At 41.4% G+C, this 144,179-nt stretch overlaps 1 protein-coding gene across 1 annotated transcript; it reads left to right on the top strand.

Annotated features, from left to right (window-relative positions):
• Positions 1–26,199: 26,199 nt before the first annotated feature.
• Positions 26,200–126,823, top strand: LOC124553283 (BTB/POZ and MATH domain-containing protein 1-like). The gene is made up of 2 exons (XM_047127165.1): positions 26,200–26,709; positions 126,347–126,823. Exons 1-2 carry the CDS (start codon positions 26,200–26,202, stop codon positions 126,821–126,823), a joined length of 987 nt encoding a protein of 328 aa, XP_046983121.1.
• The last annotated feature ends 17,356 nt before the right edge of the window (positions 126,824–144,179 follow it).

The raw sequence follows: 144,179 nt of genomic DNA, 5'->3' as shown, positions 1-144,179 counted from the left end.
GAGCTGTACAGCCTCTGCCTGACAGCAGAACACAGACCCCCAGCGTACGAGAGTCATGCGGAAGGATGAGCGGGAGAGGCGGAGTAGATTCGATGAAGGGTTGCGCGTTTTGCCACGGGATCATTCACTCGCCGCGGGAATCTTACAAAGATCCTCAGCAGACAGCAGTGGCAGTCGCTGCAAGTCGGGCGCTTTGTACCATGGAGAGGGCTCCTGTTGGAAGATCGAGAGAGCGCGGTTAAAGAAGAGACGGGAAAGGCATCACTTCCTCCCACATGTAAATCCTGAAACCAGCACAACCAGAAAATCAGAGAAATCTGCGCTCATGCGAATGTTTATAGGAAGCCATTCTGTCTACACAACGTTCGCGAATGGAGCAGGCGAGGGGACTGAGGGCAAAGGAGGAAATCATACTGGTAGCAGAAATACCCTCCGCCCCACACCGTAAGCGACTCACGGATTGTAGATGTGGACATGGAAAGGGAGGCGCTGATCTTATTGAGGCTAGAGACAGGAACGACTGGGCATTCTTTGATAAAAACCAAAGAGTCCGCATGGAAAGCACAAACGCATTTAATAGAAAGACCCTTATCAGGCATTTCAGACCTAGTACTGAGGGAAATACTGCGACTCATCTTACTGAATTGCTAGTATCACGTGGTTACTTGAAATATTTATTTTAGTTTCATAAAAACACCTTTTAAATTCTCATTATTTTGAATCAATACACGTTCACAGGCAAGATCTGTAATTCCTTATTATCTGTTAAAGTACCACAGTGCATATTTGCTGTCTGGAGAGAAAGAAGATACGACGTCAGTTACCAATCTAACAATGGAGAAAGTTCTGAAAAGTAAGAGAACCTCAGAAACCACCATCTTATCTGTAACTGAGATTCTTTATCAACAAAGAAAATCTTTGCAGAGTGTCATTTTTAGATTCGCGTGAGCTGACAGTAGTAATCAAGTCTAGCGGTGCCAGATAGCTTTATCAGGCCATCTACCAAGTATCTGAAATACGTCTAAGTACATTCATCACGTCACAATGACATGACTTCAAGTTCATATTAGCCACACCCTGTAGAGATTTAATTGCTTTGCTTTTCAAAGCTGCTATGGTCTTAAGTTCTTGTTTTTAGTAAACCAGGCTGAAAGACCAGAATAAGAAGCCATTTTAAAACATATTAAAATCAAATGAAAACTAACAATCGTGAAGGTCAGGAAATCGTAAAATGAGTGTAGTCGTGGATGTGTCACTGTTAGTCGTTAAAGTTGATTTGTCTCACACACAAAACGGGAAGAAACGGGAAAAATAACAAGAAGAGAAGACGTGGACATAGTGGGATTCAACCTGGGACTCCATCCACTATAAGCAATGGTACAAGATGCAGGAGGTAAGTTCCTATCACGTACAGGGTTGGCTTGAGTCGTGTGATGGGGTTGCGCACTCGCGGGAGTATAGAGCAGGTGTGTGGGAATAATGGAGTGCAGTTGTCGTCTTGTGACGGCTGTGGTTACAGCACAGTGCTAGGGTAAAATGCCTGCCCTATCACTGTCTCCCACCAACTGCGAGGTTCGTGCAGTTGTCCGATTTTCGCATACTCGGAAGCACAGTCCTGCAGAGATTCATCGCTAGTTCTGCCACGCGTGCAGACACGACATTATGAGCGACAGTATGGTCAGAAGCTGGTGCAGGCAATTCGCTGAAGGACGGACCAGTATTCACGAAGAAGACCTCAGTGGTCGATAGCCGGCCACGTCCTTGTGACACCAGATCAGCTGGAAATCTGTGCGGCAAGCAGTTTTACAGAACCGGGGTTTCAATTTTTCTGAACACTAGTTTCACAAGCTGCGACATCGTCGCGAAAGAACACAGTGACCCGTATATGTTATAAGTTTCCTTTAATTTACGTCTATGGTCACAATCGTTTTGTTTAACAGATTACCGGTTTCGGTCTTTAAGGACCATCATCAGATCTGTTTCATAAAAACAAAGTCCTAATGTACTGCAGCCATAGTGGCATCGTCATATGTTAAATGCGGAATCAGCACCAGCGTCGTCATATACGTATAAATCACATCACAAACGTGCGTATCGTGCATGTGATGTGATTTATATGTATTTGACGATGCTGGTGCTGATTCCGCATTTAATATTTGACGATGCCACTATGGCTGCAATACATTAGGACTTTGATTTTATGAAACAGATCTGATGATGGTCATTAAAGACCGAAACCGGTAATCTGTTAAACAAAAAGATTATGACCATAGACGTAAATTAAAGGAAACTTTTCTGAACACTCTCATCATTCCCCAATCGTCTCGCTTGTTGATGCACGAAATTGTTTCCCACTGGCTTGTTTTCCGTAAAGTGTGTGGAAGACTGTGTCAAGGCAACTGTAAGATAAACACAAAACCAAACATCAGGCTGGAGCGTTGATATTGCCACAGCGGTACGCAGATAAAGATGACTTGTCTCAACCATGTTGTCACTGGAGGTAGAAATGAAATGATGGTATGGCATCGTTGGCCAGGAAGCCTCTATGTGGGGATGTTCGGAAGCAGAGTGCAAGTCTTATTTCAGTCGGCGCCCCATTGGGCGACTTGCGGCCGATGATGAGGGTAAAACGATGATGAGGGCAACACAACACCCAGTCGCAGAGAGGAGAAAATCTCCAATCTGGCCGGAAATCAAACTGGGGTCAGTGCATGGGAGGCAAGCACGTTACCACCCAGCTAAGCAGAGGGACTATCAAGAAATGAAAGGTGCGTATCCCATATCACACCAGAAACCATACAAGAATCCATGCATTGGCAGCATCGTGGTTCACATGTGAAGACGAAATTGCCAGAAACTGTCTGTCAAAAACTCCTGTGCACTGTCTTCTGGGATCGGCGTGGTGTCCTTCTGTGCAAGTTTTTATCGTGAGGGGAAACGTTAAATGTTGATCGATATTGTCAGGCATTGAAATATCTGAGAAGGTTGATCCAGAACAAGAGACAAGCGATGTTGACAAGAGGTACTAATCTTGTGCCGACGCCACATGAAATGTGTCGAATGACTTCGGATGGGAGATCTTCGTCCATCCACCATACAGCTCTCATCACACCGCCAGTGACCTTTATCTCGTCCACCAGGACCAAGTTCAGGTGCAGACTGGAGTGAGTCCGTGGCTCCGGATGTTTGCAGCTGAATCCTATTACCTGGGTGTACAACTGATGGTGCATCCTTAGGAAAACGCCTCATCAGTCGTGATGACTACGTTGAGATCTAACTAGTGAATCTGAAAGTATTCTTATAAATATATATAGCTTAGTGATAATTTGGTTTTCTATACGAGCATCAGAACTTGCTTTCTGGACACCTCGTATTTCGCAAACACTGCTTATTTACCGTTTCTATTATCAGCAGACAGTAGATCATTATGGAGATGTGATGCAGGTGGTTAATTCGAACCAATATCGCAATCGCAGACTAGTCATTTGTTCTTCTAGAGAGGAATGTACATAACCATCATTTCTAAATTACAACAACAGTGTTTGAGATAGTCAAGCTATTCATTTAAATAAGGAAACTTAGTTTTGTCGTGGACCTCTTATATAATTAATGATTACGACGTTCAATGGAAAATAAAAGTGAATGGGTCGCTGTATACTGATAGTATTGCATCACAACTTGTATGCAGTGGTCAGAGAAGTGGTCCTTCACGAAATTATCGTTGTAAACTAAATTTTTCCGTGTTGTTCAAAATTGTGAAGCGTATTAACAAAACACTAACTTATCATGACACTGTCACATACAATAAACTTGTAGATTAGACGTCCTGCACTGATACGTAGATGTTGATGTGTCTGACCACACTGAAGTTCCTAACCCAACCATCATGCTAGCTTTCATCCCTTTAGAAACAGCTAATCTCCATTTTAAGAAAGAATTCAACCTAGAACTACAATTTTATTCAGAAAAATTTAGTGACTACTCACATGTTTGAAGAATTTATTCTTAACTCCCAAAACCTTTAGGCTGTATTCGAGTTACAAGTACGTCTCGGAAATGTCTGAAATACTGACTGTGTAACAGGATGTGGCACACCGAATGATGCCAAAGATAATTACTGATTTCTATCAACATGTAACAGAACCATCTTTACTTCCGCTTTAGCATAACTCAGACTAGGGAAAACAAATTGCAGGATTTCCAGTGAAACTGATGTGAAACAATTGGCAGCCAATCTTTGCAAATACGTTATTTGACTATTGAGCGTGTAAATTAAATTTAGGGTATCAGTGAAGTCGTGTTCAGTAGAGTCCATGAGTTCCAAAGAAATTGGCATTAACTTACAATCAGATATCACTACCATTGCATCTCTTCAAGGAGCCTGTGAGTAGATTGTTATTCAGAAAACTCAAGGGAAATGTTACCCTAATGAGTAGATTGTTATTCAGAAAACTCAAGGGAAATGTTACCCTAATCTTGAAATTACGAGAAGAAATCCCATATAACCAGAAAGGGAAACCGTTATTGTGCCAATGAATTCTAATGAGTATTTCTCTTATAGAAACTTTTATTTTTTTATAAAATGTTAACAAACGTTTTTATTTTTCTAAGCTGAGTGCCAACCATTTTATTATAAATATTTACTAACCTGAATGAAATTTTTGCAGGAAGTAGTCTTGGCGTGTTTACATACTTCTGTGCATTTATATTACTGAAAATATAATTTGCTTATTCCATTATCACATTTATGTGTCGATAAGAAAAGAAAATTTAAAGCTGAAATATGAAATTATCTATGAGAACAAATTATTAATCTTTCTCATAAAATGGATGTACAGAACTGTTCAACTATGTTTTGCGAATGTATCTACGAAATCCGTCACGTGAAAATTGCGGCGTCCGTAACGAAAGTTGCTTCTCAAGAACACCATTAAAATCACAAGATCAGAACTAGAAAATCTATGAAGATGTGTACTTCAGAACTTAGGTACTACTATCTTCTCATAATAGAGACGGTTTTAAAATGTGGTTGCTATAGGGTAACTAGAAGAGGAGTTATACTTTTGAATGTTTTGTGCTCTTAAGCACCGCGACATATAAACTTCGTGTTCATATCTAAGGCTACGCCGAACTTCACTCTACTCACTCCTCAGAAGGCAGCACAGTATTTGCGCCTTTCCTGCGCTACCAGTGGGCCGTGCTGCGAGACGTAGCGGCGTCTCGCCGTCCCATTTTACGGTGAGCGTTCACAGCCCACGCGGCGAAGAGGCGCGAACGCCGTTGTTCGCCTAGAGGCGTCTAGAACATTCCTGTTCTGGTGAAGCGTTACTAGCAATTAACATATCGCCGTTCCAGAAAAACAATGACATAACTGCCAAAATGAATACTTTACAGGAGAGGCAGAAAACCAAACGACATTTTTTAAAAACTTCATGAAACAACAGTACAATTATCTATGGTATTGAAAGTTGGCCTAACTGTGACACTACGTATTCTCTACAAAATACACAAATTATTTCCTTCTAACAGCATCCTATTCACCCCCTTGCAACCCTTTAAGTAAATGTGTCACTGTTCTTCCGACATTGTTATCACAATTTAACAAATACGGCTAAAGAAGGTGTGTGGGAAAGAAAGAAATATTTCTCTAAACGATAATTCTTTGTTAATTCTTACAGTTTCATTGTTTTATTATCATTTTTATTATTTGCATCTTATAGCCGACATAATACACTAAGTGAAATGAAGAACTTCCAAATGCCATAAAAGCAACAAATTACATTTATGTGGAAACAGAATCATAGAAGGCCTTGTAATATTTAGGAATGATGTTGCTGTTAACCAAATTGTCTAACTCTTGAATTTTGTTTCCTGAGAGGGTCACTTATGTAGTATAAGCAGGTTTCAGATCCAGATTACTCCCATCTACATTCCCTGTTAAACGCCTATTTCTCCCTTTGAACTGAATTTGTCCCCACTCGGACTGTTTGTAACTGTTCTTATACTGAAACACATCACTTCCATTTTCACATCGAAATAATTTAATTTCGGACACTTTGAAAATACTCCCGTCACCGTCCTTGGCCATGTAAAGAGCTATATCATCATGCAAAGCTTTCAAATGGCTCTGAGCACTATGGGACATCATCTGAGGTCATCAGTTCCCTAGACTTAGAACTACTTAAACGTAACTAACCTAAGGACAACACACACATCCATGCCTGAGGCAGGATTCGAACCGGCGACCATAGAAGCAGCGCGGTTCCGGACTGAAGCGCCTAGAACCGCCCGGCCACAACGGCCGCCTGCAAAGCTTTAAGGTCATTGAACTCTGAAAAACCCATTTCTCTAAGATGTAGCGTACTTCCATTCTCTTTTGCATTTCTGATGACTGATATGTACTGATCGGATACATAAATTGGCTCTGACTTCTTAGCACTCTTAACTGCTCTCTCAATGATGCTGTGAACTCCGTCTCCCTCGTTCTGGGTGTGACCAGAATCCAGCCATTGTACTGCACACAAGTACGTTGCAATAATGTATCTGAAATAGAAGAGTATGACATTTTAATCAATGTGGTTTTTACAACACAAACATTTTGTTACATAATTTCTGCGAATCACAGTCTGAGTTTACAGTACTTACTTGTCCTTCTGTTGCCCTCCACAGTTGTTGGAGTAAAATACGACATCAACTCCAGGAAGGTTCTTGGATAACTCTTCAAGATATTGTAAGACACAAGTTGCTACTTACACCACGCCTTTGACTCCAATGCCTGCAACAAACAACAAACATAAGTAGATCAGACTTCAAGAGTAATAACAGATAGTGAAAAAAATGTATGTATGGACACTTACTGTGAAATTGTAAGAGTTGAGCCTCGACTTGTAGAAAAGGCAGATGCTTGTTCCGTTGGTACCGGTAAGACGGCTTGTAAATCATAAACAGCTAGTTGTATCTTCTTATTTTGAGCCAACTTCTTACCCAAGTTTTTTCTATGCGACTCAATTCTTTTTCTTCCTGATGTTCTTGAAATGCTTCTTGCAGCTTTGCCATGTCTTTATCTGTAGCGTTTATGTAAGCTTCACATTGGTCGCACTAATCCTTCTTTGGAACAAAAAATCCGATGTTAAATTCGGTATTGAATATATGCGGGTAGGCGTCATAATTTGTAGCTGGCAGGTTAGTGGAAGATCGCTCTGAAGAGTAATTTCTGTGCATTTCTGCGATGGGTAAGCCACCATCTGAATGCTCTTGTTGTGTCACTTCTTTTACATAGTGACTCACAACATGGGGAATTGAGTTTATGTTATTCCTAACTGACTCCAAGATTTCTGGATCAAAATGGTTCAAATGGCTCTGAGCACTGTGGGACTTAACATCTGCGGCGTAGAACTCACATACATCCATGCTCGAGGCAGGACTCGAACGTGCGACCGTAGTGGTCGCGTGGTTCAAGACTGAAGTGCCTAGAACCGCTCGGCCACAGCGGCCGGTTTTCTGGATCAGTCTTACAGTGTTTTCCACGTTGTCCCCTTTCGTCCACAGGTGCTACCCCAGTCCCAGTCCTTTTCACTTCGATAACGGTATGGATTGGCCTTTCAGTTATTCCAAAGCGTTTATGAGAAATGTTTTGCGCACACGAATCTTCTGCTCATCTTTCACCAATTAGAAAACGAAATTCGGCTTTCTAGTTTCTTGGGCAGTAATGCGACGATATTTGAAAACGAGCCTTGCAATGCAGTTTAGGAAATCCCATTGTCTTTGTAACGATCCCAGTGCCCAGTAATTCGTGAACAGCTGACATCTAAAGTCTTCTGTTACTTTCTTTGTACATGAGAGGGTACAGTTATCAGTATACCGAGCACCCATTTTTCGAGCCTTGATTATCTTACCCGAACGTGATGTATAACTTTTCCCACTGTTTCTCAATGTTTTGGCTTTACTCTGTCCCAGTTGCTACAATTTCGAATTCTTTTTTAGGCTTTGTAATGGCAGATTTTTCCTTATGGACTGATTTTTCACTTGAATTAGACGATTCATCGCTGCCTGATGGATGATAATTGTCACTTGAGCCAGACGACAAATCTGAAGTGATATCGAACGTGCTGCTCAGCAAAGGGGTTGTTACTGGCATTCTTTTCACATCTGATTTTGTCGCGCTTGCCCTTACAACCACATACACATTTGAAGCTTCCAGCAATTGTGTTACCTTGGATTGATGTTTTGATGATGATGCCTGTGGCTCCACCTTGCTCACTGGCTTCTCTGTTAGTTCACAGTGAGGGCTTAATGGGTGTTGCTCTATACTACTCACCCGTGCTTGTAGTTCAATTATCATGGAAGAGTTTATTTCCCTTGTCCCTTTGTTATCCTCCGCTAGCCCTTGAAGAGCAAGTCGCTTAATCTTCTTTGCTGGGTCACTCATTTTACCCCTATAAAACGGAAATGAAATTGACGTAAGTGTATTTAAAAGCCGTTTTGTTCACATCAACAATGATGCGAAGAACAGTGATGACAAAAAAGATATTTAAAAGTTGAGGAAACAACAATGCTATAAACACTCACCAAACTGAAATACGCAACACACAATTACGACAATGTTCTTCCCAACCCAAGTCACAACAATCGATATTTCCACAAAGAGCCATCTACTCTCTAGCGGCACCATGTATAACTACAGTTCTGAAGATCTTTCACTGCATGCGTTACCTTTTTCTGAAATTACTGGTGCAATAATCTCGATTGGTTGAATTTTGCAGTTGCGTCATTGTTCTCCCGGAACAGCGATATATTGAAGGGTTGCAAAACTGTGACCGGTTACTTTTTTATGATAATTTTTTTTTGTCTATAGGTGTTTCATGCTGGTTTACTCGTCTTCTAACGGAGAGACAAATTATGGATTTAATTGCTTGTCATTTGCCTGCGTTTCTGTAGCATAGATTTTGTATTCGGTGTCTGTCCACACAGATTTCGGTTTTAGGAACCTCTCAAGGCGAAAACTCGTATATTCCATAGAAAAGGCTTGGCCTTTGAAATAGTCTTGCCAGTCTTCATTATGCAGTAAAGTATTTTTCTACTTTCAAAAAACATTTAGCTCACTTTGTGCCGTTTCCAGAGAGACACCACAAAAAAATTAATCTCCTTTCGTCCCCCATTAAATTTATTTACAAAAATTGGAATATTTACAAGATTGCTAATGATCCCATTAAACTGCTTTTCAAAATTTACAAATTTTTCAATGCCACTGACGTTTTAGTGGGCTTTGTATCTTCTGTACATAGGCCACACAACAAAGAAATAATTTTAAGATCCCATCAGTTCGAAGTTTCTTCAAAGCTTTTTCAATCGTTTCGTCAGTTTCCATTGCTGACCTTTCTTCTTTTCGCATCAAAGTTTAAAATTAGTTGGTCAAACTGGTGTCCGTGGTACTGTGCTTCTTCTTGAAGGTGTTTCACTAATGACGAAACATTCGGATGAACTTTTGATATTAATGTGTTTATTCTTCGTTTCCATTCTTCTGAGACGTTATTTTTGCGATGCCACCTTCCACTACCGTTCCAAATCTCTCTTGGCATGTGTCGCCACCTAGCCACTGGTCCACAAAATAGTTATAAGAGCCATGAAGCTTTTGGTTTTCAGAAGTGCTGTCCTGAATACACAGTCAACCATCATCCAGCTTTTCCAGAGGACGATGTGCTACAGCAGGATACATTTTTATTTGACACCTTATTTCCTCTCTCTCCTTACTGGATGCAAAGACACCACAACGCTGAACTTTTTTTTTGCAGAAAGCAAACTGTTAGCAGCTAGGACGATGGAAAATTTCCAAACCCATCATCAGAGATGTTGGCTAACATCTAGGCGAGTTGCGAAGTTTCAGAGGTGAATCTCCGCAACACATCGCATTCATATTTCTACCACAACCTGCGTCTCCGGTTTAGTTCCGAAACTGACAAACATGGGGTGCCACAATTGGCATTTTGAATTTTGCCGTTAGAATATTTCAAGCCGCAAATTTTAAATTGTTCGAAGCATAACTACAACATACCTGTTTCCTCGTAAAATTTTCGCATCTTATCGCTTAGGTAATACAATTTTTGTAATCATCGAAGTTGATTTGGCCCCAGTGCATGGTCTGTGGAGCACGGGGTTGGGAATTGCGCTGTGGCACTGTGCGTCAGGAGGGCCAAAGATGGCAGACTTTGTGAAAACTTAATGGCAGACGTTTCATATTTCGTATAGGAATTAATAGAAGCCAGCTGAATCATGATACCTCAAAAAGAAACATGTACATTACCATTATTTGCACAACGATTCTGATGGTGTAATTGGATTTTCAATATATTTACTAGTTTAAAGTTTAGTATCTGACAGTAAATTGTAAAAGTAACACCCAGCAACGAATTTCCAAAATCTAAACAGTTCATCCGATTTCGTCGATCTACGTGTCTTTAGAAAGCTATTAGTGTAAACCTAAACTGGTATGAATTACAGGCGTGTAACTTAAATAGTACACGAGTTATTGGAGGTGAAAGTGGCCGATTACTATGAATCACGTCAGGCCATAAGTACTCCACAGTTACATGAGAAAACGGTAGCAGCATGCTTATAAATATAGTTATTCATCTATGTCTTTGATTATATCCGATATATGCTATTCACGAAGAAATTGGTCAAATATTTACTGTGTTTTAGAAAGCACTGACACATCAGGTTACTGGCCTACCTTTTCTCCTATTCCTTTGATATATGTTTATCTAATTTGTTTATGTATCTAATAATGTGTGTTAGAGGGTGTTTATGGTCCAGCCTTAGGAATATTTATGTAATTTCAAGCTATTTAAATGTAAATCAAGTACTTCGAATGTGTTTAATTATGTTTTTGTGGGTGCGTTGGGATGAAGACATGGCGCGAGCGCTCTAGCCAATCACAGCGCTCGTGAATGGGGATACTCGATGGAAGCCAGTTCGCGTGAAGGGTACTAGAGGACGCCACGGGACACGGAGGTGCTGGACACGACGGCCCGACAAACGGACAGTCGCGGCAGAGGCTTTGAAAGTGTGGAGCGGTCTGCGCGTGGTCGCGGCAGGGAGAAATACTTCGGAGTGTCGACTTGTGCATTTGTCAGATTTCCGTGGCTTCTACAGTGAAGACGTTGTGTGCGTTTAGAAGTGAAATCTCGCGAGCTATGTTGTTGTTCGTAGCTAATTATGTGCAGTAAGAATCTATTGTTTCCCTGTTATTCAACTTATATTTTATTTAATTGCTGGACCATCGACACCAATAACTGTTTTGCAGAAATATACCGCATTTTCAAAAGTACTTCTACTATCGTACTCATCATTTAAAGTCGTTAAGATAGTACCTGCAGATTTTATTTAATTGTAATCTTTCAATCATAAAATTTGCAATTGCTGAGTGATAGGAACCTTCGACAATTCGATTCATGTGTATGTTCATATCGTATACTGTAGACTCAGCAGTATTAGGCGTGTAATGCGGCAAATACGTGTCCCAGCCCCTAGACAACGAAACCAGCCAAACCTTTAATATTGCAACGTTGAGTCTGAGGGTGCGTAGTTGAGGGCCACCGCTCATGTGCGTACTTATTTGAAAGCCCGCATCTTTGTTTGATACTAGGCAGTTGTGACACCCGAAGTGGAATTCACCTTTAGGTCAGGATCGCATTGACACCTGTCGTACACACGACGCCACATGTGCCTCAATCATAATTCTTGTAATCAAGGACAGTTCGAATCTCGCAGAGAAAGGTACACTGAAATACTTCAGAACTGTCCTACGGCTTTGACAAATGAATCAGCAGTAACGTAATTTATAAATCTTAAAGATATTGAACGTAATGGGAAACAAAAATTATATTTTTTTACGCAAAGGAGAAAGATGAACTACCTAATTTTTTGCGAGTCTGTCGTCAATTTTAGCGAGATTTATCGACAAACGGCGCCCCTGGCAATCAGCACTCCTGGTAAAAGATAAGCTGATGTACGAGTCCCTGTTATCGGAATTCCCCACAGGTGATATCAGCCCAGCACTGCGGCGTTACACGTCCTTCTGTAGCAGTGAGCGTCGAACTGAGGGAGACGGAGCAGCCGAGAGGTGAGCGGCCGCACATCGTACTCTCCGCCACACGCGATATCTGGTACAGGTACTCTCGCATTATGAACATATGTCTGATGCTGCATCTCTTTTTACGATGGTTATTCACAGAAAAGCTTCTCAGACATGTGTGTACGTGATAGAATTAGCGACTTACACAGCTCAGTACGATACAAACGAACAAACACCGTCGGAAGAGGCCTTGTAGGTGTAACGGTACCGACCGGCCGCCTTGTCATCCTCACCCTTAGGCATCACCTGATCTGGATACGGGAGGGTGGGGTTGGAACACTTGCACTGAGTGACTCTCGCACGGAGCCTGGGACTCTTGCTGGTCTAACCGGCCTCCCACAGGTACGGTAAGGCACTCTCAACAAGTCCAGCAGTTCAGCACAGCTATGTAAAGAACATATACAGCTAAGCTAGTAACAGGATGTTTCCTACGACTGCCCGTTTAGGACGAAATTTAAAATGACAAATTTATATTTTTTTAGAATTTTATTTGCACGTTAAACATAAACACAGAAAATGTCAATGACTAATACTTATATTGCTGTTCACTAAAGGATCGAATGTCTGTTACCACTTGTCTAGTATTGCTAATTCGAAGACAAGCTCGTAAGTTGAAGTCTGCCAGTGAGCCCCTGTGGTGCATTTCGTTCTCTTTACAATGTAAAGAAACAGCATGCACACGTAAGCTTACACAGCGACATAATCATAGCTACGGATTTGCAATCTTGTAAAAAAACTTCTTTGGGGTAACAGCAGTCAAGGAGACCACTTTCGCTTTATAATTACTCACGCTAACGTCACGTCTGCTGTAGCAGAGTTTCCACACTGTTAACATAACCTCAAAATCAGAGAAACTGCACAATCCTTTGCAACTTCAAATAGAGCATTGTAACTTGATGTGACTGCAGATTCACTCGCTGAGTGTGCCTCCTGGAAACAAAAATGTATTTTTGTAGTGAAAGTGTTGGGAAAATAACTGAGACGTCCTTTCTCTACTCCCATATGCACTTTCTTCAATCATACTGCTTAGAACCGGTTCTTTTTTTTTTTTTGCCTTCCAAGTGTCCTTAATGTTTTGCACTGAAACCTATTGTAATGTAGTTGTAAGCTTAATTTTTTGTCTTCTTCAGAGTTTTGAAACGTCTTTATAAAACACAAACTTTTCAGACACTGTCGCATATAATAAACTTATAGATTAGGCATCCTACACTGATACGTAGATGCTGATGTGTTTGACCTCTTTGAAGTTCCTAACTCAAACATCAGTCTAGCTTTCATGCCTTTAAAAACAGCTGCTCTCCGTTTTAAGAAAGAATTCAGCCTAAAAGTTGAATTTGATTTATACAAATTTAATGGCTACGCACACCATTGAAGAATTTACACTTGAATCCCATAACTGTTTGGCTGTATCCGAATTACAAGGACGTATGACAATTGTCTGAAATATTCACTGTGTAAGGGGCTGCGGCTCACCGAAACATGCCAAAAATAATTTCTCAGTACTATCACCATCGAACAGAACAATCTCTACTTCGGCCTTGGCATATCTCAGACTCGGAAAAATAAGTTGCAGGATTTACAGGAAAACTGAAGCGATACAATTGCCAGCCAGTGGAAGTGAGTTACTTTGCCTATTGACCGAGTAAATATAAATGTAGGGAATACATTGGACTCCTGATCAGCAGAGTCAGTAAGCTTGAAGGAAATTGGCATTAGCTTACTATCAGATATCACCAGCATTGCATCTACTCAAGAAGACTGTGAGTAGACTTTTATTCAGAAAATTCAAGGGAAAGTTTACCTTGATGTTGAAATTAAGACAAGAAGTCTCATATCACTAGAAAGGGAAGCTGTTACGGGGCAGGTGAATTTTAATGGGTATATGTCTTGTAGTAACACTTTTTTTTATAAAATTGTAAAATAGGTTTTTGTTTTTTGTAAGCTGAGGGCCAAGATTTTTATTTTTAATGTTCACCATCCTGAAGGAAATTTTTGCAGGAAGTAGTCTTGCGTGTTTGCATACTTCTGTGCATTTATATTATCGAAAATGTCATTTTCTTATTCCATCATCATATTCATGGGTCCAAATTAATAATACAAGTGTACACCAGATGTGGCTTCAATTTAAAGAAATAGTATCGGCAGCAATTGAGAGATTTATACCAAATAAATTAACAAACGACGGAGCTGATCCTCCGTGGTACACAAAACAGGTTAGAATACTCTTGGAGGAACAACGAAACAAACATACGCAAAATCCCTAAGATTCGCGATCCTTTACAGAAGCTCGAAATTTAGCGCGGACTTCAATGCGAGTTGCCTATAACAGTTTCCACAACGAAACTTAGTCTCGAAACCTGAAATCCAAAGAGATTCTGGTCGTATGTGAAGTATGTTAGCGGCAAGAAGCAATCAATGCCTTCTCTGCGCGTTATCAATGGAGATACTATCGAAGACAGTGCTGCCAAAGCAGAGTTACTAAACACACCCTTCCAAAACGCCTTCACAAAAGAAGACGAAGTAAATATTCCAGAATTAAATCGATAACAGCTGCCAGCATGAGTAACGTAGAAGTAAATATCCTCGGAGTAGTGAAGCAACTTAAATCACTTAATAAATGCAAGTCTTCCGGTCCAGACGGTATATTAATTAGGTTCCTTTCGGAGTATGCTAATGCATTAGCTCCATACTTAACAATCATATACAATCGTTCGCTCAACGAAAGATCCGTACCCAAAGACTGTAAAGTTGCACAGGTCACACCAATATTCAAGAAAGGTAGCAGAACTAATCCACTAAATTACAGGCCCATAACGTTAACGTCGATATGCAGCAGGATTTTAGAACATTATGAATTACCTCGAAGGAAACAGTCTATTGAGACACAGTCAACGTGGGTTTATAAACACAACTAGCTCTTTATTCGCATGAAGTGCTGAGTGCTTTTGATAAGGGATTTCAGATCGATTCCGTATTTCTGGATTTCCGGAAGCTTTTGACACTATACTACACAAGCGGCTATTAGCGAAATTGCGTACTTATGGAATATCGTCTCAGTTATGTGACTGGATTTGTGATTTCCTGTCAGAGACGTCACAGTTCGTAGTAATTGACAGAAAGTCATCGAGTGAAACAGATGTGATTTCTGGCGTTCACCAAGATAGTGTTATAGGCCTTTTGCTGTTCCTTATCTACACTCCTGGAAATTGAAATAAGAACACCGTGAATTCATTGTCCCAGGAAGGGGAAACTTTATTGACACATTCCTGGTGTCAGATACATCACATGATCACACTGACAGAACCACAGGCACATAGACACAGGCAACAGAGCATGCACAATGTCGGCACTAGTACAGTGTATATCCACCTTTCGCAGCAATGCAGGCTGCTATTCTCCCATGGAGACGATCATAGAGATGCTGGATGTAGTCCTGTGGAACGGCTTGCCATGCCATTTCCACCTGGCGCCTCAGTTGGACCAGCGTTCGTGCTGGACGTGCAGACCGCGTGAGACGACGCTTCATCCAGTCCCAAACATGCTCAATGGGGGACAGATCCGGAGATCTTGCTGGCCAGGGTAGTTGACTTACACCTTCTAGAGCACGTTGGGTAGCACGGGATACATGCGGACGTGCATTGTCCTGTTGGAACAGCAAGTTCCCTTGCCGGTCTAGGAATAGTAGAACGATGGGTTCGATGACGGTTTGGATGTACCGTGCACTATTCAGTGTCCCCTCGACGATCACCAGTGGTGTACGGCCAGTGTAGGAGATCGCTCCCCACACCATGATGCCGGGTGTTGGCCCTGCATGCCTCGGTCGTATGCAGTCCTGATTGTGGCGCTCACCTGCACGGCGCCAAACACGCATACGACCATCATTGGCACCAAGGCAGAAGCGACTCTCATCGCTGAAGACGACACGTCTCCATTCGTCCCTCCATTCACGCCTGTCGCGACACCACTGGAGGCGGGCTGCACGATGTTGGGGCTTGAGCGGAAGACGGCCTAACGGTGTGCGGGACCGTAACCCAGCTTCATGGAGACGGTTGCGAATGGTCCTCGCCGATACCCCAGGAGCAACAGTGTCCCTAATTTGCTGGGAAGTGGCGGCGCGGTCCCCTACGGCACTGCGTAGGATCCTACGGTCTTGGCGTGCATCCGAGCGTCGCTGCGGTCCGGTCCCAGGTCGACGGGCACGTGCACCTTCCGCCGACCACTGGCGACAACATTGATGTACTGTGGAGACCTCACGCCCCACGTGTTGAGCAATTCGGCGGTACGTCCACCCGGCCTCCCGCATGCCCACTATACGCCCTCGCTCAAAGTCCGTCAACTGCACATACGGTTCACGTCCACGCTGTCGCGGCATGCTACCAGTGTTAAAGACTGCGATGGAGCTCCGTATGCCACGGCAAACTGGCTGACACTGACGGCGGCGGTGCACAAATGCTGCGCAGCTAGCACCATTCGACGGCCAACACCGCGGATCCTGGTGTGTCCGCTGTGCCGTGCGTGTGATCATTGCTTGTACAGCCCTCTCGCAGTGTCCGGAGCAAGTATGGGGGGTCTGACACACCAGTGTCAATGTGTTCTTTTTTCCATTTCCAGGAGTGTATATAAACAATTTGGGAGACAATCTGAGTAGCCGTCTTCGGTTGTTTTCAGATGACGCTGTTGTTTATCAGAAGATCAAAACAAACTGAAAAACCGTGCGAAAAGTGGCAGTTGACCATAAACAACGAAAAGTGTGAGGTCATCCACATGAGTGCTAAAAGGAACTCGTTAAACTTAGGTTACACAATATATCAGTCTAATATAAAAGCCGTAAATTCATACTAAATACCTAGGTATTACAATTACAAACAACAAAATTGGAAGGAACACACAGAAAATGTTGTGTGGAATGCTAACCAAAGACTGCGTTTTATTGGCAGGACACTTAGAAAAAGTAACAGACCTACTAAGGAGACTGCCTACACTACGCTTGTCCGTCCTCTTTTAGAATACTGCTGTGCGGTGTGGGATCATTAACAGATAGGACTGACGGAATACATCGAAAAATTTGTATTATCGCCAAATATGGGACAGAATGTCACAGAAATGATACAGGATTTGGGCTGGAAATCAGTAAAAGACAGGCGTTTGTCGTTGGGACGGAATCTTCTCACGAAATTCCAATCACCAACTTTCCCCTCCGAATACGAATATATTTTGTTGACACCGACCTACATAGGGAGGAACGATCACAACGATAAAATTAGGGGAATCAGAGGTAGTACGGAAATATATAGGTGTTCATTCTTTCCGCGCGCTATACGAGATTGAAATAATAGAGAATTGTGAAGGTGGTTCAATGAAACATGTGCTGGGCACTTAAATGTGATTTGCAGAGTATCCATGTAGATATAGATGTAGATAATTAAAGAAAATTTAAAGCTGAAATTTAAAATAAACACTGAAACCAAATTATTAGTATTCCTCATTAGGTGAATGCACAGAACCGTTGGACTATGTCTCGTGAATGTACGTACAAAATCCTGCATGTGAATATTGTGGTGTTAGTAACAAAATTTGTTTCTCAAAAACACTATTAAAATCATATTAAAAGTTCAGAACTCGAAAACCAATGAAGCTGTATACTTCAGAAGTTACGTGTTACTACAACTTTACATAATACACGCCATTTTAAAATTCGGTTGCTATCGGGAGAGTGGAGGAGAAGTAAAATTTTTGAGTGGAGTGAGCGGGTACGCACCGCGCCGTGTAAACTGTGTGTTCATCTTTAAGGGTACGATAACTTCATTTTACTCACTCCTCTGAAGGCAGCACAATATTTAGCCGGCCGCAGTGATCGAGCAGTTTTAGGCGCTTCAGTTTGGAACCGCGCGACCGCTACGGTCGCAGGTTCGAATCCTGCTTCGGGCGTGGATGTGTGTGATGTCCTTACGTTAGTTAGGTTTAAGTAGTTCTAAGTTCTAGGGGACTGATGACCTCAGATGTTAAGTCCCAGAGTGCTCAGAGCCATTTGAACCATTTAGCACAGTATTTGCACTCCTCCTGCGCTACCAGTGGGCCGTCCCATTCTACGGCGAGCGCTCACAGCCCACGCGGCCAGCAAGCTTGAGCGGCCTTGCTCGTCCAGCCGCTCCTCAACAGGCCTGTTGTGGTCAAGTGTTACTAGAAATTAGTTTTAACGTATGTTCAAGGGTTGAAAAATTGTGACCGGTCACTTTTTTATGATAATTTATTTTGTCTTTACGAGTTTCACGCTCGTTCACTCATATTGCAACGGACAGAGAAAGTATGGACTTAGTTGTTTGTCATTTGCACAGATTTTGTATTCGATGACCGCCCACACAGATTGTTGTATTGCACTGTATTGTATTTTAACCGGGAACCTAGAAACGACAGAGCGGCTCCGTCCCCGCCGCAGCCGCAGTGGTCCGCAACCCCACGACGACTACCGCAGTCCACTTCACCCCTCCGCCGGCCCACACCGAATCCAGGGTTACTGTGCGGTTCGCCCCCCGGTGGACCCCCCAGGGAACGTCTCACACCAGACGAGTGTAACCCCTATGTTTGCGTGGTAGAGTAACGGTGGTGTACGCGTACGTGGAGAACGTGTTTGTGCAGCAATCGCCGACATAGTGTAACTGAGGCAGACTAAGGGGAACCAGGCCGCATTCACCGAGGCAGATCGAAAACCGCCTAAGAACCATCCACAGACTGGCCGGTTCTCCGGACCTCGACACAAATCCGCCGGGCGGATTCGTGCCGGGGACCAGGCGATCCTTCCCGCCTGGAAATCCGTGCGTTAGACCGCAAGGTCAACCAGGCGGGCTACACAGATTGTTACTATCATTCCTCAATAAATTTCTTTCTTGGAAGACTACTCTTCCTGAATCTGTGTTCTAGAACAGGTGCCACAATTCTAGGTAAACTGACGAAAGTGCTGCGTCTGTTTCTTCTGCCCTCGTCTTTGCGCTGACAAAATTTTTTAGCACATTATTTGCTGTTTCACCTGGGACACAAACATGGCTACCTTTCCCTAATATTGTGTTATTCTTTGAGGATAGTGTTCTTCAGCATTTATTTTTTTAAAGTTCATACAATGCCAGTAAGTCACTTCTTGTTTGTTTGGATAGTACACTGTATGCCGATGTCTGTTATAAATCACCAAAAGTTTCACTATGGTGGTCTCGGTGGGCTCCATTATGCAAGCACTAAAACACGGAACACTACTTGCCAGTCAGAGGTCAGCTGCAGTACTGAACTTACGGAGGATGCCACGCACACTGAGAACTGTTGCAGGGACATGGAACTCTGAGCATGAAATTGGGTGTGGCATTCCTCAGAACACGTCCCAGGTAGCGGCGGGCAGGCTGGTGTATCCCTTCTTCTAGAACAGCCTGCAGTGTCCTCGGATCCGCGCAAATGTCTACGCATTCCCTCTCCGTACAACTTTCACTTCGTGCTTGTCTCACAAACAGGGATAATGAGGGCCACGTGGTCAGCACACGGCTCACCTGGCCGTTGTCAGTTTTCGTGGCCGGTGCCGCTACTCCCCATTCAAGCAGCTCCTCAGTTGCCCTCACAAAGGCTGAGTGCCCTCCACAGCATTTGCCAGACCTGGATGCATCCAAGTGTTAGCCAAGCCCGACACCGCTTCACTTCGGTAATCTGACGGGAACCTGTGTTACAACTACAGCAAACGCGTTGCCGTTGACCCCTGTACATTATATACACACCGAAAACTTAGTAGAAACTCTTCACAAAGAGGTATAAGATGATGCTATTTTTCTCAGCGTGTTAACCGGTTTAACAGAGACCACCAGCTGCATCCTCAGATAACGTTCTCGTCTACAAGGATCTGTAACATTTGGATGAAGGAAATGTGGAACAGATCTGACGTTTCCCTCTCATTTTTTTCCTAACAGAAAGCCTCTACTTAACTATGTAGCATTGCAACAACAGCATAATATCTACTATTAATAGAAGAAATATCATTTTATCCAGTTACTAAAACTGGGGAGCTAGAGATGATTGCACGAGGAGCTGCTCACATGGTAAAAATGGGAAATGGCAGAAAACGTGACGGTAGAAAAACGGAAGAGATAGTGCTCTGGAAATGTGTAGAACATATGTTCAGAGCACCATACATGGTCGGTTCGTTGATATGGGATATAAATTGACCAAACTACATGGTCATCAGTCTCTTTTTTCTCAAGCAAACAAGTCCCAAGGTAATACAATTAAAAGAAAATGAACTTTGGCAAAGTGAAAGGACATACAAGTAATGGGGAACCACACGAAAAGAGCAAATGAAAGAAGCGAACCTAGGGGAAAACGTACACTAAAAAAATGTTGAGGAAGGAAATAAAATCATATAGCAGATGGCCTAGTCTGGCTGATCACAAGAGTAGCAAAGGATGAGCCAGCCACTCTGCAACATACTTAAATCGCCAGCCTAGAAGTCAAGGCGAGATGAACACACACAGGGAGAAGACGAACACCAAGGCAAACAAAATGCAAGGAAAGAGTTACGAAGGGATAGAATGGAGGGAGGGTGGAGGCATGGGAGAGAAGGCCTGTCACCCACCCTTAGACTACATGATAAAAGCCCCCTCACGAATAAAACGTACAACTAAATCTGCCTTCCGGCATTGACGCCCAACACAATAGGTAGGGAGCTGGGAACGGCACTCCAACAAGATGTGGACGTCAGTCATGTGGGAGCCACAGCGACGCTGTGGTGGGTGCTCGCAGCGGAGGAGGTGACAGTGTGGTGGCCACCTGTGGCCAATGCAGAGCCGGCAAAGGGGGACAGAGTCACTGCGGGTGGCTCGCATGGATGACCGCCCCACATTCGTTGTCGCCAAGGAGTTTATTTGGCGTACTCGGGGTGTGCCATTCAGTATCCCAGTTAGCGAAAACTTTTCACTGGTAGCGGCGGAGGTAGGGGCCACGTTTTCGTGGTTGTAGTAGATTAATGCTGATAATATAGGTAGACAATAAAACGAAGTAGTCAATTCTATTTTAACAGTTTATTTTACAGTCTTTTTCAGGCTTTAGTTGTTGCAAAATGACGAAGAAGTACCGTTATATGTATAGTTGATGTGGCCTTGTTTTCGATTACTATGAGTGCAAAAAGTTGGAGTCGAGCTAGACCCACACAATTCCTTAAATGAGTTTTCATTATTTTCAGTTTTCTGAGTGATCATTTGACTGTTGCACAGGAGACAGGTATTGAGTAAAATAATAAAACTGCGGTAATCACTTTCGTAATGTCGCTTTCTCGCTTTCCATATTAGTTATGATTTTCTTATCCAAATCCGAGCCAATTCAGGTAGAACAAAGTGATATGTGTTAATAAATTGAAGATAAATAGGACACATATTATATTAAAATATGTACAGGTCACATTTTTGTAAAGAAGTTGTTTCATCCTCAGTGAGGGGAAATGATGGTGTCAGGAAATTAAATATCTGACAGACTGCTCTCATGCAAGTAAAACGTGTATTTAACTAAGATGTTATTGTATCCAGTGCATTTTTGAAAATAACAGCTTTAAATATTTCATCCCTGTTTCAAAACTGGTGCTCAGAAGCTGGTACATTCAAATGGTTTTCAACTTTCTTTTGCAGTTTTTCGTGAAAATTCGGATCAGTGTCATACCATTTTGTAGTTTCACTGTCTTTGCGCTTGAATGATTGAAAATCATTTCTAAAAAAATATCAATTTTGTTTTGACATCTGCTAAAGCTCTACTTGCCTCATCCAAATCGATATCGCATTTTTGTAAAATTTTGGAAGCGTAATTGATTTCATTCAATATTTGGTGAATGATTTCACAAGGGAATACGGACTCGAAACTTGGTTTGAATACTATCATGCTTCGGTATGGTCGTCTTTACCGGAACTTTTAAATACTGTCTCTGACAATTCCTTGATTATATTCAAAAATGAAATTTTATTGGAGATAGCGTATTAACTCCACTAGACAATTTGCTCAGATTTAATTTGTTTTCAGTGTGGTTTCTCATGCCCCAGTGAATTTAGACACTAGATCCCAACGCTAAAAGCTATTCCCAAAAGCTACGTGAGTTTTGCATTGCTGCGAAAAATGTCTGTATTTCCACACAACTGCTAACGGCGTCATTTACCACTAAATTCGAATTACGACTGGTGCAATGTACATACTTGACTATTGTTAATCTGCTTTTTTAAGCCATTATAAATACTACTCGTCACACTGGCCCCATCATAACCTCGTCCCAACACATTTAATATCAATATTTTTGGCATTAAAAAATAATTCTGTCATCTGCTTGTCTAAATCTGCCGTGTCATATTTGATGACTGCATAAAGACCTAGAAATAATTCTTTTACTTCTGTATGCACTGTTTATCCATTTTCCGATCTGGTTAGTACAGCATATCTGAGTACAATGCGTAGCTGATTTATCTTCGATGCATCCAGTGTAGTGTCCATTACGATGGCGAAATCGTTGATGCTCCAATTTGTTGTAGCAACTTATTTTGAGGTTCGTTCCCTAAGCACCGATCACTTCGTTTTGTGCTGCTATGGTATCCTTCCTCCTGAAAAGTTCTCTCGATGTCCTCTCAAAGCGAATGAATTCCTTGTTAGAGTCAGTGTGATTTCGAATAACCTTGTGAGAACCATTTTCCAAAATGATGCTTCTTTACAAATTTCAGTTTCAGTTTCCTTCTCGATGATATCATTATTTTCCAAAATTTGTACACGCCACATGCTTCCTTATGGCCACATGACAAACTGTTTCCTTTAATTCTATCTGGTAAGTACCTACAGTCCGGATTATCTGTTTACCTGTACACCTTACATTATTCCTTTGCAAGGCCAACAACCAGCAAGGTTGACAATAGGCATCATCTAGAATTGGGGAATTAACAGCCAAAATCAATTAACTGGTTCATACATAGATATTGAAACATAGTGGGATGTGAATAACACCTGTTGATCTGGTGGAGATCTTTAGGAAATGGTCCTTAAAGCCATAACGGTCCCATGTCAAGAATTAGACGTTTTTATTTGTCACTCAATGTTTTCTTCACGAAGTTTTCCACGACATGGGAAGCTTTATTTAGCCTTTTGAAGAGTGTACAGGTCGTCGGTTCTTTCCCTGTTTTCTGTGCCATGGAGATTCCATCAACATAATCGTTGACGTCTTCGTGGCTGGCGGTATTTTTAAATACAATTATTATCGGATCGTCCAATTGGCTTCTGGACACATACCACATTGAGTTACAATCCACAAAAATGATTGGAGCGGAAGTACTTGTAGAAGACTGAGTAAACGATTTGTCAGTTTTGGTCAAGGAACGTAGAATAAGAAAGTTATGCCACATAGGGTTAGCTTATTCCCATTGGTCAGCGACTTGTTACATCACCTGCAACCAGGCGGCAGCAGTGTTGGTTTGTAGTGTATGGTACATTATAACATAAATTTCTTCACGTCCCTTCTCTTTCCCTTTAACTTAAAGTTTTGCGCTGAACGGGTTCACAGCACTTTGCGTTAATGTTATATTACAAGTTCCCGAAAGAAATGCGTTAAATATTGAGAGCAATGATATATCACTATGCAAAACTAGTTTCCCGTTTACACTTAGGTATATTTCAGCATTACTTCGTATTCACAACTTTCTGCGGAGTTTTGATGTTCTAATATTTTCCTTCTAATTCGTCTTTCTACTACTTCTGATTTATTAGATTCACAGTACGCTCAAGTAACATTATGACGAGATGAGTCGTGCTGCAACGACGCCCATAAGACCGAAAACACTCTCACAACAGCACAGATATTGCCGGCATATTCGCGCTGACTGGCCAGCCACACCAGCTAACTTATAGTTATGTGAACAGCTGCAGCTAATTTATAGAAATGACGACCGACAGAGAAATAACAAAACAGCAATTGCTAACTGGTTTTAAGACAGTGAATCAAAATACTTTAAACTTCACAAACAGATAGTTCAACTGCCAGTTAAAAGCATATGTCAGTTGAGAAAAAGAGTAGATAAAGAAAGTGAAGTCACTGAGGGCAGTACTTACCGTCATTAACCCATCCGATAATCTTTTAACGCCCTCGATATCTGCATCCGATCGAAACAGCCCTACAGGTCGCCACTGGAGCTGTTACATACCACACTGATGACGGACCGATCACTAAAACAATCCACAAAACCATCAATGACCAAGATCCATATTTCCTGTTCTTCTTTTGTCAAATTCAGAGTGCATCTGTTTACAGTACTTAATCGGGATCTATGATGAACGATCATTCGCTTAGTGGAATTCCCTACACAAACTGTTAAGTTGCCATGCTTTTTGCCATATTATTGCTTGCGTGTTACAACGTGGACCTCGATGCCACGGAGGATTCTGGGACCATATGGAACAAAGCCTTCGCAGACATGGGGAGAAAAGGCTGGGGCTTTGCAGAGCGTGCAATTTCGCGTGAAATATCCACAGTTCTCGACGTTAGAAATGACGCATGGCAGCAACAATGTTCCTTAAAAATACACAGTAAGGACTTCATATCCGAACGTGATCACACACTGTACTGCGAAACCCACTCCTTGTTATTCCGCGCCACTCACTATTAATTCACAAAGATTGGCACCCACGGCAACTCCGAATTCAAACGACTACACCCGACCGGAGCCAGGGTCCAGTCTTAGTGGACAAGAAATACGCCCTCTTATGTTTATGCTATATAGGTCGGAGATATTGCTGTGTTCACAGCTCGTGCAGTTCGAGGTTTCTTAATCAGGGTCCATAAAATTGGAAGTCGAGAACACTTGACTCAGCTCAGATATTAGGAAGCTTTTTCGAACATCGTTCATGGATGCCGAGGGACCCTTCGTCTTGGAGGGTCCAGGGCACTGATCTGCTTAGACCTTTGATAGCTATGCGACTGCTGTCCACCTGTGGCTTCAGTCAGTATTGTTGCAACCGACATACAATGAACCTCATTTACCAAATATTGCTTGATACAATCCACCTGTATCTCACAGAATATGTAGGTTGAACACCATTAAAACCAAAACACTGCAGGAATGGCAAATAAACTGGTACTCCTGCCTAATATCGTAAATGGCCCCCGTGAGCATGCGTTGCGCCACAATATGACGTGGCATGAACTCGACTAATCTCTAGAGTACTGCTGGAGGGAAATGACGCCATGAATCCTGCAAGGCTGTCCATAAATCCGTAAGAGTGCGAGAGGCTGGAGGTCTCTTCTGAACAGCACGTTGCAATGCATCCCACATATGCTCAATAATGTTCTTGTCTGGCGAGTGTGGTGGCCAGCGGAAGTGTTTAAATTCAGAAGAGTGTTCCTGGAGGTACTGTGTAGCAATTGTGTATATGTGGTGTAGTATCTCATATCACTCCAACTTCACACAACCCACAACATTACAGAGCCTACTGCAGGGACTCGTAATATGTTATTCATGCCGAGAGGAAGCCGATATGGTGTTTGTGTACAGGCAAGCAGATGAAAACGGTCGAGGGACAGTATGTCTTACGCCCTCCAGATCTGTTGTATGCACAGTCCGCTATATCCCTGCACGTTGTCAGTCTGAAAGGACTCGTGATCACACAAACGCCCAAAATGGGTTTCAAACGTTGAGTGATGTGTTGGGTGTCTATGAGGGTACTCGTTTTGGTATAGCTGTGCGGCCTCTCGGCCACCTACATTTTCTTGGCGATGCACAAACACCATGTTGGCTTGTTCCTGACATGAATACCAGACCATTCTGCTGTTTATAGTACGCTGCGTCAATCACACGGCCCCAACACAAGCAACACACGGGACATGGTCAGACGAAGTGCCAGTCATCAGCGACAGCTATCATAGCAACGACACATTTCCAGACCCCTATTCATGGGGACATTTTTCTTCCATTTCTAGTCAGAAACCGTCTCAGTAGTTTGCCAGTTTCATTAATCTTCACCGTGTAGAGAGTGCTGTGTAAGGGCAAAGCTCTTCTGAGTTAGTCTGTGTTTCAGAATCGTCCACAATGGAAGCAGTGCATGAGGTCAGCTTGGCCGCCCTGCTGGACGCTGGGGACGGAGCCGTCGTGACTCTGGTGGCCGGCGACACGCGGCTGGTGGCGCACAGGGTCGTCCTGGCCGCCAGGAGCCCTGTGATTGCCGCCATGTTCCGCCACGGCACGCCGGAGGCCAGCAGTCACCAGCTCGCAGTCCCTGACATGGAGGGCCCAGTCCTGCAAGAGCTGCTGGGCTACCTCTACACCCTGCAGGCGCCCCAGCTGCCCTGCATGGCCCACCAGCTGCTGGCCGCCGCTGACAGATACGGAGTGTCCGTCCTGAAGGCAGAGTGTGAGCAGCAGGTGGCTGCACAGCTGTCTGTCGAGACTGCGGCGGCCACCGCTGTCCTCGCGATTAGGCACTCTGCTGACAGCCTGAAGCAGGCTGCCGTCGCCTACATTAAGGCCCACTTGGTCAGTGTGATGGCCACGCAGGCCTGGGCAGATGCAATGCATAGCCAGCCTGAAGATTTGATCGAAGTGTGTCGCCTTGGTATCTGATCCACCAGTGGAAGCCAGGTGAGCACAAGACAAGCCACTCATCTGTGTTGCTCAGTTTTAAGTATATGTGTATATCTGAGTCATAAATCTTTCCTACAAAGATTGCTTACCTGGGTCTATGATGTTAAATTTATCGTTAGCAATGGCCTGTCTCTGGTAATTTATGCAGCCTTCATTAAATTCTCATAACAGGTTAATCGAAAGTCTAAGATGAACTATGTTGATTAGCAGATAACTTAGCTAAAACAGGTCTTGGGAGATACTAATGATCTGTAGCTTCTTAAATTAGTTTTAAATTACTGCCAATCAATCCTTCTGTTATTTGCGTAAGTACAGGAAGATGTAAAGTAGGTTTGTTAGTTAATTGGTTACATGTTCTGTAAATCATTTGAATGATTCTTTTATTGAAATGATTTGAACGAGTTAGTTTACAGGATGTGTATACATGACTAGTGCTAAGAGTAACGAGTGCATTGCTCCTGCTCATGCAGCTACAGTTAGAGAAATATTTTATGTCTTACATGCTAATAGTTTTGAAGTACAAATTCAACCATGGAATGGAGGGAGTTATCTTCTTGTTTTTGGCCCAATGGTATATGCTGTATTATATTTGTCTCAGTATGTGGTAGATATACCAATCTTGCCGTTTTTCGAATTCTGTTCACATATCTACCAATTCATAATTTTGATGCCAACCATACTAAGTACACATTAACTCTTGCAATGTTCTAGATGCTAGCATAGTACTGCAAACCTTTGACAGGAGATCATAAATTCCTTGCCTGTACTTTTGAGACCATTCTGATAAGGTTCCTTGTATTTCAACCACAACAACTGTAGTAGGTGAGGGTCTGTCATTCGCATTACTGTTGATTGTAGGTCAATTTATACATATAAGGATCTGAGTACATCATCCACTGGATGCTTGACATATTTCCTGATTGAAACTTCCTGCAGGAGAGCTTCTGTAAAGTTTGGAAGGTAGGAGATGAGGTACTGGTAGAAGTAAAACTGTGAGGACGGGGTGTGAGTCGTGCTTGGGTAGCTCAGTTGGTAGACCACTTGCCCACGAAAGGCAAAGGTCCCGAGTTCGAGTCTCGGTCCGGCACACAGTTTTAATCTGACAGGAAGTTTCATATCAGCGCACACTCCGCTGCCGGCCGCGGTGGTCTAGCGGTTCTAGGCGCGCAGTCCGGAACCGCGTGACTGCTGCGGTCGCAGGTTCGAATCCTGCCTCGGGCATGGATGTGTGTGATGTCCTTAGGTTAGTTAGGTTTAAGTAGTTCTAAGTTCTAGGGGACTGATGACCACAGATGTTAAGTCCCATAGTGCTCAGAGCCATTTGAACCCATTTGAACACTCCGCTGTAGAGTGAAAATTTCATTCTAGATATATTTCCTGATTATTTGCTAATGCTGTTCCAAAGGAGTAGATATTTTAACATACAGTTTAGATAAACCAAGAACTTTATAACAGGGAAGTAACTACCGCTAGTATTTAATAATTCTTGCACTGAAGTGGCTAAATAAGAGAGGAACTCCCCTTCTGGCATGTATAACTTCTCATGGGATCGCGATTAATTCCAATTTCAAACAGAAGTGGGCAGTAATATAGATTGTGATTCCAAAGCATCTCAGCCACCAAGTCCAGATACCACAGGAAAGGACGGAGCACAACCACATCACACTACTTGCAGCTGCACCAACTAATACAGCCAGTTATTCCCAAGTCCTCGCGTCAGCATGCTGCTCCCTGGCTCTCAGCAAACAGTGTGTTGTCACCACTCTGGACCTGCCTTGGCAACAATGCTCTCCTGATGACCTTACCAACCTTAGTCAAACTTGCTCATGGATACTGGAATCTGCAGACATAAATTCAATCTCTAATTACAGTATCAATTCCTTGCACAGTTGATTCCTTCTCTCAACGCAATAAGTACAAAATTCTGTAGTCAACGTAAGCATTTTCATCCAAAGTCCCTGCTATATGTGTGGACGGCACTAAGGAAATAAATGAGAATCATACATTCATATCGTTTTACTCCAGACACAATGGTAATATTACACTGTAGCCACTGATACGATACATACACAATTTGCAAACACAGACAGATGTATAGATCAATGACCATCTTTCAAGATTCAGTTTCAGCCTGTATCTTTTCCTCACTAGCTGAAGTCGCACCTGACTTCAACAGAGCTTGTTGTTGTTGTTGTGGTCTTCAGTCCAGAGACTGGTACTATGCAGCTCTCCATGCTACTCTATCCTGTGCAAGCTTCTTCATCTCACTGCAACCAACATACTTCTGAATCTGTTTCCTGTGTTCATCTCTTGGTCTCCATTTACGATTTTTACCCTCTGCACTGCCCTCCAATACTAAACTGGTGATCCCTTGACGCCTCAGAATATGTCGTACCAACCGATCCCTTCTTCTAGTCAAGTTGTGCCACAAATTTCTCTTCTCCCCAATTCTATTCAATACCTCCTCATTAGTAATGTGATCTACCCATCTGATTTTCAGCATCCTTCCGTAGCACCACATGTCGAAAGCTTCTATTCTCTTTTTGTCTAAACTATTTATCGTCCACGTTTCACTTCCATACATGGCTACACTCCATACAAATACTTTCACAAAAGACTTACTGACACTTAAAACTATACTCGATGTTAACAAATTGCCAGTCTAAATTTTATATCCTCTCTACTTCGACCATCATCAGTTATTTTGCTACCCATAGAGCAAAACTCATTTACTACTTTAAGTGTCTCATTTCCTAATCTAATTCCCGATTTAATTCGACTATTATCCTTGTTTTGCTTTTTTTATGTTCACCTTACATCCTCGTTTCATGACACTGTCCATTCCATTCAGCTGCTCTTCCAGGTCCATTGCTGTCTCTGACAGAATTACAGTGTCACTGGTGAACCACAAAGTTTTAATTTCTTCTCCATGGATTTTAGAACCTACTCCGAATTTTTCTTTTGTTTCCTTTACTGCTTGCTGGTCATAGTGCCACACGAAATACATCTGATTGTTATTGGCCTTCTGATTTGTGCATGATTTTTGTTATTATGTACTTAGAGCTTGCGCTCCAACAATTTTTGTATCACTCTAGGTACAATATCTATCTTTCATTCGTGCTTTGTTTGTACTATCTGTATTTTGATATGCTAAGCTACAAGGAGTTGAAACTCAGGACAATATGTATATAAACACATTAGTCCAGTACTAATGGAATATAAATTTTGTTTCGTGTATATTTGAAATACTTTCAGTTGTAGTACAGAATATATCGATTATTTAAATTTTATTTCTCAGCGTACAGTGGAATAGCTATATATAGGACTCATCTTTATGTTTCAGGCTGAGAAAAAATATCGTTGAGCTTGGTAACACGTTATCAGAAGAAACATGGCTGCAAGAACTGACTGCTGATAATCCGAAGATCATTGCAGACGAATCAGCGCATTTTGTCGGAAATAGTGTTGAAACAGATGTATTTCGTACCCAGGAGAAGAGACCGTACGCTACAAATATCTGCAACTTAGAGGAAAAGGAGTATCAAGACTTTGGCTGCAGTTCACGCAAGCAGAGCTTTTCGTCAGACAAGAAGCTCAACACTGATGGTGTTCAGTCAACAGCACATAACTGTACATTGTCTGATGAAGTATCTCTCAGCCATAGCAGCTTCAGCACTCATTGTGTGACGATGCCAGGGATTACTAAAAAGGAAGATCAATGTGGCAAAATCACTGATAAACTTCGTAGAAACCAGTCCCATGAAATAATGTGTGCTGATGAGAGACCACACAAATTCCTTTCTTCTACGAAATCCTTCACCACAACTGATAATCTCAGTCCACAAAGATCTGTCGTTAGCGAAAAATCAGTAACTGAATCTAATCTTCTCAAAACACCAACTTCACTACATGACAGTGAGGAAATCAAAAAATGTGAAGTTCATGGGGAATCCATTAATCAGTCTTGTAATCCGAAAACAAGCAAATTAACTCACACTGGCGAGAGTTCACACAAATGTGATGTCTGTGGAAAATCTTTTAGTAAGTCATTCCATCTCAAAACGAACACCGTAAGCCATACTGGCAAGAATCTACACAAATGTGATGTTTGTGGAAAATGCTTTACTAGGTCTGATAATCTGAAAGTCCATTTACGAACACATACTGGATACAGACCACACAAATGTAAGGTTTGTGGAAAATCATTTACTCGCTCTTGTAGTCTTAAAAAGCATTACTTAATCCATATAGGAAAGAAACCTTACCAATGTGATGTTTGTGGAAAATGTTTTACTCAGTCAGCCCATCTCCAATTGCACACATTAAGTCATACTGACCAGAAAGTGTACCTATGTGATGTTTGTGGGAAATCTTATGCACGGCCTAATGTTTTCAAGTCACATTTATTAATACATCATAAAGAGTGACAACATAAATGTGATTTTTTGTGAGAAATCATTTATGAGGACTAGTAAATTCAAAAAGGAAATTAGTGCATACTGTCGAAAAAACTCACAAATATCGTGTTTGTGGGAAAATGCTATCCTACATCTGAAAATCTCAAAAAATATTTACTGACACATACCGTACAGCGAAAAGAAAAATGTGAAGTTTGTGGAAAATCATGTATTCTCTCCAGTTATCTCAATATGCAATCCTTAATACATATAGGTAAGAAAGCCTACAAATGTGATGTTTGAGGGAAATCTTTTACTCAACTAATCTCCAATCGCACATTATAATTCATACTGGCCAGAAACTGTATCAATGTGATGTTTGTGGGAAATCTTTGCTCGGTCAGATGTTTTAAAAGGGTTTTAATACATAGTAGAGACAGAGCACACAAATGTGAAATCTGTGAGAAATCATTTACTTAGCTTAATTATCTCAAAAAGCAGGCATTAGTTCATTCTGGCTAAAAACCACACAGATATCCTATTTGTGGGAAACCCTTTGCTGTGTATGATGCCGTCAAGAAGCAAACCTTAATACATAACATCAAGAAGCCATTCAAATGTGGAGTTGTGGGATATCATTTACCATGGCTAGCAGTCTCAGGACTCATGCCCTAGTACATATGGACGACAGATCACATACAAGTGCCATTTGTGGGACATCCTTAATTAAATCTATTGATTTGAAGTAGGGTATACTTATACATACCAGTAGGAAACCATCCAAAATCAGGAAACTGGATACGAAAGTGACATAGTTCAAATGGGAGACAGACCTCACATGAACCTGCCAGTAAGCTTATTTAGATCAGTAGAAATTGGCAGAGAGATTTTATAAATGAGTGTTAGTTGACATCCATAGCCCATAGATCAGTACTCATTTCAGGGAAATTAACTTTATTTTCTATGTAAACCTTATATCGATAATTGTAATTTTTGTGGCAGTGCCATTGTGTGTAGTGCAGAAGATTTAAGTATCTGGTTGTTTTGTAACAGATTTTATTGACTATGTTCGAAAAGTGACAGATTTGTATGTACTGAACAATGTTCACATTTCTGTATTTGTATCATGTTAAGTGTGGCAAAGTATATACCTTTCCACTTGTGTTAGCTTTTCTATTGGTTAACTAATAAAATTACATCTGAATTTGGCATAATGTATACAGACTCTCCAATTTACCTATATGCACAAAGTTTTCAATGTCTGATAACTATAGCTGTTTAATATACTCTATTAAAGAACGAAAGTTATTCAGTATTCACATATGTCTTCCATTTTTACCAAAGCTGGAGTGGAACAATGTGAAGAAGATCGACCATGATATAAAAGGAGACCAGATAGAATAAAAGAGGATACTGTTCTTCTTGTGGCACAGTCGGCTAATGTATCAAATTTTAGTTTCTGAATTTTTAAGATATGATTATGACATTTTGAGATCAGTGATCTAACGTTATATCTCTTAGTGTTAAGGTTTTATGGATTTTTTTCAACTTTTACCTATTGATTTTCATAAATTTGTATTTATAGTTTCACCAGTTTGTTCCTAAAAGCTGCTTTGACATTGAGCCTTGTGGAATTATTGTTACAACAATTTGAGGTATCGTTGTTAGCATTAGTATGAGGGATCCAATGTTGCTGTCAATTTACTTTAAACCATTGAGCTACTGTTCTTTTAATCATGGTGGTAAGAAGCATAAATAACTATTCCCTTTATATAAAAACAAAAGTAAGCATAATTTTGTGCTGGATACTTTTCATATAATTTGGAAATATTGGTACACTTTAAAACATGAGTTTGTAGTTTTGAATTTCTCGTAGTTTCTCAGTTGTAAAACAATTCTTTTTGTGTCAACTGGGAATGACATATGTCATCAAAGCTGGAAAATGGAAACGAAAATGAAGTGTTCCTTCTAACGATTTTCTCGTTATCTATGAATAATACATTGCTATTTGTCCATTGTATACATAAATCATTTACAACTGGCTCCTACTGTCTTCCTAAAAAGTGTTAACAATTCTTACTTACCATATTGTATTTGCATATAATGTAACATACTGTAGTAATTTATATAAGACTGATAAAGGCGCTTCAGGGAACCTGAAAAACTGTTGAAAGAACCAAACAATTTTGATTCCAAGACTGGAGTTTTTATTTTATTTCTCCTCCAATGACGCATTTCACCAAGGCATCTTCAGACTGGCCTACGAGAAAAAATACAACTTTTCATATAAATGCCAAGGCCTCGATCATCAAAATTCGACTAGCAAGGGAAAAAATAAGTTGTTACTGTCAAATATGGTGTTAAGCACATATGATTCCATGTATACAAATGTCCCAGCAGGAAACCACTGTGGTCAGGATTTTAAGAACGTAGTGCAGTGTTCTATAAGTTAAGAGCAAACTATACCAGAATATGCATAAAAAGTTCTCGGTTAACTTGCCACATCAAGTTTTAATAAAATCCCGAGCTTTCAATGACTATCTCCATCATCTTTGTCAGGGGTCCTGTCAGTTTTACCCCTGACGAAGATGACGGAGGTAGTCATCGAAAGTTCGGGATTTCATCCAATTTTGACATGGTAAGTAAATCAAGCACTTTTTATGTAGGATTCTGTCACAAAAGTCTTCATAGTTATACCATAATATGGCTAATAAAATGTTCAGAACCCAGGAAACAGTCTAGTGCACTAAGAGACCAAAGCACACTCAAATAAAATTTTAAAAAATAAGTAAAGGAGCTTACTGATATAGAAATTTAAAATATAGAGGACTGCATCTAAACCACATGAAAGCCTGAGGAGGTAGTTCCTCTTGTCAGATACTTAAAATAGTTCACATGGTGTCCAAATGAAACTCGTCAGCTCGAAAATTGTCAGGAAGTATTCAAAAGCAAATAACTGACTTCATCTGCAAGAAGTATGTATATCTGTGTATAGAGGCAGCAGATTGCCTTTTGAGATATGCGGCGCCATCTACATCCACTAAAACGGGATGAAGCCTGCATGGATGCATCACACAGTACAGGAGACGCAGCTGCTCATGCTTCCAGCTGCTTACACAGTACTCGGCATAGAAACACACAAAAAGTATATGGCTAGTACATGCAGCCCACAGCATATGGCACAAGAGGGTGATGGCTGGCGAAAGTATTTTCACAAAGAGGAACATGAGAAGTAGTAGACCCGTATAAGAGAATTTGCTTAAAATTGGAGATAAAATATTTATACAAATGGGTCATAATAAACTAGTAAAATAAGGTTGTAAAGAATCGAAAAGTATAAAACTATGTACTGGTGTGACACAAACGAGTAAGACAAGCCAGAGGGACCCTAGAGAACTAATTATGTAAAAGAATCATTTCATACACTTTCATCCTCATCAGTCTGTTGTGACCTACCTATGCTAGCCGTTTGATCTCTAATGTTGTTACCACTGATTGCTCCACCACACTGGTCTGTAGTGGAAAAAGAAATACTGGTCCCCAAAACTACAGTGGTTTATCGGTAAAACCAGTTGACACTATAGTAGTTAGCTCAGTCAATAGGTAATTTTTGTTGTGTATCATCTACGTACTATAGATGTGTCAGTTGGTACGCACCCATACACATATTTGATATTGTTATGATGTGTGCTCGGCTTCATGACCTCTCTGTACCTTGATACACACATACATATAACTCTACAGATTTTCCTGCAAGTTCAGCCTAACATACCATAGGAAAACTTGTGATTCATGTAATCCATCAGTTTATAGTTAATCACAGCTTCAGTAAACACAGTATAGCGATGCGAGCTTTTCTTCTACCAAGCCAAGATGCCTTTAAAGAACTGTTAAAAAAGAAGTGTGGATAACGAAGAACAATTGATGAACAGGGAAGGGCAATCACACAAATTCGTTTTGAGAATACATTTAATGTCAGCTGCATCTGTCTCTGTTCCTGTGTCCTTATCAACACAGTACATCTGAAAATGAGTTCCAGTGAACATCTTGATCATTCAAGATACTCAGCAGCTTATAGTACCATAGCTATTGCTTACTCATTTCAAGAGAACCACAATACCATATCCAAGTTAACTTTACATTCCAGAATGAGATTTTCACTCTGCAGCGGAGTGTGCGCTGATATGAAACTTCCTGGCAGATTAAAACTGTGTGCCCAACCGAAACTCGAACTCGGGACCTTTGCCTTTCGCGGGCAAGTGCTCTACCAACTGAGCTACCAAAGCACGACTCACGCCCAGTACTCACAGCTTGCCCGCGAAAGGCAAAGGTCCCGAGTTCGAGTCTCGGTCGGGCACACAGTTTTAATCTGCCAGGAAGTTTCATAACTTTACATTCTTCAGGCCTTTATTACTTTTGTGTAATGGTGTTTATTTTGAAAATTATTGTGTATTTTCTTCAAGTTCCAGTTTTTAATCTGCATACAATACTCACTTCAACTCCAGACCATTATTTTTCTGACTAATTTATCACCATCATGAGTGCTATCAATAAACTCGTAGACGCATTCTTTTTAACTTCATGACTTCTTTCTGCAGTAAACCTGTGCACACACTTCAGTTTACATGAACAATACAGGCCATACACGCAACAGTGAGAGTGTAATATTGAAATGTGTGCTTTTGTGTCGGTAATTTCATTTCTTCACTCCATATGCGTCTTCTGGTGAACACACTTCTACATTTCTATAATGTATAATGTGGTTTGATCGCAAAGACTCAGTTGTCCAGACAAATATGGCTGGTCTGTTACAAGCTGTGATACGGTCTTAATATCAATGCCTTGTTGCCTTCATGTCAGTGGACTTGCGACATTTCTTCATTTTCGTTTTATTTTCCATTTCTGTAGACTTGACAGTCTTATTTCTTTCTGTGGTTCCTGTAAACTCTATCGTTTCTTCTTCTCAAATTTATTTGATAAAGTGACATTTCTGTATGACCAGTCTGTGAATACATTGAAATTTGGACTTCTACACTGATTGTTCTCACAAATGCAAAACGATTCATTTTGTGTGTGTCATGTTTCCTACGGCCTTTACTTTGTACACCTGCTGTAATATGGATTTAAAATAGTTCCCATCACTTATGTCATAGTTGAAGAAACAATGCATATCACATTTTTGATGATGATTTTACCTTCTGATGTCGACATATCTTTCTTAAAGTGTTGCACATCTTTGTGCAATCCACAAATGCAAAATACAAGCTGTTATGAAGTGACATAATTGTGATGTATTGCATGAACTATATTTTGGTAGCAGCAATATTTAAAAATTACTTGAAATAACTGTGGATATATTTGTATGTGGGCAATAGCTTATTTTTTACATACTCAAAGAAACATACAAACAAACTGAAATGTAATGATGTGTTTAAGTGCTAATAAAATTGTTTGAGAGTGCAATTTGCTAAGTTAGCTGTTTTATTGTGGTCGCTTACAGACTTGTACAAGAGGTTTCATATCATGCAGGAGTATCCTGAGGTGTATTTAAGGTCTAATGTTCCATGACGCAACAACTGACAGAAATCAAACTTAAACGTAAGTTGTTGGTGACAACAGGCTTTATTAACTTTGACCTCTGTTGGTGCTTGTGTCAGTATTGTTCGTCATTACACCCTGGACAATGTGATAAACAATTTAGGTAACTTGGGATATTAAGCCTGAAACAAGCCTGAAGGTGTACCTGCATGGTTCAAAACCAGTTGTACTAGTATCTGATGGACTACAACATAACAGCGAATGTGGCAGATTGAACTCTCAGTCAATTTTAGCAGCATTTCAACACATCAGTATATTCTAACTTGTTTTAGTGTTCTTTTCAGTATTTATGATCATTTTATCTGTTGATACCCTACTCAGGTTGTTTGCAATAAAATTTTTTGCACTGTTGCACAATTGACACTGTATGGTTCATCTTTCTTCATTATGAAGCATACTGTTCACTACTATTTCCTTCAGTGAATTATTACACAAATTAACATTTTAAGAATCACCATGCGACCCACTGTTAAACCCTTGACCTTCCAAATCACTGATTTCACTGCCACCAGCATTGAGAATTTTCTCAGTACCGATTAATACAAAACGAACGTATTTCAACAAGAATGGCACTGCCACCCTCATGCCAGGAAAGAGTGACTCTTGAGTTATTTTCAAGTGATAAAGAAATAACTGTATTGCTGCAGCAATTTCTGAGAAGCTATATTGTGGTAATGGCTCACAAGATGCCATCAGAATATTACATGGCTCACACCTGGTAAAAAAGCATTCAGGCATGGAACTACTGTGAAAGGAAAATTTATCTGTGTGAGTGCAACTGTAAAATTTTGAATTTCTGATAGGTGGAACACAGCGTCACACATGGTAATCATGGTTGTAAGGAGTAATCCTCAACGAAAGTAAAATAAGGGTAACACAGTGTAGTTACCATCAATAAAGCTGTACTGAGAAAGTTAGAAAACAAAATAGAAAACATAGTAGATCTAGTTTACTATTTGGTAGCCGTTTAATGGATGATGGGTCAAACGAAGGGGGTATCAATTCAGGTTAACTATTGTAAAAAAATCATTTCCAAAAATGAAAAATCTTTAACTTCAAACCTAAATTTACGTAGAAACTCTTTTCTTAAATACTTTCTCAGGGCTGTTGTCTTGTACAGAAAAGAAATGTGGATCACATTCAGAGAAAAGAGAATTTTTTTTTGAAATTTGGTGTTATGGAAGTTAACTAAAAGTTTAACAGTAAATTGAATAACTATTGAGGAGCCAGTAATCTGATTGGAAAGAATAATTTTTCGACACAGCGAGACTAAAAGGAAGGCTCTATTGATAATACATATCACGACACTTCAAGGAATCACCAGTTTTCGGATGGGGCAAGAACTTGTGTGCAAAAGTTGTCAAGGGAGACCAGGCTTCGAACTCAGTAAGTAGGTATGCTCTGTCGTATGTAAATTGCAATGGTTTTCCAGACGTGAAGATACTCACATGAATTAAGGTAACATGGAGACTTGCATCAAAACAGTCCTTAGACTGTGGGCCATACAAGAATAAAGGGCTATACTCAAATTATGTAAATGTGGTGCAGTCTACAGCGTAGCTCATCGATACACCTGTAAACATAAGTCAATACATATCACATCTGCAGTATACATATGGTGAGGCAACGGTTACTTCCATGCACCACATAAAATTTTCTAGCACATGATCACTTTATTCTTTTTCACAAGATAAATAATGTGATGTTACTCACCTGAGACATTCTGTTGTCAAGCCCCATTATAAGGAAGGCAATAGGAGATGTCAATAATTACTACATTTATATGTAGTACTACAGAAACTTTTGAGAAGCTGTGTTGTTGCAATGGCTCACAAGATGCCATCAGAACATAATATAGCTCACACATGGCAACAAATTATTCAGCCATGGAACTGGTAATAAGAAAAGATATCTGTGGCAGAGGAACTAGAAAATCTAGAATTTCTGTAGGGTGGAACTTTGCATCACACATATTAATCATAGTTATAAAAAGTAACCCTCAACAAAAGTAAAATAAAAGTAAAATTTCTGACATGATGACATAGTCTAGGATAGTATCTCACCTGAGCAACAATAATATCCTCAGAAAATGATAGTCTTGATTTCAGAAGTATTTTCCTAAGGAGAATGCCATTTACATATTCATGCATCATTTTCTAGAAGTAATAAAACATAAAATAATGTCGGTTAGTATTTTTTTGCACGCTAATCTAAGGAATATAACGTGCAAATCACAGTATTCTCCTAAACAAATTGAAGTTTGGTAGACAGATGTTACAACCAACAACATATATTGCCATATCTAACCAAAAACTGCAAATGTTGTACTTAGTAATTCAATCAGTGCAGTCTGGGAACATTGTTCTGAATGGGGGGAAATCACGAAGGGGCATCCGAAGCCTCAGTCTTAGGTCCACTATTGTCCCTCTTACAGGTAAACTATGTCCAGTCTAACACACAACAAGCAGGATTATTCCTTTTGCGGAAGTAACTAGCACAGCATTTAATCAAATCATGCATACAGAAACAGAAGAAATAGTCTACAAGGTTCTTAAAAGTATCATTGATAAGTTTTCTGCAAATGCTCTCACTCTAATCTTTAAAAAAAGGAAAACCTATTTAACTCTGTAGACCCAGCAGTCTTAACCAATAATAACTGTAATGCATGATAAATAAATAATAAATGGAGTAGAAACCCCAAAATTCTCAAGTGTCTATACTGTGGAGAATTTGAACTGGATAAAGTACATTTTGGAAGTGCTAAAACAACACAGATTAGCCACATTTATGCTTTGGATAATTGCCAATCTTTGACACAAACAAATCAGTAAGTTTACAACTTTAGCATATTTGCATTAAGTAATCTGTTATGGAATAATGTTCCATGGGAAACTCACCTTTATGAAACAAAATCTTCATTGCTCAAAAACAGGCTCTAAGAATAATATTTGGTGCTCACCCACAATCATTTTGTAGACATTTATTTCAGGACTTGGCCATTCTGACCACTGCTTCAATATTATTAACTTGTTGTAAATAATCTACTGCAATTCAGGAGTAACAATAATGTACATAATTATAATACCAGGAGGAAGAAGACATTCATTACTTTACATTACGATTATCTCTAGCACAAAGGCAAGTGCACAAAGTAGCAACTAAAATTTTTGATAACTTAACAAACTGAGAAAGATTCTCCTTCAAAATTCCTTCTGCTCCATAGAAGAATTTCTGTTATTGCAGTGTGTAACAGGTGGTGGGTAGGAATTTCTGTTATTGGAATGTGTAGCAGGTGGTGGGTAGGAAATACATCTGCATATTTAAATAATGATGATAATACTATCTTAGAAATGTTCAATATGTAAGCAAATATACAAATTAATGTGAGCTCTGAATTAAAAATGATTCATTTCACATCATAAAGATTTATCATGCAAAATGATCCATGAAACATGAAGCTAACCATCTAGATAATCTGCTTATTAATATGCAGGATTTACTATTATACACAGATACTAAATTCTGTTGAAGCTGTGAAAATTATTCACAAGTAGCGACCAGTAATGTATGTCTATGTTGAGACACCACAATAGTATCCTATGACAACCCCAAAAACTTCCTATGTATTACTGATAACTGTATCCCTAAAGTAGGCCATGAAATTAGCCATTGCACACAGACAGTAAAATACAATGCTGGACTTCAATTTATAATATGTCTTCATATAGACCAACTTTCTTACTATTATTGAAAACCATATCAAAATCCTTACAGTAGTTCCTGAGATTAGCCTTCAAATACAGACAGACAATAGAGAATGCAGTAATGGATTTTAAGTTATGGTATGAGTAGACGACATGAACTTTTTTGTCTGTTATTGCAACCTTAAAAGGTAGTGAATTTTAGTTTTTAGGTGAGGATAATGTTACAGGGTTTTATACGTTCAGTCTTATACTCCTTCAAGACATCTTCATTCTCATTCCCATTTGGTGTCCACTACATCTCAATAAATTCATTTCACAAGCTGTTAGTGTTATTGCATCTTCCGCATTAATTGTCCAGGCTTCACTAATATAGTACAGCACAGGTCATCATAAGGTAAAGAGGTATTCTTATGTGCCAGTGGACTAGGGAAGATAACATTATCAACACCGCCAATTATTTTGTTTACATGTGACTTCCACCAAGGAAAGTTTATAGCCTATATAACTGTTCATTCTGTCTAAAACTTTACGTTTAAAACTGCTCTCACTCTGCACACCTTCTTTAAACCAAACTCCAAGATAAGAGAAGAAAAGGAATTATCAAAATAGGACAGAAATCGGTAGATATGATGTACAGACTCTATGAAATTGCTCTGCACATCTCTATGCCTAGTACAAAAGTATTTAACACAAACAAAGAAGGATGCCCCCAGCCATGCAATCCATGGTGCTTATATTTCTAACCATGTAAACACTTAAAGGTGTTGCTGTATTCCACAGCCACTTACAATGTGCACACATTATGGGAATGGGAATCGCAAGCATGTAATCAAATTCAGGTGTTTTTGGATGAATTGGTGAGTCTTTTATAAGTGTCACTGAAAGATGTGGTCATGTTACAGTTTAGATCAAGATTTTAACTCTGCCAGTAACAGAATGAGAACCCAAGTAATTTGGACTGACGACAATAGAGATAAGAATCATATGAAATCGTTATATGTGCTTTATCAAAAAATCACCTTGACTCACTAATCAGAGAAACATCTTGTGAAGATAATATTTTACACCTACTGCTGACAATCAGCCCAAACTTTTCGACTTATTTAGCATAGAACAGGAAATCAGTGTTTATAAGGCAGTTACATTATCAGTGACTGCAGCTATAATAGAAACACAAACCCATTATGTTGTTTAACCTATTCTAGTAACTTTAGATGAGACACCATTATTTGTCTGATCCATTGCTATTACAGTCCTTCTCCCTCATCTTTCACTTCCTGTTCTAGCAGGTGCTATTACCGTACTACTTACTTACCAAAATTGAATACGTTATTCCTTGACTCTGAAGGTGGAAGTGACCCCATTCTGTATCAACATGTATTCTGATTCTTTGGACAACCAGTCGATTACATTTTAATTTTACCACAATTTGGTGTTATTTTAGAAATTATGTGTCAAGGTAGTGGAAAAACTGAATCATTTGGAACTTTGGAGATTTTGTGGTATGTTATCAATTGGACTAATATGATTTATTATGTGATTATACCACGTATTCACAGTGGGAGTGGATATTGATGCATTAGCATATTCTACATCAGCAACAATAATTATTGCCATATCAACAGGAACTAAGAAATTCAGATGATTAGAACACTATGCAAAAAAAGTTCAAATTTAACCCACCAATATTGTGAGTCCTATGGTTCATTTTCTTATTTACAAGTGGAGGATTAACAGGTTTAGTATTAGCAAATTCCTCCCTTAATATTGAACTACAAAATACTCATTTTGTGGTTCCACACTTCCACTATGTATCAATTATAAGAACAGTATTTGCAATTATAGGAAGTGTCACTTAAATGACACCCTTTATTTACAGTATTAACTATTAATAATACATGATTAAATATCCACTTCACAACTGTACTTATTCAACTATACCCTACTTTCTTTCCTGAGCACTCCCTATCATTAGCAGTGATACCACGATAATACAATGCTTACCCAGATGTATGTACAATATGAAATGTAGTGTCAAGCATTGGATCAACTCTCACAATTGTTGGAATCAATATGTTTGTTATAATTACATAAAACAGAATGGTTGTAAGTCCACCTATCATAATATAAGTAGATCAATCGACTAATTACAAAGCAACCTTGGAACACAGTTTTTCAGAACTACCAGTAATTTCTAGAGTTTAATATGGCAGATTAGTGCAGAAGATTTTAGCTCTGCAACAGGCCTGCCGTTTGCTGGAAATAATTGGCGGCAAAGCGACAGAATTTATCGCCTTAAGACAGATCTTCACCAATTATGGAACAATTACCATTGTTCCATCGCCATATTATATTTGTACTATTATTAATTACAGTAATTGTATGCTATGCTTTTAGTTACATACTAGCTATTGCCTATACAAGCTGAAATACACTTTATGTGCAAGTAATTGAAACCATTTGAACAGCATTACCAGCACTACTCTTTATTCCATTACCTTCATAATGACTTATACCTACTTGATGAGTCAGTAGGTACAATAACTACAATCAAAACAACTCGATCTACAAAGATACTGGAGTTATGAATATTCGTATTTTGTAGATTTAGAACTTGATGCTTATACAACTTCAGAAGAACATCCAGAAGAGATGGATTTCGATTACTAGATGTTAACAATCCAATATTTTTAACTATAAATGTTGAAGTATCAGTATTAACAACAGTGTCAAATGTCCTACACTCATGATCAATACCAGCATTAGGAATTAGTATTCACACTACACATGTCGGCTGAATCAAGGAACATTAACAATAAATCAGCTTGGGTTATTCTTTGCTCACAAATTTGTTTGGCAAACCATACATTTATATCAATTGTAATTGCAAGAGATTCAGTAAATTTACTTATCAAATTATTATTTAAGATAATATAAGGAGTTTGTTAAAAAATCACTGCAGAGTAAGTGAACACTTAGTACACCTAGGAACATGAGATGGCTCAAAGTAGGTAAAGGCCTTTTAATAAAAAGAATAGAGAAATTAAAGGCTACTTCAGATGGGGAATTTCTAATCTGAATCTTTCAATTATCGCCAATCATACGATTCTCTCTGTTTATTATAGATGCATTATTTGACGAAATAAACTTTTTATTTTTTGTACCAAATCTTACTGAAAGAGAAAAAGGGGTAACTGAAAGGAAGAACCTAATCTGTAAAAGATAACAAATTTATTCTCCACAATTCATCCAGTTGTCACATCTCCAATTTCTCATGAAAATGAACTAGAACAATCTTAGTATTACTATTAATCCCTTCACTATTTGGCTTACACTATCACAAATCAACATTGCCTGAAATAACATAACCTTGATGACAATGAAGTCCCATACTCCTTGACAGAGCATAGGGGATGCAATGCTGAACTACGCAAGGACCTAGCAGAGGTGGTTTGTCATTACCTTCCTCTGACCATAATGGGGATGAACGAATTATGATGATGAAGATGGCACAGAAACACCCAGTCATCTCAAGGCAGGCGAAAATCTCTGACCCCACTGGACATCGAACCTGGGACCCTGTGCTTGGGAAGCTAGAATGCTACCATGAGAACACGAGCTGTGGACAACATAACCTTACAGAAGGAATATAAAACTCATTAGGACCAAAATCGTTTAATGAAACAAAATTTATCTTCATCTCAGTTTTTGTTATTATACTGTTCCACTGTTTCATGCCTACTGTTTTCAGCACTATGAGACATTTAGCACTAACATTCGCAGTTGCCTTACCTATATGATTAATATTACACTTTTAGGATGAATAAATCACATCAGTCATATATTTAATCTTGTGGTACCCCAAGATGCACCACCTTCACTAATATCATTTATATGAGTAGTTCTAATTGAAATAGCTAAGAATGCCTTACAACCTGGAACATTAGCCATATAATTAACCATGAGTATAATAACTGGACACATATTATTAACATTATTAGGAGAAACAGGATCTTCAATAGCAATAAATTTAATCTCATTGCTAATTCTTGGTCCAATACTAATGCTGGTTCTGGGATCAGCAGTAGCTATATTTGAAGCTTATGTCTTCTCAGTTTTAAGAACTATATATTTTAGAGAAGTATACTAAACTTATGATAACAACTCACTCAAACAATCCTTGTCACCTAATACATTATAGACCCTGACTATTGATGGGGAAATTGGAGTAGTAGTTCTAGTATCAGGTTTAGCGAAGTATTTCCACTTATTTAACAATATCCTGTTCATCACTGGAATTGGAATTACATTTCTTACAATAATTCATTGATGATGAGATGTAGACTGTGAATGCACATACCAAGGACTACATACAGAATTTTTCTCAATTGAATTATAGCAAGGGATAATTTTACTTATTGCATCATAAGATATGTTCTTCGTCACATTCTTTGGCACTTTTTTTAGTACAAGATGAGCACCAACTATTGAATTGGGAATATTATAAGGGCAAATAGCAGGTTAGCTTTTTAACATTTTCTTGCATCAGGAGTAAGAGTAACATGAACACACCACAGACTTAAAGAATCCAGTCAAACTCAGGTGTTACAAGGATTATTATTAATATTACTATTGTTATCATCTTTCACTACAGTTCAATCATACGAATGTTGGTAAGCATCTTTCACCATTGCTGATATAGTTTATGGATAAACATTTTTGTTGCCATAGGATTTGATGTGGTTTGTATAGTTATTGGAACAATTTTCCTAATAACATGCATACTTTGACATTGAATAAATTGGTTCTCACCAACACAGTGCTTTAGATTTGAAGCCACTACTTGATAATGGCTGTTTGTAAATTTATATACATACCAATTTATTGATGATGAAGGTATTGATGATGTAGGTAATAGTTTTCCTTCTATAAATAGTACATTTCACTTCCAATCAGAAAGCTTGATTATCAGTCAAGTAAGACAATCCTAGTATTACCTACAAAAATTTCTAGTAGTTTTATCACTCCAATAATTGTTATAATTATTGCAACAATTCTAACAAAAAAGTTAATTAATGATTGAAAAATTACCATTTGAATACGGATTTGATCAAAAATGTATTAGCACAGATTTGTTTCTCCCTTCTATTTTTCTTAATTGCCATAAACTTTCTGATCTTAGATGTAGGAATTGCATTAATTTTAGCAATTGTAAGCATTATGAAAGCATCAGATATTATAATCTGTACAGTATCAACAATATTCTACATTTCAGTCCTTCTAGGAAGATTATATCACAAATAAAATCAAGGAGCAGAATAAAGGGTTGTAGTTAAACCTTACATTTGGGTTGTATACAGAATGTATAAATATAATCAGTCAACTTCATACTGAATAAGAAGTGAGTTATTGCTGTCAGTTTCGACCTGGAAGGTTGGTAAATACTTAGCTTCATTCTATATTTATTGAGGGTAAAAAGAAGTCTACTGTTGTCAATCATGTAACTGAACTATTGAGTTACAATGAAGAAAATGTAAAGTCAATATTAAAACTGCTAATTAGCAGTCAAATGCCATTAACATTTCTAACATTTATATAGTGAAAATAAAAAATAACACTTCCACTGCAAAAATAATATATTTATCCTTATAAAATTTACCTAAAAATAGAAGTATTTCCTTCACATCTTCAGTGTTAAAATTTAATTATAAGCTATTTATGCACAAAAAATGAAATACATAATATAAATATACAAAAAGCCGTATTTTAAAGACATACATAACAATAGCTTCACGTTGTTGTTATTGTTGTGGTCTTCAATCCAGAGACTGGCAGCTCTTCATGCTACTCTTTCCTGTGGAAACTTCTTCATCTCCAAGTACCTACTGCAGCCTCCATCCTTCTGAATCTGCTTAGTATATTCATCTCTTGGTCTCCCTCTATCGTTTTTTCAGTCCCTATTACCATCCAATGCTAAATTGGTGATGACTTGATGCCTCAGAACGTGTCCTACTAACCGATCCCTTATTCTAGACATGTCAAAAATTTCGCTTCTCGCCGATTCTATTCAGTATCTCCTCATTAGTTTCGTAATCTACCCATCCAATTTTCAGCATTCCTCTGTAGCAATATGTTTAAAAAGCTTCTATTCTCTTCCTGCCTAAACTAGTTATCATCTACATTTCACTTCCATACATGCTCAAAGTTAACAAATATCTCTTCTTCAGAAATACTTTCCCTGCCATTGGCAGCCTACATTTTATATCCCGACTTCAACCATCAACGGTTATTTTTCTACCAAAATAACAATACTCATCTACTGCTCTGAGTGTCTCGTTTCTTAATCTAATTCCCTCAGCATCAACTGATTTAATTCGACTGGATTGCATTATCCTCATTTTGCTTTTGTTGATGTTTATCTTATAACTCCTTTCAAGCCATTGTCCATTACATTCAACAGCTATTCGACGTCCTTTGCTGTCTCTGACAGAATAACATCATCAGCAGCAAACCTCAAATTTGTTACTTCTTTTCCTCGGATTTTCATTCCTGGTCCAAATTTATCCTTTGTTTCCTTTACTGCTTGCTCAATATACAGATTGAATAACATTGGCTGTAAGGTGCAACACTGTCTCACTTCCTTCTCAACTACTGATTTCCTTTCGTGCCATTTGACTCATAACTGCCATCTGGTTTCAGTAGAAATTGTAAATAGCCTTTTGCTCCCTGTATTTGATCCCTGCTACATTCAGAATTTGAAAGAGAGTATTCCAGTCAACATCGTCAAAAGCTTTCTCTATCTACAGATGCTAGATATGTAGGTTTTCCTTTCCTTAATCTGTCTTCTAAGACAAGGTGTAGGGACAATATTGCCTCACATGCTCCCACAATTCTACATAATCGAAGCTGATCTTCCCTGATGTTTGCTTCTACCAGTTTTTCCATTTGTCTGTTCAGAATTCGTGTTAGTATTTTGGAGCTATGACTTAATAAACAGATAGTTCGCTAATTTTCACACCTGTTAACACCTGCTTTCTTTGGGATTGGAATTATGATATTATTCTTGGTGTCTGAGGGTATTTCGTCTGTCTCATACATCTTGCTCACCAGTTGTAGAGTTTTTTCATGACTGGCTCTCCCCTTGCTATCCGTAGTTCTAATGAAATCTCATCTACTCTAGGGGTCTTATTTCGACTTACGTCTTTAAGTGCTCTGTCAAATTCTTCACACAATGTCATATCTCCCATTTCATCTTCATATACGCCCTCTTCTATTTCCAAAATGTTAGTCTCAAGTACATCGCCCTTGTATAGACCCTCTATATACTCCTTCAACCTTTCTGCTTTCCCTTCTTTGCTTAGAACCGATTTACCCCTGAACTCTTCATATTCGAACAGGTGGTTCTCTTTTCTATATTTAATTTTCCTTTAGGCACTGTCTATATAATCCCTAGTGCCGTATACCACTACATCCTTACATTTGTCCTCTAGCTATCCCTGCTTAACCAGTTTTCACTTAATGTCGACTTCATTTTCGAGACATTTGTATTCCTTTTCGGCTTTTCATTTACTGCATTTTTATATCTTCTCCTTTCATCAATGAAATTCACTATCTGTTCTGTTACCCAAGAATTTCTACTATCCCTCTTTTTTTGTCTGTTTAGTCCTCCGCTGCCTTCACTATTTCATCTCTGAAAGCTAGCCATTATTCTTCTACTGTATTTCTTTCCTCTGTTCTTGTCAATCCTGCCCTAATGCTCTCTCTGAAACTCTCTACAACCTCTGGCATTTTCAGTTTGTCCAGGTCCCACCTCCTCAAAATCTCACCTTTTTACAGTTCCTTTAGTTTTAGTCTACAGTTCATAACCAATGAAGTGTGATCAGAATCCACATCTGCTCCTGGAAATTTCTCAAAATTTAAGACCTGCTTCCAAAATCTCTGTCTTACCTTTATATAATCAACTTGAAACCTTCCAGTGTCTCCAGGCTTCTTCCACATATATAACGTTCTTTCATGTTTATTAAACCAAGTGTTACCTATGATTAAGTTATGTTCTGTGTTAAATTCTACCACATGCATTCCTCTTTCCTTTCTCACCCCCATTCCATATTCGCCTCTTACTTTTCCTTCGCTTGCTGTCCCTTCTACAGAATTCCAGTGCCATATGACAATTAAATTTTCGTCTCCCTTCAGTATCTGAACAATTTCTTATATCGCATCAGACATTTCTTAAATCTCATCATCTGTGGAGGTGGTTGGCTTGTTCTACTGTCGTAGGCGCGGGCATTGTGTCTACAATAATGCATTCAATATACTGGTCGTAGTTGCTTACCCACTCTCCTATTTTTATTCATTATTAAACGTACTCCTGCATTACCACTAATTGATTTAGTATTTATGACCCTGTATTCACCTGAGCAGAAGTCTTCTTCCTCCTGCCACCGAACTTCACTAATGTCGAACTTTAAGATATCGATTTCTTTTCCTCTTTTTTTCTAACCTACCTGCCCAGTTGATGGATCCGACATTCCACTCCCCAATCAGTAGAATGCCAATTTTCTTTCTCGTGGTAACAACGTCCTCCTGAGTAGTCACTTCCTGGAGATCTGGTATATTTTACCCAAGACGACGCCATCATCATTTAACCATACAGAAAAGCTGCATGCCCTCAGGAAAAACTATGACTGTAGTTTCCCCTTGCTTTTAGTTATTCAGAGTACCAGCAGAGCAAGGGCGTTTTGGATAATGTTACAAGGCCTGATCAGCAAGTCATCCAGCCTGTTGCCCCTGCAACTACTGAAAAGGCCGATGGCACTCTTCAGGAACTGCACGTTTGTCTGGCCTCTCAACAGATACCCCTCCATTGTGGTAGCACCTACTGTACAGCTATCTGTATCGCTGAGGCACAGAAGCCTCCCCACCCATGACAAGGAAGAATAGAAACATATTCATCAATCTTTTGAGAATGGTTGAGGGGAGTAATTAGACCGTCTTCATTTATGTTGATCATTTATTTGTTTAACTGGTTATATAAAAGGCTGATATAATAGAGTCACATCACACTACGATAACCCAAATGGGAACCTTAAGCATCAACAGTAATTGTTAAAAACTTCAAATTAAATGATGGAGAGGAAAAATTAATGAATATGTCTACCACCAGAAACAACAACGAATAATAAACCTGTTACTTTAAAAGAAATATGATAACCACTGTCATCAAAACAAAACCTTGAATAAAAACTACTATCACGAGATATTAAATAATAAAACGAACGAACGAATAAGAAGCTTTAAACCGGTCTGGCGGTTTCCAGCGACTAGAGGAAGCAATGTGGTGCTGGTGCGCTAGACTCACACATCCCCTTCATCACTGGACTTACTTGGAAGTAATTGGCCTAAGTTCTTCTCAGGATAGCCCGCTGCGACGATCTGCCCAATTTCTTGTCCGAAGATATGACACTGTTTGGAGGACTTTTCTGTTCTCTTAAAATGATTTCGTACACTCAGGATACTTTTAAATCAACCCTACTATATTTCACTTCCACAAACAGAACACCACACAACTGTTTCACATCAATGAATCATATTTCGTAAATCCGATGACTCCCGGTCCGGCAGAAACTATTGATTACTTTTACAATAAATACAGTTCCAAAAATCTCTGAAATTTATCGTAAGTCCACCATCCACGACTCTAGAGAGTCGGTAAGTAAGTAAGTAAGTAAAAGCGTCTTTTCGTTTCTTTTACACAGTTCAACTGTTCACAATAATGACTGACGTAGCACCGTCACGGAGTAAGGCGCGCTTGCTGCTAGTGCTGGGCGCGTAACTTCAGTGACGAGCGAGGCAACCACTTGCCCGCGTCGATCAGCCGTTCACCTTGTGGCATTCTCTTGACACACGTCCACCCTGCACACACAGAAAACCGGCGCGAGGTGGACACTCTACCGTCCCTCACGCTCGTACTTAAAATATTGGGTGTTCGGGATGGTGGAAAGTGGAGGGTCTCTAGAATTTGCGTCGAAATTCTCGAGGCACTATACATGTTTCCCCTTAGCTTGAACACTCGATATTTTATAGATATTCAATATGTACGAACAGGAACCTATATCTTACATGGGTTGATCCTAGTAGTACCCTTTCTCCTTCCGTTTTGGTAGGTACGCTCCTTTTAACTTCCTAATCTATAGTACAGGTCGATGCCCTTCTTAGTGCCCCTGTCTGCATAGTATCAGTCAGCCTCTCTCTTGGGTCTGCCTATCTGCCCTTTTCAGTCAATAAATGATAGATGCGCCCTCCTCGTCGTTCCTCAGTAGGCCTCCCGGTTTATTGCCCGTTCATACATCTTTATGAATACTATTCTTAAATACTCTCTGGTAAAATTACAGATCTACTTTAACCTCATATTCCACTTTCTAATACATCATCTTATGCCCTAGAGTCCTCTTTCACATCTCACTTTTACTATATTAACAGATATCATACATTCGGATAGTAAATGCTACGTCTACCTGTATTTATCAACTTTTCTCCAAGGACTAGCACGGCACATGCGCCAAAGTAACGATGCGGGACCGTCACATATCAACAATGTAATATGTGCATCGATTCACATGTACATATATCTATACTCCCCTAGATCCCTTGACGGTTTTGACATCACTTTCGGTTTCTAGTCCGTAGTTTTGATGTTTGTGTCTAAGTGTAGTTTTGTATCTATGTCGATGTGTGTTGGTGCAGCCTGATTCTTTGGCCTACTTATGTGAAATAAATTGAAGGTAAAAGGAAACCACGCAGCGTAGGAAGGACTTCAGCGATAAAAGTGTATGTGTATGGAAAGAGGGAAAGCTAGACCAGTACTCAATAGAGAAGTAAGGAAGGAAAAAATAGGAACGTTTGCTAAGATCGGAGAAGTGAAAGAAGATAGTCCCAAAGAAAACCCTTGTCCCCCCCTCCCCATGATCCCTACTTTACCGGTACTTGCGTCAGAAGCTGGAGGAGGTATGATGTTAAACGTCTCCTGCAGAACGGACTTCCTTATCTTCACCTTTGAAGTCCCTAAAGAAAGATCTTAGCAACTCCTATGGAACAGCAAATGGTGAAGAATCAGTTACACTTGTGTGAGAGGTTCGTTTGTACTTACACTACCCCTCCCCCCTCTTTCAAAATCGATATAAACCCTCCCCATCTACCTCACATCTCATAAAAGGAATAAAATATTCTATACTAAATGGAAAGTTACACACTATAATCAAATAGTTAATTCGTCAGTCACTTCATATTATATTATTCTTAAATATAATACTCTATTCTGTTAATTCCATCTTAAAATCACTCTGGTTCCATAGTACCATCATATTATACATACTACCACAATATTATTTCGTTCGTTCCATTTTATGCTTACAGATCACTGTTTATTCCTTGATTCTCTTAAATGAATCACAATCTTGTAGTCGCATTCGGTCACTTTATTTCTAATATGAGAGGATAGTTTAAGAGGTTGTTAATAGATTAAGAATAATTGAATATTTGAAGGAAATTTGGTGTAGGAAAACTAATGTAGAAGTAAAACCGGAAACAACTCAAGCACTGACAGCCATCACTCCTCCCCTTAACACAGAATGTTAACGTCCCTGGGGAATATACAGTTTTAGATCCTTTACTTTGTATTTTCTCTTTTCCGATCCAGTTATGGGATCTACTAAAATTAGTGTCTTGGGATGGATTACTGTTTGTACCCAGTAAGGTCCAGCATATTTCCGAAAAAAATTATGTGTCTCTTTCTTCAGGTCCGAGCTCTGAAAATGGTGCTTTACAAAAACTACATCTTCAACTTTATATTGTGGTTCTATAGCCTTCTCGTTATATTTGCTCACTCGTTGTTTTGCTTTGTTAAGTATGTTCTTACAGACTATTTCCTGTTCAAGTTGGAATCGTCAATAGGTTGCTCAGGCCACACAAAACATTTAATAAGGGGTTATCCGACAAAGGGTTTACCTATTACCTCCTAAAGTGTTAATCCCGTTGATAAAAGAGGTAACTCATTAAAAATAATCTCATAGTCTTTCATTTTCGTTGCCCAAGACGTACGTTTTTCCTGGCAGTATGTGGGGCATAACTTCCCAATTTCTTTCATAACCCTTTCACATGGGTTAGAAGATGGATTATAGTTGGAGATTAATACTTGACGAATATTTTCGCACGTTATAAATTTCATAAACTCGTTACTAGAAAATCGCATTCCATTGTCGAAAAGGAACCGTTTCAGTTTTCCAACCTCGAGAAAGTACTGTTGCAGTGTATTACTGTTGGTGTGTTTGCTTTCTTAATAGAGTATAACTTAACATACTTAGACCAACACACTATGAGGAGAAAAACATAGCCACTCCTCCTTTTTCTTTTGAAATTGGTCCAATGAAATCTGCAGCTGTTAGATCGTGTAATGCTTTACGAATAATTGGATACATTTTGTATTCAATGTGAGCGTTGCCCTCTTTTACCTTCTGAAAAATATCACAAATATTAATGACTGATGCTATTTTATGTCATAGCTCTTTAAAGTAGTAGAACTTATTCATATGTGCAATATATTTCTTTATACCGAAATGCCCATACCCCTTATGAATGTACCACACTTACTCGTCTTCTACTAAGTTCGGTATACATAAACGCGAATGTTGCGTTGTCTTACTGTCTCTCCAGAAAATATAATGTCCTATAATCTTCTACCTTCCATCTTGATTAGATGGCAACGACTTCCTAACAAATATAGATAATATGTCTGTAAAATAAGGATCATTTTGGACGTTATCTGTTATTTTGTGAGCCATTTCTTGCACCTTGTTTAGTGGATATTCTAGTGATAAAAAATTAATCGCAAAAACTACGCCAAGTGCTTCTGTACGATTTAGTTCTCTCATGTCTACTGGTAGCTGAGACAAGGCGTAGGGTACAGTATCCTCCGAACCTTTTATATACTGGATTTTAATGTCATATTCTTGAAGAAACGACATCCACCACATCAATCTACTATGTAGTAATCGAGCTTGGTGACCTGTATAGACACCTATTTCGGACCCCAATATCAGAGTTTGGAATTTTTGTACACTCCATACTATGGCCAATAATTCTTTTTCTGTGGCTGTATAGTTCAATTTATGTTTGTTGAGAGTCCTGCTAGCAAAAGCTATTGACCTGTGGTCTATAGTTTCTAAGCCCCATTCGCCTTGGAAAAGTTCTGTGGCTATACCATAGTCTGATGCATGGGCTGCAATCTTGAATGGTTCACCCATCACCGGATAGTGCAATATCGGTGATTCTGATAATACCCGCTTTACACATTGAAATGCATTGTGTGCCTCTTGGTCCCAAGTCCATGGAATTACCCTCCTTCTTCCTAACGCTCCGTGCAATACGCGTATAAATACTGATGCTGAGATTTTTAGTCCAAATGGAAACACATTAAAATGATAGGATTTCCCATCAAATAGAAATGTGGTACATTTCTTTGAATCTGGATGTAAACGGATTTGCCAGTACCAGCAGTCAGGTCCATCTAGCTTAAATACTGTGCTTTCTCCAATTTGGTCTATAACTCGTCGATATTAATAGCTCTATCTCTTCCAGTTTCCGTATATTTATTTAGAGTGCGCGTCCAGTACCATTGGCACACCTCCTGTAGCCTTTCTCACGACTACTAAGGGATTATTTATTACACTCCTACTACGTTCTATTATCATACTGTCTATCATTTTATCTACCTCCTCCTCAACCCCTTCCTTTTATCTTGGCAGCATCGGATAAGGGTTACAAAAGAATGGAGTATCATCTGTGATCTTAAATTTGTGTACGTAGTCAGTAATACTACCTGGACTATCCGAAAATACCATTTCATATTCCAATGGACTTTTGGTTAAATCTGATTTTTCGTCGTTGGTTAATATTGGGGATTCATTTACTTTGTTTCGTATGTCCGCGCAGTGCAATGTATGACTTACGTTTTCAATCTCTGGTGACAATTGTGCGGTCGCAGTTGATATCAAACATTGAGCTTCTGTTGTTAGCTTACCCTCATTATTGTTTGTCAGAAACGGTACACAGCACTTACCGTCTCCTTTTCAACAATGAAGCAAATTTTCTTCAAAATTTAACACGGCGTTAAATTCTGATAGCAACTCTATGCCAAATAACACATCCCAGTTAATATTTTCTACTACAAGAAGCGTATGACGGAACGAAATATCGCCGATGTTATAAGTTACTTGGGGTTCATATTTGACAACCTTACTTTTAGTTCCAGTTATACCGACTATATATTCTCCTGTTACTGGTAGTATAGGTAAGTCATGCTTAGCTGTTAATGTGCTAAAGAAATCTCGAGAAATAAGTGACACTTCACAACCCAAATTTATAAAGATGTTAACTCCAAGACCTTCTATTCTTCCAATTACAATTGGTCGTTGATTAATGTTGTTATCGGTGTGTTCTTCCAGTAACAAACACTCTTTGGTGCGTACTTTATGCGTAAAACTAACATATTTCTCATAATTTAGGCCTCCTAGCGCATTTCTACGACCTGGGCCCCGGCCCTGGGTCCAGATCGCACTACGTTTTACTCACTATTTGTAAGCTCAGGCTGGTTATCAAATCGAGTTATGACGTTAGTACTTTGGACTCTATTATACTCGGTACAAATTCCTGCGACGTTTCTAGGCCTATAGTTGAAGGTCGATGCTTCTTTTGAAAATTTTGTTACCATCATTCCGCCTATGCTGATGTACTCTGGCTAAATTTGCCTCATGTCTGTTAAAGTTGCCACTACTATTACTATTTCTTCGGTTATTTTGACTTTCATTTTGATGTATGCTCTCATTTCGGTCCCTATTTATGGCATAAAGCGTATCTACAAAGGTTAATAATTCTTCTACCGTTTTCCATCCACTATACAATATATCCTTTCTAGTATAAATGGGTAAACGTCTTATAAGAGTCCTAACCAACCCTTATTCTTCCATGGGCTTATCTAAGTATTTCACCCTCGTTAAATGCCAATCAAAATATGTTTTCATTGCACCCCAGGAACTATTGTAATATTTTGCGTCCCACAAATCCGATAGTAGTTTCTCCTGGGCACTGGCTGACCAATACTTTTTTTTTAAACTTCTTCTGAATGTCTGCCCACTCTGAGTCTTCTCCCAAAAGATACCCCACCACGAATTCCATCATTTTTGTGTCTTCCAAAGACTGGGTAATGCCTTATTAAATCGCTTCAGGAATGAGTTGGTGCACGTTGCCGTCTCGCTTAAATTTTGGAAATTGCCTAGGTACTCATGAATATGTTCCCCGTTGTATGAGGTGCATTCAAGATCTAAGGCCTCCGATTTTTTTTCTAATTAACTACACACCCGAAATCGATGAAACTGACGTTACTTCTCGATGTAATCGCCCTGCAGACGTACACATTTTTCACAACGCTGACGCCATGATTCCATGGCAGCGGCGAAGGCTTCTTTAGGAGTTTGTTTTGACCACTGGAAAATCGCTGAGGCAATAGCAGCACGGTTAGTGAATGTGCGGCCATGGAGAGTGTCTTTCATTGTTAGAAAAAGCCTAAAGTCACTAGGAGCCAGGTCAGGTGAGTAGGGAGCATGAGGAATCACTTCAAAGTTGTTATCACGAAGAAACTGTTGCGTAACGTTAGCTCGATGTGTTGGTGCATTGTCTTGGTGAAACAGCACGCGCGCAGCCCTTCCCTGACGTTTTTGTTGCAATGCAGGAAGGAATTTGTTCTTCAAAACATTTTCGTAGGATGCACCTGTTACCGTAGTGTCCTTTGGAATGCAATGGGTAAGGATTACGCCCTCGCTGTCCCCGAACATGGACACCATCAGTTTTTCAGCACTGGTGGTTACCCGAAATTTTTTTGGTGGAGGTGAATCTGTGTGCTCCCATTGAGCTGACTGGCGCTTTGTTTCTGGATTGAAAAATGGCATCCACGTCTCATCCATTGTCACAACCGATGAAAAGAAAGTCCCATTCATGCTGTCATTGCGCGTCAACATTGCTTGGCAACATGCCACACGGGCAGCCATGTGGTCGTCCGTCAGCATTTGTGGCACCTACCAGGATGACACTTTTCGCATTTTCAGGTCGTCATGCAGGATTGTGTGCACAGAACCCAGAGAAATGCCAACTCTGGAGGCGATCTGTTCAACAGTCATTCGGCGATCCCTCAAAACAATTCTCTGCACTTTCTCAATCATGTCGTCAGACCAGCTTGTGCTAGCCCGAGGTTGTTTCGGTTTGCTGTCACACGATGTTCTGCCTTCGTTAAACTGTCGCACCCACCAACGCACTTTTGACACATTCATAACTCTATCACCACACGTCTCCTTCAACTGTCGATGAATTTCAATTGGTTTCACACCACACAAATTCAGAAAACGAATGATTGCACGCTGTTCAAGTAAGGAAAACGTCGCCATTTTAAGTATTTGAAACAGTTCTCATTCTCGCCGCTGGCGGTAAAATTCCATCTGCCGTACGGTGCTGCCATCTCTGGGACGTATTGACAATGAATGCGGCCTCATTTTAAAACAATGCGCATGTTTCTATCTCTTTCCAGTCCGGAGAAAAGAAATCAGAGGCCTTAGAACTTGAATGCACCTCGTAGGTCGGTTATTGCCTCACTGGTTAACACTGCGTTAGTAGAACTCCCTCTGTTCCCCACTCGGTCCTGCATAAATTTGAATTCTTTCCATAACTCGTCAACATTTCTCTTAGTGTCATCAAGTTCATAGATTACCTTTGTAGATCCGTTGTCAGAATCTACTTTCACGGCAACTTTTCTATCGATTATCTCCTCTACCTGTCCCTCCAGACCGCTTATATTTAGTGTCTCAAGTTGCTAGTTTTTCTTCAAAATTTCTCTCCACGTCATCGGCTCGAGTGTTGAGACCTGCATTTTGCGATTGTACCAAAGGAATTATGTTATCTTGTTTCTCAATACTATCCTTCAGCGTGTGCATCCTCTGATTTACCACGTCGAAGGTAACATTGCATACGCTCTGAAGTGATCCTAATTTTTCAACAAGTTCCTTTTCTACATTAGTACATTTGCCCTCAATGTCAAATTCTAATTTTTTTGTTACATTTTGAAGCTGCGCATCCTGTCTTTGGTTAAATTCAGTAAACGTTTGATTAATTTGGACAGTTAAGGAATTACTTAACTAATCCCTCAAATCTAATCGCAAATTCTCTACTTTATCATGTGACACATCAAACTTAGAATATAAGGCTTCACCTTGTGCTTCTAACTTTTCACATAAAGTCGCACTTATCTCATTACTCAAAGAGGCAATTTGAGCAGCTGAAGTTACACTCTGTGCTTCTAACTTACCATCTAATCTAGTAATAGCTTCACTCTGTTCTTCTCTCTGGTTCTCTACTTTAAGGCTCAGTGTTTTAATTAAATGTGGTACCTCAGTCCAGTCTGTGCATTTCCATTGTTACAGCCGTTGCCACGGCTGGCTCAGACGTTTCCCCAACTTTCTGAATATTATCCATCTGTCTAGTTTCCTTCGCCCTACTAATCATCTGACCTAAAATACAATATTGTGTACAATAACGACACCTACAGTTTAGTGTCCCGCAGTTCTTTCAAGCTTACCAAACAGTTATTGGATTTTGATCACCCGTCGTAGAGGTCCAGGCTGTGTCGGTGCGCAGGTGCAGAATCGGCACCGGTGAACAGCGGGGGCGCCGGCAGCGTCGAACGATGGTTGCGCCATCGGCGTCGGCTGGTTATTGGGTATACGTCGAATGGGCCGACGTATGCTTACTTCCCCACACCAAATCATCTTACTCGAACTATTCTCTGCGTCTTCCTTTGTTCGGTGCATACTGAATTTTTCACCCTTTTTTCTTTTAGGCAGAATCCAATTCTCTAAACCAGTTTCTTTGTTAGATTACTCTCAGTTGCTATGGAATCTCAATATCTTCTTATTTCGATTTCTGTCGTAAAATTACTCCTTTTCGAGTCCTGACCACGTCGGTCGCTACGTTCTGGCGATTTCCTGCGACTGGAGGAAGCAATGTGGTGCTGGTGCGCTAGACTCACACATCCCCTTCATCACTGGACTTACTTGGAAGTACTTGGCCTATGTTCTTCTCAGGATAGCCCGCTGCGACGATCTGCCCAATTTCTTGTCCGAAGATATGACACTGTTTGGAGGACTTTTCTGTTCTCTTAAAATGGTTTCGTACACTCAGGATACTTTTAAATCAACCCTACTATATATCACTTCCACAAAGAGAACACAACACAACAGTTTCACATCAGTGAATCATATTTCGTAAATCCGATGACTCCCAGTCCGGCAGAAACTATTGATTACTTTAACAATAAATACAGTTCCAAAAATCTCCGAAATTTCTCACAAGTCCACCATCCACAACTCTAGAGAGTCGGTATGTAAGTAAGTAAGTAAGTAAAAGTGTCTTTTCGTTTCTTTTACACAGTTCAACTGTTCACAATAATGACTGACGTAGCACCGTCACGGAGTAAGGCGCGCTTGCTGCTAGTGCTGGGCGCGTAACTTCTGTGACGAACGAGGCAACCACTTGCCCGTGTCGATCAGCCGTTCACCTTGTGGCATTCTCTTGACACACGTCCACCCTGCGCACACAGAAAACCGGCGCGAGGTGGACACTCTACCGTCTCTCACGCTCGTACGTAAAATATTGGGTGTTCGAGATGGTGGAAAGTGGAGGGTCTCTAGAATTTGAGTCGAAATTCTCAAGGCACATCAGCATAGGAAAAAAAAATGCAGAAATAACTAAACAGTTAATGCATCTTACACAGACCATCTCAAGAGTTAAATCCTTTGAATAAAATCTAGTTACGAGAGATGTACCATACAAAGACAAACTAGAAACATTAGAACAAACAGAAGTTAAAGGTATAAAATTTATATTAGATGCTACAAAATGAATATCCTGAGAACCCTTTAACTATGAATTATTTAACCTTCGCATATAAATAATAATGCCTTAAATAATGCATGAGCTAACAAATTAAAAAAGCACACTTTGGAGAACCTATTGCTAAAATCCTGAGAACCCTTTAATTATGAATTATTTAACCTTCACAAATAAATAATAATGCCTTAAATAATGCATGAGCCAACAAATTAAAAAAGCACTCTTTGGAGAACCTGTTGCTAAAATTCTTACTCAGTTTAAAGTTGAAAGAGCAATGATCTTTTTAAATTAAATTGAAAATTAGCCCCTGAATCCAATATAAATATAGTTATACCACCAATCAATAACAAGACCCTCCTGTTTAGCAAGATTGACTAGAGACAAATTTCAGATTTTCTAAGAGGTTAAGTTTTGACAATATAGAGCATCGATAGGTAAAGTTCAAGAGCATTGTACAATAAGGCTTCGGCAGATATGTGTAACCAAAATTGTGAGGGATAGAATAGGTCTACCGTCATTTGACAATCATTTCAGAAATCTGCTATAAAAAGAAGGTGAGCTTCACTGTACATCGAAAAGTAGTCGAAGACTGACAAACAATCGAAAACTAAGAGAAGCGAAAATCAGTGTGAGGGATGGGCGTGATCCGTCCGATGAATTCCAAAGTAAAATTTTATCCGCCGACTTTGCAGAAAATCCTAAGAAGAACCGGTATAACGTTAGATTAGTAGACGGATCGAAGCCAAGTGTCCTGACACCCTGTCCACAGAATGGCCCCAAAACAGAGGATGGCTCAGAAAGGCCGAGGTCTGTGCTTTTTTCCCAAAATTCTTTCACAGAGGAACATCGCACTGCAGTTCCTTCCTTAATTCGTCGCACGAACGACAAAAGACAGATATCGAAACAACGGACTTAGGGATAGAGAAGCAACTGAAATAGCTCAACAGAGGAAAGGCCAGTGGACCTCACAGGAGACCAACTGGAATCACACAGAGCATGCGAGAGAACTCGCCCCAGTGGCCTCTAGAGGAGCAAAGCTTACCTAACGCTTCCAAGCAGAGTCGTCGAACAGACGCACGAAACAGCAGGTCTACATCCCTGGCGTCGGTCTGTTATAGAATTTTGACATCTGTCTTACGCTCCGAACCTCCTCTATCGGAATTAATGTGGGTTCCGAATACAGAGGTCGCGTGAAACCCAGCTCACTTTGTTCATACAGTGTAGGCTCTCACGGCCAGTACTGTCTTCACTAAAAACTTCTGGGCAGACAAGGCGCAGTCGATGTACGAAACTCTCCCCTGACGTTTCGTCTCCGACTGCGGGAGACTTCCTCCGAGGTGAAGTGGTGAACCACAGAGGGCGCCACTGTCCATCACTGTGAGGCTGTCTCTGGTAATGCCAGCATTCTCGACTGAAAGTAATGTATCGTCGGTGCAACGCTGACCTCCAAACATTATCCAGTTTAACAACTTCGTCTTTACTGTTGAAATTATTACGTCGTTTATCAATCTCGATAGCCTCCCTATACATGCGCATATAATAATACGAGGTTTTAGATACGACAATCGTCTCGCTGAATTTTATTTCATGATTACCTTCCTGGTATACATGTTCTGCAATGGCCGATTTACCCGTGTGACCCAAGCGGCGGTTCCTCTTACGTTCAACAAGACGGGTGTTAACACTTCTCTTTGTTGTACCGAAATAAACCTGTCCACAACTACTAGGAGTTTTATATACCCCAGGTGTAGCCAAAGGGTGTCGTGCACCTTTGCCAATATTTGCCGTTGGACGGCTGTTATTCGTCGTTGCTCATTCTCTGGCTAGAGCGAAGTGCTCGATCCATCTCCTTCCTAGAATGGCCATTCTTCACCAAAATCTACAGTAGATGTTAAATCTCATCTTTTAAATAAACAGGTTCTCAAATTTTGTCCCCCTATCTACCAAGCTTTTTATTGCACCTTTTCTTTTGTCTATGTTGGTGGTTAGAATCTTTATGCAGATAACGATCCGTATGTGTGGCTTTTCTATAATCCTTATGACCCAACGTTCCGCCCCATCGTTTAATCACAGACACATCCAGAAAATTCAGCTGCCTATTACTCTTCGTCTCCATAGTAAATGGGATTTTCGGATTAATGCTGTTTAGATGTGTCAGAAGGGCATTCAACTCCTCTGCTCCGTGTGTCCACACTAAGAAAGTGTCATCGACGTAGCGATACTATCTGGCTGGTCTCTTACTGGCAGTCTGCAACACCTGTTGTTCAAAAGTCTCCACAAACAAGTTAGCAACAGGAGAACTAAGAGGACTGCCCATAACCACCCCCTCAATCTGTTCATAGGAGTCACTACTGTATTGAAAGTAGGTTGTCGTGAGGCAGTGTCGGAATAATGTCACAATATCGGTGGGAAAAATCGCTACGCATGAGATAGCTTCGTTTACCGGAATCACAGTAGGGCCTACATAATGACACAATATCAAACCTAACGAGCATATCATGTGGACCCACGCTCATTTCTTTAACTTGTCAATAAAATGAGCTGAATTTTAATATGACAGTCAGTTGTACCAACATAAGGTTGCAGCAAAGACACAAGGTGTCTAGTTAACTCGTCAGTGGGACCGCCTGCAGCGCTGACAATTGGCCTCAAAGGAACGTCAGGTATATGCACTTTGGGTGAGCCATAGAGTCTCGGTGGGTACGCTTCTGTTTTACAAAGCAGCTAATTATCGTCGGAGGAGGTGTATGGACAGTGGAGCCCTCTTCACTGCCTATATAACCTGCGTTTCCTCGAGCTCTCTTTGCAGTTCGCCTATTTACCTCGGAGGATGTCTCTCGCAGACGGAGACGAAACGTGAGGGGTGAGTTTTATACGAGGGCAGTTCAATAAGTAATGCAACACATTTTTTTTCTCGGCCAATTTTGGTTGAAAAAACCGGAAATTTCTTGTGGAATATTTTCAAACATTCCCGCTTCGTCTCGTATAGTTTAATTGACTTCCGACATGTGGCAGCGCTGTACGGAGCTGTTAAAATGGCGTCTGTAACGGATGTGCGTTGCAAACAATGGGCAGTGATCGAGTTTCTTTTGGCGCAAAACCAGGGCATCTCAGATATTCATAGGCGCTTGCAGAATCTCTACGGTGATCTGGCAGTGGACAAAAGCACGGTGAGTCGTTGGGCAAAGCGTGTGTCATCATCGCCGCAAGGTCAAGTAAGACCGTCTGATCTCCCGCGTGCGGGCCGGCCGTGCACAGCTGTGACTCCTGCAATGGCGGAGCGTGCAAACACAATCGTTCGAGATGATTGACGGATCACCATCAAACAACTCAGTGCTCAACTTGACATCTCTGTTGGTAGTGCTGTCACAATTGTTCACCAGTTGGGATATTCAAAGGTTTGTTCCCGCTATGTCCCTCGTTGTCTAACCGAACACCATAAAGAGCAAAGCAGAAGCATCTGTGCGGAATTGCTTGCTCGTCATGTGGCTGAGGGTGACAATTTCTTGTCAAATATTGTTACAGGCGATGAAACATGGGTTCATCACTTCGAACCTGAAACAAAACGGCAATCAATGGAGTGGCGCCACACCCACTCCCCTACCAAGAAAAAGTTTAAAGCCATACCCTCAGCCGGTAAAGTCATGGTTACAGTCTTCTGGGACGCTGAAGGGGTTATTCTGTTCGATGTCTTTCCCCATGGTCAAACGATCAACTCTGAGGTGTATTGTGCTACTCTTCAGAAACTGAAGAAACGACTTCAGCGTGTTCGTAGGCACAAAAATCTGAACGAACTTCTCCTTCTTCATGACAACGCAAGACCTCACACAAGTCTTCGCACCCGAGAGGAGCTCACAAAACTTCAGTGGACTGTTCTTCCTCATGCACCCTACAGCCCCGATCTCGCACCGTCGGATTTCCATATGTTTGGCCCAATGAAGGACGCAATCCGTGGGAGGCACTACGCGGATGATGAAGAAGTTATTGATGCAGTACGACGTTGGCTCCGACATCGACCAGTGGAATGGTACCGTGCAGGCATACAGGCCCTCATTTCAAGGTGGGGTAAGGCCGTAGCATTGAATGGAGATTACGTTGAAAAATATTGTTGTGTAGCTAAAAGATTGGGGAATAACCTGGTGTATTTCAATGCTGAATAAAACAACCCCTGTTTCAGAAAAAAATATGTTGCATTACTTACTGAACTGCCCTCGTACGTCGACCACGACCTATCAGCCCAGAAGTTTTAAGTAAAGACGCCTGGACACTGTTCGCCACAGTTCGTTCCCGTCAGCTGCAAACACCATTAAACTGTGAACAATCTGCGGAGTATGGAGTGACGCCGACAACGCTGACGTCACAATTTGCCTTATCTATTTTGCATAACGTTCTTATAGGAAGTCCGCAACTGTGTTTCACTACAAATTTTCGTTGCACTACAACTAGTCAATTTTGTGGCCCACGGCCCAATGAACGGCAACGGTCTCTAATTTTGTCGTTTCGGTCTCTTTATCATGACCAGGAACATGTAACTGATTTGTACGCGATGTCTGTAAGCGTTACCTTAGCAGCCATGGAATAACCGCTGTACACGTGTGAGCCTTGTGAGAAAGAGAAACTAGTATCGTAATTGAGCTAAATGATTTCTGAACCGATATCTCGGTTATGTCAAAGAAATCCGTTCTAGTCTCTAAAACTTGTCAGCCTGATTCTTTAGAGACTCAAACTCCCATGTGTCTAAAACAGCTTCAGCCACAGGACCGGAACAGTCTGGGTAATTCACCCTCCATTTTAAAAATAGCTATCTTTCCAAGCGGCAGAGTGTGTGTGTGAAGTCATGTCTCCCGAACTGTGCGCCTGCGATGATTTATTTCTGCATGTAAATTCGGGGCTGAATGCGGATACTGTCCGCAAAATATGCTACGAATTATTTCAGTAACAAAGCAGTACGTCCACGCTGTTGAAGCTTTACGCCGGAAACAAGGAAAACTTCTTAAGCTCAGCGGTAAATTATTGCCCTTTCATTTGTGTGTGTGTGTGTGTGTGTGTGTGTGTGTGTGTGTGTGTGTGTGTTGTGAGAGAGAGTGCGTGAGTATCCACTCGCGCGTGTGCGAGGGATGGGGCCGGATTGAAGGTGTTACTCAGTGTTAAAAGTACCGGAAAGGTTTGAAATTGTCTGTAATTTTTATTGGAAGTCACTAAGAGGACTCATTTTCGAATACTGGCTTCAAGACACTTAAATACACTACTGGCCATTAAAATTTCTACGCCAAGAAGAAATGCAGATGATAAACGGGTATTCATTGGACAAATATATTGTACTAGAACTGACATGTGATTAAAATTTCACGCAATTTGTGTGCATAGATCCTGAGAAATCAGTACCCAGAACAACCACCTCTGGCCGTAATAACGGCCTTGATACGCTTGGGCATTGAGTCAAACAGAGCTTGGATGGCGTGTACAGGTACAGCTGCCCATGCAGCTTCAACACGATACCACAGGTCATCAAGAGTATGACTGGCATACTGTGACGAGCATGTTGCTCGGCCACCATTGACCCGACGTTTTCAGTTGGGGAGAGATCTGGAGAATGTGCTGGCCAGGGCAGCAGTAGAACATTTTCTGTATCCATAAAGGCCCGTACAGGACCTGCAACATGCGATCGTGTATTATCCTGCTGAAATGTAGGGTTTCGCAGGGATCGAATGAAGGGTAGAGCCACGGGTGGTAACACGTCTGAAATTTAACGTCCACAGTTCAAAGTGACGATAATGCGAACAAGAGGTGACCGAGACGTGTAACCAATGGCACCCCATACCATCACGCCGGGTGATACGCCAGTATGGCGATGACGAATACACGCTTCCAATGTGCGTTCACCGCGATGTCGCCAAACACGGATGCGACCATCACGATGCTGTAAACAGAACCTGGATTCAGCCGATAAATGACGTTTTTCCATTCGTGCACCCAGGTTCGTCGTTGAGTACACCATCGCAGAAGCTCCTGTCTGTGATGCAGCGTCAAGGGTAACCGCAGTCATGGTCTCCGAGCTGATAGTCCGTGCTACTACAAACGTTGTCGAACTGTTCGTGCAGAAGGTTGTTGTTTTGCAAACGTCCCCATCTGTTGACTCAGGGATCGAGACGTGGCTGCACGATCCGTTACAGCCATGTGGATAAGATGCCTATCATCTCGACTGCTAGTGATACAAGGCCGTTGGGAACCAGCATTCCGTATTACCCTCCTGAACCAACCGATTCCATATTCTGCTAACACTCATTGGATCTCGACCAACGCGAGCAGCAATGTCGCGATACGATAAACCGTAATTGCGATAGGCTACAATTCGGCCTTTATGAAAGTCGGAAACGTGATGGTACGCATTTCTCCTCCTTACACGAGGCATCACAACAACGTTTCACCAGGCAACACCGGTCAACTGCTCTTTGTGTAGGAGAAATCGGCTGGAAACTTTCCTTATGTCAGCACGTTGTAAGCCTCGCCACCGGCGCCAACATTGTGTGAATGCTCTGAAAAGCTAATCGTTTGCATATCACAGCATCTTGTTCCTGTCGGTTAAATTTTGCGTTTGTAGCACGTCATCTTCGTGGTGTAGCATTTTTAATGCCCAGTAGTGTAGTTTGTAAGTTAGTGTAAGAAACTTTCACATGAGACTATACACTGAAGCGCCAAAGAAACTCGTATGTACATGCGTATTCAAATACAGAGACATTTCAATAGGCAGAATACGGCTTATGCAAGACAAAAAGTGTCTGACGCAGTTATCAGGTCGGTTACTGCAGCTACAATGGCGGGTTATCAACATTTAAGTAACTCTGGACGTTGTATTCTAGTCTGCGCACGAGCGATGGGACACAGCATCTCTGAGGTAGCAATGAAGTGGGAATCTTCCCCTAAGACCATTTCACGTGTATACTGAGAAATCAGGAAGCTGGTAAAACATCGAATCTCCGACATAGCTGCTGCCGAAAAAAGATGCCTCAAGAACGGGACCAACGGCGAATGAATAGAATCCTTCAACGTGACACAAGTCCAACACTTCCGCAAATTGCTGCAGATTTCTATGCTGTGCCACCAACAAGTGTCAGTGTGCGAACCATTCTTCACAGATAGGCAGAATATTGAGAAAGTATCAAGTGAGAGTCATCTTTCGCCCTCCTTCCAAAATTTCATCACTGGTGGGATCCGTTAAAGACGACTTGGGCCTGTGTAAACCAGGTATTTACAAAATTCCTTGTGAATGCGGCAAATCATATATAGGCAAACAACACGAACTGTGCAAGAAAGGAACACCAACGGCATACTCGTCTTCTCCAACCCACGAAGTCCGCAATCGCCGAACATTGTATTTCCACAGACCATTCCATGAATTACGACGATACAAAAATTTTGGCCCATACATCAAACTTTTGGAGCTCGATTATCAATGAATCTGTGGAAATAACATTGTCTGACAACGAGACTCTTATCAATCGAGATAACGGTTATCAGCTGAACTCTGCTTGGAATCCTGTTATAGAGAAACTTCGTAGTCGCATGCGCACTGTCACCTCAGTACGGCTTTAAATAGCGGAGCTCATCGCGTACTCGCCAGTACTACTACAGTGGCACTCACCTGAAGATGGCCAGAAGACTCTGCGCCGAAATATCGTGGCAGGTCGTTACTGACATCCGACAGTTCTCCCGTGTTTTATGGAACATTCAACGAAACATCAGCGATATGGGCTTTTGGAGCTGCAGTCCCACTCGTAACCTTGATGATTGCACCTCAGAAAGCTTTACGCCTCGCCTGGGTCCGTCAACACAAACACTGGAATGTTGATGACTGGAAACATGTTGCCTGGTCGGATGAGTCTCTTTTCAAATTGTATCGAGCGGATGGGCGTGTACACGTATGGAGACAACTTCATGAATCTGTGGACCCTGTATGTCAGCAAGGGACTGTGCAAGCTAGTGTAGGATTTGTAGTGGTGTGCGGAGTGATTTGGGACCCCTGATACGTCTAGATACGACTCTGACAGGTGACACGTAATAATCCTGTCTGATCACCTGCATCCATTCGTGTCCATTGTGCATTGCGACGGACTTTGCAAATTCCAGCAGGACAATGGACACCCCACACATCCATAATTGCTACAGAGAGGCTCCAGGAACACTCTTCTGAGTTTAAACTCTTCCACTGGCCACCAGAGTCCACTGACATGAATATTATTAAGCTTATCTGGGATGAAACTTCCTGGCAGATTAAAACTGTGTGCCCGTCCGAGACTCGAACTCGGGAGCTTTGCCTTTCGCGGGCAAGTGCTCTACCATCTGAGCTACCGATGCACGACTCACGCCCGGTCCTCACAGCTTTACTTCTGCCAGTATCTCGTCTCCTACCTTCCAAACTTTACAGAAACTCTCCTGCGCACCTTGCAGAACTAGCAGTCCTGAAAGAAAGGATATTGCGGAGACATGGCTTAGCCACAGCCTGGGGGATGTTTCCAGAATGAGATTTTCACTCTGCAGGGGAGTGTGCGCTGATATGAAACTTCCTGGCAGATAATGGTAGAGCACTTGCCCGCGAAAGGCAAAGGTCCCGAGTTCGAGTCTCGGTCGGGCACACAGTTTTAATCGGCCAGGAAGTTTCATATCAGCGCACACACCGCTGCAGAGTGAAAATCTCATTCTGGGGCCTTATCTGGGATGCTTTGCAACCTGCTGTTTAGAAGATATCTCCAGCCCCCTCGTACTCTTACGGATTTATGGACAGCCCTGCAGAATTCATGGTGTCAATTTCCTCCAGCAATACTTCAGACATAAGTCCAGTCCATGCTACGTTCTGTTGTGGCAGTTCGTACTCCGGGGAGGGGGACACGATATTACGCAGGAGTACCAGTTTCTTTGGCTCTTCACCGTAGAAGGTCGCGCAGTATGAAGCATGGAGTGTAATGACACACACTGGTTTTAAACTGGAAGGGAATATGGAATAAATGTATAGCTAGGAAAAAGACAACTAGCGCCTAGATATTACAAAATCACATACTGCTCGTGTATGGAAGTCAATAGAAAATACATGTGTCAGCCTGTGAACCATTCAACAAAACATCACCGAAATTGGCTTCGCAGCCGAAGGCCAACTTGTGTACCCTTGATGACTGCACGACACAACGCTTTACACCTTCCATTGGCCCATCAATAATGACATCAGAGGATTAATGATTAGAAACATGTTGTATGGTCGAACGAGTCTCGTTTCAAATTCTATCAGGTGGATGGATATGTATGGGTATGGAGACAACCTCACGAATCCATGGACCCTGCATATCAGCGAGCTGGTGAAGGCTCTGAAGTGGTGTGGGGCGTCTGCAGTTTCAGTGATATGGAACCCGTGATACATGTAGATACAACTCTGTCAGGTGACTCGCGAGGGCCCTACACGATACCAGGCAGGTGTACCAGTTTCTGTGGCTCTTCAGTGTGTAAATACGTCAAAAATATCCCATCAGAATAGCTTTTTTATTCAATTGAAAGTTTCGATTGACAAGAACATCCCCTATCCTTAACTATCTCTCTGAGTTCGACCTGGCATTATTTCGTATTGAACTTATCGCCCCTTGAAAAAGTTCTACAATACTTTAAGTACTGACAATAAAGGATGTCGTCCACTTGTAGCGAGAAAAGTAATAGAAATGAACCTGCCAGCTTTAAATACAGCGCAATGGCATGGAACTCAACGCATTTAGGAAGGCCCTAAAGTCTGCTGAGCTGCGGTGTCACCATATCGAAAACAACAGCGGAATCAACTGCTACTGACTGTTGCGGCTCCCACACCGTCGGTAGACGCTCGCTGCAGCTCTCAAAACCGCCTGCTCACCTGGACTGATATTGTCCGTAATGCTCCTCTCTGTGAACTGCTCTGGGGCCCCGTTCTGTATCTTTCGCCCGCTCTGCGAATCAGATCTACATCTACATCTACATCTACATCTACATTTATTCTCCGCAAGCCACCCAACGGTGTGTGGCGGAGGGCACTTTACGTGCCACTGTCATTACCTCCCTTTTCTGTTCCAGTCGCGTATGGTTCGCGGGAAGAACGACTGTCTGAAAGCCTCCGTGCGCGCTCGAATCTCTCTAATTTTACACTCGTGATCTCCTCGGGAGGTATAAGTAGGGGGAAGCAATATATTCGATACCTCATCCAGAAACGCACCCTCTCGAAACCTGGCGAGCAAGCTACACCGCGATGCAGAGCGCTTCTCTTGCAGAGTCTGCCAATTGAGTTGATTAAACATCTCCGTAACGCTATCACGGTTACCAAATAACCTTGTGACGAAACGCGCCGCTCTTCTTTGGATCTTCTCTACCTCCTCCGTCAACCCGATCTGGTACGGATCCCACACTGATGTGCAATACTCAAGTATAGGTCGAACGAGTGTTTTGTAAGCCACCTCCTTTGTTGATGGACTACATTTTCTAAGGACTCTCCCAATGAATCTCAACCTGGTACCCGCCTTACCAACAATTAATTTTATATGATCATTCCACTTCAAGTCGTTCCGCACGCATACTCCCAGATATTTTACTGAAGTTACTGCCACCAGTGTTTGTTCCGCTATCATATACTCATACAATAAAGGATCCTTCTTTCTATGTATTCGCAATACATTACATTTGTCTATGTTAAGGGTCAGTTGCCACTCCCTGCACCAAGTGCCTATCCGCTGCAGATCTTCCCGCATTTCGCTACGATTTTCTAATCTTGCAACTTCTCTGTATACTTCAGCATCATCCGCGAAAAGCCGCATGGGAGTTCCGACACTATCTACTAGGTCATTTAAATATATTGTGAAAAGCAATGGTCCCATAACACTCCCTGTGGCACGCCAGAGGTTACTTTAACGTCTGTAGATGTCTCTCCATTGACAACAACATGCTGTGTTCTGTTTGCTAAAAACTCTTCAATCCAGCCACACAGCTGGTCTGATATTCCGTAGGCTCTTACTTTGTTTATCAGGCGACAGTGCGGAACTGTATCGAACGCCTTCCGGAAGTCAAGAAAAACCTGGGAGCCTGTATCTAATATTTTCTGGGTCTCACGAACAAATAAAGCGAGTTGGGTCTCACACGATCGCTGTTTCCGGAATCCATGTTGATTCCTACATAGTAGATTCTGGGTTTCCAAAAACGACATGATACTCGAGCAAAAAACATGTTCTAAAATTCTACAACAGATCGACGTAAGAGATGTAGGTCTATAGTTTTGCGCATCTGCTCGACGACCCTTCTTGAAGACTGGGACTACCTGTGCTCTTTTCCAATCATTTGGAACCCTCCGTTCCTCTAGAGACTTGCGGTACACGGCTGTTACAAGGGGGCAAGTTCTTTCGCGTACTCTGTGTAGAATCGAATTGGTATCTCGTCAGGTCCAGTGGACTTTCCTCTGTTGAGTGATTCCAGTTGCTTTTCTATTCCTTGGACACTTATTTCGATGTCAGCCATTTTTTCGTTTGTGCGAGGATTTAGAGAAGGAACTGCAGTGCGGTCTTCCTTTGTGAAACAGCTTTGGAAAAAGGTGTTTAGTATTTCAGCTTTACGCGTGTCATCCTTTGTTTCAATGCAATCATCATCCCGGAGTGTCTGGATATGCTGTTTCGAGCCACTTACTGATTTAACGTAAGACCAGAACTTCCTAGGATTTTCTGTCAAGTCGGTACATAGAATTTTACTTTCGAATTCACTGAACGCTTCACGCATAGCCCTCCTTACGCTAACTTTGACATCGTTTAGCTTCTGTTTGTCTGAGAGGTTTTGGCTGCATTTAAACTTGGAGTGAAGCTCTCTTTGCTTTCGCAGTAGTTTCCTAACTTTGTTGTTGTACCACGGTGGGTTTTTCCCGTCCCTCACAGTTTTACTCGGCACGTACCTGTCTAAAACGCATTTTACGATTGCCTTGAACTTTTTCCATAAACACTCAACATTGTCAGTGTCGGAACAGGTCGGTAGGCGACCGCACCGAGCGGCGTTGTTTTCCAAGGAGAGCCCCCACATTATTCTGTAAGCATATTGGAAGCGACGCCGTATGGCTCCAGCGAACCGAGACGCTGAAGTCAGTTCTCCTCACGCCAACCAATCAAACGCAGTCTGCCTCAGATCCGCGCATCCGCACTGCGGCGCCACAGCGGCTCGAACCCCAAGCGGCTGGCAGCCGACGCAGCCAACCACTCTGTTCTCCGCAGTACCGAATAGTGTGTTTAAAGAAAGTAGTGCTTCTCAAATTTCGCTGACCACGTGTTTTCAGACAAGCATATTAACCCTGCGACATTTCACTATGTTCTGGAAACCGTCATACATGGGTTATTATTTTATTCTCATTCATATCGACATATTGCTTTGGATTTAACGATTCGGAATGTGAGTTAGGAATGTAGTTCCACATTGCACAAATGCATCTATAAAATCACCTGAAACAATCGGCATTTTTTCTGTTTAGCGTCGTATCTTGGCTGTCTCAAAATTCATGGAGGTGTGTTCTGTCTGTGATTTCCATACGCTTTTCGCTTCTTTTATTAGTGAAACATTTCTGTAAAACCTAAGTGCAAATCTATCCGAATCTGTCAACTTTTTTGTTTTCAACTCTTTCAGTTGACTCTCTACATCAGGGCTACTTACTACCATATCATGTAATAGCCAAACGACGGTATGTTAGTTTGATTCTGCTGCGTCAGCGATACCTTAAACTCAAAATTCAGACCTTCAGCTTTTGTTTTGTTATCTTCTACTGCCACACCAGATTGGTCTATGAGTGACTGGAACGAATCCTTAGACCTGCTTAATGATTTCATATAGGACCGATATTTTATCGCGTTCTCGATCTGTTGCTAAGCTGTGACGGTGGCAGTAGTTGTATCTTCACCATCTGTATCTTTTCACAGATGCACGAATCTTTACTAACCTAGACCGAACATACATTAGTGAACTCGAAAAATTATTTAAGAGAATGTTAAAGAGGAAGAAGATGCACAGAATATGTTGGCAACTCGCTCCTAGATATCCAAATAATGACGTAGCCTACTTCCCTATATGGTGTATCTTCAAAACAAAATTTAAAAACGCCTTTCCGAGAGCATGTGGGAAGTGCAGCTTATGAAGTTCGTCGTCGTGTATAACGTGCATCGGGTGAATCAAAATGTTTCATATATGGTCGTATAGTCTAAAAATATTATAGAGCGGATCTTTCATCTCTGTCTACTGTGGTTAAGGATTCGATCGTAGATAAATACTTGTTGCGTCGGGGCGTGGTCGGTCGTCTGCGTTGTTGTTAACGCTATCGTTCAGTCCACCTACCTCCATAGGATTCTTTCCAGTGTCCCTTCACTCTGTGGTAGCAGATACGTGCTAGGCAGTGTAAAGCAGCGTTGATGAACCCACTACTTAATACCTACCACGCAAAGGCCGCGTAACTCTACTTGAAAGTAAGTTCCTGAAAGTTCATGACTAAAAAGTCAGGCGTTTGGGTTATTCAGTCTACTTGCAGAAAAGCGTTTAAAACTAGATTAACTCAGTTATTTATTTATATTGAAACACACGAAATGGCTATCAAGTCCGTATTTAATATGGTGAAACGTTATCATTGAAAGTTCACTGTCTGTATAACAAATGTTCACTCGAAAAGCAGCCAGAATTTTTTCAAGTCCGACCCTACTAATTTTCACGTTCTACTAGTCACATACACACAACTATTCACGAGTTAAGCATTCGTTCGTTTCAGTGGTCTTCTTCGTAAGACGTGTTCGCCAAAATAATCCGTACAGAGCAAGAAACACGCCAAGCGGTGTTGATACTACTACCAGTAAGTTCACACGCTCATATCTCTCGAACTATTTAACTTTGAAACACCGAACTTTCATTAAAATGTTGGTAGCTCCATCCCATTCAGTCAAGATATGCTCGAACCGAAATTATCTCACTATTTCCTCATCTTACAGAGTATTTTTATGCAGCGATCTAACGTCGTGTTATCCATAGGCCGGCTAGCAAGCGACCCTCCCGAGGTACCCTCCTCTCTATACACTCCTCTATCAACACAGGAACAGCATACTTCTGGTTGGCTGTTGACCTAAACGACAAATCAGAACGTTCCTTCTTGATCATTCTCAAGACAAGTCTTTCCTTATCCAATCACTAATTTGATACTAATTAATGTCAGCAAGTCTTCAGTTTCTTGTATTATGTTCAATCCAAATAAGCAAAGTGTGAAATATTCTTCAAATTGGTAAATTAACTCATTCCGCCTCTAACATACATAGTGGCTACTTTTATACAAAATCATATTCACGACGACATACGTCACCTGAGTCGTGATTGCAACTAAACTTTCCCATGGTTCGTTTGTACAAGGTTTTAATTGAAATGAAAGATTAAATTTTAATTTATGTCCCACATACACTCTCTTAGACATTCTCACGCACTCACTCAACTGTCCAACTGTGTGTGAATTCTTATGGGACTTAAATGCTAAGGTCATCAGTCCCTAAGCTTACACACTACTTAATCTAAATTATCCTAAGGACAAACACACACACCCATGCCTGAGGGAGGACTCGAACCTCCGCCGTGACCAGCCGCACAGTCCGTGACTGCAGCGCCTGAGACCGCTTGGCTAATCCCGCGCGGCGCCCTCACGAAGGAAAATAAAATCAAATAATAATTTTGACCGTTTTTTGTATCACTTAATACAAAGTTTTGAAAAGAAAATTCTAATTAATTCATTTTAATCCACTGATAACTTTTCAATGGCATCTAACTTTGTTTAAAAAAGAAGCGTAGTGTTTAGGACTTTTAGGTAATTCCCTTTATCTCTGGAACTATAATAAATAAAAATCTGAAATTTATACAGAATCATTCCATTTATAACAAAAGGCTGAGCTCAAATTTGAACCAAATCGGATAATAACTAATATGGATTATTTAGATTCGTAGAAGGTATGAATCTTCGTATCGACTGAACGTTACGCTATGCAGTTATCATGGGAGGCAGCGTCAGTTGTGCTGTGAGCATGTAACACCATAACTCTAGTGCTCTACTGATTTATTTTGCTTTTGTTTCATTTAATGTTACATCGTTGAGCTTCTGTAAATGTGTTTGATCAGTAACACAAACTGGTATTCTCCTTTCTTTGTTAAAACTTTGATGTCATGGTCTGATTCTGTGCAATGTAGTATATCTGTCATTTAAATTCTTTGTCCCATTTGGAGGGAACAAAACTTACTGTATATAATTGTAATTTCTGTGTGAATAATTTTTGTAGAAATGTCAACATGTGCAAATGTTCTGTCTTATTTAAAATTTATGTTTGCTGTTATGTTAACTGCTGACCTTCACCTAGGATTCTTAGTTAGTTTGTATGTAAAAGGTGTAGTGGTTCCCCTCGGGAACGGAACTGTGTAGCGCGCGCAAATTGTGGGTGGCCTAGGTAGAAAAGGTGGAACCAAGAGTCCGTCGGGGACGAGCTGCCAAACTGTGCACTGCCATGTTAAAGTTGTATATTGTGCCGGTTCCGAGAGAGGCTTTTTCTGCCACTTTCTTATGGATGGATAAATAGTGGGAACGATTCTGAAATTGGTATCCATCATCGCCACAAAGAATGGACAGAGTCCAGCAATCCTGCCTGTAAATCCAACTACCAACATGCAGTTGCCACCACACTGGGAAATCACTGTAACGGAATGCTATAATAATGTACAGTGAAGGATCAGCTTATTGGATGTGTTAGTGTGTTCAAATATAAGGTAACTAATAATTGAATTCATGTACCTACCTTGATTTTTCCCTATCACAACACCTTTCAGGTCCCTCTCCATTTAAACTATGATTACCGAGGGTCCTAGTTCGTGAAAAAAAATGAAAGCTTCACAACATTAAATAATGTTGTTTGAGCTTTGATGAGAAGGGAATATTCAAATTTACTGTGGATTTAGTGAAATTGTGGAAGGCAGTAAATGTAGTTTTGTGAAGTTTCAAAGTCACCTATTTAATCATTTACTTGAAAGTAGAAGATTGTGGTAATAAAGACAATTTGCTGTTTCTTTTATAAACTCAAGTTCTTAAAATTGAGGCTTATAAAGTTTTGCTTAGTTAATGATCATAGTGCTATCTGTAGTAAAATTTTAAAGGTGAGTCAGTTTCTTGCAAAATTTGTCAATCAAAATTTACTTTCTTCAATTACTTCACTAATTTCTATATTGTTTTGAAATGAAATAAACCACTTAATTCTCCTTACAGTCGCTATGGTAGCTTTCATGAAACCTAATATATTATTATACAGAAGATTCAACTTAATTAGCGTTATTTCACAAAGTTTTCTAGCAGGATAACATTAGCTTTAATCATCGCTGTGGGTAAAATGTTCTTTCGTTATATCATTACAATGTTTTTTTTTCACTTATTCTTAACCTTCTCGCTTTGACGAGCGTCTTTCTTCCATACTTTAGTGAGAAAACACTTACTTTCTGTAACAGCACTGGGACAGAACATTTTTTTTTCTCACACTTACCCTTCGGTTGCTTTAAAGGCACTTCACTGTGATAGAGCATCCAGTCATATATCCTAGACCAGGTTTCTTATAGTCTCGGATCAGTTTTAGCAAATTTTGTACTCGAAGAATACAGTGCATCTAAGCCACCGTTCTCAATTTCTGCAGCCTAACTTTACACATATACAAGTGTCATGATTCGTATTTTTGTTCTCAAATCTAAAGGGGAAACTTTATGAGGAACCTTCCAGTTTTTTAGTGTACTCAAAATTTACTGCTTATTTTCACAAAACTCATTTCCAAGGAAACTCAATATTCATTGAAATTCAACATCTTTCCTCAAATAGTCTTATACAGTATTAATTATTTTCAGTAAATAGTGAATTAGCCATTATTCAGAAATAACAACAATACCCAAATTCGTACTGTTGCTTTACTCTTTCTCAATAAATCATTATATGCATTTTGTAGTGGGGGAATTCCTAAGCAAGTTCCTGCTGAAAGCAATACTTATTACTATGTAAGCAAGCGAATAAAAACACTTTTTTTCTTTTTTCAAAAATATACAAAGATTTTTATCTTTTGTTTTCAGAAAAAAATTACTTTACAGTTACTCTTAAATATCGCATGACTTTACGTAAAACAAGTTGTTATCCACAGGAATGCAAAATTACTGGGAATGTGCAAAATATTTTCTCAACTTACGTTGCTCTCAAACAAACATCAGATACATAATATATTTACTTACCTCTACTAGGCAGTTTCCTTATGTTTCTTTTCACCAACGTCTTCCAACATCATTCCCACATGTTCTGAAAAGGCCTAGAAATCACATACTAAGGAGTCACATTACATTATTTTTTCAGTATACCTTTTTACACCACTTTCACTCCACATTCATTCGTGTTAGGCTTTAATAATCATTTGCCACCTAAAATATCTTTCTTTTACCAGTTCTCCTATTTTCTGATGGCATTCACTATCTGTGTAATTTTTATATGCATTATTTACAACGATAGCGAAGAAGGAAAGAAAATAGCAAAAATTTTCCGAATGATGAAGAGTTTGGTTGACAATACGAAACGTAAAGGAAATTATATTGCCAACAACTCGGGATGCCTGGTGTTAGTCATACACCTGACAATGCTAAGAATGCGCATCCCCTGAGACCTATTAACTACTACTGTCCCCATCATCCTTTTGTATGTACTTCTTCAAATCAATGATATTTCGTAATCGCAGAAGTTTGAGTGACTTGACATATTCTAATTTACATGCATTGGCATAAGGCTTGGCCACAAGTCTAAAGGGTCCCACATACTCATCTGTAAACTTTCTGCTTTCTGCAGTGAGCTTTTTAGATTTTTCCTTGGTTTTCACCAGCACTAAATCGCCTACTTGAAAACTTGTAGGACACACTTTTGCATCGTGTCTTCATTTTCTTTCCAGAGCCTTTTCTCTAATATTTGCCAATACTAGCCTCGTCTTCTGCTCTAAGACCATTTCAGTAAGAGTAGGAAATTCAACTACGTCAAATAATAAGTTATTTGGTCGGATTCCACACATTAACGGTACAATTGCTTCATGTTTCAGGTGATTAATCACATCTCCAAAATATTCTAAGTAGCAGGACTAAGATCAATGCTTCTTGTGACAATACGTCCTACAGAGACGATTTAGTTCCTTCACTGTTCTTTCGCACATACTTCCCTGGGGAATATAGGATGAAATCTTTGTATACTTCTTTTGTATAAACATTCCTCAAACTTCTTTGGCACCAACTGTGGTCCATTATCTGATAATGTGGCTTTCGTCACTCCAATGTTTACAGAATAATATTTCTCTAGTTAACTATCAATTACTTTGGAGTTTGCCTTTTTTATAGGATAAAATGTAACATACTTCGTAAATCCATCTACCAGTACAAAGACATACTCACAACCCTCAATAAAACAGATCAATGGCCAAAAAGGTCCACAGCTATGAGATCTAGCCTATTTTAAGGTTCTACAGAATACATTTGTCCCTGTACGATTCTATTATTTGCTCGCGCCTTCTGACATCTGTCACAAGATTCCAGCCTTTTCTGTACCCTGCGCCACATGATATAGAAAATTACTACCTCATTCAATTTCAAAATGCATTTTCTGGCTCCATAATGCCTGTACATCGTATGCACATAATCTTTCAGGAAGCCCACCTGTTGTTCTGGGGAACAGATCCGCCATTTTTCCTCATTGTCATATGGATTTTGTTCCCTCTTGCAGTTCTTACAAATTAGTTCAAGCGGTCCTTCTTCCTCTAACTGTATGGTTGCCAGCAAGACATCACTCCTTTCCTGTTGTCCTAAAGGATCTACTTCCTTCCCGCTTTCTTTCACATTTCTAGACAATACATCAGCTACAAGGTTCTATGAGCCCTTTATGTATTTTAACTCTATATCAAATTTATGGAGATACATTGCCCACCTCATCAGTCTGTTGTGTTATAGTCGGCATGTCTGCAAATATATTAAGGCCTGATGGTCACTGTAGACTATTACTTTGTGGCCTAATAAGTGATGTTCAAATTTCTGTAGCCCAAATATAATTGCTAGAGCTTCCAGCTCAGAAAAGCCATGGTTCTTTCCCGCTTATTGCAACGATCGACTAGCAAACGCGATCGTTATGTGATCTTGGTTTTCTCCTTCTGTTTCAATTTGGAACAATTCCCCCCCCCCCCCCCCCCCCCATACCGGCACCACATGCATCTGACCCAAGATAGAAAGGCTTGGAAAAGTGAGGAAGGTTTAAGATATGACTACTTAGCAGCGCTCATTTAAGCTCTTCAACACTAATTCGTCCATGGATGTAACTTGTGGTTACTAGAACCTACCCTTAGCGAAAGAATCTAGGAAATACACAGCTTTCCTGTTCAAGAGAAGGTGCTATTGGTACAAGGTTGTGGCCTTTGGGTTAAACATCCGCGTTTGTGTATTTGTTGGAGCAATTTTCCAAGTGCTAGATGACCAGTTACATTTCTCTTTAATGGTTTTCTCGGACAAGAGGAACTGAATAATTGTCCAGGCACAAATTTTAGATAGAATCCAAAAAGGCCAAACATACCTTTTAATTTCTTTTGAGTAGTAAAAAATCCCTAATGGCTTTAATTTTTTCGGGATCAGGCATAATTCCTTTTCCACTAAGAATTTTATTTATTTCCCCGTCAACTCCTTTGTCTCATTTGAGTTTCATTTCAACCCTTTCTATTGCTTCTAAAGCCTTATCCAACAACATACAGTGTTCTTCCCAATTGGGAGTTAAAATGAACACATCGTCCACATAAACTGTAATTCTTCTCAATAACTGGTCATCTAGCACTTGGAAAATTGCTCCAACAAATACACAAACGCGGATGTTTAACCCAAAGGCCACAACCTTGTACCAATAGCACCTTCTCTTGAACAGGAAAGCTGTGTATTTCCTAGATTCTTTCGCTAAGGGTAGGTTCTAGTAACCACAAGTTACATCCATGGATGTGAAGAATTTTGCACCGTTAACTCTTTTCAATGATTATTCAATATTTTCAGGCCTATCACTCTCTTGCAATATTATTTTGTTAAAAGTTCTAGCGTCCAACACGAGCCTAATTGAACCATCTTTTTTAGGACCCACACTCAAGGAGTTCTTATACACACTACTTCCCCTTTCTATCATATCCCATTTAAGCATTTTTTGAATCATATCTCTCATAGCTTCTTTATATACCTCCCGAACACCGAATGGCTTTCGGAAGAATTGTACGTCCTCTTTTACAGTTAGATGACATTCGTAATCTTGAACTAGTCCTGGGTGGTCAAAAAAGACTTCCTGATGTCTGCTCAAAATTTTGTTTACCTCATCCTTTGCTGTTTCTATCAAATCTGATAATCCCTGTACTTTTTCGTTAATTCTTATTCGGATGTTTTCTACCTCAGAAGGATCTACTTTCTTCCTTTCTCCATACTCATTATACCCCACAATATCGTCTTTCTTTCTGCAGTAACATATAGTCATGTCACTTTGCTCGTCGGATTCATATTGCTCTTTACCAATAAGAGAGATAGCTACTGTTCTTCCCCGCGCCACAATGAGCGCTTCATTACGTCCAAAATCCACTTTTCCTTTCTACTTTTGTAAGAAATCTGCTCCCCACCGGCAGTACCACGCTTAAGCCATTTACTATCAGAAAACTCTGGTCCAACTGTACATCGCCAATCCTGACAGGCAGCATAATTTCATGTTTAACTACTTTCTTACTTTTCCCTGTGGCTACAATAATATTTATGCCATTCACTGGCATTTTAACCACATCCTTACTAACAGTGAGAGCATTCACAAAACTCTGTGACTGCACATAAATCGGAACTATTATCCAGTAAACAGTTGTTACAAGTTTTAATGAGAAGATCCCAACATCTATCATAGATTGTCCTGAAGTTTTCTCTGTGACTTCAGAATGAAGTTCGTTTAACAAATCTTGCACTACATCACGCCTACTGAATCCTACACCTTCTGTGGAAATTACGCACGTATTCAGGGAGTCTTCTTCCTCATTAAATGTGGCAGCGTTAATTAGTCTGTCCACTACTGACAAATCGAAACACTTCTCCAAACACTCTCCTTCTTTAATAATAATATCGGATTCTGCAACCCGTCCTATTATAAAAATAACCCCCTGCTTCCTCCACTTATGTTCCTTCTTCGTCGCTATTAGACACAACTCCTTCTATTCTACATAAAACTTCCTCTGCTCTTCTACGTAGATTCTTCCTCAGACACCTCTAATACCGTCCCCCCCGTGCTAATTCTACAGATCACTCTAGGCTCCTCCTCCGCATTGCAGTGCTCACCCACACTAACATCCTGTTCTGAATCGTTATCTTCTAATAGCTGTTCCTCATTTACGTGGTTCCTGAAATCGCTATTATGACCTTTTCTACTACACGTCCCGCAAAAACGCATATTTCAACAGTTTCCGTCTCCTCTGAAACATCTGTTTCTACTAAACCAATGCCAAGATTTTAATCTGGTGGCTGCCTTACAAAACGTATTGCTAGTGGATTTAACGTGTGCTGCCGCAGCCTGCAATTGCTAGCACCAATACACACTGACTTCCATTCCCCCTCTCCTACGCGGTCGTAGGCACTGACATTTCTTTCGGCTGGCTGTCTACGCCACTCCACCCAGTCAGCTGACTGCTTCTGTCTACATTCAACGTTTTGGTCTCTGCCATTATGTCTACTTCCAACAGGACCCCCTCGCCCGCGGTACGTGCCCCTGTAATTACTGGATCTTTGCACTCCTATTCTACTTACATGTGCCTCGGCTCTGTTTCCATTTTGGTTAACGGGAGGCCTGTAATCCCTCCTAACATTCTCCTCCTCCTTTAGAAGATTTTCTACCTTCTCAGTGTAATTAATAAATTTACCAATATCGTCCCTAGGTGCCGAGATTTTTTTATTACGCCAGTACAAAGACAACTCAATCTCTACCCCCATAATTATCTGTTCTGTCTCTCAAATAGGACAAAGTTGTCACCCATTTTTGCACAAAACTCTTAATAGTATCTTTCTTCGGATCATTTTTTTCACCTGACCAGAATTTGTTCAAAACTTCCCTCTGCTTTCGTTTTGCCTAATATTCCTCAAAAAATGCCAGTTTAAAATCCTCTATCCTATTTATCTACTATCCAATTTCCCCCCCCCCCCCCCACCACACACACTCTAGCTTCACCCATCAAATATGACGCTATAAAGTCAATGTTTTGCTTATCATTCCATGATTTGGGCAAATCGTCCTCAAAATCATCCCAAAATTCTTCACAATGTACTTTTTTACTGGGATCAAATCGCAAAAACTGGCGATGTGTCACATATGCAATTTCTGATGAATTCACAACACCATTAGATATTACATAGCCACTACTGTTAGTAGCACTTTGTTCTACTCTTTCCAGTCTACCATCATGGTTACGCATTTGTTCAACTACATCTGTACTAAATTGAGTTATGTTTGTTTCCAGGTAACGAAATTTAGCAATGAATTGCACATTAAATTTCTCACACACATCCTTTCCTTCCATGATTTCGTTTCCCATTATCGTGTGACTATCCTCATATTGCTTTTCCACATTATTTACTTGTTGCTGCATTTTATTTAAATCTCCATTTACTTCTCCCGCTAAGTGTTTGCTGTCATCAGCACCTTGCTTAATCTAGATGTCAATTCATTTTTTACTGTTGCAACAGGATTATTACATTCTTGTTGTACTTTACTAGTTTCACTTTCCACTCTGTCACTAAACAAGGTCATATCGTTTTTCCACGAATCTCTTAATTTAGAAATTTTGTTTTCGATCTTCGATTCTATTTCTATTGACATGTTAGTAACCCCTTGATTAGCTTCAGACACCAATCCGTCAGCTTCAGTATACCACCCATTTGTTTCAGAACTTAAAGAATTCTTTATATCAGAACCCATTTCCTTCATTTTAATGTTAATGTCAGAGCTTAATGTAATTTTAATTCTGGAACACAATCCATTCATTTATAGTATTTATATCTCCCATAAGTTTCAAAATATTTGCAAACATTTCTGAAACGCTATCTTTCTGCTCACAAGCTGGTGATATCCATAGGCCAGCTAGCAGTCGACTCTCCCGAGGTACTCTCCTCTCTGCACACTCCTCTATTCGTGCGGGAACAGCTTATTTCTGATTTGCTGTCGAAACGACCAATCAGAACTTCCTTTCTGATCATTCTTGCAGCGAGTCTTGCCATGTCCAATAATTAATTTGATAGTAATTAATGTCAGCTAAACTTCAGTTTCTTGTATTATGTTTAATCCAAATAAGCAAAGTGCGAAGTATTCTTCAAATTGATAAATAGACTTACTCCGCCTCTAATTTCCATTGAGGCTGTTTTTATAGAAAAGCATGCTCACACAGACATACGTCACCTGAATCGTGGTGGCAACTTAACTTTCCCACAGTTCATTTGTACACGGTCTCACGTAAAAGATTAAATTTTAATGTATGTGCCACATACTCTCTCTCAATTATTGTCACGCACTCGGACGACAAAATATAATCAAATAATAATTTTGACAGATTTGTGTATCAAGTAATGCAAAGTGACTAAAGTTTTAAAAACAAAATTCTAATTAATTTAATTTATGTACTGATAACTTTTCAATGGATGATAATGAAAGTCGATGCGTTATATTTCCTAACCTTGTTTTAAAAAACAAGCATAGGTTTTAGGACTTTTAGGTAATTCTCTTTATCTCCGGAACTATAACAAATAAAAATCTGACATTTTGACGGCAGCATTCTATTAATAACAAAAGGCTGTGTACCAAATTTGAACAAAATCGGATAACAGCTAATATGGATTACTTAGATTCGTAGAGGGTATGAATCTTCGTATCGGCTGAATGTTACGCTATGCAGTTATCACGGGAGGCAGCGTCAGCTGTACTGTGAGCAGAGGAAAAAAAAACAGCCATCCTGCAGCCACTGTAGTAGACGGCTGCGTGCCTTACTGCACCGAGTGTTATCTCGTAATAACATGCTGCGTTACACTGAGACATGCAATGATGATTACTGCTAGTTTATTCGCAGTAATTTATGTTGTGCTCTTAGATCACTGTCTGACCACATACTCGCAAATCGCTACGTATTCGGTAAGAATGGAGACATATTTCTGACAAGAAAAAATATAAATATCGCTGTCATTTGTTTCACGCACAGCAATTTCATTTCTGAAACATACGGAAGTACTTAACTTTCACGAACAACGAAGTCTCAGACTGTGCTACAAACACGAAAAGGAAAGAAAATTATATTACCAAGTGGTATACGAATTTACGACCTACAGCACTGCAGCTTAGCCGCTTTCTTTCTTTTTTTTCTTTTTTTTGTTGACCTCATATTGCTCGTTATTGATCGCTGCGTTAATTCGGTGCGGCCGGCCGCGGTGGTCGTGCGGTTCTAGGCGCTCCAGTCCGGAGCCGCGCTGCTGCTACGGTCCCAGGTTCGAATCCTGCCTCGCGCATGGATGTGTGTGATGTCCTTAGGTTAGTTAGGTTTAAGTAGTTCTAAGTTCTAGGGGACTGATGACCACAGCAGTTGAGTCCCATAGTGCTCAGAGCCATTTGAACCATTTTTTTATTCGGTGCGGGTGTCCCATGACATCCGTTCACTCAGTTTACTATTTATTACAGAGGGCAGCTGACCCTCTGACCGAACACGCACAGCGACCATGCCGGCTGCCACACGGCTGCTGCTCCCCACAGCCAGACTGGACTTTGTTCTTGCTAATACTAATCGAGAGAGACGCAGGCTGACTTCGTTGCCGAATGATGCCAGCGTAAGCCCCACATTTAGGAAGGTTTCCACTATCAGGCTTTACAAAATTCTTTTCCACTGCTACTTAAAAGTCTTAAAGGCTTTCGTTAGTTAATAAGTAAACCATTTGCGGGAAAAAGTACGTGGAGTCATTAGTATTTCAGCTAATACTCATGTAACATACGTAAGCAGAGCCGATTTTTAAAATTAGATGATTTTTAAACCCTTGATTACGTAAAAATAACAGGTATTTTGTGAGAATATTAACGGAAAATGTTTTTAATATTACATTCACAGTAACAACAACACAACCCATATTCCTAAAAAAGGAAAAAAGTCTGTCATGAACTCACTTTCCACTCAGACGTGTCCTGGTGACTTTTCAGTAAAAAATCATCACTAAATCCGAAACTAAAACCACTGATTCTAGCTGTAAGCAAATCACACCGAACCTAACTACCTGTCGCTTCAGTTGCCCGAAAATCGACGGTAGGACTGATCGGTAACAGGTCTCTGAAGCTTACAGAATAGCAACTTCAGATAAAGAACAGAAAATGACGTCACTACCGAAGATAACTTACAGCACCGATCAGTGTGAACGATACAGAATAGGGCCAGTGGTACGGTGGTCTGTGAGAGTGAGATCAGTTACTTGCCCACTGGCCAAATAAAGACAGAATCTCACTACAAGCACGATAGAATAAGGAGCAGTTGTAATGTCCAACTGCTCTTAGGACTTTAGAATTCTCTCTCTGCTTGGACAGTGAAAATATACAGCTCACAAAGACGCCCTGGTACATCTACTCGATATTCGGTCGGATTCTAAGTGCCTCTCTGTTCTGCGTAAGACGGCACACACAGACACAGCACCTCTCTGCTCGCGGAGAAGGCTCAGACCCGACTTCCCTTTTACACAAAACTCACAGCTCCAGTGCTGCAAAAGAACAGCAGAAGGACCGCACTTTCCTGTCCTACCACAGGGCTTGTCTCTAAAAGAGTGCCCCTGAGTCATGCTGCCTTCAGCCAATCTGAGGTAGTCCACGTAGCAGTTGAGTAGAAGTTTCCAGCAAAGATCCCACTCCTGCCTCGTTTTACAGAAGAGCCAACGGCTGTGGTTACTTTCTTCCCTTTTTTTTTTTTAAGCTGTGGATGTTGGTCTGCAGTTGGGCTGGAGCGATTTCGTCCCAAGAGGCTTTGCTTCTCACTCCACATTCCACAAACTGTCACGGCCCAAGCCCATATAAGCGCCTACTGCTAAGAGACGGCTTTCAGCGTGTTGGCCTGCGTCCACTGCTGTGCCACTGACTCTGGAACACGGCCGTCCCCACCAACGACACCTCACGGAGGAAGGCTGTGCCAGAACGTTCGGTACCTGCCACGCACCGCGATGTGGCCCCCTAATTCGCAATTCCTGTCTTCATATCCTGGGGTTTTCCTAGCAAAAACACTGGGCCGTTTCTGACATCCAGTCATTTATTGAGCATGCAATACAGGTGATTGGTAACGTCATCCTGATTGCCCACCGGTTGGTTCCGTCGGAGGTTCGAGTCCTCCCTCGGGCATGGGTGTGTGTGCTTGTCCATAGGATAATTTAGGTTACGTAGTGTGTAAGCTTAGGGACTGATGATGGCTAAAATGGCTCTGAGCACTATGGGACTTAACTACAGTGATCATCAGTCCCCTAGAACTTAGAACTACTTAAACCTAACTAACCTAAGGACATCACAAACACCCATGCCCGAGGCAGGATCCTAACCTGCGACTGCAGTGGTTGCGTGGTTCCAGACTGTAGCGCCTAGAACCGCTCGGCCACTCTGGCCGGCAGGGACTGATGACCTTAGCAGTTAAGTCCCATAAGATTTCACACACCTTTGAATATTTTTTTGATTGCCCACATATGTCAATGTTCTAAATAACTTGTACTCGATCTCTTACCGCAATTAAAATACAAGTGCTGTTCTAATTACTTTATGGAAGATGTCCATAAAATCCGACACCTTACGTCGTAGCCGCAGTTACTATCATGACAAAATGATCACAAATCCCAGTCTCTATACTGATGTTACCAATATGACCTGTCCTATTTGCTACTACAAGGTCTAAGATATTTGCATTGGGTGTATGCTGCCGATGTAGTTAAACACAGTTTTCGGAAAATGTTTCCAAACGTACTGCACAAGACTGTCTGCTTGCATCCCCTCCAATGAATCCTTAGACGTCGCAGTGTATACAAGTTAGGTTCAACTAGCCTTCATCCCCCAATACACCATTATCTTGTATTTACTCCCTTATGACCACAGAGAACAGCGAAACTTTCACTCTGCAGTGGAGTGTGCACTGACATGTAACTTCCTGGAAAATTAAAACTATGTGTCGCATAGAGACTAGAAATCGGTACCTTTGCGTTTCGCGGCCAAGTGCTCTCCAAACTGAGCTGCCCAAGCATGTCTCACGCCCCGCCCTCACAGCTTTACTTCCGCCAGTACCTCGTATCCTACCTTCCAAACTACACAGAAGCTCTTCTCCGAAACTTGCAAGACTAGCACTTCTGCAAGAAACGATATTGCGGAAACGTGTCTTAGCAACAGTATGGGGGATATTTACAGAATAAAATTTTCACTTTTCAGCGGAGTGTGCACTGATATGAAAATACTTGACAGATTAAAATTGTGCGTCAGATCTAAAGTACAGGTGGCGAACTCTGTTTGTCTCGTGGAAGTTTTCTACCAGCTGAGTTATGCGAGCACAGTACAAGACCTGCTTCACAGCTTTCCTTACGACACTGCCTCATATCCTCTTTCAAACTTCCGAGAAGCTGCCCTGCAAGACTTTCACTCTTGAATGCAAGTGGGTAGGAGACAAGGTACTGGCGGATGTAATGCTATGAGGATGGGACTTGAATCGTGCTTGGGTAGCTCAGACGCTACAACATTTGCCTGCCAAAGGCAAAGATACAAAAGTTCGTTTCAGTCTGGCCAACTTCCAATCTGCTATCAAGTTTCAGTATAAAGTATCTTTGCATACTCTAGAACTGTCATAGAGGAATCAGTTGATTGTTAAAAAAAATGATGAGTTAACTAGTTGAACACGACCAAATAACTACATTGTCACACTCAATTTCAACCTCAAAAGAGAGAAAATTTATGTCATCTGCAATGAACACTCCCTCCTCTATCGCGTCTAATCTGTTTTTCCAATATATGACCCATGAGTTGCTAAATATGTCAGAGCTTTCTACTTGAGGTTTCAGCCACATCTCGATCGCGAGAATAGTTTGAGGCTGAGACCTTTCGTTGTGGACAGTAGATTCGAGTACTTAGATACAAATAGTGTGATAACTTACTAATAAAATTTTAACACTCTGAGCGAGGTAGTGCAGTGGTTAGACACTGGACTCACATTCGGGAGGACGACGGTTCAATCCTGTGTCCGGCCATCCTCATTTAGGTTTTTCGTGATTTACGTAAATCACTCCAGGCAAATGCCGGGATGGTTCCTCTGAAAGGGCACGGCCGACTTCCTTCCCCATCCTTCCCTAATCCGATGAGACCGATGAGCACGTTGTCTGGTCTCCTTCCCCAAACAACCAACCAACCAAATCTGAGTGTCTTTTCTCTGAGCATGGTGTGAATTCGCCATATGCGTATGGGCTTTAGATTGTTTATGAGAGCACCTCCAACTACCATGTAGCCTAAAAAAAAAAGCATGTGCGCTAGCTGGGGTGGCCGAGCGGTTCTAGGCGCTACAGTCTGGAACCGTGTGACCACTACGGTCGCAGGTTCGAATCCTGCCTAGGGCATGGATGTGTGTGATGTCCTTAGGTTAGTTAGGTTTAAGTAGTTCTAAGTTGTAGGGGACTGAAGACCTAAGCTGCTAAGTCCCATAGGGCTCAGAGCCATTTTAACTATTTTGGAAAAAAATGTAGTGACGTAACAAGACTGTTACGCCACTTGAGGTAGCCGAAAGAAAGGCACACGTACACACACGCCGACGGGCGTCAAGTCTGGAACAGGATAACTATTGAATGGTAGCAAGAAAAGTACGTAGCTGCTTTATACTTAACTTTAATGATCCTTGTGATACATCTCTCTTGACTATACAAATGCGACTCGTAAGATACATGCACTGTTACAATTGGCGCCTTGCTAGGTCGTAGCCATGGACTTAGCAGAAGGCTATTCTAACTGTCTCTCGGCAAATGAGAGGAAGGCTTCGTCCATATTGTCGCTAGCAATGTCGTCGTACAACTGGGGCGAGTGCTCTATCGTGTCTCGAGACCTGCCTTGTGGTGGCGCTAGGTCTGCGATCACACAGTGGCGACACGCGGGTCCGACATGTACTAAATGGACCGCGGCCGATTTAAGCTACCACCTAGCAAGTGTGGTGTCTGGCGGTGACACCACAAAAAACATGTGCACTCCACAAATACTCTGCTAACATAGAAGCTGCTTCCTCTGTGTAGTGCACTCCTGATCTGTCAACAGGAGTCCTACAGTTCCCCACCTCATTACACAGATCCAGATATCTGCAGCCAGTAGTGTCACAGAATGAATTAAGCCATTGTGCAAGACCCTCCACTCGGCACCAAACCAAAGGGTCCCGATCAAATCTGCGAACTATGCTGTAAGTAGCGAGCTGTCCTTGCACACTGGGCACTAGGACTGCAGCCTTCACCATCTCCACCAGCCGGCTGTACACTCTGTTGATGGCCTCAGAGGCCAAGCGACAGGCGTCGTTGGTGCCAATGTGAGCCATAACTTGCAGACGACGGCACCCAGCAAGCTCGATAGCTGCAGGCAAGGCCACCTCCACATCCAGGATGTGGCCCCCCACTGGTAAACTAGCCGATTGCACATCTAGTTTACACTAGAACCCCTATAGCGGGTGACCTGCCCATGTGGCCCACAAGCGCATGCGCTGTTCGAGCGAGAACGCGAATGCGCTTTTTGAATGTTAGCAGAAGTTGCTGAAGCGAACCGGTGCTGATGGCAGCCGCGTGGGCATACGTACACTGGCCACGCGTCTGGTGGAGGCGCGTGGGCGCTCGCCTGCAGCCACGCGGATTTCACGCGCCTGCCCTCATTTGCACGTAACCGGCGCATCCACAGTGTGCGCATGCACAGTGCACTTCGCTTACCACCAGCGCTCGGCGGAATTTATACGAATGACGAAGAACGAATTCAGATATAAGATATGACTCGTTATTATCGAACAACAAATATATTCTAAACATCATTCTCCTACACTAATAACAACATTTAGTCATTCTGTGTGAATAAAAAGTGGTAAGAATAATAATAAATCTGAAGTCCAGTTCCATTTATTGCCCCAGTGCTTGGCCATTTATTGTACAGATGTACTTTCTACTTCTTTTGAACTAGTTTTAGGAACAACTATTATTTTCAAACATGTCATCACAAGCTTTACTTGGTTTTCTAAGATTTGCCATTGTGACACTAAAGAAAATACTCTCTACATATGCAAAGAGGTTATTGATGCATTATGTCTCCTGATTTCGTCTTTATTTCATTATAATGATACATGTCCTGCACAACACAGTATTTGTCAGAGGAAATTGAGAAATCATCTATTCTGCTGCAGCTTTTGGCGAATACTTCTATCTCGATCTGCTGCCACATCAGCTTCACTTCTCAAATTACACTCCAAATAAAATTTTCCTTTTATGTTGTGATATAATTCTAAACTTGTGATCAGATTTCTTTGACTTTTTTTAGACTGTGTCTCTGATTCGTTGTAATCCTCCTTTGGTTATGGATAGCTATACAGATGAATTTCTTCTTTTTAAATCTTTGGTGAGAGATTACTGCAATAAGTGCAGTTGGAACAACTATTCTTTTCAAGCATGTCTTCACAAGCCTTACTTGGTTTTCTAAGACGGAAAGGCGAGAAACGTCTTACAATCGTCTCTTGTTTCTCCCACGATTCAAAAGTTTTGAACTTAACATAAATTTATGTACCGTGTTTGTCATATTTATTGATGATTTGTGCGAGAGATTTCTCATAACATCAACATGCTTGCATCAGCAGAAGCTATGACACCTCGATAGTGATCTCATCTAACATAAACTCGTGCCCAAAATTAAAGCAACAAACGATAATTGTGCAAGGTTGCACTTTTTTGCCACAAAACAGTATAAACAGGTGATAGTAAAGTACAAACAATGTAAATAACACAGAACGGAAACAACTGAAACATGCATAACGGTAGAGAAAAATGTTATTCGTTCTTTGAACGTAACGGATAAGCATAAACATTCTGACAAGTGTTTATTGCGCTCAGTACGAATGTTACCATCTGTGGCACCAATGCACGCCTGACAACGACGGAGCATGTTGTGAATGATGTTGTCACTCTCATGTCGGGCAGTAACGCCCAACCTTTCTGCAGAGATGCTCGCAGTGTGGGAGACAGTTTGGTGGATGTTGACATCCTGGTGCAATCCAGTAATGCAGGTTCCGTGCGGTACTACAGGGGTAACGTCGTATCCTTACAGCCAAATAGCGGTCCTCTCTTCTGAATTCACATGTGATCGGTCCCACCCTTGCCTTTGGGATAAAGTTCCGGTTTCTATGAACTGTCATCACACAGGAGGAACAATAGAACGATTCACATTAAGCCATCAGGCCAATTAAGTTTTCTACTGTGCCGATTCCTTGCTTTGTACGGCTCTCCACCGCAGAGGACCTGGTAGGCATCTTCTCCGTGCCATACTGCACCGTCTGTGACTGCATACACAGCGAGTGTAGATGTGGGACTACCCAGCAAACACCACCTGGTTTCATAGATGCCCTGACTTTATCGTTGAGATGGTTGCCTGTAGACCAGATATCTTCTATGAGCAACGCGATTGTGTGGACATCTGGTTGATAGTTTGTATGATTATATCGTGAATTAGACGCAGAATGGGGAAACTGCGCTTTGTTGATTTAATTTTGGACACCAATGTATTTAAATGATAACATGCTATACAACACTTATCAGTTGTTTTAAGTTCAGTAGAAACTGCCGTTTTGTAAAAGAAACTGAGCGACACTGTCTCATTTTTAATTATTTTTGATCAGTAAAACAAAGTAATTGTACTTACGAAGTGGATACCCTTTGGGTTCTCTTTATGGAAGACAAGGTGACCTTGCGCCACAGAGCCGCGGGTAAAGCGAGGGAATGTATAACTGATGGAAAACAAGTCATGGATGCGGGTGCGAGTCGAGATCTGATGTCATCGAGACATGTTGACAGTTCTGAATTCTGAAGTAACTCACCCAAGCTGATATTTAGAAATGGCAGCAACAGATGTGATGTGAAAAACTCGTCTCCGTTCTTGAAGTTGTGCAACGCCAGAGTTTCCGAACTTAAATTGATGGCAACGTTGTTTGCAGCTACCAGGGGCATAATGGCGGGGACACGAACATTAGTGGACTCCCACACTGAAACGTTGAGACGTCGTTCATCCTCTACCTCATCACAACGGCAGCAACTCATCACCTAGATGGGCCTATTTGAGCCCAGGAAAATCTTGTACTTATTAACAGCTTCAGAATTGTTGTAGGGAGCTCAGGTTTTAATTCAGAAAATGTGGTGCAGTTTGGAAAACAGAATAACATAAACTAATTGCTTTAAAATGTTATTTGCCTTAAAAAGTTCCAGGTTCTCCTATTCAGGTAAAAGTAGGTAACATGTTCTGGTGTAAAAATGTTTTTTTTTTTTCCAGCGGTCTACAATCAGCACAATTTACTTATCATCATAAACATCGCGAGAATATGATTTTGAACGCTCCCTCAGAGCCAAAGAATTAATAACATATTCAGTGGTTTCTTTTATTATGCAAATTTTCTGAGAACAAATTTCTGTTTGAGTAACGTCATTAGGTAGACTTTTCGAAAGTGATATTTGAGCCGATACGGCTCTTTAAATTGTGAATAGGGGAAACCAATGAAGTTGATGGCGGAAAACGTGTGTCTGACGGCAAAGTGGTCTGTATCGTAGTCCGAGGTCTACATTAGTATTGAATTGAACATTCCGGTTATGAGTTGGCGAAACCCACTAATGTGATGCCCAAAATTGTGCTTATGACGAGAGACGGGTTTGTAGCGTAGACTTAGGTATAGGTTAGTTTAGATTTCAACAGTTTCGTTGTGAAGTGCCGAAATTATCATAGCCAGAAACCTACGTTATAGTGCAATGCAACAGTTTTCGTGTCGGCTGTCAAAGTATGTGATAGCGAAAATTTGTCTAAGGTGATATACTGACCTGTAAATAGCCCGATGTTTAGACTGGGTTGGAAGGCTACAGTTTGGTTGTGAGATACCGGAGCCAAATTTTTACAGCGTAAAAGGTGTCTGCTGAGTTTGACTGTTCTGTATCATAGGCCGAGGTTTAGATTCATTCGGATTGTAACAGTCTTTTTGTGAATTGGTGGAGACAGCGAATGTGATAGAAAAAATGTGTCTGTGCTGACAGGTTGTGTCGTAACCCGAGGTCTGGATTACGTTGGGATGAAACGGTTAGGTTGTGAGTACACGAACCTAACGAATGTGATAGCAAAAAAAGCGTCTGTAGCATCAGACTGTTGTGTACCTCTGGCGTGCCACAGGGGAGTGTTATGGGACCATTGCTTTTCACAATATATATAAATGACCTAGTAGATAGTGTGGGAAGTTCCATGCGGCTTTTCGCGGATGATGCTGTAGTATACAGAGAAGTTGCAGCATTAGAAAATTGTAGCGAAATGCAGGAAGATCTGGAGCGGATGGGCACTTGGTGCAGGGAGTGGCAACTGACCCTTAACATAGACAAATGTAATGTATTGCGAATACATAGAAAGAAGGATCCTTTATTGTATGATTATATGATAGCGGAACAAACACTGGTAGCAGCTAGTTCTGTAAAATATCAGGGAGTATGCGTGCGGAACGATTTGAAGTGAAATGATCATATAAAATTAATGGTTGGTAAGGCGGGTACCACGTTGAGATTCATTGGGAGAGTCCTTAGAAAATGTAGTCCATCAACAAAGGAGGTAGCTTACAAAACACTCGTTCGACCTAGAGTATTGCTCATCAGTGTGGGATCCGTACCAGATCGGGTTGACGGAGGAGATCGAGAACATCCAAAGAAGAGCGGCGCGTTTCGTCACAGGGTTATTTGGTAACCGTGATAGCGTTACGGAGATGTTTAGCAAACTCAAGTGGCAGACTCTGCAAGAGAGGCACTCTGCATCGCAGTGTAGCCTGCTCGCCAGGTTTCGAGAGGGTGCGTTTCTGGATGAGGTATCGAATATATTGCTTCCCCCTACTTATACCTCCCGAGGAGATCACGAATGTAAAATTAGAGAGATTCGAGCGCGCACGGAGGCTTTCAGACAGTCGTTCTTCCCGCGAACCATACGCGACTGGAACAGGAAAGGGAGGTTATGACAGTGGCACGTAGAGTGCCCTCCGCCACACACTGTTGGGTGGCTTGCGGAGTATACATGTAGATGTAAATGTAGGGAACTAGATTAGATTGGAGAACTATAGTATGTTTCACTTAGCGGAGGCAATAGATTCGATAGGGAAATACGTGTCTGTGACGACAGATAGGATTTATTGCAACAAGAGGTCTACATATTGTTGCAATGCTACAGTTTGGTTGCGAGTTTGTGAAACCAAGAAATGTGATAGAGAAAAATGTGACAGAGCTGTCTGCACCATAGGCCAGGATCCAATTTAGGCTGGAATGCGACAGACTGGTATGAAATGGCGAAATCAACGAATGTGATGCCAAGAAACGTGTCTGTGGAAACTGGTCTGCAGTATAGCTCGAGGTCTAGGTTAGACTTGAATGCGACAGTATGGTTGTGTGATAGCGAATCCAAATAATGTGATAGGGAAAAAGTATCTCTGATGACAGACTGTGTTGGAGCGTGGCGCTAGGTCTAGGTCAAGTGAAAGGATGAGGAATGCTTGCTAGTTGGGTTAAAGCAAAGAATGTGATGGCGAAGAGCATATCTGTGTAACAGAGTGATCTGTTTAGTCGAATTCACCAATTTGGTTTTGAGAGGGCGAAAACATTGATGAGATGCCGAAAAACATGTCTGTGGCAACTGAATGGTCTGTAACTTAGCACATGGTCCACGTAATGTTCAAATGCAAGACTGCAGTTGTTAGTTGGTGTAGCCAATGAATGTAGGACGAAAATCTTGTCTATGTAAACAAAGTGGTCTGTAGCACTGTGCAGGGACTATGTTGGATTGAATGCAACAGTCTGGTTGTGAGTTGGCGATAACAATTACGTGATACTGAGAAAAGTGTCTTAGGCGTATCACTGCCCAAGGTCTAGGTTAGCCTGCAATGCGACAGACTGGTTGTAAAACGGCGAAAGAACAAATGTACGGGTGAAAACATATTTGTGACAAATGTCTGTTCTGTAGCATAGCCCGAGGTGTAGGTTGGGTTTGAATGGAATATCTCATTTGTGAGTAGGGGAATTCAACGAATGTCACAGCGAAATACGGTTCTGTTGCCACGGTGTCTCCTGTATTGTAGCTGGAGTTCTAAATTAAATTAGACTGCAATAGTTTGGTCGTTAGCTGGCGAAGTTAAGGAATGTGATGGCTAAATATATGTCTGCGATGACAGAAAGCTTTGTATCATAGCCTGATGTCTATGTTATATTGGAATGTAACAGACTGGTTGTGGGATGGTGAAACCGACGAAGGTAAAGGCTAAAAACCTGTTGCTGTTGGTAGACTGGTTTGTATCGTAGACCGAGGTCTACATCAGTTCTGTTTTGGAGAGTATTAGGTTCATTGTGACTTGGCGTAGCCAATGTACGTGGCAACGAAAAACTTGTCTGTGTTCTGACTCTTGTCTGTACCGTCGTCTGAGGTGTAGTTTATGTCTCGTTGAGAGTTGGCGAAGCAGACGGATGTGTCTGTGGTGAGAGACTTGTCTGTAGCGTAGCCTATGGTGTAAGTGAGGCTGCAATGCAACAGTTAGTTGCGAGTTAACGAAGCCTAGGAAATGTGGTAGCAAAAAACGTGGCTACAGTGACAGATTGGTCCCGTCGTGTACCTGCGTCTAGGTAAGGTTGAAATGCAACAGTCGGATTGTGAGATAGCAGAACCAATGGACGCGATAGCGAAAGATGTGTGTCTGGTGACAGACTGGTATGCATCATAGCCCGAGGTCTACATCTGTTGTGGATGCAACAATCTTCTTGTGAGTTGGCCAATCCAATGCACTTGGTGGTTAAGGTCGTGTTGGCGGTGACAGACTGGTCTGTAGTGTTGATCGAACTTTAGAAACCTTGTGGTTGCATCAGTTACGTTGTGATTTGGCGAAGCCAAGGTATGTGAAAGCAATATCTTTTCTAAGGTGGCCCGTTTGACTTATGTCTTCAATGGAATGCAACAGTTTGTTTTTGAACTGGCGATGTCGACGCTGCGATGGTGAAAAACGTGTCTTTGGTGACAAGACAGGTCATTATCGTAGTCCGATGTCTACGTTAGGTTGGAATGCCAGACGTTAGTAGTGAGCAGAATGAATGTGATACCGATAAACGATAAATTGGTGTGCATCGTAGTGCGAGGTCCATATTAGGTTGCAAATGAGACTTTATGTAGTGAACTGGTGCAGTCAACCAATGTGTACAAGTCCTGTCGGCTGGTCCCGGCGGAGGTTCGAGTCTTTCCTCGGGCATAGGTGTGTGTGTTTGTCCTTAGGATAGTTTAGCTTAAGTTAGGTTAAGTAGTGTGTAAGCCTAGGGACTGATAACCTTAGCAGTTAAATCCCATAAGATTTCACAAACTTTTGAACATTTGAACATGGTCTGTGTCGTTACCCGAAGTCTAAGTTAATTCTGAGTGCTAGAGTCTGAGTAGCGCGATTGGCGAATCCATAGCACATTATAGGAAAAAACCTCTCCGTCGTGGCAGTGTGATGTCCATCGTGCCTCGAGGCCTAGGTAAGTGTGAAATGCTACAGTTACGTTGCGAATGTGCGAAGTTAGCGAATGTTACAGCGGAAAACGTGTCTGCGGTGACAGACTGGTCTGTTTAATTTCCCGTGGTCCATGGTAGTTCAGAATGCAAAGGTTTGGTAGTGGAATGGCGAATCTAACGAATGTGATAGTGAAAAATATATATTTCATGACAGAGATATCTGTTTCGTAGCCGCAGATCTACATTACCTTGGACTGCACAGTTTGGTTGTGAGTTTGCAAACTAAAGGTATGTGATGGCGGAAAACATGTCTGTGGTGACAGACTGGTCTGCATCGCAGCCTGAGATCTTGGTTAGGTTGAATTCAACAGGTTGGTTCTGATTACGCAAGGTCCACAAATATCACATCAAAAAAAAACGTGTCTCTAATTACAGACAAGTCTATCGTAGCGCGAGTTCTATATTACATTGGAAAGAAACAGGTATGTAGTGAGTTGGTGAAGTCAACGAATATGATAGTGCAAGACATGTCTGTAGTGAGAGACTCATCTGTACCATAGCTTGAGGTCAACGTTTGTTTGGAACTGAACAGTTTGGTTGCGCAATGGCGGAACGTAGGTACGTGATAGCGAAAAACATGTCACTGGTGAAAGATTGATGCTATCGTAGACCAAAGTGCGAGTCAGGTGGGAAGGAACTTGTTTACTTGACAAATCTAATGAATATTGTAGCGAAAGACCCGTCTGTGGTGACAGTCTGATATGTAGCTTAGCCCGAGGTATAAATTATCATACATTGCCACAGTTTTGTTATGAAATAGCAAAACTGACAATACATTTGCGACAAAAGTATCTATGGTGATACACTGGTTTGTGGCGTAGCCCATGGTCTAGAACAAGTATAGGCATGCAATGGTTCGATTGAGAGTTTTCGAAGCGAATGAATTTCATAGCATAAAACGTGTCTGTAGTGGCAGACTGGTCTCTGTCGTAGCTAAGATCTAGGTTGAATTCAATACAACAGATCATTCTGAATTGGCGAAGCCGACGATTGTAATATTGAAAAACGTGTCTGTGGTTGCGCAGCTATTGCAGCGTGAGGTCTGGGTTAGGTAGGACTGCGAAACTTTTGTTGTTACTTGTCAAAGCCAACGTATGTGATAGTCGAAGACTGATCTGTATTGCAGCCAAGGAGTACATTATGTCATAATGTAGCAGTTTGGTAGTGAGCTCACGAAGTCTACGGATGCGTTAGCAAAAAACGTGTCTTTTGTGACCAACTCTTCGTATCGTACCCCAATTTACGAATTCACGGATATGATGTGTAAAAAAAATCTGTGGTGACATTCTGGTCTGTATCGGAGTAGCCTGAGGAGCAAGGTCTAGGTTAGGTTGGAATGCTACAGTTTGGTTGTAGGCTGGCAAAGACAAAAAATGGGCTAGGTTGACACAAGGGTCTCTCACGTGAACTGAGGTCTAAGTCTGGTTGGAGTGCATTAATCTGTCAAAAATGGTTCAAATCGTTCTAAGTACTAAGGGACTTAACAGCTGAGGTCATCAGTCCCCTAGACTTAGAACTACTTAACCCGAGGACGCCCAAGCTTTTTTTCTGACTTGGACGCCTAGGGGGGGGGGGGGGGAGGGTTTGGCGAACCCATAGGTATTAAATAAGTTTACTGATGAAAAATTACAACTTTCAAAATGGTTTATGTATTTTAACTAAGACATCGGTTTATAAATGTTGTTAATTGTTATAAATATTGGATTGAGTGAATAAAAATTGACATATTACAATACAAAATACAGATGTGTTCATGAACAATAGACTACTCTGTGTCCTCAACTTCAAGGCGAGAGACACGATTCACAATTTTTTCTGAATGTGTGTTACATACATGTTTATGACACTGTCCACAATACTGTTTTGGTTTACTTAGATTGTTGTACTTCTGCTTCTTTGTTTTAGCTTCTCTTACACAAATATGGCACCGACCTTTCCTGCAGGAGGCTGACGTGCTTCTGTTGTTACTTCTTTGATTTTATTTTGTAGAATAGCCTCCATTGATTGAAGAATCTGCTCAGATAACCCTCTTGTATTGGCACTTCTTTCTTCTACCTGCAATTTCACTAGTTCCCTCCCAGATTGCAGAAGATAAAGTTTTCATTTGTTGTGTTTCTTTTCAGTCCATCTTGGATGTTGCTGAATGAATATGATGGTTGCACTGAGAGCACAAATGTCGGTGAGAGAGTAAAATACAGATAGAGGCCATCTCTTTGTTCCCCTCTTCCACCTTTAGTGGAATTATAATAGCATTTATCTCGGTTTTATTCTTCTCTCCTCCAGCAGTGCCTTTATCTTGGTGCATTGTTGACAACATCAGTAAGTTTTTACTTGGTTTCGTTTTTGCTATGTAGGGCACCAAAGTTACTGGAGGCCTACCTGTTGATGGGTCTGTGAACAAGAACATTGATGAATATAGCTCTCGATATGACGTGTTCTTCATTATGTCTGGAATATGCTTCCTGTTTGACTGAAGAGTTCCTACTGTAGTAGCTTTGTAGTCTTTGTATAACTCTTCCGCCAAATCCATCGATGTGTAGCATCGGTCTGTAGTAATATTTCGACCAGTATTTTGCACAGGTGCTACCAGACGTTTGAAGACAGCTGCTGAACCCTGTTCTTCTTTCGAGAAATTCTGAACATTACCTGCATAGAGTTCCATATTCAAGACGTATCTGTCTACTGCATCAGACATCATGTGTATAAGGATGCCATACTTGGCAGGTTTATCCTTCGTAAATACTTTGAAGGGACAGTGCCCTCTAAACAAGCTGTGCGTCAATGGTGAGGTCGACCCCTGGTTTATACAGTAGTGGAAACCTATCATTCACTTTGTAGAACTTGTCTGCTTCCCTTCTTAGCTGGCGGGTACTTTTGTCATCAAACCTTATGATTGCAATAAGTTCCTTGAAACGTTCTCTAGCCATAATACCATTGTAAACTGGCCGACCCATTAGATCTGATCAAAGATCGTGTACACTGACAGAATTGTCCTTATTTGCCCCCATAAGTATCAGGATACCTATAAAGGCATACAATTCTTTCTCATTAGTCAAAGTAACATTTCGCCTAACTGCCTCTTCATTTGAATGTTATACTATAACATCCATGATGTCAGGCATAAGAAGTAACTTCAAGGCTTCTCCAGGTGAATGGCAAACACCACCTGGAGTTACTCTTACTATATTAGCAATAGACCTCTGAGGAATTAAAGGCTGTGTGGATACTTACCTTCTGCCAGACTCAGCCACAATAACATCCTGGTGGTCACTGCTTGAAGCTGCGCTATCTTCATCTTCTCTAACATTCACATCACTTTCCCGATCTGAATCATACTCCATAACACCATCCTCATATTCACTTTCACTCCCCAAATCAGAATCGTCATCTAAAATTTGATTCAGAACACTTTCTGAAGACGAGTCACGTATTCTTTTAGTCATTTCTAAGTGTGGGTGTGAACAGTAGGGAACTGCACTAACTAACTGCAAATTTACAAGATAAATAACAGCTGACTGACATCAACAATCACTTCCTCTGAAAGTAAACCGATTGTTGTGAATATCAAGAATACCAACCAACAAGAAACTAGCTTGCATTGTTGTAGAGATGAGAAATATGAAATCCTACTAAGGGAAATTTTCTATAGCATGGAGGCCTAAGGGGGGGGGGGGGAGCGTTGTTGGACCCATAATAAGTCTATTTATTTTTTGGGTGGTGAGTCATAAAAAAATAACGATTTTGTCCATCTCTACTGCTGACCAGTCGCCTCACATGTGTTTGTTCACATCAGGATCGTTCTTACGGTGAATACAGTATGGAGAAACAGTAACGTACATGCTAAATATTTAAATCTAGTCACGTCAGTGTTCACTGGAGAATGAGAATATAACTCCCGAAGACCAACATCTTAGGTTACGTCCTATGACGCCTGCGCAGACATCAATGGATCGAAATAGTAAGTGTAATACGATGCAGTTGAATCAGAAATAACATCGCCAGGAGGCTGTGAACTGTCAGATGTCGTATCGGACGTAAAGAGAGACAGGTCAACTACAGTTTGCGCCCATGTCGTCTGAAGTCGCCGCTATACATTCTCCCAGCGTTCTGGACAGCTAAGGTGGCCAGCACGCGGTGTACAAGAGCCATGAGCGCTGAGGAGTAACCCACATTGTCTCAGGTTATCTAGTTAATCCTCCTCAAATACTGTGTTCGTTCATATCATATGATGTGTCTCTTAGACCCAATTTGCTCTTATCTCCTATCTTTTAATGACTCAGAATACAAACAGGTTTTACATTGATTTAAGTTGTACATATAATGCAAGCAAAAACGTTTTGCTTTGGGTTTGAACAAATATTTGTTTGATTTACGACTCCGTTGATGGTTCTTCAGAAGTGACAGGGCCCGTTCGCAGCTCGTAAAACGGTTTCCCGCGGTTCTGTTCCTAGATCTTTTGGTTGCTCTCCAACGAACTTCCTAATTTGAGGTGTAAGCTGTTCTTGCACGAGCTAGACTGAACACATTCATTCCGTATTTGCCAAGTTTGCAAGGAATATACATTTGAAACCTACATCGTCCTCGAAATTTTACAAGCATTTCATGTGCAGTCATATATTCTCTAATAGAATAACGTGTCATGGATTTTTCTGTGAATAAATCATAGATATTTCGTAAAGGGGCTAATTTATACCGTATTTCTCTGTCACACCTAGTTGACTTATTATCAAATCATAGACATAATACCAGAAGACTGAACCTCTGTAGAGTCATTGCAGTATAGAACATTTATAATTCTGTGTCACTTCTGCCCCAGAGTTCTTCTTTATTTACCCTAAGCATCCTTGTATGTTTCACCCAAATACAGCTGACCAATATAAAATTGATTTCAACTCTCTCTGTCTCATGAATAAGGGACTCAGAAGAAGAATATTTAGAATTAGCCAAGGTTAGACCTCCCATTGCTTCATCCAATATTTCAGCAGTGAAATACATCCGCCATATTTCTGTTTCCTACTGCGCGGTGTAGCCGCACGGTCTGACGTGCCTTGCCATGGTTATCGCGGCTGTTTCCGTCGGAGGTTCGAGACCACCTCGGGTGCGGCTGTGTGTGTTGTCCTTAGCGTAAATCAGATTAAATAGTGTGTAAACCTAGGGATAGATGATCTCAACAGTTTGGTCCCATAGGCACTTATCACCACCACTGTTTCTGTCTTTTTTTTTCCTTCGCAAGTCCAGTCACACCTGAAATATGTCGTAAAATATTGTGTGTCCTAGTCTGGAAATGAGGATTAGCAATATCTTTCATCCATTTAGCATGACAGTCCTTACCAAAAACCTAGGTATTGTTATTCCGATTTGTATCGCTGTCTCCACTTTCCATATCGTGTGTACTATATACACTCCTGGAAATGGAAAAAAGAACACATTGACACCGGTGTGTCAGACCCACCATACTTGCTCCGGACACTGCGAGAGGGCTGTACAAGCAATGATCACACGCACGGCACAGCGGACACACCAGGAACCGCGGTGTTGGCCGTCGAATGGCGCTAGCTGCGCAGCATTTGTGCACCGCCGCCGTCAGTGTCAGCCAGTTTGCCGTGGCATACGGAGCTCCATCGCAGTCTTTAACACTGGTAGCATGCCGCGACAGCGTGGACGTGAACCGTATGTGTAGTTGACGGACTTTGAGCGAGGGCGTATAGTGGGCATGCGGGAGGTCCGGTGGACGTATCGCCGAATTGCTCAACACGTGGGGCGTGAGGTCTCCACAGTACATCGATGTGGTCGCCAGTGGTCGGCGGAAGGTGCACGTGCCCGTCGACCTGGGACCGGACCGCAGCGACGCACGGATGCACGCCAAGACCGTAGGATCCTACGCAGTGCCGTAGGGGACCGCACCGCCACTTCCCAGCAAATTAGGGACACTGTTGCTCCTGGGGTATCGGCGAGGACCATTCGCAACCGTCTCCATGAAGCTGGGCTACGGTCCCGCACACCGTTAGGCTGTCTTCCGCTCACGCCCCAACATCGTGCAGCCCGCCTCCAGTGGTGTCGCGACAGGTGTGAATGGAGGGACGAATGGAGACGTGTCGTCTTCAGCGATGAGAGTCGCTTCTGCCTTGGTGCCAATGATGGTCGTATGCGTGTTTGGCGCCGTGCAGGTGAGCGCCACAATCAGGACTGCGTGTGACCGAGGCACACAGGGCCAACACCCGGCATCATGGTGTGGGGAGCGATCTCCTACACTGGCCGTACACCACTGGTGATCGTCGAGGGGACACTGAATAGTGCACGGTACATCCAAACCGTCATCGAACCCATCGTTCTACCATTCCTAGACCGGCAAGGGAACTTGCTGTTCCAACAGGACAATGCACGTCCGCATGTATCCCGTGCCACCCAACGTGCTCTAGAAGGTGTACGTCAACTATCCTGGCCAGCAAGATCTCCGGATCTGTCCCCTATTGAGCATGTTTGGGACTGGATGAAGCGTCGTCTCACGCGGTCTGCTCGTCCAGCACGAACGCTGGTCCAACTGAGGCCCCAGGTGGAAATGGCATGGCAAGCCGTTCCACAGGACTACATCCAGCATCTCTACGATCGTCTCTATGGGAGAATAGCAGCCTGCATTGCTGCGAAAGGTGGATATACACTGTACTAGTGCCGACATTGTGCATGCTCTGTTGCCTGTGTCTATGTGCCTGTGGTTCTGTCAGTGTGATCATGTGATGTATCTGACCCCAGGAATGTGTCAATAAAGTTTCCCCTTCCTGGGACAATGAATTCACGGTGTTCTTATTTCAATTTCCAGGAGTGTAGTTCAGAGTCTGAGCTTACGCCTTCTTCACCTGATTCTTCACTAGCCATTTCATTTATCAATTTATAGTGCAGAGAAGTAACTTTCTCATCCATTTTAGCTCTCATCTATAGTAAACAGGGTGATACAGTGTATTTAATATGTGCAAAAATCGTATTTATGTTTCAAAACAAGATATCAGAAGTGCTACTGTGGGTCCTGTAGACCCAAACAGTACTTACGTGCTTGCTACCGGCAGTTCTGTCAGAATCAGACACGTCAAATTCACTCCTCGCCAGTGGAATTCAACCCACATCGACAATCAAATTTCACAACGGTGGAATATAAGAAGCTTTAGCAGATATCGGACGGTGATAGTGTTCTAAACCTAACGAAAACTAATCACCAACGTAGAGGTGTGTCTGGCAGACCCTACAGTAGCAATGGAAGGTAAACATACATTTGGCTAGTCATGTGTGTCTACTGTCCAAAGTACCGACCTGCGTGTTACACGAGCAACTGAAAACATTCCCTGCTTTAAATCATAAACTGAGATTTCACTGGGATGAAAGAAAATGAAAAAATTAAAACTGCAGGCTTTCTTTATACACTCCTGGAAACTGAAATAGGAACACCGTGAATTCATTGTCCCAGGAAGGGGAAACTTTATTGACACATTCCTGGGGTCAGATACATCACATGATCACACTGACAGAACCACAGGCACATAGACACAGGCAACAGAGCATGCACAATGTCGGCACTAGTACAGTGTATATCCACCTTTCGCAGCAATGCAGGCTGCTATTCTCCCACGGAGACGATCGTAGAGATGCTGGATGTAGTCCTGTGGAACGGAGTGCCATGCCATTTCCACCTGGCGCCTCAGTTGGACCAGCGTTCGTGCTGGACGTGCAGACCGCGTGAGACGACGCTTCATCCAGTCCCAAACATGCTCAATGGGGGACAGATCCGGAGATCTTGCTGGCCAGGGTAGTTGACTTACACATTCTAGAGCACGTTGGGTGGCACGGGATACATGCGGACGTGCATTGTCCTGTTGGAACAGCAAGTTCCCTTGCCGGTCTAGGAATGGTAGAACGATGGGTTCGATGACGGTTTGGATGTACCGTGCACTATTCAGTGTCCCCTCGACGATCACCAGTGGTGTACGGCCAGTGTAGGAGATCGCTCCCCACACCATGATGCCGGGTGTTGGCCCTGTGTGCCTCGGTCGTATGCAGTCCTGATTATGGCGCTCACCTGCACGGCGCCAAACACGCATACGACCATCATTGGCACCAAGGCAGGAGCGACTCTCATCGCTGAAGACGACACGTCTCCATTCGTCCCTCCATTCACGCCTGTCGCGACACCACTGGAGGCGGGCTGCACGATGTTGGGGCGTGAGCGGAAGACGGCCTAACGGTGTGCAGGACCGTAGCCCAGCTTCATGGAGACGGCTGCGAATGGTCCTCGCCGATACCCCAGGAGCAACAGTGTCCCTAATTTGCTGGGAAGTGGCGGTGCGGTCCCCTACGGCACTGCGTAGGATCCTACGGTCTTGGCGTGCATCCGTGCGTCGCTGCGGTCCGGTCCCAGGTCGACGGGCACGTGCACCTTCCGCCGACCACTGGCGACAACATCGATGTACTGTGGAGACCTCACACCCCACGTGTTGAGCAATTCGGCGGTACGTCCACCCGGCCTCCCGCATGCCCACTATACGCCCTCGCTCAAAGTCCGTCAACTGCACATACGGTTCACGTCCACGCTGTCGCGGCATGCTACCAGTGTTAAAGACTGTGATGGAGCTCCGTATGCCACGGCAAACTGGCTGACACTGACGGCGGCGGTGCACAAATGCTGCGCAGCTTGCGCCATTCGACGGCCAACACCGCGGTTCCTGGTGTGTCCGCTGTGCCGTGCGTGTGATCATTGCTTGTACAGCCCTCTCGCAGTGTCCGGAGCAAGTATGGTGGGTCTGACACACCGGTGTCAATGTGTTCTTTTTTCCATTTCCAGGAGTGTATATTCTTAAAATTTTGCAGTCATGATTTCTTCCCCTGTTTCGTGACTTACTCAACAGTCTTTTTATGATTTTCCTTTGTTGGTCGTAATTATCAGTTTTCTTCCTTAAATTATATCCTCATTCTGGCCTAATATTATTTCCAGCAGAATGGCAAACTATGAAGGACACACTTTCAATTTATTATGCTCCATCTTTACAACACAAAAGTCGATACCAGACATACAGTATTTAGTGCTGTTTTAAACCGTTAATTTGGTCCAAGGTCAGTGTTACTCAATATAGCTAATTCGCTGTTTGAGTACATTTTCTGGATCCCTGGCTAGCCAAAGCGAATTCGTGAACTGCGTTCATTTCCTGGATCCACTATCAGCCAAGTTTAAACAGTTGACCCCGACAGTTACATAGTTCCCTCAAACACGCTACAGCTTTCGTAGTTGAAATGAGATGTATTTTCATAATGGACAGCAAAATACTCGTCACATATTTGCTCATCATGTAATAGTTTTTCTGAATTCCTTGCACTTTGTTTTTCATAAAGGAATGCGCGTCAGGGAGTGGACATTGATCTCGGCCTGTTAGCGACCACAAACTGTTTCTCAAATTCTGTTCATTCGACAAATCAAAACGGAAACGCTATAGATCAGACTGTCACCACAACTAAGATTTAAAGAGAGAGACACTAACAACTTCTCATTCAAAGTGACGTGTGATTCCATTTGTTATAACTGACGTCACATTTTAGTTTTCATCCACGCTGATTTCCACTGGGCTGATATGAGGATGGACTTGTATTGCTTACATAACGCTATTGTAATTTTAGACTTATTATCTACAGCAGTGGCTTCAGCTACTCTTGGGGCATTAAGAGTTAAATTAGATTTAACACCTAAATAAAGTTTGGAATGAAAATTGACGTAAAAATCATGGAGGAAGACAGCAGCGAGACAAAAATACCTTTAAGAAGCTTCCTTGTTTCGACCGGACCTGTTTAGAGCCATTGTGCCCGCTTCCACGTGACTAGAGATGTTTCACCGCAGTCTGAGAATAATCAGCACCACGTCGCCCAGTCCACTATTTTGTTTTGATGAGGAGTGTTTTGTTCCTCTTCAGCTACTTGGAAGGAAGCGCAAAGTGTCAAAATGTCCGCAGCACACATAGCGTGCACAGTGAACTGGGGCGTGCGTCTCGATACTTGCAGCTTCAGAAATGATCTTTAAACGCAGCATTATTACCTGCAAGCTTATACACTAAACTAACACAAGCGCAGCCATCAGAAGATGGATATGACGGGCAATAGGAATAATGTCAAAAAAATGAAACTTCTGAAAAATATTTGTGGATGATCGCACTCACTAAAATAGTTATTTGAATAAAGGGAATGGAGAGGACTTTCACTTTGCTGTGTAATGTACGCCGGTTTCAAACTCTCTGGGAGATTGATACTGCGTGTCGGACTGGGGCTGGAACTCGAAAACTTAGCCTTTAGCGGGCAGAGGTCTGCCGGCTGAGCTACGCAGCCAAGATTCAGGAGGCGTCCTCAAGGCTTTACTTCCACCGCAACCTCTTCTGCTGCCTCGCAGACCTCACAGGGAAGCTCCTGCAAAGCTGTCGGGGACAGCACTCCTGGAAGAAAGGATACTGTGGCTTAGCCATAGCCCCGGGGATTACTTTGACAATGGATATCCACTTCGCGGTGGAGTGTGCTCGGCTTTGAAATACCTTGCATGTCTCGCGGACTGTTTCAGTTTGGTAGGAGATATAAAGGGGCACTTAGTGTGATTAACATATGGGATGGATAAAATATCGTCCATTTTTGAAATGACGAGACGTAAGGAATAACATATTTAACTGTTATGTGGAACCATGATATGTGCCAGCGAGATGATTGGGGCTGTGTGTTTCTAACAGTCTTTTCATAAATTCTAATTGGTATTTGTCAGTGTGCGCCGTCAGGGGTAGGGAACGCCCCACCTTGACTCAGCGCCTTCTTGGTTCCCATTGCACCTTTCCACCCGCAAGCACTGTAAGTCACGTTCATTTCGTAGTGTCGTGTTCGGGTCCTCTTCTCCCTCTATGTCCATCAGTGCTGCCAATGATTAGCAATTATATTACCCACCCACGATCGTCATATTACTCCATTTTACATCAAAATTCTATCTGTTTCAAAAATATTTCGCAGAAATGCTAACATACAAGAAAATGACCTTGGGTTACACGAAAAATTAAAAATCAAACATTTTACTTACCTAATCCTAGTTTCCTGGCTCTGAGCGATGCCAAACACTGCTTGGCATTATTTCTCTCTTCGATTCGAAAGAAACACATTCTCCTTCGCCTTCTGTCTCCTCTTTTGCAGCTATAAATGATACAATGGTTTCAGTTTGCAGTCTTTTCCTGTGAGCCCCTTTTAAGTTTTAAAAGGTACTAATTACTCGTTCTGCCGATGTACTGGAGAAAGGAAGACAGAAAAGAAGGGGGATTATTTTTCTGTAAATTTGAGAAATATAGGGTTTTGGCTGCTGATTTCGTATCAAAAAACGTTTTTCCAAACTACCGTCATAGGTTTAGATATATCTAATCTAAGTTTCTCATGCTCCACCCTAACATGATTTTCCCACCCACCATCCAGCTGCTAACAGTTGATAAATTTTTGCAGAACAGGAAACCCCTTTACGAAAGGGAGCAAGGATTTCACAGTGTAACATGGGGCTACGTTTGCTTCCACTATGGAAATTATTTCAAAAATGCCATCTGAGAAGTCAAATCGTCTTTTGACCTGTGATACAAGCTCTCCATATAAATTCAAATACCTTTTGTAAAAGCTATTTATGTCCTGTTGCTGTTCTTCAGTGTTGGCTCTACGTCCATCAAATGCTTCCTCTGCAGTGATACCCAAGTATATCTTACCTAATCTAGCGCAGTGCTTATGATCTGTATGGTCTAAGAGAAAAATTGGAGTTGTCTTAATAACATCCAAATTAGTTCAATTAGAACAAACATCTTTAAGCATTTATGGTACTTCCGTTATCTTTTTATGAAGGAGAGAGACTTCACTTTGAAAAAATATATTGAAGTCTGTAAGTATGCCTAAGACATGAATACCAAATAAGCCAAAGTAAATGTGTTATCCATAGTTGAATGCATACTTTCTGTACCTGAAGATAATTTTTCCAAAACAAGATTTCTGAGGCCTACATGAAGTGCGTCATACTGTTCCAATACCCTACCCACACACGATCTGACAGGCAACTATCGAGTTTCGTAGGGGTATAGAACACTGTGTATTTCAGTACGAAAAAACACTTGAAATTCTTTAAATGTATCCTTCCTGCCAAAACATCTACTGAAATGGGAACTTAAGTTTCTCAGCAAATCCTTGACGCTTCTTGGAAGTTTTAAGCATACCTCTGAAGCACGAAGATAAATCAAATCACATAAGCATTCAGTACGTGCTACATGCTGGAAGTCTCTTTTTAGACTTATAAAAACTGAATGATGCTCTCCAACCATTACATTGGCTGTGTCCGAGAGAAAACCAAAGAGATTATCAAGATTAATGCTCTCTGGTTTAAAAGAATCTTTCATTTCCTTCTATAAGGCGTCGGCAGTACCCGATGAAACTTGAAACTTATCAAAGAAATTAGTTTTAATCTGGCCTGAATTCTTATCAAAATGCACGATTGTTAATGCAAATTATTTATCAACAGTTAGACCAGTAGTTTCATCCATGATCAGTGAAGAAAACTTACCTGGATGTCTCAGCTTATCAAACAACGATCCTGAAAACGACTTCCGTAACACATTCTTAATAACGCTTGGATATCGTACACTTTACAGCAATCTTCTGAGCGATTGCTGAATCCTTGTATCCGAGGTGCAGAATGTTAAGTTATTGCCAGAGACAAGTGCTATCAATGTAATTTTTTCTCTATCTACGTCGTCGGCGTTGCTATTTAGTATTGAAGATATATAAGAAGCAGATTCAACAGTTTTCAGTTGATTAATATATTTGGAAAACTTTCATGCGTCTTAAAATTTCAGATTTATGTGCTGTTAAAACACTACCACATACCCTTTGTTTTTTGCTCTTCTGTGACCAACCAGTGCAATCGAGCACGCCTAACAAGGCGTCACAAAACCTGTTGATATCTGATTTGCTTGATTTCCCATTAGAAGAACACGATGTTGAGGTAGAGGTACCGTTATAGTCCTTCTCAATAAGCTCACATTGTAAATTAGGGATTTCAGGTAAGTTAGGTGAGACAGTAAATTCACGAGGAGTATGCAGATTGTCTACAGATTTTGCACTAACACTTTATTTACGACGGCCGAGTGGTTCTAGGCGCTACAGTCTCGAACCGCGTGACTGCTCTTGGAAGTAGGTTCTACTTACTACGCCACTTTAAATGAAACTTTAAGACATTTTTATGTATTAACAGCCATCAATGTTTTTCTTAATCATACTTTACCTACGTAATTTTCATTTCAAAATTCGTGTACGGTCACCGTCTTTTTCTAAGCGCTATTTGTGCTCTGATTGTCCTGCTGTACATATGTGCTTCATATGTGACTCTGCTTCCTGCTTCGTAGTGAAACACGCTGGCGGAACACCATTAATGGCTAGAAACCAGTTTTTCTTAATGTTTTTGTCAACATTACAGAGAAAAAATCAGTGTTGGCGTGTTTAGAGTAATATGATGTAGTAAATACACAGGACAATGTTGTACTATATTCATAGCGTAATCAGTAGCGGCATCAATTGGTAACGGAGGGGACTGATGGGCACCGGTTCGAAACCCGTTGCGATCTACGGTTCCTTATTATTCGGTTTGAATACCTAAATCATTTAAATATGAAGTTTTGTCAAATACGTGGTAATTAATTCATGCTTAACCATCATTCTTCCAAGATAGACACATCTTCTAGTTTCTAATTATATGTCACGCGCAGAATTCTAGTTATCGTTGCTAATACAAATTCTTAATTGTCAATATATTATAAAAGATAATTAAAGATTTTGAAGTTAAGAAAACGTTACACAATTAAAGTTTTTGCAGAAAAATTAAATATCAAATAATCTTTGTCCGAATATGCCTCTTACTTTATAGTACAGAACTGGTCTCAGACGAGGCAGACCGCATCGAGCGCACAGTAAGAATGGTGCATTTCTACAGTTGTCACCTGAACGGTACAATCCGAACCTAACAGAATTGATCTGGAGCCTGGTTAAGGGTTATATCACGAGAAGCCGGCAGGAGCGGCCGTGCGGTTCGAGACACTACAGTCTGGAACAGCGTGACCGCTACGATCGCAGGTCCGAATCCTGCCTCGGGCATGGATGTGTGTGATGTCCTTAGGTTAGTTACGTTTAAGTAGTTCTAAGTTCTAGCGGACTGATGACCTCAGAAGTTAAGACGCATAGTGCAAGGAGCCATTTTTCTATCACGAGAAATAACGAGACATTTAAGCTGCCAAACTTACTGGAACTAATGCACGAAGCTTTGTGACGCATCACTGTGAGCGATAGTGAAATGCAGAATGGCACGTCATAGAAGAGGAGGAGGAGGAAATGTGGACTTTTTGGTATCTTGAGGTTCTATTGCTGATCGCCTCGTTATCAACTTAGCAGCACTGAAATATACCGCATTCCTCGGAGTCCGATATGGAAGAAGTTCGGAAGCTTCAATTCAGCCCTGCATCGACTCGTGCTGCACCTTGTGTTTAGATTCCATTGGTTTTACTTTTCTTCCCTTGACATTTTTTTAAATATGTTGTCTGTCATTAAGTGGCTGCTTGGTTGTCTTTTCCCTCTGCTATCGATATCTGCGTTTTTGCTTCCGGGAAACTGCTATGGAGGAAGCGAGATCTTAGACCAGTTGTAACCTGGTGTGGTGGCGCGCAAGTAGGGGGCTGCCTGCAGTGTGTGGTGGGCACGGAAGGGCAGTGTGGCTCTCCAGCGCGAAGCAGGCGTGGTCGGTTGTACCGAGTCGCCACGTGATGTATGCCGGTTGTGTGTAACGAGCGGCTCGAGTCGGCGGAAGAGCTCCCCGCGTGTCGGTTGTATACAGAATCGCCCCACGAGTAGTTGCTGTTCATTTCGCCTTGGTGGGACGTTAGCAAGCGTCTTTAAATCCTCCGTTTCAACACTGGAGTTTAAAAGGAGACACCTAACGTGAAGGAGCGGTCACTACCCGTCAACGTTGCAGAGATGACGTGAACTCCGGTGACAGAGCGTGTTGTCGCGTGACCGTGGCGTGCCGGGTACGCTTGCGACGCGTGCGCAATCGGATGTGTGGATCCATGCCATCGGAGGTCGTGTACTGCCTGTTCGAGCATAATTGCAAGTTAAGTTCGTGAAAGGTTTAATCATTAAGTAATGACTCTGTGTAACCAGCGCCTCATCTGCCTTGTGGCCTCGGGCGACCGTGTTTCCTGTCCCCGGCACCGTTGTAATTGAAGACAGTGATCTTTCCCCCTCCTCTCGTTACTGTTCGATGGGAGGTGTAGTTTTGGCAGTTTCATTGTTTCGCTATTCTGACGTGGGTTATCAGTAAATTCATGATTCTTGTTGGTTGATCATGTGGTCGCTCATTCAGGACTGTGTGGTGTAATGTTGCCTTGCACGAGGTTAGCTCTAATTCTGTCAGCAAGTTAAGCCATCTTATAAAAAGTTTTCGCTGGCTAAAAGTCGGCGCAGTGACCCAGCCTAAGAGTGGCAATTGTGTTTACGGGCGTATTTAAATTGGTCAGTATTCTGCCTAGCCTGAGCATCCCTGAGTGGGTGATTTGTGGCCGCCTTACATGGGCCCGTCATATCTGTTACGTTCTAGTGATATTCCAGGACACTTCAGTTTAAAATTTCTTTAAATTCCTCCAAGTTTGTAAATTCCTTTCATTGTCATTATTCGTGTGTTTGCTGAGACCTGTTTAAATTTTTTAATGGCGGTGTTGGTAGCTTCACTACCTCACCGTACTTTGTTAACAAAATTCTGTATTTACTTTAGTAACCTGTGTAATAATGTTCTTTAAATTTTTTACATTGTTGTATTGCTATAAATTACTTTGATTGGCGTTAGCGACGTGTTTTAAAAGGTAGTTTATTGCCATGCTGCTAGCTTCTGTGTTTTTTTAAAAAAAATTTAAATTGTTGTATTGCTATGAATTACTTGATTGCCGTGATTCTTGAGTTGCTCCCGGCGTATTTGATAATCAAAATATCCACAGGTGTGCTGCCGGTCTATAGTGTCCAACCGGCAGCACACCCGTGGATATTTTGATTACTTGATTGCCGTTAGCGGCGTGTTTAAAAGGCTGTTTGTTGCCGTACTGCTAGTTTCTGTAAGATACGAATAAAACATTTGTGAAAATCTCAACTCGACAGTAAACTACTAGAAATTTGGCGCCTTTCCCAACTTGTGGTGTGGCTTGTATTACCTGTAACCACCGTGTGTGTCATCAATATTTAACTGCCAGGTGAAATCCTGGCATTGCGCTTTTACGCCGCACGCAGCTCATGCTGAAAAATTACCCTTGTTAAAGTCAGGAACTTTCATAACTCTAGTTTTTAATTACAGTAGTGTGTTAGCTAAGATCGAGAGCATGTTATATTTTCGAGCAGATCACCTAAGAAGCGTATCACCTCAATTTTACCATTATTTCCTCCTGTTCAAAAATTAAATGACATTCAAGGCTACATTGTATCCAGATCGTCTCTTTTTACGTCTTTATTACAACTGTTCACTGGACTGCAGGTTTGTTGGACCAGGTCGCTGGCCACTGCTGTCCAAGTTAAATGCGACAGTAAAGCTGTTGTTCCCTATTATCGCTGAGTCGATGTACGCGTAATGCACAGCACGAAACGTATCATGTAACTCTTCAGGCTTTCGTTGTCACTGAAGTTTTCTGGGTTATTAGGCCCCATCATATTTCAGCTAACATAATCGACGTTTCGACCCGCCAGCTGGCCTCTTCCTGAGGATCTCCTGGTGTCCACTACTGCTAGAACACTCTAGCAGTAGTGGACACCGGAAGTTCTTCATGAAGATCGCAGCAGAGGGTTCGAAACGTCGATTATTTTAGAGGAAATGTGACACGGCCTACTAAAACCAAAGATTTTAACTCCATAAAAGGTATCCTAATTGTCGTGGTAGACTGTACTCGGGACAGCTTGGCTTCTGCTACACGTGAACCGAATTCCAATGAGGTTCCAGCAAACACGGAAGAATAGATAGTTTAATGTTAACATGGGGTTTATTATTTTGGCGAATGGAGTATATCACAAGAATAACTAACTAATGGGTTTAAGAGTTATGACACTTACTAAATTTAACAGACAGCGATTTGCATACAACCAAAAATATTTGGTGTGAAAATTGCGAAATTTTCCGGAATATACACACCATTTCATTTTAAATATCCACCGACCACGGATTTACCCTACATTGGGTAATTACCCTCCAATTAGAAACATATCCGCAGAGAGGAGGCCCGCTTCCCCACTCCACTCCCCTCCCCTCCCATCCCCTCCCCTCCCCTCCCCTCCCCTACATTACTGGGCTGGGTGCTCCGGCTCCTCAGGGAGCCATTTGACACCAGATGACGTATGAAGCGGGCCACTTTAGGACCAGACTCACGCCCACACAGAGCGCCAATTGACGGCTCTGGAACGCTCGCACCAGCCTCTGTATTGTCAGCCGCCCAGGGCGCGCGGCCAGATGCGTATTTTGCTGGTCCCAGTGCACTGCGTTGCACACAGACTAGCCGTACAGCATTTGGCCGCTGTTACACTATCACATTTCTTTGTGAATGTTGATATGTCAAATATTTATGTGAAAGACATTTGATGGTGTAATATGGAACTTTGTCGAACCTTGCCTGTCGTCAAATAAATACACTATGTGACCAAAACTATCCAGACACCCCCAAAAACATACGTTTTTCAAATTAGGTGTATCATGCTGCCACCTACTCCCAGGTACTCCATATCTGCGACCATTAGGCATCGTGAGAGAGCAGAATGGGTCGCTCTGCGGAACTGATGGATTTTGAACTTGGTCAGGTGATTGGGTGTCACTTGCGTCAAAATTCTCTACGTGTGATACCACGCTTTTAAACATCCCTAGGTGCACTGTTTCCGATGTGATAGTGAAGAGGAAACGTGAAGTTACACCTACAGCACAAAAACATACAGGCTAGTGTCGTCTATAGACTGACAGAGACTGCCGACAGTTGAACAGGGTTGTAATGTGTAATTGGCAGACATCTATCCAGACCATCACACATGAATTCCAAGCTGCAGTTAGGTATGAAGTGAGAAATCTTGGATATCATTGCATCTTTCAACATGATCGAGCACCTGTTCATAATGTACGGCCTGCGGCAGAGTAGTTACACAATAACATACCTGTAATGGACTGGCCTGCACAGGGTCCTAACCTGGATACTATTGAACCCCTTTACGATGTTTTGGAATGCCGACTTCGTGCCAGGCCTCACCGACCGACATCGATACCTTTCCTCAGCGCAGCACTCCATGAAGAATGGGCTGCCATTTCATAAGAAACCTTCCAGCACCTGACTGAACGTATGCCTGCGAGAGTGGAAGCTGTCGTGAAGGCTAAGGGTGGGCCAACACCATATTGAATTCCAGTATTACCGATGGAGGGCGCCACGAACTTGTAAGTCATTTCAGCCAGGTGTCCGGATACTTTTGATCACATAATGTATGATCAAATGTACTGCCCCTCTGAAGATTTGGTCATGAAAGTCGTTTGTTTTCTGTTCACTGCAATGTGAAGTGTAACCGCTTCGAGCGCTGGCGTCGCTACGGGTATTTGACGTCTCTGTAGTGTGTTTGTTTTTTTCTTTCAACTCTTTTTTTTTAATAAACTTGCTTCGACTAGGATGGGGGGGGGGGGGGGAGAGCAAAGGGCACAGTGCATGTTATTAGTTGTGAGTTGATGGGTAGGTGGAATATGCTGCAGGCGACATATGCACACAATCACAATCACAGATACAGCTATTCACCTCTACATCTGGAAACATCCAGGCAGCTTTTCAGTAAGTCGGGATAGAGGGATGTTGTCACACTCTAAAATAAAAAGAAATTATATCTTAGCTTTCCCTGGATGCCCCAAGTTGAAAAGTGCTTCACCTGTTTCGTAGTTTTTATTAATTTGGTGGTTGTTGGAAAATTAATTGCATTAATGAAATTATTCAAATACTTCTAATTGCTCATACATTGTAACAAACATATATCTACCTTTACATAGTCCCTTTTTATTGCTTTATAAATCCCTTCACACCTTTCTGGAATTATTTTGGCAATGTCCAATGTGATATTAGAGTTCTGTGCCGTAAACTAGAGTAGCTCTCTCCTGTATCCAGAAATCGCAGTGTCACAGTTTGCCTGTCTTCTGTACATTTAGGATTCCTCAAGAGAGTATTCTGTCTTGCAATGTGAGAAGCCACTTTACTGATCAAATACTGAAATACACTCGTATGTAATTTACATATTAAGCCTTGACTTCCTCTACTTGCACCTCTCGTAACAGATTTTTCTGAATGCTTTTACTATCTTAACACAATACGTAGGGCTTCATGCAAGTATGTTTCCTTTTTTCCGCCGATTTTCTTCCAAATAGGCACAAAGTGCAATTGTGGTACTAGAAACTGCAGCACATTATAACAAGTTGTCCTCCATCCTGAAATTTCACTAATAATATGACGACAGTGTAATACCCCGTTTTAGCGCCCGTCAAAGATCTTTGTCAAAGAAATTAGACGATTATTTGGTCATATTTCTCGCTCAAAGAAATATGATAGTGTAATACCGGCCTTAGGAAAGTAATGAGCATTTCGCAAAATATTTTCAGGACTTACTTCAGCCCTGGCCCACACGAGTGCTTTCATTTCGACTTATTACCTGGGCGTCGTCAGATGAAGTGTTTAAAAATACTGGGAAACTGAATCACAAATCAAATACACAACTACATGCAGTATAAAAAAACGTTACGTAGTAACTCATTAACTGCGGAGCCGCCCCCAAGATACACACACCTGTGAGTTGCTTGTTGGAAGTGGTAAACCACTCAGGAGGGGGAAACCATGGATGGGTTCCAGCCCTCAGTGCCTCTTTCCCCCCCATTCAGGTGTGAAAGGTGGGCAGAATGACCTCTCAGATGTCTCCGTGTGTGCTGCGATCAGACTAATTCTACAAGGACAGGTTCCCCTCGGTCCGATCGACTTTTGGGACTATCTATACCGTGATGTACGTTAGGATACCAGGTATCACACACGGCAGCGATTCACCCTGGTGGGCCCTTATTTGCGAGTAATTTCCGAAAAAAAAGAAAAATTCGGAATTTCGCGTGATGCTCAATAGCACTGAAAAAGGAGCGTTAATGATGATGATGTTCGGTTTGTAGGACGCTCAACTTTGCATCCATCAGCACCCATACAAAGTCCCAATTTTTACACAATCGAGTCTAGTCACTAACACGAATGATGATGATGGAATGATAAGGACAATATAAACACGCATTCCCCGAGCAGAGAAAATGCGCAACTCGGTCGGGAATCGAACCTGGGTCCCGGTAGCAACGGTAGCAACTAGACCACGAGCTGCGGACTTAGAAAAAGGTGCGTCGTATAGTCTGGTTGTGTGGTGTTAGGGACAGGTTGTGTCTTCGAAACTGATTGAGCACATAAATTATTTTTTATTTTTTAACCTTCATGGAAATTACTTTCATCATTATTTATATTCGGTTAATTGACTTAAATGTAGTTTTTTATTTCTATTCTTTTGGCACATTATTTTCATCATTGTACGAACTTTCTCATTTGTTTCATTTTTTTTATATATAGTTGTTTTTCCAATCGCATGTTATATGATTATGAATTTAATATTATTTGTCTATCAGAATACTGTATTATTTGAATCTTCCGATGAATTAGTTAAAAACCAAAAGCCGACATAGTCTATCTATATTTGTGAAATGGAATGGAAAATGTATTTTTATTACCAAATGTGCATTTTTTTGCACAGTTATCGTCATACGAACATTTAAAACATAATACACCACCAACAAAATAACTCAGATGGAAATTTCTATGAAAGGTTTGTAAGTAAAATGAAATTCAACCAAAATGAGAATCAGGTATAGTGAACACAATAATGTGGGCGAAAAACCAGGGTGATAAAGCAAAAGAAACTAAATAGAAATTGTTGCATAAAATTAATTAAAAACAGGAACAAAGACTAGAAGTGGAGAAAGAACGGTAGGAAGAAAAATGAGAGCAATTGAAGAAGTGGGTAATATGATTAAAATCATGTGACAAAGGAACGTAATTAAAAAATACATTTAATTCAATTAACTGAATAAAAATAATGATTGATGAAATTTAGATAAAGATTTAAAAATAAGAAACAATCGTGTACCTGACAAGGCTCGAACCCAAAATCACCTGCATGCAATGCTGTTTGCCCTATCCATTACACTACGTGACCAGCCTAGAGGTTATCCCACTTAAACGTTACTGAACATCACACAATGTTCCGAATTAATTTCTTCGTCAATTTCTCGCAAACGAGGGCCCCCAGGGTGAATGGCTGCACTGTGTGATACCTGGGATGTTAACCTACTCCAGTTTCAAAAACTGGATCGTACAGTTGGGGACCTCTCCCTGTTAGCCCTCGCAGTCTCTACGGGAGCGAAGAGCAGCTCTGGGATCCGCAGTTAGTGTGTTGCTGAACGAGCCGGTTTCCGCCTGACTCCAGCCTTCTGACATTCGGGGCTTCTCTGGGACGGACCCATCTCCGCCAGTACTGTTCTCCTTTGTATACCTACACTATCTCGCGCTAGGCCTTTTTCGAATGGGTCACACATACTTTAGCAGTACTGCAGGATAGATCTCACGTGTACTTACCAAGCAGACTCCTTCCTTACACTCACTCTTTTTTTTAAATAAGTTAAATCTTATGGGACTTAACTGCTAAGGTCATCAGTCCCAAAGCTTACACACTACTTAACCTAAATTATCCTAAGGACAAACACACAAACTCATGTCCCAGGGAGGACTCGAACCTCCGCCGGGACCAGCCGCAAAGTCCATGACTGCAGCGTCTCTGACCGCTCGGCTAATCCTTGCAACTCATGCTCACTTTGTTTTCTCCATTTTCTGACATCGAACTCAACTCTGTAACTTGCTTTACTTACGCCTGAGCTTATGTCTTAGACCTCGTGGCAACAAACAGACGTGAACTTATCTTATTTATTTATTTATTTATATACACGTCAAGTTCCGTAGGGCCAAACTGAGGAGAAAATCTCCAAGGTCATGGAGCGTGTCAGTAGATGAAATGGCAATATAGGATTACTAACAGATAACAATAAAATATTTATGAACCAAAAAAGTGAAGCCATAAGTTTAAGTACACGCAATCAAAGATATAACATAAGAATCATCTTAATTTTTCAATGAACGCGTCAAGAGAATAGAAGGGGTGACCCATGAGGAAACTCTTCAGTTTCGATTTTAAAGCACGTGGATTACTGCTAAGATTTTTGTATTCTAGTGGTAGCTTTTTGAAAATGGATGCAGCAGTATACTGCACACCTTGCTGCACAAGAGTTAAGGAAGTCAGATCCAAATGGAAGTTGTATTTGTGCCGAGTGTTAACTGAATGGAAGCTGCTTATCTTGGTAATAAGCTAATATTGCTAACAAGAAATGACAGTAGGGAATATGTATATTGAGAGGCCAAAGTCAAAATACCAAGACTCGTGAACAGAGGTCGACAAGAGATTCGCGAACGTACACCACTTATTGCCCAAATCGCCGGTTTCTGAGACAAAAATATCCTTTTAGAATGAGAAGAGTTACCCCAAAATATAATACTGTACGACATAAGGGAATTAAAATAAGCAAAGTAGACTATTTTTCGTATCGAAGGCTCACTTACTTCAGACACCGTAAGAATAGTAAAAATGGTAGCATTAAGTCTTTCAACAAGATCCTGAACGTGGGCTTTCCACGATAGTTTACTATCTATCTGAACACCTAGAAATTTGAACTGTTCAGTTTCACTAATAATATGCCCATTTTGACACTAAAACGACAGGTTTTGTTGAATTGTATGTTAGAAACTGTAGAAACTGAGTCTTACTGTGATTTAGTTTATTTTCTACAAGACAAGAACTTCTGTCATGAACTGCACTACTTGAAACGAAGCCAATTTTGCACACTATCCTTTACTATCTGGCTGGTGTCATCAGCAAACAGAAATATTTTAGAGTTACCAGTAATACTAGATGGCATATCATTTATATAAATAAGGAACAGGACTGGCCCCCACACTGATTCCTGGGGCGCCCCCCATTTGACCGTAGCCCTCTCAGACCCCTCATCACAGTTATTCTCAGCACTGTGAATAATGGCCTTTTGTTTTGTGTTGCTAAAGTAAGAGGTGAGGCAATTGTGAGCAACTCCCCGCATTCCGTAATGGTCCGACTTCTGGAACAATATTTTGTGATCAACACAATCAAACGCCTTAGTTAAAAAAATAAATAAATAAATAAAAATAAAAAAAAAATTATGCCTAGCGATCGAAAACTTTTGTTTAACCCATCCAGTACCTCACAGAGAAAAGAGAATATAGCATTTTCAGTTATTAAACGACTTCTAAAGCCGGACTTTATATTTGATAGCAAATTATGTGATATAAAAACATCAGTTGTACTTACATACGCAGCCTTTTCAATAACTTTAGCAAACACTGATGGCATAGAAATAGGTTTAAAATTGTCTACATAATCCCTTTCTCCCCTTTTATAAAGTGGCTTTACTACTGAGTACTTTAATCGTTCAGGAAACTAACCATACCTAAAGGTAAAATTACAAATATGGCTAAATACAGGGTCAACATGTGCTGCACAGTATTTTAATATTCTGCTAGGTACTACATCATATCAATGATAGTCCTTAGTCTTCAGTGATTTAATTATTGACTCAATCTCCCCCTTGTCTGTATCACAGAGGACTATTTCAGACATCAATCTCGGAATGGCATTCCCTGTAGAAACTAAATTTTTATTTAATACACCGACAATGCTCAGAGAAAAATTTGTACATATATTTCATTTATGATTGACAGAAATATTTTTACTGCACACTGACTTTATATCGTCGACCTTGTGCTGTCGACGAGACACTTCAATCACAACTGACCATATGGTTTGAACTAGTTATTCTATTTGCTTACCACATACTCTTTGCGTTCCTAATAACATTTTTAGGCACCTTACAGTACAGTTTGCAATGGGCTACTGTAGTTTGATTGTGGTTACTTCTTACATTCTGATATAGTTCCCGCTCTGTTCTACGTGATATCCTTATCCCAACAGTCAGCCACCCGGGCTGCCTTTTACTGCTCATGTCTTAGGCCTCTGGGCAACAAACATACCTGCACTTATCGAATCAGTTAACGTAGAGGAAGGTAATAGTGATCATAAGTGTGTGCCAGCATCTATTACGACGAGTCCTACAAAGAATTTTAAGAGAGGTAGGAAGATATGTTTGCTTGGCAAGGATGACAGGATACAAATTTCACAGTATCTCAACAATCAGCATAAAGAGTGTAGAACAAATCGAAAAAGCCAAAGGCATCGTTCAATATGCGCTAGACAAATATGTTCCGATTAAGGTTTTAAGGGATGGGACAGATCCACCACGGTTTAATAGCAGTGCTAGAAAAGCACTACGTAAACAAAGAGAAGTAAAAACCTCACTGGCAAACAAAAGCTGACCAAAGCGACAATGAGCCTATGGAGAGCAACGAGAGAAGCGGTCTCAAACTCGCTGTCAACAGAGCCGAGTAAAAACCCTAAGAGATTTAGGTCGTATGTAAAATCAGCAAGTGGGTCAAAATCATCTACCCATTATCTCAGCGACCACACCGGCACCGGAACGGAAGATAACGGAGAGAAGGCCGAAACACTGAATTCGGTCATCCGAAGTTGTTTCAACGCGAAAGATCGTAACACTGCCTCACCTTTCAATGGTCGCACGAACGTCGAAATAGCAGACGTTGAGATAAGCGATCGCACAGTTGAAAAGCAGCAACAACCGCTTAGCAGTGGAAAGGCGCCAGTACCAGATGAGATACCTACAAGGTTCTACAGAGATTATGCGAAAGAACTTTCTTCCATTCTAGCAGTAATTTATCGTAGATAGCTTGAGTAACGAAGGGTACCTAGCGACTGGAAGAAAGCAAAAATCGCTCCCGTTTTTACGAAGGGCTATGGAACAGATCCACACGCTTATAGACCTATAGCATTGACGTGAATCTGTTGTAGAATTATGGAACATGTTTTATGCTCAAGAATTATGACGTTTATGGAAAATGAACATCTCCTCTATAAAAATCAACATTGATTCTGCTAACAGAGATCCTACGAAACTCGGTTTTCTCTGTTCCTCCATGAGATCCCGAGCGCAGTGTACAACGTCACTCAGGTTGATGCCGTGTTCCTTGACTTCAGTAAGGCATCTGACACTGTCCTTCACTGCCGTTTAAAGAAACAAATACGAGCTTACGGAGTATCTGAGAAGACCTGTGATTGGATTCAATTCTACCATGCAGATAGAATTCAACATGTCGCTCTTCACGGAACGAAATCGACAGATGTAAAAGTAATATCCGCAGTACCACAGGGAAGTGTGATAGGACCGGTGCTGTTTATATAAATGATCTAGTAGAAAGCGTCGGATGCTCTTTAAGGCTATTCGTTCATGATGCAGTTGTCTATACCAAGGTAGCTACGTCAGAAGATAGTAAGACTTTGCAGAACGGCCTGCGGAGTATTGATGAATGGAGCATGCTCTGGCAGTTGACCCTGAACGTAAATAAACGTAAGATATTGCGCATACGTAGGAGAAGTAATACACTACTCTATGGCTACACTATTGATGACAAACAGCTGGAGACAGCGTCTGCCGTAAAATATCTGGTCGTAACTATCCTGAGGGACCGTAAGTGGAGTAACCATGTAACACAGATGCCGGGAAAATTAGATACCAGACTCCAATTCATTGCAAGAATCTTAAGGAAATCTAATGAATCGACGAAAGAAGTGACTTATAAGGCGCTTGTTTGCCCGATTGTTGAGTATTGTTTATCTGTCTCGGATACCTGTCAGGTAGAACTGATAGAGGAGATAGAGAAGCGTGCTACGTAATGGGATCGTTTACCTGGCGAGAGAACGTTACGGAGATGATAAACAACCTCCACGGGCAGACGTCACAAGAGAGAGATTTACTATAATTTTGGGACAGCACTTTTCAGGAGGACTCGGACAACATATTATTTCCCCCCACATACGTCTCACTATTGATCACGAGGAGAAAATTCGAGACATTAGATCCAATACAGAGGCTTACTGACAATCATTCTTCCCACGCATTATTCGCGAGTGGAACAGGGTTGGATGGATCATATAGGGGTGCTGAAAATACCCTCCGCCACGCACCATCAGGTGGCTCTGGAGTATGATGTAGATGTAGATGTAAAGGTGAATTGTGCACGAGATACAGCAAGTGTTGCCATTTTAGCCAACCAACCTATGTCACACCTCAGGCAACTTCTGCTTTGGAAATATCGTGGTATACATTAAACGAGAATGCCAGGGGGATTAGCAGTGAAGAATATACTACTTACTGTCCATATACGGTATGGTATGGAACATGAATGTGGAGTGATTTGTAGGCCCCTACAATACTAATACCACATGTGGAATCGCATCAGATGGATGCACGTGCAGGGGCCTGACTAACATGTAGTGTCTGAAATGGACAGCGGCCTTTTCAGTAATTACACAGGCAACGGTCTGGATTATTCATTGATCTTACCTTGCTACATTACCCAACTTGACCTTGCTATGTTACTACTGCCAACGTTACCAATCAAGGGGAAATTACAGCTGTTATTTTTCGCAGGAACATGCTGCTCTACTATTTGGTTAAATGATGATGGCATCGTCTTGGGAAAAGTGTGACAGAGGCAAGATAATTCCACATTCGGATCTCTGGGCTTGGACTACTCAGAGGATAGAGTCATCAGAATGAACAGAACTGATATTCTAAATCTCAGAGTATGGAATGTTAGATCCCTTAACTGGTTTGTAGTGTTACAGAACTATTAATTAGTGATGGATTGGTTTAAGTTACATGTAGTGGCAGTTGTGAAGTACAATGGGAAGAAGATCAGGACTTCTGGTCAGTGCAATATAGGGCTACCAACATAAAATCTAATAGGGAAATGCTGGATTAGGTCCAATAACGAGTAATAGAATTAAAACGAAGGAAGCATACAATGAGCAGCGTAGTTTGTGAATTACTTTGGACAAGACAGACACAAAGGCAACACCCACCATACTAGTACCGTTTTAAATACCTGTTAGGCCGCATTTGACAGAGAGACTGAGGGGATGCACGTTGAGACAAAAGCAATTATTCAGAGACTGAAAGGAGATGAAAACTTCGCTGTTAAGAGAAACTTTAGTGGGCTATACTAAATGAAAGAGAAGCGAAAGTAGAAGGAGGAGATGGACTGAGGAAAGCGAATGAAAGTAGAAGCCACCTCGTCGAATTGGGCTCTGAGAACAATTTAATCATTGGTGACAACTGATTTACCATTCATGAAAGAACGTTGTACGCCTTGAAGAGACCTGGAGGCACCTGAAGGTATCCGATAGATTACATAATGGTAAGAGAGAAAAGTCGAAACAGCATCACAAATCCCAAAACATTTCTATGTTCAGATGCGGACTGTAGCCTGCGGGCTTTCAATAAAAAATGAGGCGGTGTGGCCCTCAACTACGTACCTTCTGACTCAGAGTTGAATTATTTAAAGTTTTGGCTGATTACGTTGTCTAGGGGCTGGGATACCTAGTTGCCGCATTATAAGCCTAATTCTGCTGAGTCTATAGTATACAATGTGAATATATACATGAGTCGAATGGTCGAAGGTTCCTATCACTCGGACATTGGGAATTTGGAACGCAATATAGACTTTCATAAATGAAAGAGTGCAATTAAATAAATTTTGCATGTACTATATAAACGACTTTAAATGATGAATACGATATACGAAGTATCTTTAAGAAAACCCTTTATTCTTGTAAAACACTTATTGGTGTCCATGGTGACTAGAAATGCGTAAATTCCTTCCCCTGAAGTATCAATACCAGTAGCTTTTACACATTACATCAATCAGCATTACTGTGTTCTTTTTAACTCCGCCGATACATTTTTAATTTCAGCTGCTGGCGAGACCAATGCTAAGCCTCCGTTAGCAACATTGATGCTTTCCGCCGAAACACAATCGCCCTCACTTGCAGCTGGCGAGACCAAAGCTACGCCGCCTTCACTAACATCGATGCTTTTCACCTACTCACAAATACTTGATACTACAACACCTTCCTTACTGCAATTATTACTATTTACTGATACCTCTCCAGAACTCTCCACACAATTTGCTTCCACAAAATTCATGCCCTCTTTAACTTCTAACAACTGAATCTTCCCATTCATCACCTTCCTCACATAGTCATTCATTACACATTTATAACTTACTTCATTCCCCGCAAATTTATTTCCATTACTTAAATTTCTCACAAATCTATGTTTTCGCCCCTCGCGTCTGCTTTTATTGAAAGACCCATCTACATAGCCTTCCTCTTTAACATACTCCATATTACATATTTGTTGCCTTTCTCCAAATCTATCACCATTTCTAGCATTACCATTATCTATTGTCCTTTTCTTCGCCTGTTCAGATCGCCATCCCCGGACCTGAGATATGGCGAACAGTTTCCCGACCGGTTGTTACACAATTGCACTTCACGTGAATTTCCCATGCCAAATCTGCGTTCTTTGCTTGGGTCCCATTCACAGATGTCATCACTCCTATTTCTTTTCTGACCGTTCTCCTCACTCCAGCTACTGTCTCCCTTAGAATTCCTTTGATTTCTGTTACAATTATAATTTTGGTGATTATTTCGATTCCCATATTGATAACTATCACCCAATTTGCTCTGAGGATTGAACTTCCCAGGCCTTTCTAATCATCATCATCATCATTTAAGACTGATTATGCCTTTCAGCGTTCAGTCTGGAGCATAGCCCCCCTTATAAAATTCCTCCATGATCCCCTATTCAGTGCTAACATTGGTACCTCTTCTGATGATAAACCTATTACTTCAAAATCATTCTTAACCGAATCCAGGTACCTTCTCCTTGGTCTGCCCCGACTCCTCCTACCCTCTACTGCTGAACCCATGAGTCTCTTGGGTAACCTTGCTTCTCCCATGCGTGTAACATGACCCCACCATCTAAGCCTGTTCGCCCTGACTGCTACATCTATAGAGTTTTTTGTGGCGGCGTTCGTAGCGACAAACAATTCGCTGTAGAAACGGCTTACGAAGTCACCGCCACACTTTTAATAGCGGGACGACCGGTCCGCTGGAACAGTGAACAGAAAGATGAAAACCCAAACACTCTGATTAAATAAAAGTCGGTACTTATCTTTATTAACGAAGATACAGAAACACAGTAGTGAACTCCGTGTCCACAGAAATCTGTCTAGTTCGAGTCGGAGCGGCTAGGTCAGCGTCGGCTGACGACAAACAACAACTCTGCTGCGATGAACACACAACTGACTAGCAAGTACCCAATTCGGTGGCGAGTATACAACTGAGCGGCGAATGCAGAACTGTCCTAGCGCTCGCGACTCCAGCGCTTAAGAAACCAGAAGCCAGCGGTGGCGCGCGCAGACTTGCGGCGATTTCCTGTCTCGCTGGCGCTGCTTATGCGGACGGAGTCCGGACTTTGATGCTGCCAACCTTTTGGCAGCGGGCTCGTGTGGCATTACTGGCTAGGATATAACACTCCTCCCCCCCAAATCGCAGCACCATCGTTGAAGAATGACGTGGCGAGCGTCGACGGCGGGGGAGGGGTCTGGCCGCAGGCGTAGCAGAAGAGACCGGGGCGGAGACTGTTGTCGGTGGCAGTCCCCGGTCCGCACCCCAGCATTGGCTGCGCGGGGCCTCGGGAAACACCGACTGAAAACCGAGGTCAGGGTGCACGCCTGTGACCACGGGCGCAGCTTCTGGTACTGGACGCGACGGGGTGTCGGGACCCACGAAGAGAGGCAGCGTCTCCTGACGCTGCGTCGACGGCTGCTGAGTGGGCGCCGGACAAGGCGCTGCGGTGTCAGACTCCCTGGGGGTGCCCAAGGAAAGCGGCTGCAGGACAGGCTGCACAGCCACCGCTTGGGAAGGCGGCCCGGCTGAGGGGTCGACGTCCATCAGCTCCGAAGGCGGTGGCGACTGAAGAGGGACCGCAGGCGCCGGAGCGACCACCTGGGGCGCTCCCGGATGAAGCTGCGCGGGAGGCATCAACGGGACGGGCTGTCGGCGTGGTAGCGGCGACGGCTGCTGCTGCTGCCCTGGGGGCGGCAGCGAAGTCGGAAGGCGCGGCTGGAACCCGCCGCGGACCAAATCTGTGGACAAAGAACGAGCGGCAGAATCCGGGCGGCCAGCGCGGCGCAACTGGCTCTGATGCCTCCTGTGCACCCCAGTAGCACCTTGAACAGTATAAAAACCGCGACCCTGGACACTTATCACGGTACCACGTTCCCAACGACGGCGACCGTGATAAACTCTGAAAAAAACGGCGTCGTTGCGCTGTGCGCTGAAAACGCGTGCGATGCTCAGAAGCGGCGGGTCGATCCGGGGTGTGCAACAACCGTAGTAGGGTGCGATGACGACGGCCGTGGAGAAGCTCCGCAGGCGAAGGGCCGTCGCGTGGCGTGGTCCGGTACGACGACAGGAACGTGATGAGGGCCTGCTGACGAGAGTGCGTAGCACGAAGGCGATCCATATGATCCTTGAATGTGCGTACAAAACGTTCCGCTGCACCATTCGATTGAGGGTGGAACGGCGGAGTAAGAACATGGCGAATGCCATTGGCAGAACAAAAACTTTCAAATTCAGCAGAGGTATATTGTGGACCATTGTCAGACACTAAAACTTCTGGAAGACCCTCAATACAAAAAATTGAAGTCAACGCCTGTATAGTTTGTGCAGGCGTTGTAGACTGCATGGGCACAACAAACGGAAAATTACTAAATGCATCTATCACGATGAGCCAACGAGAATGCCAATATGGACCAGCGAAATCAATATGTACTCGCTGCCAGGGACCGGCAGGGCGTGACCACTCAAAATAGCGTTGAGGCGGAGCAGCTTGGTGTTCGGCACACGTCGAACAATCTGTAGACATCTGCGTAATCTGCTTATCAATGCCGATCCATGTACAATGACGGCGGGCAAGCTGCTTGGTGCGGACCACTCCCCAATGACCTTGATGCAACAAGTCGAGGACCTTGGATGGGAGCACTTGGGGAACCACTACACGAAGCTGGTCATTCTCGGTGCGTAACAGCAAAACTCCGTGCGAAACAGACAACAGATGACGTTGCGGATAATAACGACGAACCACAGGATCCGATATGTCCTTTGCCTTGGACGGCCAACCACGTTGAACAAAACGTAATAGTAGATGAGGATCCGTAGCTGTCTCACGTGCCACCTGACGATAATCAATCGGAAAATCCCGGAGGGATTGATGCTCACCGGCGTCAATCTGATGGCAAGAGTCGTCAGAGGAATCGAAGACATCATCCGCAGCAATCGGCAATCTAGAAAGCGCGTCAGCGTTTGCATGCTGAGCTGTAGGGCGATACAGTATCTCATACTGGTATTGTGATAACAAAAGAGCCCAACGTTGTAGTCTCTGAGCTGTCCGCTGAGGAACTGGTTTAGACGGATGAAACAGTGACGTCAGGGGCTTGTGATCTGTTACTAAATAGAATGGTCTACCATAGAGGTAGTGATGGAATTTTGTGACACCGAACACAATAGCCAACGCTTCCTTGTCCAATTGGCTATAATTACACTGAGCTTTGTTTAGCAATTTAGATGCGAACGCAAAGGACGTTCGGTGTTACCGACTCGGTGAGACAACACAGCACCGAGGCCGAAAGAAGAGGCATCACAAGCTAACACCAGAGGCTTGTTAGGGTCGTAATGGACCAGACAACGATCATTCAATAAAGCCTCTTTAAGCTGCTGAAAGGCTGATTGGCAATCAGCTGACCACACAAATGGAACATTCTTACGGCGGAGACGATGCAACGGTGCAGCAATCTGTGATGCATTAGGTATAAACCTAATATAATATGTCAATTTGCCAAGAACTGCTTGCAATTCCTGCAGATTGCGAGGGGCGGGCAAATCACGAATAGCTGCTAAATGTGACTGGGAGGGATGAATGCCTTGAGCATTAATAACATGTCCCAGATACTCCATCTCCGTAAGCAAAAATGAACATTTATCGATGTTGCAACGTAGGCCTGCCTGAGACAACACTGTAAACAAACACTCCAAATTACGGAAATGTTCAGCAGGCGTCCGACCGGACACAACAATATCGTCTAAATAGTTGCAACACAATGGCACATTAGCCAGAAGTTGTGACAAAAAACTCTGAAAAACAGCTGGAGCTGACGAACAACCAAAAGGCAAACGCAGAAAACGGAACAACCCCAACGACGTGTTTATGACAAAATACTGTTGTGATTGCTCGTCGAGGGGTGATTGCAAATATGCTTCACGGAGATCAATTTTGGAAAAGAAACGAGCTTCCCCTAACTTATCCATCAGCTCGTCCGGTCGAGGCAAAGGAAAAGAATCAATGACAGTCTGAGGATTAACTGTCGACTTAAAATCAGCACACAAACGTAACTTGCCAGACGGTTTCTTTATAATAACTAAGGGAGAAGCCCACTGGCTCGCTGAAACGGGTTGAATAACACCGTTGTTTTGCCAACGACGAAGTTCATCTTCTACAGGTGCCCGGAGGGCGTGAGGCACTGGACGAGCACGAAAAAATCGAGGCTGAGCATTATCTTTTAACGTAATATGAGCGGCAAAGTTCGCAGCACAACCTAGTTCGTCTTTAAATATTGCACTGTATTGTTTACACAAATCGGTTATGCTGTCTTGAGGAACAACAACAGAATTAATGTGGAACACATTGTCTTGGATAGACAGGCCAAACAAGTCAAAACAGTCTAATCCGAAAATGTTTACACTGTCTTTAGCGCGGAGCACTGTGAATGAAACTGTTTTTGTATTGCTACGGAATGTGGCTGGCACGCTACATACACCTAACACAGGAATTTGTTCTCCACTATAAGTAGCCAAAGAATGTTTTGCCGCTGAAAGTTTAGGGCGGCCGATAGTCGCATACGTAGCACCATTTATGAGAGTCACAGACGCACCAGTGTCTAATTGAAAATTGAAGGTCTTATCCTGGATGCGTAGCTTCACAAATAGTTTATTACACTGTCTCTGGATCGGTGCAGTGGGGGCGGAAGACACAAAATCAGCGCGTTTAGCGCGTGTTCGCTGCTTACGACAACTCGTGGGTTGGGCGGGTGGAACAACAACTCCCGCTTCACTTGCAGTCTGTACATTACTTTTTACAACGTTTGAATTACGCTTGGGTCGCATAGCAGAGGGCTGGGTGGGTGGCTTATTGCGAACAAGTTTATTACCCACACGAACCGCGGAAGAGTCTTTAAACGCGGCCTTCTGGGCGGGGTGGCTTTGAAGAACATGAATATCCATGGGCTGGACAGCACTAGAATTGTTCTTGCGTTTACGCAAACAAACAGTCTGGATGTGTCCTTTCCTTTGACAAAAGTGACAAACCGCGTTTCTTAATGGGCAACGTTCACGAGGATGAGCAAGAACACACTTAGGGCAAGACTTAACTCTATCATTTTGCACACGCGGCTGACGAATGTGTTTAACATGACGCGGCCGGCGAGTGTTTACAGTCTGACTCTGCCGGTGGGGCCGCGGGCGTGACATAACTTGCTTAGCACAGGCAATTTGAGAAATACATGGCTGATCTAACTCACACTCAGCATAGTCAAAAGTATTTTGGGCTTCAATGATGTTCATCACAGTCTCTAATGACGGGCCAGGCAACTTTAAGATAGCAGCACGAATACGAGAATCTGCAATGTTTTGAGTAATAGCGTCTCGTAACATGACATCACTGTAGGAAGCTCCACACACACAATTAAATCAGCACTGACGGGTGAGGCCCCGTAAATCTGTTAACCACTGTTTATTAGATTGATGTGGCAGTTTCTTTAATCTGAAGAACTTGAGTCTGGCTGCTGCCACATGAACTCGCGACTCGAAATACTCAGCAAGCTTGTTAACAACAACGTCATAGTCTAAAGCTTCTGGCTTGGATTCCGGGAACAACTTACAAAGTAGTCGATAGACTTCCACGCGTGCAGTGGAAATTAAATAAAGCTGCCGCTCAGTACCCGTGATTTTGTAGACTGTCATGTGCGCCTGCAACTGCGCGAAATATTCTCGCCATTCTTCTCTTGATGCATCAAAAGCACGGAAAGGTGGTGCTGCCTGTGCTTGTTCCTTTTGTGTTGGAGGATTAGCCGCTTGTTTGGCGATTGCTTCCACCAGACTTTGTATTTGCTGACTCTGTAACAAGATCAACTGTTGTAATTCGGCAGACATAGTGAACACAAATTAAACCAGCACCCAAAATTTTATCGCTATAATTAGTATAACCAGAAACAAGTTGAACCAGCCCTGCACACGAGTTCGGAAGCCCTCGTCGCCAGTTTTGTGGCGGCGTTCGTAGCGACAAACAATTCGCTGTAGAAACGGCTTACGAAGTCACCGCCACACTTTTAATAGCGGGCCGACCGGTCCGCTGGAACAGTGAACAGAAAGATGAAAACCCAAACACTCTGATTAAATAAAAGTCGGTACTTATCTTTATTAACGAAGATACAGAAACACAGTAGTGAACTCCGTGTCTACAGAAATCTGTCTAGTTCGAGTCGGAGCGGCTAGGTCAGCGTCGGCTGACGACAAACAACAACTCTCCTGCGATGAACACACAACTGACTAGCAAGTACCCAATTCGGTGGCGAGTATACAACTGAGCGGCGAATGCAGAACTGTCCTAGCGCTCGCGACTCCAGCGCTTAAGAAACCAGAAGCCAGCGGTGGCGCGTGCAGACTTGCGGCGATTTCCTGTCTCGCTGGCGCTGCTTATGCGGACGGCGTCCGGACTTTGATGCTGCCAACCTTTTGGCAGACGGCTCGGGTGGCATTACTGGCTAGGATATAACAGAGTTCATTCCCAGTTTTTCTTTGATTTCCTCATTGTGGACACCCTCCTGCCATTGTTCCCATCTACTAGTACCTGCAATCATCCTAGCTACTTTCATATCCGTAACCTCAACCTTATTGATAAGGTAACCTGAATCCTTCCAGCTTTCGCTTCCATACAACAAAGTTGGTCGAAAGATTGAACGGTGCACAGATAACTTAGTCTTGGTATAGACTTCCTTCTTGCAGAAGAGAGTAGATCGTAGCTGAGCGCTCACTGCATTAGCCTTGCTACACCTCGCTTCCAGTTCTTTCACTATGTTGCCATCCTGTGAGAATATGCATCCTAAGTACTTGAAACCGTCCACCTGTTCTAACTTTGTTCCTCCTATTTGGCACTCAATCCGTTTATATTTCTTTCCCACTGACATTACTTTCGTTTTGGAGATGCTAATCTTCATACCATAGTCCTTACATTTCCGATCTAGCTCTGAAATATTACTCTGCAAACTTTCAATCGAATCTGCCATCACAACTAAGTCATCCGCATATGCAAGACTGCTTATTTTGTGTTCACATATCTCAATCTCACCCAGCCAGTCTATTGTTTTCAACATATGATCCATAAATAATATGAACAACACTGGAGAAAGGTTGCAGCCGTGTCTTACCCCTGAAACTACTCTGAACCATGAACTCAGTTTACCGTCAACTCTAACTGCTGATTGACTATCCATGTAAAGACCTTTAATTGCTTGCAAAAGTTTGCCTCCTATTCCATAATCTCGTAGAACAGACAATCACTTCCTCCTAGGAACCCGGCCATATGCCTTTTCTAGATCTCTAAAGCATAGATACAATCCCCTGTTCCACTCATAACACTTCTCCATTATTTGTCGTATGCTAAAGATCTGGTCCTGACAACCTCTAAGAGGCCTAAACCCACACTGATTTTCATCCAATTGCTCCTCAACTAATACTCGCACTTTCCTTTCAACAATACCTGAGAAGATTTTACCCACAACGCTGATTAAAGAGATACCTCTGTAGTTGTTACAATCTTTTCTGTTTCCATGTTTAAAGATTGGTATGATTACTGCTTTTGTCCAGTCTGATGGAACCTGTCCCGACTCCCAGACCATTTCAATTATCCTGTGTAACCATTTAAGACCTGACATTCCACTGTACTTGATGAGTTCCGACTTAATTTCATCCACCCCAGCTGCTTTATTGCACTGCAATCTATTGACCATTTTCTCCACTTCCTCAAACGTGATCCTATTTCCATCATCATTCCTATCCCATTCCACCTCGAAATCTGAAACATTACTGATCGTATTTTCACCTACATTGAGCAACTCTTCAAAATATTCCCTCCATCTGCCCAACGCATCCACATGATTCACCAGCAATTTTCCTGACCTGTCCAAAATACTTGTCATTTCATTCTTACCTCCCTTTCGAAGACTGCTAATTACACTCCAGAATGGTTTTCCAGCAGCTTGACCCAATGTTTCCAACCCGTTTCCAAAGTCTCCCCAAGATTTCTTCTTGGATGCTGCAATTATCTGTTTGGCTTTGTTTCTTTCTTCAACATAACTTTCTCTGTCTACCTGAGTTCTAGTATGTAGCCATTTTTTATACGCCTTCTTTTTCCTTTTACAGGCTGCCTTGACTGTGTCATTCCACCAAGCTGTTTGCTTCCTCCTACTTTTACACACTACTGTTCCAAGACATTATTCCTGATCTGTTATTATATAGTCAATGACAGATCTGGTTCCCCTGCTTTCCCAAGTATACCGGTGAATGTTCTTATGTTTAAAAAAGGAGTTTGTGATTACTAAGCCCATACTGGCACAGAAATCCAAGAGTTGTTTCCAGTTTCTGTTGGCCTCCATATCCTCTCCAAATTTACCCATAACCTTTTCATACCCTTCTGTTCGATTTCCAATCCTGGCGTTAAAATCACCCATGAGCAGAACACTGTCCTTGTCGTTTACTCTAACAACTACACCACTGAGTGCCTCATAAAAACTATCCATCTTATCTTGATCAGCCCCTTCATAATGCGAATATACTGACACAATCCTAATTTTCTTGCTAGACACTGTCAAATCTATCCACATCAGTCGTTTGTTTACATACCTTATTGCAACTACGCTGGGTTCCATTTCTTTCCTGATGTAAAGCCCTACACCCCATTATGCTATTCCTGCTTTGACTCCTGACAAGTAGACCTTGTATTCTCCCACTTCTTCTTCTTTCTCACCCCTTACCCGAATGTCACTAACAGCTAAAACTGAAACGTCCCCTTTGAACAATTTATACAGGACTGTGCTTAAACTGGCACACAATATTTTGTTAGCGCAACGCAATCTGACTTTCAAAATTCCCTACAAAAGAATGGCCCTGACTAACATTAAACTATACCTTTCACAAATCACTTACCTCACAATAATCTTCGTTTCTCCCACTACTGCAATACAGCTAGCGCCACTACTGCCAGCTAAATAAAAGATTCAAACTACTAAAGGCACTAACTACTGATAGGGATAGTTAGCAAATGGAAGATATTAATAGAGAACAAACAATGTATTTACCTTGATATCATCATATATAAATATAGCAGTTCATGACAAATTACAAATCTCCGCCATCTCTCTCCCCACATCCACCACTGCTGGCGGCTCACCTCCAACTGCGCAACGCTACGCGCTGTTCACATCCAGCTGCCTAACACTACAATGGCGAGTATTACAACAATGCAAAGCAGCCACAGACTGCACACATCACAGCCAGTGATTTTCATATTGAGCGCTACGTAACGTTGCCAATAAGAAAACATAAACAGCCTACTTCCATAGAGAAAACATAAACATTCCACCACTTGTGCACTCACAAAGTTTTTGGAATTGTCCTTAGAACCAGCAATGCTGTTATCCAGTCCCTTGCTGAATTAGTAACACACGTGCAAACACTATCAGTCCCTACTTCTCACATATTGTCCATATACTATGACCAACAGAAACGTGTGCAGTGAAATGTAACTTACAAGTTAATAATAAGATGAACTGGTGTCAATTACAATTTTATAACATGAGAATACAATTACAAAGGTACAAAATACATCATTAAAGTACATAACAATACAGATAACATTAGTAGTACAGGCATTACAAAAGAATCGAACTAACATAGACATCAGTGTTACAGGAATTATGACATGAGTACATACATAAAAGATCAGAGTAACTTTCGAAACATCAACTTCACACATGAGCATTAAACGGAACAGAATTAATAATATCTAACATCTTTACAAAGTAAATAACATATTATTAATGCCAAGTATATTCGAGGATAACAGTATTCCTCATCATAGTGAATGTAGCTTAATATTAAAAGAAGAAAAAATTCTATGAAACTACACAGAGACAGGAAGAAAACAAATACACAAGGGTACACAAACATATAGTGGGATAACACAAACAGAAAGGACAGGGTTTGTTGTACTGCAGTATTTTGCATTATTTCTCGGAGATCTCCCTTCATTCGTCATTATTCCCAAAAAGTCCTATCTATACCTGCTTTCTGTATTCTATTCATATTTCTTTCAAAATAATTATTTCTGATTGTACAATACTCATTTGGGCCCAAATCGTTTTCATATAACTTTCAAAGCATTCTTTCCCTATTCTCCATAGTTCGTTTCTTATATAGTCTACCCCCTCTTAAGCTAACTTAAATCTACTGAGCTCAGATATTAAACTAAGGGACGAGGCAATGCAGCAGCACGTAAAACAATTAACCCAAATAGCAATGACAAAAAAAATGCAGAGTGCAAAGCAAGCAGCAGTAAATCTAAATTAACAGATAAAATGCAAAATTACAACTAATATGAGCCAATGAGCAGCAACAAAAAAAATCAGTTGTAAAACTGGCTTAACAGAGTAATGTAATGTGAAATTTAGTAGCACTATGCCTGGCAAACAGCAACAGCAAATGCAATAACTTATATCTAAACATGACATAGCTCAAGCAGAAAAAATATTACAGTAAAAACAACAATGCAGATAAGGGAAATGTATAATCACATCTTAATGTCTAAGTAATTAAAGTGATGCACCACAACAACTTATTGTAAAAGAAATATTACCATGTACTTGAAAAGAATATTATGTATGCAGTTACTAGTTCCTTCTTATTGTTCTTTCCTATCCAAGTGCTCCTTTTTTAAAGAATGTGGATCATAAAATAATTATTTAATAGATCTGTTGACAGAAAGTGTTCACATTAACAAATGCATTTCATTTTATAAAAGCAATGCTGCAACACAGCTGGAAACCAGATATCAAATGAAATAAGCAATTACGCAAACCAAAGCATAAAAATATCATTCAATAGTCATGTGGCATTTCGTAAGTCAGTAGCACTCAACTCTCAGAGAAAGACACTTGTCATAATCAGGTGTGCAGATGTACGAATATTTCCCATCAATTCATAAGCATTTCAGTAATTAGCACAAAGTGCGAGTAATCATACGTTTTCAAGTAACGAGGGTGTCGCATTAGCGATGAAAGGCACACCCTAATGGCTTGTTCTCCAGGTGTTTGACACAGCTGTGTGCCCACAACGCATTACAAAAATCATATGTTTTCAAGTAACGAGAGTGTCGCATTAGCGATGCCCTCTACAAAGGAATGTCAACAGCGAGTTTAATGGCCTCCCTTTTCTTATTTCTCCACCTCTGTCTCTGAAAGGCACTAATGGCTTGTTCTCCACGTGTTTGTCGCGTAGCTGGGTGCCCACGACGCATTATGTGCAGGTGGTCACTTAACTTTCGTACGGAAATATTTACGACAGCAGTTTCTGCTACCGTGGCAGTCTCATATAAAAATATTTCACAGGTCAAGAATTAGCGTTGCAAATCTGTAGAAACAAAATCCTATAAATATGCGTTGCAAATCTGTAGAAACAAAATCCTATAAATATGTGTTGCAAATCTGTAGAAACAAAATCCTATAAATATAAGTGTCCAAAAAAAAACATTCGTCAGCATTGTGATACAGTCACACATTTCATAACTCTTAAAGTACAATTCTTGGTTTCCAACAACCTTTTCATAAATCAGAGTCCCTAACCCCTACTCCTTATTCCTTACCTTATTACACATATACATATTCATATTCATCAACACGTCTTCAATATTTCATCATAATAGCTACATAGCATAATCAGATTCCTCATATAGCATCAGCTTATTTATCATAAACATACCTCAACAGCATAGTACACATCATCGTCGTAATAATAACATCATAACACTTCAGTCAAATCTCAAAATCGTCGTAACTTCCTCCAATAATTTCAAAACGTAAAAAAAATTCTCTGCTCATTTCAATAGTGTCATCTACCTCAAACGTACTTTAAAAATCATGATCTCATACCAAATATATCATTCAAAGCTCTCATAGTATCACAATGGTTCCGAAAAATATGAACAGTTTACAAAGTACAGACAAAATACAATTTCGTAAGTGTGAAGTAATCCAACTCTGTAATTGCGTAAACATATGTCACTGATGTAATAAAAAAAATTTATCTCTCAGTTAAATGATCAGATAGCTGTGTAATTCTGTGTTAGAGAAATATGGTACCTATGTGTAAAGTTGTATAAGCAAATACCATATTAGCTAGGGTTCCTTGTGGTTGCCACACACATGGTACACAAAGTAAGCGTGTACCCCCCTGAGGATATTTCAAATATGCCGTCGATGTCATCCCTGTCAGTACTTGCAGAGTGATTGTTAGTGTCAAGTTCCGTCGAAAACTCCGAACTGTTGTCTAACAGAAGGTAAAGCCGATTAATTTCCTCGTCATGGTTTGAGAGCCAATCTTCAAATTTCAAAGCTACTGACTTACCTTCTTTTTCTAAACTTATTTCAGCATCGTGAAAGCTTAAGATTGCTTTGTATTCATTTAAAAAGTCTACTCCCAGTATAATTTCCGTCGACAATAATGGAACAATAAGAAAGTTCATAGAGAAGCTGTGGCTTTGACAAAAGAATTCTAGGTTGGTTTGTTGGCGTACATCTACACTTTTTCCAAAGATTGCACCTTGCAATTTAATCTTACGTAACGGAAGTGTGGGGCAATCGTTCGATTTGTTGCATTTGCTAAAGGCTGTTTCACTGATTACTGAAATGGGACTGCCAGAGTCAAGTACTGCCGTAAATTTTACGTCATTTACTGTAATGTGAATCACAGGATATGCAATGTTGTTATGTTTTACGTCGTGTTCTTGGAGTAAGATGTCCCTAATGTCTTCCATTTTTACGTAATAACTAGCTACGGCAGCTGCGTCGTTAGTGTCATAAGAACGTTTTGTGGCTGCCAGCGGTGTGAGTCATTGCCTATTGTCTCTTTGTTGGCGAGCGTCGTTATTGGGATTTGGAGACCTAACGTCTACAAATTCACCGTGACGAGCGGGCCCTGCCCTGTTTAAATCCCGCCAGTTCTGATGCAATTCAGGTCTGTCGTTACGATCACATCGTCTGTCGTCATGTCGGTAGTTCCTGTAGTTCCTTTCTTGTCGGTTAAGTGGTGGAGAATTTGTCCCTGAATCGTAACTGCGCGTTGGACCATTGCGTCTAAAGTTATTCTGCCTCCCTTGATAGTATTTATTTTGGTTCCCATATTGTCTGTTTCTCTTATTGTCTCTGTGATAGTCATTACCACGGAGAGGTGATCTTTCCCTGTAGTTATTACTACTCTGCCAACGGTTGTCATATGGGTGGTGTCTGTTTTGGTCACGATTTGCGTTGTAAGAATAGGCTTGTCGTGTCCAGTTATTGCTTCTGTCGTCACGGAATTGTGACAGATGTGACCTGTAATTGTTGTGCTCCTGTTTCCGCGTTCCCCGATTGTCAGTGTCAATTTCCAATTCTTGTAACAGACCCTGAAATGCTTCAATGTCATCTTTGCAACGTCCTGCTAAAATAATATGTCGTAAATGTTCAGGCATTTTGAGTAAGCAAATGCGGATGAGTTCTGAGGGGCTGTATGGGTTTGAAAGATATTGATTCTTGTGCAACATGTCTTCAAAATATTTCACAAGACTGGAGAATTCAGATTGTTCGAAATGTTTCATCATTATGATGTCATGTTTTACGCGGTCTTGTGTGGCTTGAGACCAATATGCTGAGAGGAAGGCATGGTAAAACTCTCCTTCACTGTGGCAATCGTGAATTACCGATCGCATTCTTACAGCTGGTTCATTCTCCAAGTAGCCACACATAAATTCTAATCTGTGTTCTAACGACCAGTTGGGAGGAAAACAATGAGAGAATTGATGGAGCCATGCTTGTGGATTAATGTCGTTGCCAGAATTCTTAAATGTTTTGAATTTACGTGTAGTAATGAACAGCTTATAGTCAAAATCATCATGTCGGCGAGTCGCATATCGGTCATTGTTAGGTCGTGTCGGCCGTTCCATCTCGAAATTCGGTGCACATTGCCAGTTTCTTTCATAACTTCCGAAATGCCCTGTGTTATTATTTTGCGTCTTTTCCGTATTTCTAAGTCCCTCTTCCCGTGTTGGGGCGCGAGTATCCTCTGAAATACGTAATTCTTGTATTAACTGTGTCAGCTGATATTGTACTTTCCGGATTTCTCTTTGGTGTTGCGTATTAATCTGATTCTGATTTTGTTTGAATTTCCTAATTTGTTCGCACTCTTCAGTGTCAGTGAAGGCTACAGGTCTTGTGTCATTCAAATCATCATCTACCTTTGTAGATAAGTTAGTGAACTGATCTGAAAGTTCAGCTACTTTATCCGATAGTTAAATTATTTCCTCCGTATGTTTTTCTGAACCAAGTTTCAGAGTATCTACTGTGTCCTTTAAGTTTTCCTGAGTTTTTGCAAGTTGCGTAACCGAATCGGTAGATGCAACTGAGTCAAATTTAGCTTGCAAGGTCTCATGATTTTCATGAACAATAGTTTGCAGTTCTTTTATGGCTGCTTCGTGATTCCGTAATGCATTTTCATGCCGCGAAAAAATAGGTTGAAAATGCTCACAAATTTGAGTTTTTACGTCATTACAGACCTTTTGACATTTCGATTCGATGTTATGTAACTCAGTGGTTAAATCTTCAAGTGTTTGTTCAAGTGTAGTGTCTAACTTTTGAAGATTTTGTCCCATTGCGTCTAACTGTTGCTGTGTTTGTCTCTGGTGTTGTTCCATTGTGTCTAACTTTTGAAGATTTTGTTCCATTGTGTCTAACTTTTCAAGCTTTTGTCCCATTTGTTGCATTAACTGTAATAACAATGCACTGGTGTCTGAAACATGTTCCTCAGTGCTTTTCGGCAGTGAATTTGCACCGGCAACATTCACATTTTGACAAGCGGAAAATGTGTCTTGACTCATTTGAGAAAACGGTGAGGACGCAAAACCTGAATCTACAGTATTTGCAAAATTGTGTCCTGTCATTTCGGATTCCTGAGGCGAGCTGTTGCCGACCGATCGATCGATAATGCTTCCCTCTTCACTAATTGTTTCACTGTCCGTGCCATTGTTTGCCGCCCGCTCCATTTCCCTATGCACGATTACCAAATTTCTACTTTGAACATCAGTTAATTCATTACTCGGTGGCGCTAACACACTGCTTTCATTTTCACTGTCATTTCTCAGTTTACTTTGGAGCCTAGTATTACGTTTTTCACACGCCATTATTGTCACAGTATTTCACACGACAACACAGAAAAACACAATTTGAAGATCAAAAATAAGAGAACACATTAACATAGCACTGAAAATAATATCTAGTTAATTGCAAGCGCAGCTGCGAAATACTTAGTGCAAATCTACATGCATGTCACAACTGTTTTACTATACAACAATGAAAGACTGCAACTACAAAGGAAATTCTCTCTATAATTACGCGCTAGCAATAAACAAAATCTACACTAATTACACAAACTACAAGAAAAATCAGAAGATTCCAGTGAGGTATCCTCGGCTAAGGGTCGACATATGAAACGTCCCCTTTGAACAATTTATACAGGACTGTGCTTAAACTGACACACAATATTTTGTTAGCGCAACGCAATCTGACTTTCAAAATTCCCTACAAAAGAATGGCCCTGACTAACATTAAACTATACCTTTCACAAATCACTTACCTCACAATAATCTTCGTTTCTCCCACTACTGCAATACAGCTAGCGCCACTACTGCCAGCTAAATAAAAGATTCAAACTACTAAAGGCACTAACTACTGATAGGGATAGTTAGCAAATGAAAGATATTAATAGAGAACAAACAATGTATTTACCTTGATATCATCATATATAAATATAGCAGTTCATGACAAATTACAAATCTCCGCCATCTCTCTCCCCACATCCACCACTGCTGGCGGCTCACCTCCAACTGCGCAACGCTACGCGCTGTTCACATCCAGCTGCCTAACACTACAATGGCGAGTATTACAACAATGCAAAGCAGCCACAGACTGCACACATCACAGCCAGTGATTTTCATATTGAGCGCTACGTAACGTTGCCAATAAGAAAACATAAACAGCCTACTTCCATAGAGAAAACATAAACAGCCTACTTACAAAACGTCCAGCCCCATTTTACTTGCAGCCTCTGGCAGCTCGACCTTCTTCCAAGAGTAGCCCCCATTGATATTAATAGCTCCCTATCTCATTACCATTTGTTTGCCAAGTCGTATCTTAGGAGTCCCTGGTTTGTCAGTTAGATGTGGGACTCCGTCACCTCCAAAGGTCCGAGGCATTTTGCTCTGATTGTTGCCATCATCATATTTAAGGTACCACGGAAGCATGTTGCTAGCCTTACTTGCCCCGAGTCCCATTGGGTTTTACCCCTAACGGCTGAGGGACTAACCGGTGGATTTGGTAGTCTTTGCCGTATGAGCACAAAGGTGACCACGACTCAGAATATGTCCGAGATGCCCAGCCCTATTCCAAAGTAACTGGTATCCCGACTGTCGGGACCACTTACTTGGCCACTCATACATTGCCCGTGGTTGATGAACTAGGACATGACTACAGGAACTCACACCTTGAACCACACACACACACACACACACACACACACATACAAATATATATATATATATATATATATATATATATATATGTGTGTGTGTGTGTGTGTGTGTGTGTGTGTGTGTGTGTGTGTGTGTGTGTGTGTGTGTGTGGTTCATGGTGTGGTCATGCATCATCCTACTTTTACACACTACTGTTCCAAGACATTCTTTAACCACTTCTAGTACTGTGTCCATGTACCTTGTCCATTCCTTTTCCAATGACTGTAATTGACTACATTCAACTAACTGATACCCTGATATCTTTCTGAGATCGCTGATATATATATATATATATATATATATATATATACAGGGTGTTACAAAAGGTACAGCCAAACTTTCACGAAACATTCCTCACACACAAAGAAAGAAAATATGTTAGGTGGACATGTGTCCGAAAACGCTTACTTTCCATGTTAGAGCTCATTTTATTACTTCTCTTCAAATCACATTAATCATGGAATGGAAACACACTGCAACAGAACGTACCAGCGTGACTTCAAACACTTTGTTACAGGAAATGTTCAAAATGTTCTCCGTTAGCGAGGATACATGCATCCACTCTCCGTCGCATGGAATCCCTGATGCGCTGATGCAGCCCCGGAGAATGGCGTATTGTATCACAGCTGTCCACAATACGAGCACGAAGAGTCTCTACATTTGGTACCGGTGTTGTGTAGACAAGAGTTTTCAAATACCCCCATAAATGAAAGTCAAGAAGGTTGAGGTCAGGAGAGCGTGGAGGCCATGGAATTGGTCCGCCTCTACCAATCCATCGGTCACCGAATCTGTTGTTGAGAAGCATACGAACACTTCGACTGAAATGTGCAGGAGCTCCATCGTGTATGAACCACATGTTGTGTCGTAAAGGCGCATGTTCTAGCAGCACAGGTAGAGTATCCCGTATGAAATCATGATAGCGTGCTCCATTGAGCAGTACATACTGACAAAACTAAAATGAGCTCTAACATGGAAATTAAGCGTTTCTGGACACATGTCCACATAACATCTTTTCTTTATTTGTGTGTGAGGAATGTTTCCTGAAAGTTTGGCTGTACCTTTTTGTAACACTTGTAACACCATATATATATATATATATATATATATATATATATGCAGTTTTAACTGCGTGTCTCCAGTCACTTGAAATTTATCTTGCTGATTTTTAAGATTTCTTTTTGGAGGCCTTCAGCCATGAACTAATCAGATATTGAAATTCGTAGTTCTAAAAGTTCGGCTACGTGCCGTTTTGCTTTAAATGTGTTATTAGATTACAATAAATTACAATTTTGAAGTGAAACTGAGAGCTACCTTATTTGGCCCTTTCCACAATCCTATCACCTGTTCTGCCCAGCGGATTTAGTGGGTATATCACAGAGTATTTTAGTTGTTCAGGTAACTAATCTTTCTTAAAGGAAAAATTACAAATATGGATAAGTACAGGGCTAACATGTGGAGCACACTACTTTAATATAGTGTTAGGAACGCCATCATATCCATGAGTGTCTTCAGTGATTTAATTATTGATTCAGTCTCCCCCTTCTCTGTATCACAGAGGAATATTTCAGACATCAGTCTTGGAAAGGCATTGGCCAAGAGAGTTATATGATTCCCTGTAGAATCTAAATTTTTGTTTCATTCATTCGCAATTCTCAGAAAATGATTGTTCAATACTATACATATATCTAATTTATCAGTAACAGAAATATTTTTACTACGAAATGACTATATCGTCGACGAAACGCTGCTGACCCGTCACTTCCTTCAAAACTCACCACATTGTTTTAATTTTATCCTGTGAATAAGCTATTCTATTTGCATACCACATACTCTTTGTCTTCCTAATAACATTTTTAAGCACCTTACAGCACGGTTTGTAATGGGCTACTGTAGCTTGATTGTGACTACTTCTAACATTTTGATATAATTCCCACTTTGTTCTACATGATATCCTTATCTCGCTATTCAGCCACCAGACTGCCATTTACTGCTAGTTCCCCATTCTTCTGTAAGCTTGTTCCTTGGCCATTTTAAGGCCCAGTTGATTTCGTTTTCCAGACAGTGATAATAGTTTTTGTGAATATCTTGTTACAGTGTGGAGAGAACTCTGATATGTGAAGAATTGCTTAGGTTCCGACTATCTCCTTTTTTGTAATGTAGAGGTAATAACACCATTGTCACAGTATTAGGTTAGTGTTCTACACCATACAAACTTTGTACATATCTTCTCTTGTATTACTTAGCTTAGCGATTCATATTGAAATTTCATCATTTCCAGGTGTCTTTTATTTCTCCACGAGCCAAATGACTTTGCGTACCCGTACGTTATCACAACCATTACAGGCTCTCTCATCCTTTCTAAAATATTTCTGGATAGATTTTAGTTTGCATGATAGTCTATCCTATTAGATAACAACTCACTCCGTACATTGTCCATTTATATCCAGTTTCCTTATTTGTGCATGCTACATCTTCTACTCCTTTGCAAATGATGTTTCCTAAATGCATTCTAAGCCAAAACGAACGACTCGCCACGAAGGATTACCGAATGGAAGGGAAATCTGTAGATGTGATGTACATGCACATGGAACACATGCAAA

The sequence above is a fragment of the Schistocerca americana genome, chromosome 11, assembly GCF_021461395.2.
Source record: "Schistocerca americana isolate TAMUIC-IGC-003095 chromosome 11, iqSchAmer2.1, whole genome shotgun sequence".
NCBI classification, from domain to species: Eukaryota; Metazoa; Arthropoda; class Insecta; order Orthoptera; family Acrididae; genus Schistocerca; species Schistocerca americana.
This window is presented reverse-complemented; position numbering and strand designations above follow the sequence as displayed.

Bases quoted from the DNA above. Each gene is read 5' to 3' on its own strand.
- LOC124553283 (XM_047127165.1), top strand. From the start codon at position 26,200: ATGGAAGCAGTGCATGAGGTCAGCTTGGCCGCCCTGCTGGACGCTGGG. The intron at 26,710-126,346 runs GTGTGTCGCCTT...CCACGGGCGCAG, and splicing joins AGCCTGAAGATTTGATCGAA to CTTCTGGTACTGGACGCGAC.